The following is a 121,102-nucleotide window of genomic DNA, read 5'->3' on the forward strand; positions in this document are numbered from 1 at the left end:
TAGCAGAACCAAATGACCTGGGTTGCAGTTGAGATGACATTAAAAGTACATGATGCTGGTTGAGATTCTGCACAGATTATTATAGCAATTGTGAAGATCTCCACAGACCAGCGACCTTTGCATGCTGTATTGAACATGCACACTTTCTATGATTACAGAAGACATTTAGTAACAGTAACCTCAAAGTGGCCATGGATGTGTTACTCATATTAGGTTAAATAAATACTGTTACATTAGTTTGTAAGATAGCCTTAACTTCATGCTATTTACTGTATTACAAAAGTCATGTTGAATTGTGTTTGTGTCACCAAATATCAACATTTAAAGGAGATGTTCTGTATCCAATGATTGGAAAGTTTCATCTGAGCCACTGGCTTAATCCGATTCTTTAAGTTTTGGTTGTGATGGAGGTATATAAAATGATTCATTTGTAGACAAACTAGAATTAAAGCCAGTCTGTCAGTGGCAGACAACTATCCAAGCAGAAAATACATCTCCTTCAAATGTTAATATTTGGTTGTGTTGAATACCAAACACAACTCAATATCCAGCTCATCTAAAAATGAATAATTTGTTACAGTGAGGGGGAAAAGTATTTGATCCACTGCTGATTTTCTTTGCCCACTGACAAAGAAATTATCAGTCAGAATTTTAATGGTAGGTTTATTTGAACAATGAGAGACAGAATAACAACAAAAAAATCCTGAAAAACACATGTCAAATGTTAGAAATTTATTTGCATTTTAATGAGGGAAATACGTATTTGACCCCTCTGCAAAACATGACTTAGTACTTGGTGGCAAAACCCTTGTTGGCAATACCAGAGGTCAGACATTTATTGTACTTGGCCACCAGGTTTGCACACATCTCAGGAGGTATTTTGTCCCACTCCTCTTTGCAGATCTTCTCCAAGTCATTAAGGTTTCGAGGCTGACGTTTGGCAACTCGAACCTTCAGCTCCCTCCACAGATTTTCTATGGGATTAAGGTCTGGAGACTGTCTAGGCCACTCCAGGACCTTAATGTGCTTCTTCTTGAGCCACTCCTTTGTTGCCTTGGCTGTGTTTTTGGGGTCATTGTCATGCTGGAATACCCATTCACGACCCATTTTCAATGCCCTGGCTGAGGGAAGGAGGTTCTCACCCAAGATTTGACGGTACATGGCCCCGTCCATCGTCCCTTTGATGCGGTGAAGTTGTCCTGTCCCCTTAGCAGAAAAACACCCCCAAAGCATAATGTTTCCACCTCCATGTTTGACGGTGGGGATGGCGTTCTTGGGGTCATAGGCAGCATTCCTCCTCCTCCAAACACGGCGAGTTGAGTTGATGCCAAAGAGCTCCATTTGGGTCTCATCTGACCACAACACTTTCACCCAATTGCCCTCTGAATCATTCAGATGTTCATTGGCAAAATTCAGAGGGGCATGTATATGTGCTTTCTTGAGCAGGGGGACATTGCGGGCGCTGCAGGATTTCAGTCCTTCACGGCATAGTGTGTTACCAATTGTTTTCTTGGTGACTGGTCCCAGCTGCCTTGAGATCATTGACAAGATACTCCCATGTAGTTCTGGGCTGATTCCTCACCGTTCTCATGATCATTGCAACTCCACAAGGTGAGATCTTGCATGGAGCCCCAGGCCGAGGGAGATTGACAGTTATTTTGTGTTTGTTCCATTTGCGAATAATCGCACCAACTGTTGTCACCTTCTCACCATGCTGCTTGTCGATGGTCTTGTAGCCCATTACAGCCTTGTGTAGGTCTACAATCTTGTCCCTGACATCCTTGGAGAGCTCTTTGGTCTTGGCCATGGTAGAGAGTTTGGAATCTGATTGATTGATTGCTTCTGTGGACAGGTGTCTTTTATACAGGTAACAAGTTGAGATTAGGAGCACTCCCTTTAAGAGTGTGCTCCTAATCTCAGCTCGTTACCTGTATAAAAGACACCTGGGAGCCAGAAATCTTTCTGATTGAGAGGGGGTCAAATACTTATTTCCCTCATTAAAATGCAAATCAATTTCTAACATTTTTTACATGCGTTTTTCTGGATTTTTTTGTTGTTATTCTGTCTCTCACTGTTCAAATAAACCTACCATTAAAATGATAGACTGATGGGGATCAAATACTTTTTCCCCCTCACTGTATATGTTGGATTCACGTCTCCATCTCAACCAAAAATCCAAGTCAAAGAATAGGACTAAATAAAATCAAAAGGTATTCAAAGTTTGATTTAGTACTATTCTTTAACTTAGATTTTTGGTTGAGATGAAGACATGTATCCAACATATTAATTGTTGACTTTAAATCTTTAAAATCTGTCTTGTTAATCTAACTGCACTGCCAATTTACAGTTGCTATTACAGTTAAATAATACCATGCTAATGTTTGAGGAGAGTGCACAATTTTGAATAAGAAAAGTTATTAATAAACAAATTTGGCACATTTGGGCAGTCTTGATACTACATTTTAAACAGAAATGCAATGGTTCATTGGATCAGTCTAAAACATTTTGCACATACACTGCTGCCATCTATTGGCCAAAATCTAAATTGCACCTGGGCTGGAATAATACATTATGGCCTTTCTCTTGCATTTCAAAGATGGTACAAAAAAAAATACAAAATAACATTGTTTTTTTCTTTGTATTGTCTTTTACCAGATCTATTGTGTTCTACATTTCTTTCACATTTCCACAAACGTAAGTGTTTCTTTTCAAGTTGTACCAAGAATATGCATATCCTTGCTACAGGCAGTTACATTTGGATATGTCATTTTAGGTGACAATTGGGGGAAAAAAGGTGAGGATCCTTATTAAACCTACCCTTTGGAATGACTTCTATAGCAGTTTACTTTGTATTTTTTACAACGTTGGTTCAACCACTTTGTGCCCAGTGGCTAGGGACTTGGTGAGGAAGTGGGAAAGTGTGCTATGTAATTCTCTCTGGTCGTTAGGTATCGAGGGTCTTTATAGGGTCTCTATGCCAACTTTGGACAGATTTCCACTGATAAGTTACAGAAGCCTACATGGTCAATTCTTACACTGTGCCATGTCCATAGCATCCTCTTACGGTGAAAGTGTACTTCTGTCTAATCTTTCCCCGATGGCAACTCTCCTCTCGCCTTGTCAGCTGAGGTGATGTCACTTGCAGAGGCATGGTCAGTGATCATCCTGATGCTTGGTTTCCTGCAATGCTAATGGCTATTATCACCCAGATAGGTCACACATCGTTGGCCCCTACGTCACTGTTGACCTAATAGTGCATTTCTTCCATTTCCTGAAGGTGGGGCTCAAAACAGAGGCTGATGGACAGATCAAGATGTCTGCCTCAGCTTCAGGTCTCCTCGATGCACTCGCGTGAAATTGATTCAGCCCCCTCCCCCCACCTTTAACAAGACACACATCCACGTACAACAACACTCTTTAAGGACCTTGTTAGCAGCAGGTGAGATGGTGTTTTGATGCATTTCTGTGTGTTCTATTTCCCAGCTGTCCCCATTGATTTCTCTGTCTCAATAACACACCTTGCCTAGGGATTGATGTGGGTGTCATCAGTGGGTCGCCTTGCTTGTTTAAACAATCCCAGGCTAGACGGCGGCCGGCTAATGAAAGTTAGGTCTTACGTAAGGAGCTCCTGGATGCTGTTTGGGAGCGGCAGAACAGAGGAGAAGTGTAGTGAGTCTAGTGGAAATAGCCAGAGTGCTCTTGCAGAGGATGTGGTTGACTGGTTACATCTGATACTTAAGCATCTCCCTGTGTGGTTAGCGTCACCATAGCAGAGGGAGATATAGAGGTATTGCCCAGGCCCAATGAGGAAACACATCAACGTCCCAGTTTTTTTTTTTCATATATATGTTTATGTCCTGAATATCTAAATGAGGCTGCTTAGAAGAAGCAGATCTGGGAAATCATGTGTTAACACACTACAAACCTGGACATAAAAAAACTGTCCACCACTCTTACGCCCAATTGTTGGAGTTTTTTTATTTTATTGCCCACTAAAGATGTTCTCCGAGACATGGTCCTGAAGGTCAATAGTTCAATTTATGGGTCATACGTTGGTTTTCATAACGCCCTGTCCATTGTCTGTATTCATCAGAAACACAACTCTTTCAAAAGGTCCTTGTTATCATACGTATTTTTGGTTCAATAATACACAAAAGTCTTGTGAGGTTTTTGTTCTTATGCTGTACCTATAATTTCAGCTTGGAGATCACGGTAAGATTTCCTCCACCCGTTTGTATGGTTTTACGATTACTGTCATATTGGACTCCTGTACAGAGCTTTGTTTTCTGTTTTAGGGATGAAGCATATTCCTCGATCTACTGCCATTGGAAGATAATCATATTTGGTAAATGACTTAGCAATGGAAGTCTTTGTCTCAGAGAAACACTGGAGATTGAAAATGATTTATTGTGCAATTAATTATGTGCACAGATATCCATAATTGTCTTTGGACTGCCTCCCGAGACCAGAACCAAGCCCAGGAGAGAAATATAACTACAATAAGAATTGGGATGGCATTTTTTTAAGTATATATATGAGATTTTGGTGAGGAAGTGACATCACCAATCAGCCAAATAAACAGAGTGCATATGTTACAGCATTTGGTAGTTCTGTTTTCTCCATCTTCTCTTCCTGAAGAATTCAGCAGGTTATGCGTTACTATATGTTATGTGGTCAGCCATTAGGCAATATAGTCAAAGTTCCAGCCATGTGTCTACTTCAGCACCACTCTCTGGTAAAAGGCTTGTATTGTGATGCGTTTTAACAAACAAAAAAATAAAACAAATAGGTGAATCTGTTTGTATAACAAAAATGTTTACATCCATATTAGGACATCAGTCATCCTCCTCAAACCCCGAACACAGGTCAAACATCAACCCTCCCATTTTGTTCAGTTCTCTCTTTTGGTAGTGACATAATATATGCATGTACTGTACTGTGTGGGTTTTTTCTCTCTTTTACCCACAACAGTTTTGTCTGTTCATGTAGCCATTTGCTTCTTTGATTATAGTAAGGAAAGACAGGTTAACTAATCTCATTTTCATAATCAGGTTATATTTCATTATTCAAAATGATTGGAATCCTACCTTGTTTCTTACCTTTGCCAAAATCAACTCACATCCTCTTCACGCCCATAAAAGGTATACCGTTTAGGACTTTAGGTCAACACACTAGTCTGTCCAGCTTTAAATATGTTTACTATAATGCCCCCTGCTGCCATGTTATGATATTACACAATAAACAGAAAATACTGTGACAGCAATGACTATAAAGTCTTACTGTTTTTTAGTGTATGTTGTCAGAGTTTGCCTATTGATAATGAGTCTTGCAGCCTAACCTAAGGGGACAGAACTATACAAATGTAAACGTCGAAGCTACCAACCTTTTACTGAAAGAGACAATATTAACCCAGAGATATTTAGATTAGGGCATATTTATAGATTTAGTCATGTGTTATAAAGTTGTTTGTTGGATTCTTTTTTATACTGCCCACAAACCTACGCTTTTCAAGATGATCGGTCCTGACTTTGTGTGGTGTGATAATGAAAGTTGTGGGTGGGTGTATTACATTTTCTTACATAATATTTAGTTTTCCTAATATCTTGTACCCTACCAAGAACAAGAGGGCTCCAGCATCTGTGGTGCTTGGACCCCGAACAAGTTCAGAAATGCATTCACATACAAATGTACACACATTAATCTATACTCAGTGGTGGAAAAAGTACCCAATTGTCACAACAGTAAAGATAACTTAATAGAAAATGACTCTAGTAAAAGTAAAATTCACCCAGTAAAATACTACTTGAGTAAAAGTCAAAGTATTTGGTTGTAAATATACTTAAGTATAAAAAGTAAAGTAAAATTATAAATTTTTTCTAATTCCTTATATTAAGCAAACTAGAAGGCACCATTTTCTTGTTTATTTATTTATTTATGGATAGTCCAACACTCCAAGACATAATTTACAAATGAAGCATGTGTGTTTAGTAAATTCGGCAGATTAGAGGCAGTAGGGATGACCAGCGATGTTGTCTTGATACTTAGGGGAATTGGACCATTTTCCTGTCCTGTTAAGCAATTCAAATACTTTGAGTGTCAGGGAAATGTATGGAGTAAAAAGTACATTATTTTCATTAGGAACGTAGTGAAGTAATAGTAAAAATTGGCAAAAATAGGAATAGTAAAGTACAGATACCCCCTCAAAAACTATTCAAGTACAACTTTAAAGTAGGCCTACAGCCTATACTTATTTAGGCTAAGCGTTTGTTTTGCACCTTTTGTGCATTTCCTATTTCTTTTGGTTGAAGTAAAAAAATATCTCCCACAGTAAGAATTCCCTTCCATTGCTTGATGTTCTTCTCCTTGAGCATATTCATGTTTGTCTCGTTTAATGTTATTCTCAGAGAAATGTACTGAAGAGAATAGGACACAACGAACTGGAAAAAAAGAGGCTCGGTAGAATTCCATTTGGTTTGTTTCCTTGGTAACCTGAAGTAAATTAAAAACTAAATGCAAGAGAGATTAACTCCTGGGAATTACATTGCCAAGATCACAAGGTTGGCATCTTAATTCACATACATGTGCGTATGATTCATTCATCTCTCCTCCACATAAGAGAAGAGCTAAAAAATAGTTGTTTTTTTCAAATGGTTAAATATGAACTTCTTTACATTAAACAGTGAAAAAATTATGAAACATGAAATGATTAGTCTTTTTCTCTTCAGTTTGGTGTGTTTACTCTAAATAAAAGTGGGGTTAAATCTGAAAGTTTGGGAGTGCCATTTCCAGTTGCCCATGCATCAATGTTTTACAAATTCATGAACGACACCAGAATAACAAGGTATGTCAAGTGTCATCATATTATTTCACCTTTTTGTCACCTTTTCATTCTAGAGAGACAAGGGTTCAACATTAGGGTTGAATAGCGGGAACCTGTAACGGCGTTCTTCGTTTGTTGAGAGAGAGTCGGACCGAAATGCAGCGTGGTGGTTAATCATGATCTTTAATAAAGAAAACGGCGATACATGAAATAAACTAAATAAATACGAAAACAACAAACGGAACGTGAAACCTTATACATCCTATCTGGTGAACACTACACAGAGACAGGAACAATCACCCACGAAAGACAAAGCGAAACTCAGGCTACCTAAATACGGTTCCCAATCAGAGGCAACGAGAATCACCTGACTGCTGATTGAGAACCGCCTCAGGCAGCCAAGCCTATACAACACCCCTAATCAGCCGCGATCCCAAATACTCCAAACCCCAATACGAAATACAATAACATAAACCCCTGTCACACCCTGGCCTGACCAAATATATAACGAAAACACAAAACACAATGACCAAGGCGTGACAGAACCCCCCCCCCCCAAGGTGCGGACTCCCGGACGCACCTCAAAACCATAGGGAGGGTCCGGGTGGGCGTTTGTCCTTGGTGGCGGCTCCGGCTCGGGACGTGGACCCCACTTCATTAATGTCCTAGTTCCTCCCCTTCGCGTCCTGGGATAATCCACCCTCGCCACCGACCATGGCCTAATAGTCCTCACCCAGAACCCCACAGAACTGAGGAGCAGCTCGTGACTGAGGGGCATCTCGGGACTGAGGGGCAGCTCGGGACTGAGGGGCAGCTCGGGACTGAGGGGCAGCTCGGGACTGAGGGGCAGCCCAGTACTGAGAGGAAGCCCAGTACTGAGAGGAAGCCCAGTACTGAGAGGAAGCCCAGTACTGAGATGAAGCTCAGTACTGAGATGAAGCTCAGGTAGGTAGTAGGCTCCGGTAGATCCTGGCTGGCTGGCGGATCTGGAAGATTCAGGTTGACTAGCAGATCTGGAAGATTCTGGTTGACTAGCAGATCTGGAAGATTCTGGTTGACAGGCTGATCTAGCTGCTCTATGCAGACTGACAGCTCTGACTGCTCCATGCAGGCTGACAGCTCCTTGCAGACTGACATCTCTGGCTGCTTCATGCAGACTGACAGCTCTGACTGCTCCATGCAGGCTGACAGCACCCTGCAGACTGGCAGCTCCTTGCAGACTGGCAGCTCCTTGCAGACTGGCAGCTCCTTGCAGACTGGCAGCTCCTTGCAGACTGGCAGCTCCTTGCAGACTGGCAGCTCCTTGCAGACTGGCAGCTCTGGCTGCTTCATGCAGACTGAGAGCTCTGACTGCTCCATGCAGGCTGACAGCACCCTGCAGACTGGCAGCTCCTTGCAGACTGGCAGCTCTTTGCAGACTGACAGCTCTGGCTGCTTCATGCAGACTAACATCTCTGGCTGCTTCATGCAGACTGACAGCACCCTGCAGACTGGCAGCTCAGGCTGCTTCAAACAGGCAGGAGGCTCCGGCAGCACTGTAGAGAGAGAAGGCTCTGATAGCGCTGAACAGGCGGGAGACTCCGACAGCGCAGGAGAGGAGGAAAACGCTGGCTGCGCTGAACAGGCGGGAGACTCCGACAGCACAGGAGGGGAGGAAGGCTCTGGCTGTGCTGAACAGGCGGGAGACTCCGACAGAGCAGGAGAGGCGAGGCGCACTGTAGGCCTGATGCGTGGTGCGGGCACTGGTGATACTGGAGCGAGGACACGCACAGGAAGCCTGGTGCGTGGAGCTGCTACCGGAGGACTGGTGTGTGGAGGTGGCTCTGGATAGACCGGACCGTGCAGGCGCACTGGAGCTCTGGAGCACCGAGCCTGCCCAAGCTTACCTGGCTCGATGCCCACTCTAGCACGGCCAATACGAAGGGCTGGTATGAACCGTACCGGGCTATGCACCCGCACTGGAGACACCGTGCGCTCACTAGCATAACACGGTGCCTGCCCGGTCTCTTTAGCCCACCGGAAAGGACAGGGAGTTTGCGCAGGTCTCCTACCTGGCATAGCCATACTCCCTGTAAGCCCCCCCCCCCAATAATGTTTTTGGGTTGCTTCTCGGGCTTCCTTGCCAACCGTGTTCCCCCGTATCGTCGGCTCCTATCTCCTGCTGCCTCTGCTTCCTCCTTGGGGCGGCGATATTCACCAGGCTGAGCCCAGGGTCCTCTTCCGTCTAATATCATCTCCCAAGACCAGAAGTCCTTATATCGCTGCTCCTCACGATTAACAGGGAGAGTTAGCTCAGGTCTGACTCCTGACTCTGTCACTCTCTCCCTGAGCCCCCCCCCCCCCCAATACATTTTTGGGGCTGCTTTTCGGGTTTCCTTGCCAACCGTGTTCCCTCGTATCGTCGGCTTTTATCTCCGGCTGCCTCTGCTCTCCTCAGTGCCTCCACCTGTTCCCATGGGAGGCGATCTCTTCCAGCCAGTATCTCCTCCCAAGTGTAACAACCTTTGCCATCCAATACGTCTTCCCATGTCCATTCCTCCTTTCGCTTTTCCTGCGGTCGCTGCCTGTAACCACGCCGCTCGGTCCGTGTGTGGTGGGTGATTCTGTAACGGCGTTCTTCGTTTGTTGAGAGAGAGTCGGACCGAAATGCAGCGTGGTGGTTAATCATGATCTTTAATAAAGAAAACGGCGATACATGAAATAAACTAAATAAATACGAAAACAACAAACGGAACGTGAAACCTTATACAGCCTATCTGGTGAACACTACACAGAGACAGGAACAATCACCCACGAAAGACAAAGCGAAACTCAGGCTACCTAAATACGGTTCCCAATCAGAGGCAACGAGAATCACCTGACTGCTGATTGAGACCCGCCTCAGGCAGCCAAGCCTATCCAACACCCCTAATCAGCCGCGATCCCAAATACTCCAAACCCCAATACGAAATACAATAACATAAACCCCTGTCACACCCTGGCCTGACCAAATATATAACGAAAACACAAAACACAATGACCAAGGCGTGACAGAACCAGATTTACCAGTATTTCCAGCCCAAACCCGCTCCCTTTTCCTGGGATAACTAACTGTAAGAAACCGGTCAATTATAATAAACTATTTATATGAACGTGAAATGGAACTGTTAAATGATATGCAATTCCTAAATCTGACTTCTCTATCTATGGCCTTCTCTCTTCTATCTACATGATCAATGCTTAGGCTGGGGGAAAGACGGCGCATCTCATCATGTAGTGCAGTTCACAATGCATGTATCATCTCATCATGGTCAATCTTTCGTCTTGTGACAGGTAGGCCTACAATTGCTGCAGCATAATATGCTACAGTAAAATAAGGACTGAATGCGCTTCTAATTTACACATCTCCATCTAACCTTCGGGGGTCAAATATTTTTTTTATTGTAAAGATATATATTTTTGCAGCTGCAGAGTTTTAAAACGCATCACTCGAAAATCATTGCTTCAAATCAGTGCACGCACGTGAGCTCTCGGTCTTTCTCTTTCCATCAATACCATATACACTATGTTATGTGGAGACCCTTCAAGTTAGTGGATTCAGATATTTCAGCCACTCCCGTTGCTGACAAGTGTATAAAATCAAGCACACAGCCATGCAATCTCCAAAGACAAACATTGGCAGTAGAATGGCCTTACAGAAGAGCTTAGTGACTTTCAACAAGCAATGTTCCACGATCTAGTGGAAAGCCTTCCCAGAAGAGTGGAGGCTGTTATATCAGCACAGGGGGGGACCAACTCCATATTAATAGCCATTATTTTGGAATGAGATGTTCGATGAACAGGTGTCCACATACTTCTGGTCATGTAGTGTACACAGATGAATGGATGGATGGATAGACTACCAGTCAAAAACATTTTGAACACCTACTCATTCAAGGGTTTGTCTTTATTTTTTACTATTTTCTACATTGTAGAATAATAGTGAAGACATCAAAACTATGAAATAACACATGTGGAATCATGTAGTAACCCCAAAAAGTTTTAAACAAATCAAAATATATATTATATTTGAGATTCTTCAAATAGCCACCCTTTGCCTTCATGACAGCTTTACACACTCTTGGCATTCTCTCAACCAGCCTCATGAGGTAGTCACCTGGAATGCATTTCAATTAACAGGTGTGCCTTGTTAAAAGTACATTTCATGAACTTTGAAAGTTTCTTCTATTGCAGTTGCAAAAAAAACAGAAAGCGCTGTGATGAAACTGGCTCTTATGAGGACGACCACAGGAAAGGAAGACCCAGAGTTACCTCTGCTGCAGAGGATAAGTTCATTATAGTTACCAGCCTCAGAAATTGCAGCCCAAATAAATGCTTCACAGAGTTCAAGTAACAGACACATCTCAACATCAATACTTATTTTCCACCATAATTTGCAAATAAATTCATAAAAAATCCTGCAATGTGATTTTCTGGATTTTTTTTCTCATTTTGTCTGTCATAGTTGAAGTGTACCTATGATGAAAATTGCAGGCCTCTCATCTTTTTAAGTGGGAGAACTTGCACAATTGGTGGCTGACTAAATACTTTTTTGCCCCACTGTAGTAAAAATAAAGAAAAATCCTTGAATGAGTAGGCGTTCTAAAACTTTTGACCGGTAGTGTAGATACCTTTTCTTCTCTTCACAAAGAATCTATCTGCATCTTATTCTAGTCCTATATTATTCAGCATGTCATTTCAATTAGGAAGATCAGCACAACGAAACATTCAATTTAACTGCTGAAAGAAAGGAAGGAATGAAACAACAATGAAGATAGCCTACCTCTTTCTAATCCGCACCTTGCAAAGCATTAGGGGAAATGTTATGAAAGATAAGCTATACTGTGCCTACATAAATCATTCATACCCCTTGACTTATCCAGATTTTGTCTTACCCATCTACACACAATACCCCATAATGACAAAGTGAAAACATGTTTTTAGATACTGTCATATCTGTCCTGATCAGGTCAGGTTACAGGAGACCACAACCCTACAGATTATCTCTCAACCCCAACAGAGGAGGAGAGATTTAGGGGTCTGAAGATGTGGGGGTTTTATGACCCCTCACGCCCCTGGTAAATCTCAGGCCACAGACAAATTCCTTTGTCCTGTTACTATGGAGAACCAGCCTCATAACATTAAACATGAAATAAAGGGACTGTGGAACCATGGTTTCCGTCAGCCACAATGGTGGGCATGACGATAGATGGAATATGAAAATGTATGTCATTAATGTTTTGTTATTAAAGGTTAATAGATGACGTTATTACGAAAACATTGTAATGTGAAGAGTTTTCCAAGTATATGTTTGATGTTTATACATTGTACATTGTGTGGAAAATGTCCAAATCAAAAGAAATGTTTCGGTAAAGATGAAATGTTAAGTTAGTTGTCTAAAATTGGATTTGAGTAAAATCTTGACCTTGCCTCATTAACTTGGTACGCCCAGAGAATTGCCCTAAAGGCGGTTAAGCCCACTTCTGACCCAAGGGTATAAAACCAGTGAGTAAAGAATTTACAGAGAAGACTGCGTGACCCAAGCTGCAGCCAAGGTCTAAAAAGTCAACGAACCTAGAACGCAACACAAGTTTGAAGACAAAGAAATATTTTTCTACCCAAGCTACGGATGAGTAGCTGTGTCTAAGTGGGTGAATTCAAGCCGGACCCCCTGAGCATCCAATCCCAGTGAATCGTGGTATCTAAAAGGTTTCATTCCTATGCTGTGAGCTCTGAGCTACAGAGCTGTCTGTCCTCAGAAGACCCCTTCCATAGCAAGGGTGAGGGAACTGACTCCTAAGCCAAAAAGACACTGACATCGTGAGGACGACCAGAAAGGCGCGCCGGAGAAGTGCATCATCGAGCAGCCTGAACGGTCCACACGGAGGATCCACAGATAACTTCCCCACGTAATTACATCATTATATTCTGACCCATAAGAGCGGCAGTTTGGGGCAAGGGTTAGAATAGCATAGCTGACAAATTCACCCAAATGTATGTTTCTCTCATGTACTTTCTTTTTTTTCTCTCTCTCTTTGAAATCCCCATTTTGGGTAACACACGCCATAGTGTGTTGGCCCGTTATACTAAGTTCTAATCAATAGCATATAATGTGTATCTTTTATCATCATTTTAGCTTTTTAATAAATAAATATTCAACTAAGATTGGTGTTGTACGAACTCATTGGTGAGACCCGGGTCCGTGCAGATTCACGGACCATACGACGTTCTGAATGAGATGGTAGAGGTAACTGGCTAATTAGCGGCTGTTATAAAATCGATATTCTGATATTCTTTGAGTTAATTTGGGAAATATAAACTCAATAAAAAATAGTTTTCCAATGGTGCCCCAGGTTAATGAGTTAATAATTGCTTGATGCAATTAGACACTTTAATCATTCGATGAGCAACAGTCGTAACATTAACTAATACAACTTAACAACAATACTTTAGCAAATCTATTGAAATACAGAAAACTCATTTACATAAGTATTCACACCCCTTTGCTATGACACTCCAAATGAAGCTCAGGTACATCCAATTTCCTTTGATCATTCTTGTGATGTCGCTACAACTTGATTGGAGTCCACCTGATGGTAATTCAATTGTTTTGACATTATTTAGAAAGAAACACGCCCGTTTATATACAGTAAGGTCCCACAGTTGACAGTTCATGTCAGAGCAGAAACGATATCATGAAGTCCAAGGAACTGTCAGTAGATCTCTGAGATTTGTGATGAGGCATATATCTGGGGATGGGTATAAAACAATTTCTAGATTGTTGAAAGTTTCCAAGAGCACAGTGGCCTCTATCATTGAGAAATTGAAAAAATGTCCCATCTAACTTAAAACTTCTTATGGCTGAAATCCCATTAACGGGATCGATTTGACAACAGCCAGTGAAATTCAAACAGAAATTTCATAATTAAAATTCCTCAAACATACACGTATTATACACCATTTTAAATATAAACTTGTTGTTAATCCCACCACAGTGTCTGATTTCAAAAAGGCTTTATGACGCAAGCATACCATGTGATTATGTTAGGTCAGCGCCAAGTCACAGAAAAACACAACCAAAGTGAGGAATCACAAAAAGCAGAAATAGAGATAAAAATGAATCACTAACCTTTGATGATCTTCATCAGATGACACTCATAGGACTGCATGTTACACAATACATGTAAGTTTTGTTCAATAAAGTTCATATTTATATCAAAAAATCTCAGTTTACATTGGCGCGTTATGTTCAGTAATGTTTTGCTTCCAAAACATCCGGTAACTTTGCAGAGAGCCACATCAATTTACAGAAATACTCATCATAAATGTTAATGAAAATACAAATGTTATGCACAGAATTATAGATATACTTCTCCTTCTCCAACCGCTGTGTCAGATTTCGAAAAAGCTTTACGGAAAAAGCACACCATGTAATAATCTGAGTACAGTGCTCAGGCACCAAAACAAGCCATACAGATACCCGCCATGTTGTGGAGTCAACAGAAGTCAGAAATAGCATTATAAATATTCACTTACCTTTGATCTTCATCGGAATGCACTCCCAGGAATCCCAGTTCCACAATAAATATTTGTTTTGTTCGATAAAGTCCATAATTTATGTCCAAATACCTCCTTTTTGTTTGCGCGTTTAGTTCACAAATCCAAATTCACGAGGCGCAGGCATTTAGCCCAGACGAAAAGTCAAAAAAAGTTTTGTTACAGTTCGTAGAAACATGTCAAACGATGTATAGAATCAATCTTTAGGAAGTTTTTAACATAAATCTTCAATAATGTTTCAACCAGAAAATTCATTTGTCTTCAGAAATAAAAAGGAATGCAGCTCGCTCTCATGGTCGCTCGCCTGACTTAGCTCATGGCATTCTGCCAGACCTCTTAGTCAAACAGCTCTTATTCGCTCCCCCTTCACAGTAGAAGCCTGAAACAAGGTTCTAAAGACTGTTTACATCTAGTGGAAGTCTTAGGAAGTGTAATCGGACCAAATTTTTTACAGTATATTGGATAGGCAAAGACTTGAAAACCTACAAACCTCAGCTTTCCCACTTCCTGGTTGGATTTTTTCTCAGGTTTTTGCCTGCCATATGAGTTATGTTATACTCACAGACATCATCCAAACAGTTTTAGAAACTTCTGAGTGTTGTCTATCCACATCTACAAATAATATGCATATCTTAGCTTCTGGGCCTGAGTAGCAGGCAGTTTACTCTGGGCACCTTATTTATCAAAGCTACTCAATACTGCCCCCCAGCCATAAGAAATTATTAACAGAGCTTGAGAAAATCTGCAAGGAAGAATGCATGGAAGAATTCAGATGTGCAAAGCTGATACAGACCTACCTAAAGATGAACCAAAGCTGTAATCGCAAAGTATTGACTCAGGGGTGTGAATACGCATGTAAATGAGATCTTTTTGTATTTCATTTTCAATAAATTTGCAATAATATCTAAAAACATGTTTTCACTTTGTCATTGTGGGCTATTGTCTGTAGATGGGTGATGAAAATATTGAATCCAGACTAACACAAAATGTGGATTAAGTCAAGGGGTAGGTATGAATATTTTCTGAAGGCACTGTATACATTGAGTGAACAAAACATCAGACACCTTCCGAATACCGAGTTCCAGTCATGGAAAAAGCCGGTGTTCCTAATGTTTTGTAGACTCAGGTTGTATATTTTATTTTTATTTCACCTTTATTTAACCAGGTAAGTTCTCATTTGCAACTGCGACCCGGCCAAGATAAAGCATAGCAGTTCGACACATAAAACAGAGTTACACATGGAATAAACTAAACATACAGTCAATAATACAGTAGAAGAAATAAAACAAAAAGTATATATACAGTGAGTGCAAATGAGGGATAAGGGAGTTAGGGCAATAAATAGGCCATGGTGGCGAAGTATTTACAATATAGCAATTAAACACTGGAATGGTAGATGTGCAGAAGATGAATGTGCAAGTAGAGATACTGGGGTGCAAAGGAGCAAGATAAATAAATAGATACAGTATGGGGATGAGGTAGATAGATGGGCTGTTTACAGATGAGCTATGTACAGGTGCAGTGATCTGTGAGCTGCTCTGACAGCTGGTGCTTAAAGCTAGTGAGGAAGATATGAGTCTCCAGCTTCAGTGATTTTTGCAATTGGTTCCAATCATTGGCAGCAGAGAACTGGAAGTAGAGGCGACCAAATCGATCAATTGAAAAGCATGCATTTAGTTTTACTTGCATTTAAGAGCAGTTGGAGGCCACGGAAGGAGAGTTGTATGTCATTGAAGCTCGTCTGGAGGTTAGTTAACACAGTGTCAAAAGAGGCGCCAGAAATATACAGTATGGGGTCGGCTAAGGCTACATATGAAGCAGCCTACTAATTATAAAAATGTATTATATTTAAAAACAAGGCAACATTAAACATGTCATCCCCCACAAACGATGCAGCCCCATGGAGCTTGTTTAATTTACTTACCTAAGAGAGCATAGCTACATCTATGGGCTTTTATATTTTCCTGCCGTGCATAGCATTAGCCTATATATCATAGGCTATGTATTGGATAACAGCACAATCATTTGGGATTTTTTGGGGCTTGGACTCAATGTTTTTAATGTATGGCTCATCAGGCTAAGGTACTGTAGCATCAGGTTTGAATTGTTATGCCGTACAAAGCTCTAATCGAATTCAGACATTTACTGTACATGTTTTATGCTCTAGACTGACACTTCCGGTTGTGGCGGGAAATACCGGGATACCCGGTAGAAAAGTGATTTATTCTCAAGATGGAACATTTGTAAAATACCAGAAAACATATTCAAAAAACATGTTGGGTGAACAGGTTCTACCTGGAAAGGGTTCTAGGGTGACAAGCCGTAGAACCCTTTATGACCGGTGGAACCTTTTTCCAAGAGTGGGGATCATTACTGCCTTAAAACTTCTCTGGGATAGGCGGGACGCAAATGTGCCACCTGGCTAATTGCCAGGGAAAATGCAGAGCGCCAGATTCAAATAAAATGCTATCAAATTCAAACTTTCATTAAATCACACATGTAACATACCAAATTAAAGCTACACTCGTTGTGAATCCAGCCAACATGTCAGATTTCAAAAAGGCTTTTCGGCTAAAGCATAAGAAGCTATTATCTGATGATAATACAACAGTAAACAAAGCGAGAAAGAATATTTCAACCCTGTAGGCGCTACACAAAATGCAGAAATAAAATATAAATCATGCCTTACCTTTGACGAGCTTCTTTTGTTGGCACTCCAATATGTCCCATAAACATCACAAATGGTCCCTTTGTTCGATTAATTCCGTCCATATATAACCAAAATGTCAATTTATTTGGTGCGTTTGATCCAGAAAAAAACAGCTTCCAATTTGCGCAACGTCCCTACAAAATATCTCAAAAGTTACCTGTAAACTTTGCCAAAACATTTCGAACTACTTTTGTAATACAACTTTAGGTATTTTTAAACGTTAATAATCAATCAAATTGAAGATGGGCCTATCTGTTTTCAATACAGGACAACAACAAACTAACGCTACTTTTCAAGACTTGCGCAACTCTCAACAGTGTTACACTGTTTCAAGATGGCCGTACTTCTTCATTTCACAAAGGAATAACCTCAACCATTTTCCAAAGACTGGTGACATCCAGTGGAAGCGGTAGGAACTGCAAACAAGTGCCTTTGAAATCTAGTTCCCCAATGAAAACTCATTGAATAGACAGTGACCTCAATTTATTTTATTTCTGAATGGTTAGTCCTCTGGGTTTTGCCTGCTACATACAGTGGGGCAAAAAAATATTTAGTCAGCCACCAATTGTGCAAGTTCTCCCACTTAAAAAGATGAGAGAGGCCTGTAATTTTCATCATAGGTACACTTCAACCATGACAGACAAAATGAGAAAATTGTAGGATTGTAAGATTTTTAATGAATTTGTTTGCAAATTATGGTGGAAAATAAGTATTTGGTCACCTACAAACAAGCAAGATTTCTGGCTCTCACAGACCTGTAACTTCTTCTTTAAGAGGCTCCTCTGTCCTCCACTCATTACCTGTATTAATGGCACCTGTTTGAAATTGTTATCAGTATAAAAGATACCTGTTCACAACCTCAAACAGTCACACTCCAAACTCCACTATGGCCAAGACCAAAGAGCTGTCAAAGGACACCAGAAACAACATTGTAGACCTGCACCAGGCTGGGAAGACTTCATCTGCAATAGGTAAGCAGCTTGGTTTGAAGAAATCAACTGTGGGAGCAATTATTAGGAAATGGAAGATATACAAGACCTCTGATAATCTCCCTCGATCTGGGGCTCCACGCAAGATCTCACCCTGTGGGGTCACAATGATCACAAGAACGGTGAGCAAAAATCCCAGAACCACACGGGGGGACCTAGTGAATGACCTGCAGAGAGCTGGGACCAAAGTAACAAAGCCTACCATCAGTAACACACTACGCCGCCAGGGACTCAAATCCTGCAGTGCCAGACGTGTCCCCCTGCTTAAGCCAGTACATGTCCAGGCCCGTCTGAAGTTTGCTAGAGAGCATTTGGATGATCCAGAAGAAGATTGGGAGAATGTCATATGGTCAGATGAAACCAAAAGAGAACATTTTGGTAAAAACTCAACTCATCGTGTTTGGAGGACAAAGAATGCTGAGTTGCATCCAAAGAACCATACCTCCTGTGAAGCATGGGGGTGGAAACATGCTTTGGGGCTGTTTTTCTGCAAAGGGACCAGGACGACTGATCCGTGTAAAGGAAAGAATGAATGGGGCCATGTATCGTGAGACTTTGAGTGAAAACCTCCTTCAATCAGCAAGGGCATTGAAGATGAAACGTGGCTGGGTCTTTCAGCATGACAATGATCCCAAACACACCGCTCGGGCAATGAAGTGGCTTTGTAAGAAGCATTTCAAGGTCCTGGAGTGGCCTAGCCAGTCTCCAGATCTCAACCCCATAGAAAATCTTTGGAGGGAGTTGAAAGTCTGTGTTGCCCAGCAACAGCCCCAAAACATCACTGCTCTAGAGGAGATCTGCATGGAGGAATGGGCCAAAATACCAGCAACAGTGTGTGAAAACCTTGTGAAGACTTACAGAAAACGTTTGACCTCTGTCATTGCCAACAAAGGGTATATAACAAAGTATTGAGATAAACTTTTGTTATTGACCAAATACTTATTTTCCACCATCATTTGCAAATAAATTCATAAAAAATCCTACAATGTGATTTTCTGGATTTTTTTCCTCATTTTGTCTGTCATAGTTGAAGTGTACCTATGATGCAAATTACAGGCCTCTCTCATCTTTTTAAGTTGAGAACTTGCACAATTGGTGGCTGACTAAATACTTTTTTGCCCCACTGTAGGTTCTGTTATACTCACAGACATGATTCAAACAGTTTTAGAAACTTCAGTGTTTTCTATCCAAATATACTAATAATATGCATATCTTATATTCTTGGCATGAGTAGCAGGAAGTTGAAATTGGGCAAGCTATTCATCCAAAAGTAAAAATGTAAAAATGCCCCCTATCCCAAAGAGGTTGACCACCTACACTCTTAGAAAAAAAGGTGCTATCTAGAATCTTAAGGGGTTTTCCAGCTATCCATATAGGAGAACCCTTTGGTTAAGCTATTTGGTTCCAGGTAGAGCCCTTTTGGGTTCCATGTAGATTCGGGAACCAAAAATGGTTCTACATGGAACCAAAGAGGTTTCTCCTATGGAGACAGCCGAATTACCCTTTTAGCAGTGGTGGGGAAAGTAGTCAATCGTCATACTTCAGTAAAAGTAAAGATACCTTGATTGAAAATGATTCAAGTAAAAGTGAATGTCACCCAGTAAAAGTCTGAGTAAAAGTCTAAAAGTATTTGGTTTTAAATGTACTTAAGTAAATGTAATTGCTCAAATGTACTTAAGTATCCAAAGCAAAAGTATAAATAATTTCATGTTCCGTATATTAAGCAAACCATAATTTAAAAACAAAGCACTTGTGTTTAGCGAGTCCCCCAGATCAGAGGCAGTAGGGATGACCAGGGACGTTCTGTTGATGAGTGTGTGAATGTGACCATTTTCCTGTCAAAATGTAACAAGTACTTTTGAGTGTCAGGGAAAATGTATTAAGTGAAAGTACATTATTTTCTTTAGGATTGTAGTGTTGTAAAAGTGGCCAAAAATATAAATAGTAAAGTAAAGTACAGATACCTCAAAAAACTACTTAAGTAGTACTTATGTATTTTTACTTAAGTACTTTACATTTACTGCCTTTTAGAACCCTAAGGGCGAGAAACTAATGTATGACATTAGAGAACATCCTGTAACATTATCATAATAATATACAAAGTACATTGAATTAATAAGCCAATTCTGTTACAAATTAAACAATTATACATACTTCATTGAACCCATTAGACCACTTCATATCTCTATTTCTCTCTCACACACACACACTCACACTCTCTCTCCCTCTCTCGCACTCTGTCTCACACACACTCTCTGTCTCACAAACACACACACTCTCTCTCTCACAAACAAACACACACACTCACAAACACACACTCTCTCTCTCACACACACACATACACTCAGTCTTTCACTCAAACACACACACACAAAAATTTCGCCTCCTGAGTCCTTGCTACCTGTGAAGATGTAACACGGCTTGTCTTTTCTCATGAAGCAGTGGGATCTTTATCAGTGTCACAGACCCTCGACAGCCTCTTCATCTGTATTCTGCACAGCTTGTTGCCGAGGCAACTGGCGAGAGACAGGTCTGGCAGTTCCAGCAACATGTGTAGGATCAGCTGACCAGAATTATGATAATGTGCTGATTTAAGTGTGTGATTTGTGTGTTCTCATAAATCACCGCTTGCTGTTAATTGCCCTCGTTATACGTTTTTCTGAAATAATTCCAGCATGTCTAGTTTAAATACACAATTACCGTAGTATCTTATCTTGCCATTTTATAATAACGTAAAACACATGAATGCCCTATATCACCTCAGAAAGCAGATTAGAATATTTAATAACATGTCTATTTTGGATACACATTGAAATAGTGTCAATGTCTTGACTGTTAATATTGCAATCTTCCCCTCACAGATGATATAGCTATACTGTGAGGAACAATAGATGATAAATATGAGTAAAGATCATTTTATGAGTTTTAGATGGTAAAATTAGATGTTCCTTTATAAAGATGGGACATGATATGTTGAGAGTTACAGTAATATTTTTCTCCAACAGAGGATGCTGTCATCCCCATTACTGGTTGTTGTTGTTGTTATTGGCGGCAAGTGAAACATCATTCAGGGGCGGGAGTGCACATTTCGACAAGTATTCCTCAACCCTGCAAATCACACCTTCAGTTCCTATCCAGATTCCTTCTGCTACATTAATCATCTTGCCGTGTCACTCGGTCATCTTTTCCAAAGATGAACCCATGAGTCCTGTAAGCTTAATGTGATGCAACAACTAGCAATACAAATGATGTGCCATAATACGTTTTCTCATTATCCCTTTCTGGCTGCTATAAAGTGTTCTTTGCCAATGGCACAGAAATTGAGAAAATATTTTTGTGCTTCAAATTCCTGTGAATTCTAAGATTTGCTTGACCTCATTGAACTGTATTCTTCCTTCCAAACTGGTCTCCCTTTCTGCCATGGAGTTTAGTGTACCCTGTTCATTCCAGGTTTGACTTGACAGTGGGCATAGACCCCTTAAAATGAGAGTGAACGTACCATTGATGACTGGTCACAGACTCCCAGGTATGTCCACTAATGGGATCAATGTATTTTTTTTTTTTTTTTTTTTCACCTTTATTTAACCAGGTAGGCTAGTTGAGAACACCTTTATTTAACCAGGTAGGCTAGTTGAGAACACCTTTATTTAACCAGGTAGGCTAGTTGAGAACAAGTTCTCATTTGCAACTGCGACCTGGCCAAGATAAAGCATAGCAGTGTGAGCATACAACAAAGAGTTACACATGGAGTAAACAATTAACAAGTCAATAACACAGTAGAAAACAAAGGGGGGGTCTATATACAATGTGTGCAAAAGGCATGAGGAGGTAGGCAAATAATTACAATTTTGCAGATTAACACTGGAGTGATAAATGATCAGATGGTCATGTACAGGTAGAGATATTGGTGTGCAGAAGAGCAGAAAAGTAAATAAATAAAAACAGTATGGGGATGAGGTAGGTGAAAAGGGTGGGCTATTTACCAATAGACTATGTACAGCTGCAGCGATCGGTTAGCTGCTCAGATAGCTGATGTTTGAAGTTGGTGAGGGAGATAAAAGTCTGATATGTAACCGTCCCCTGGCATGGAATGACAGCCTCCTCAGGCTGATTAGCTGCAGTAATAGCTCAATGCTGGTGGGAAATTGTGTTGTAATGAAAGGGTGGGTCGGAGTTGTAAGTTTTAAATCGGTTATTGTAATATCGTGGTCTTACGCAGTACCAGTACTACAAGAATGTGCTTTAACCTAGTCTTGGAACTAATAACCAAATTTCACATGCTCCTCGGTCATTTAACGGTCCATCAAACTAGCTGGAACCAAACTATAGCTTTAATAATTTGTAAATACATTTCTCCAAATAAGCAATATTAGGTCTGAAGGATGGTCCCTTTGATGGCTGGTTTGTTCACCTGCATTTTTTCCTCAGCTGCCCACAACCTTGGTCTGTCAGCTACCAAGGTGTCTGACACCACGCTGGCCTGGACGTGAGAGGACACAGAGAACAAGGAGAGGGCAAAAAAGAAGGGTGGAATTAGCGGCATCAAGGAATAAAGAGTGGAGAAAGATTCAGCAGATGGGAGGGAGAAATGACGGAGGAGGGGAAAGAGGGGGGAGAGTGTGTGCACAGATTGCGTTGAGGGGTGACATCCGGGTAGCAGTATGGCACACAGATACATTTGAATATGTGAAAATCTGAAAAATCTAAAGTCATTGCATGTGCTGGTTAATATGAATGTAAATGTAGTGAGAGTGTTGTTATTATGTATTTACATGTAGGTTATTGATTGAGAGGTGGTGTGTTTATTCCTTACACTTTTAGGCAACCATTTATTTCTCTGTTAAAACAAGATGTTTTGGGGCTGTCTCTCAGCTAAGGAGTTATGAACTGGTTAAATCTCGCTCTCATCTTGTCACTGTAACCGTGTTTATGTTGGTCTTCATGCGTACAAGTGTTCCTTCCTCGCCATTCAAATGACTTCCCCCATCCACTCACAAGCCACCTACATCACTGTGCCACACATGATTTCGTTTTCAATAAGACACTGGAGACATAATCAATGTATCTGATGGTTAGGATGTGCAAAAAAATAGGATTTTACTGTAGACTAGGCCTATATAGACGGAATGAGGCAGTTTATGCGTTTCCATTAGCAAATATGTAGAGGAAGCCTACAGATGGAAGTGGTCTTCAAAACATGTTCATTTTTCTTCTTCTTCTTGGATTGGAAGTATCAACATTCCTCTCTACTTAAAAAAAAAATGGATCTGCTATGTGGAAAATGCAAATAGACTAAGATCAAAATTGCAACTCCTTGCTTTCACTAGATAGTGCCATTTTTCTTTCAGAAATAGGGTATTTCTCCTCCTATGTGTTTTGCTCTTGGAGTGGTTACAGCTGGTTACAGCTGGTTTACAACTGATGTAATCTTTCTTAGAGCTCTAAAGAATGAACTAAATGCCATGCAGTGTATACAATAACCCGGTATTATTATGGATGACACCGAATTATGCCATTGGATGAAGATTACGGTAATGTTCATTTTAAATGTAGAAGCAAATATTCCTCAACTTTAGCCGACTAATTACATGTGTTCATTGAAAAATTGTTACATCTGTTTAAAACATTGAGTGGATACAAAATAACTATCTTTAGGACCCGTTATTTTCCCGTCTTTAACCATGTAGTTTAGCGTGTGTGTGTGTGTGTGTGTGTGTGTATGTGTGTGTGAGAGAGAGAGAGAGAGTGATATTGTCGCGGCTCGGAGCGTGTGTTCTTCCCTTTCACCAGCTAAACTGAAATGGAAACAGAATGGGAAAATGTTAGACGCTGAACGTCAGTGACATCAAGGAAAGGATAAAGACATTAAGTGCATAATTGGCCACAACTGTAATTATTGGTGCTTTGAATGTATAAGGCTCGCTCTTGTTATACTCGTGCGCGCTTATTCCATCTTGACAGTACACCGTAGTGGTTCCACTGGGTTCAACTTTCACATCTGGCTCAATTTCTGTGCTGATAATTGCTTCAATTAGGCTACACCCTGCATTCCAGGTGAGTCTCCTCGCTGATGAAAAGTCGTTTTGTGGTGAGAATGATTTGATACAGTTCCTGTCTGTCTCCGCCGACAAGTAGGCAGGAGTAGCCTAGCCTAGATATCATGTAGAGTTTATCTCAGTGGGGATATCCCTCAAGCATTTCTGCACAGAAGCAAGGGATTTCAGATCTGTGGTTGAACTCGTCCACTGCGCTTTTGAACTCGTTCACCACTCCACGCTAAATGTTCTGTTAGGCAGTGGAAATTAATGATCATTCAACACAGGCATGTTATGTGTCAATCAATACTAATTGCAGTCCCCCTAGAAAACATTCTGTAAATATTAATGTCATGTACGTTTTTCCTCTGCGGGTCCAAATGATGTATTCCCAGTAACACTGTAGGCCTTTCTGGGTATATATTCTCCGAGTTCATTCTGTGTAGGCTATTTGAATATATTCCCGTACAAATAGACTTAGAAAAAGAAACGCATAATCGCCAGTTTGATCCATTATGGTTCCATTCATTATTGTCTTCCCTGCTGTGTAGGTGTAGGCTACATGCAGCTATGAGGAATAGAGACTACATTTTTCAATGTCTGTTCATCTGCCTCTCGTTGACGGTCGTCTGGCAAACGAGGTAAGTCGTTACCTTGAATAATAAAAATTAATCAAGTATGTTTTGTCACATTACAAAGTAAAACTGAACGTATAGCGTACCACTATATCTAGAGTTTGTAATTGAATTCATATTTTCTCCTAATCGTATTCCTTTAGTTTTGTACACCACAGTGTCGGGATTCTACGTGCTTTGGTAGCCTACCTTATAGGTATCGCCTATGTATTTAGGATAGTGAACATCAGGCTTTTGTCGACTTGGGGGTCTTTTTGAAATCAATGAAGTGGGGAAATTATCGGATTAGGTTCCTATGGGTGGCGATGAAGTACAGACACTATTTTCAGTCAGAAAAAGCTGTGCTCACACCATGATGCCATGGAGAAGTGCTCATATCACTATAGCCACACTCTGTAATATGTTTATCATCAGAGCTTTGGTCACGAATATGCAAATAGCACTTCATTTCAATGCTCAAGGAAAGACATTCCATGTGATCACTCAGTTCTCAATTGTACCGATGTAACTACATACTGGGACACTTTGTAAAGTGGGACCTTGGTATTGTATGACCATTGTACAGCATCAGTAGCCTACAGCCTATACAGTTTCTCTACAAATAAACGTGCTTGTAATCTACACATATTGGGACATGCTCTTCATTTTGTGACAGCATATCGTAGTCACGTAGTGTAATTCTCAAATGGACTAGGACGTCTCATGGTTGCAACATTTTTGACACGTTGCGCTTGACTCGCTGTGTCCACAGCGTTCACGAATGTAGCTTGTAGACTGATATTAGCTCACAAATCAATCAAGAAACCAATGTCAGTCAATTGATTAACCAATACATGATCAATATCAAACATGTGCATTTAATTCAATTACGCCTCTTCTGCTTATTGGATTCATGAAACCGATGACATTTGTGACCCACCACCTCAATTCGGTCTTATGTACAGTAGCAACATTTTAAATTTGTATTTTTACATTGGATAAAATTAGAGACTCAGAACTACAAAAAGGTATATCATACACTACAGTTGAGGAACAATGGAAACTGCTTTGAAAGCTGATAAACTTGTAAACTCACTTTTGACAAAATGTGCCTTGAATGTTTTGGTACATCTAATGGAGAGCTCTTGTTTGTCTACACCTATTCAGCATCATTCACATCCTCTTAAGACTTAGTGAGGCCATGTGCTAAACAGAGTGAGTAAGGTCGTGTATTAAGCAGCCAAAGATCTCAAGGCTACAAAGGGTGAAAGTAGTAGCAAAAAGTAGTTGTAAAATACCCTTTAACTAGTCCTTGGCCTATATCCTTATCTTATTTTAGTGCAGGTCATGTTGTTTTTCACATTAGGGGTTCTGGTAAACACAAAGTATATCAAATAAAATGATGTTTATTTGTCACATGCACATGAAACAGAAGGTGTAAACAGTACAGTGAAATGGTTACGTGCATATTTGCATAGTAGTAATGTAAAAAAAATAGAATGTGTGCAGATAAAAAATATTGTATAATTTCTAGATGATGCTTACCCAGACACACTTGTCTAAATTGATGGGTCATGTGAAATAAACTCTATAACCACCCCCAGCCACATCTAGTTAGACATGTATACATGTTCATGAAATACAATAGATGGCCGTAATCACCCCTGGACACACCTGGCTAATTTGGTGGGTCATCTAATCATCTGGCGAAGTGGAATATTTGTTTTAGACATGTAGCTAGCTAGCTAATCAATTAGCCATAATCCCAACCCATAGCTACAGTACAAACATATTGCCATAGCTAGCCACCATGCATGAAACGCTGTAGTATGAATCTGCAGGTAGCTGAAGTTAACCAACTAGGCTCAATGTTAGCTAGCTAGCTAACATTAGACTATAACTATCAATGCAAATCAATTTCTGAGATACAAATAATATTACTACACTGATCATACACGTAACATTAGCTAGCGAGCCAGCAAGCTAACATTCACTAGCTAGCTAACAGTATGCTTTAACTTGCAATGAAAACAACTTTCAGAAAAAAGGTGAAACTTGTAATGTCTGAAAATGTAGCTAGACTTACCTGTACACATGTATGAATGCTTGTTTCATTGTGTCAAGTTACTCCGGTTCACACCGAGTGCAGAAAGTCATAACTTTTCCCCACTGATCTTTGTCAATACTGCCAGGAAAATTTAGGGTAGCAATGTTGTTGAGAGCAGTAGCAACACTTTTGCAGCTTTCCATGGTTAACGTTATATCTTTAAAAAAAAAAAGCCTTTGTAGCGAGGATTATCTACACACACTGAGCAGCTCATGTTATAAACAGAAGCCAGCTACATGGCAGACCAATCCAAACTCATCTCTGGGCATGTCCAGCCCATCCATTATCTCAGCCAATCATGGCTAGCGGGAAGGTTCCTGACATGTTTACGTGGCTAAACCAACTAGGCTTGTAATTTTAAATTTTTATTCATATTTACAGATGGTGTACAAGTTTGTTATTAAACGTATATGAAAGCTCACATGTTCCAGAGGACGTTTAAAAAAATAAATAATAATAATCGAAGTGCATTTTTTTGGCAAAGTATTACCTATAAAAGCCTCTCTTGTAAATTACTGATGTGCATCATATGCCTGGCTTCCAGAAATGGGTCACATTTTTATATTCAATTGTGTTTTTGCTCCAAGATCAGATGGCACACAAATGTTTAGCATTGAAATGGGTCATCTGGGAGAATGCTTGGGAAAGGGGGAGATGTGTGTGTGTGTGTGTTCTATTACCTCTTTTTTATCTTCCCTCTTTCATTCCCTCTGGAATAACTGTGCAAAGGTCTTGTCAATCTGACACTCTTGTCTGTCTCCAAGGCCAGTCATTGCTGATCCTACAACAGATGCCTTCAAGAACAACATCACTCTCTTCACACGGATCCTCGACAGACTTCTAGATGGCTATGATAATCGCCTTCGACCCGGCCTTGGGGGTAAGGAATCTCTCTTGGCTTGATTTTCCATGACAAAACAAGCTTAGGCCTGTATTCATAAAGGGTCTCAGAGTATGAGTGCTGATCTAGGATCAGTTTTATATTTGACATAATAATGAACAGATTATATGGACAGGGGTGACCTGATCCTAGATCAGCACTCCTCCTCAGAAACTGAATACTATTCCAGTTTGTGGACAAACATTTTAGAAACACATGGTATAAATTCACATCACAGATTGTGATGACTTTAACTTTGTTGGCTTCATTTGATTAATTTTCCTGTCAGGTTTAGTGAATCTTAGTGGAAGTATTCCTCACAGTATTTCATATTCCTCACAGTCAGCATGCAGAACAAATACTGCCAGCGATGCTTCTGCTTGTGTCTTGTAATGTGAAAGATAGTGCAACCATAAATCGTGTAGAGTGCAGCTTAAATTTGTGTGGAGCAGCGAAACGCAGTTCAGGCAATATTTTCTCATGACATTTAATGGTGCTGCACATGAAACCACATGAACATATCGGTCATCAGTGAGCTTGTTATTCCAAATCCTCAGTATAAAGCTGTGTCCCAAATGGCATCCTATTCTCTGCACAGTGCACTACTTTTGACCAGAGCCCTATAGGCCCTGGTCAAAAGTAGTGCACAATAAATTGAATAGGGTGTCATTTGGGACGCAGTCCTGTTTGGTAAAGGTAGTGTTGTCTAGTCAGCAGGAGACAACGTTTCAATAGCTCTTCCCCAGAGGCAACAGCATGTGAATACTGTAATTGTTGCAGTACACGATAACACTATTACATGGTAGTTCAGCTACAGACCACTACTACCACCACACAGAGAAAAGGTTCCCTTAGCACTTTATTAGGAAACTGCCCTGTTATATTACAGCTGCTCTCAATCCACAGTGTCAAGATATTGGCTGGCGCCTTATCAAGTGGGCTATTTGCTGCACTAGCACATAGTCCACCTGGGAAAACAAGTGACGCTCTGTGGTGTGGCACGATGGTCTATTTAGGAACCTTCGGTAGACACGAAGACACGCTTTATATGTTCCTTATCCTACAAACCTGTATTGGTAGGCATCCAAAGCTCCGGAATACAGAATCAAACCCTCAATCTTTGACGTCAGCACCATGCTCAAACCCATTAAGACATTCTGTATTTATCTACACACCCAGCAACCATCAACTAAAATCTGTAAATGTGACAACAGATCATAAACTATATTTTAGTACTAGGTGTAGATCAAGGATATTATCCAATAAACTAAATGGGAATCACTGGGGCACTTTATGGGGTGGAAATGGGGTGGAAATTGTATTGCACAGAATGACAAGTAGTTTTGCGTTGGTGTAGCAAGCCACATTTATAAATGGGTGGTACAGTAAACCTACACAGAATGTGCTATCGTCAAATATACTTTGTTTGACCATTAGCTGTAATAACAATTAAAAGCTGATGAGAATTGAGGAGAGTATTTTGATTTATGATATATAATCTGCTCTTGGGTCCTTAACAGATACATTTCTGTCTGCCTGAGTTGGACATCCAGTCTGTACAGTATAGCATTTTCATTATGTGTTTGTCAATTCTGTTCTCCTGCGCAAACAGGGCAAATCACCTGCCCGTCGTTTTGGCCCATTATGTCGTAACCCTTGATTTATAGTTGTATCTGTTGGAATAACCTTGGTTGCTTTCAATCCTCCTCCTCCTCAGTAAACTTTGACCTGTGCACTTAGACATTGGACCCAACCCAGCACACAGCCATCATCAATATCAGACGTCATCGTCTGCTGTGGCCTGGACTGGGATGTGTGGTTCACACAGGTTCTCGTTATTCTCTCGATCTCGTTAGCTTTCACTGCAATTTTAGCAATGATATCTGAATGGCGATTGTAGTTTCTTTAGACAATCGAAAATAGACAACTTAACATTTCACAGACATGGATCCACTAAACTAGACATGACATCGGCTGGGACATAATGCCCAACATAAATCAAAAAAGATGAATAAAAGACACAAAACACCAACTCTGACGTACATGAATTTCAACAAGCATTTATGACATACTTGTTTGATTGAGTAATGCATTTAGAACACTCAGACTCACCAGACGTTTGAAGGCTCTCTCTTTAGAGGCACGACAACGTGTAATGTCCACATTTCGACATTGCTAATGTCAACTGAGAAACCAGTAACCTGCTGCCATGCTCCTGAATACTTGCGGTGATACTGCTACATCCCATGTTTTGTACAATTTGTGCATGAAATTACAAATGGCTCATGTTTCATCGCTTATCTATCCATAGTAACTAAATTGGTTGAACATGCTGCTCCTTTCGTCTTTGATAACCATTTGAGGCGTATTTGTCACAGTTTAGTGCCAAAATCTCACTCTGCCAATCTGAGATCTGTAGGGGGAAGGCGTTCTGACAGGGAAGCGTTATGCGATTGAACACCGGCCCTCAGGCATCATCATGGATATTGTTTGATGTACAGTGTCAGACATCTCATTGCTGACCCCCACCACCACTGGTTCTTTCCATGTGCCTGCAAAGAACTCCGGATAGGGCTAATGGCTAGCTAGACACTGGAGTCATCTTTCACCGCCTTGACACTTTACCCTGTGTGTGCATGCGTACGTGTGGGTCAATGTGTGTGCGCGCTTGCACGCGTCTGAGTATGTGCGCGTGTGTTCTAGCCTTTAACAAGCTCATAAAGGATAAACACTTGGTCAGCATAAACCTCCGCCTAATGATTAGGTTGCCCTCTAGAGGAAAGTATAGATTGAGCTGAAGGTGAATGTGTGCCTAGGTCTAGCCGACTAAACTCAACACCACGATTTACGATATAGCTGATTGGCGACTAGTGTGGGTGGACTTGAGCTCCGGCGTCTCATAAAATGACTGATTTCAGCACTCAAGAATAGCCCGCAATTACATTGAACAACATGTGTAATTATGGGCTATTCTGTTGGCGCTGATGTGTATTTTATGTGACATCGGAGCTCCAGTTTGCCCACGCTAGTCGCCGCTCAACTCCATTGTACATTCCTGGAGTATAGTTTAATTGGCTAGTCTAGGTCCAGTAACAGAAGGTATTACTGACATAATGGTGTGATGATGATAAACAGCACAGCACAGCACATGAATCAATGATGGAGGATGATGGGATGGATTAGTAACATCTGACCTGGAGAAAGAAAATCTTTTTTTTCTTTTTTCGATCAAATGTGATATTTAGAAGCACTGAGAAGAAGTGGTATGATAGTGTCGAATAGTCCTCGCTTGAAGTGTAGTGTCTTTGTGAGATCGTACTACTACGATTCATACAATTATTTGTCTAAGCGTCTTCACTGTGTGGCTATGAAAGCATCTCCTTCCATCATGAGAAGATGCCTCTTCCTCCCTCCACCATCCACCCACCACTCCACCTCTCCCTCCATTGCTCCATCCATCCCGTCTCATTTCCAGGTGGCCCCAGAGCCCGGGCCTCCCAAAGAATCTGTTGAGATTCAGGGGGCCATCAGCTCAAAACTAGCATCTGCCATATGGGTGATAGTCTTTGTTTTTGTCTTGGGGAAGGGTTGCCTGGATGGCAGTATGGTATAGAAGCACTGACATACTTTCTCTATGGAAAAAAACAAAAACAATTCTCCATGCCTAGAGGTACTGAATCATCCGCAGACTTCTGCAACCCAAAATTATGGCTTATGAAGAAAGTACTATTTGATGCCTATGCTGCATTTGTTTTGCCATCTGTTCGACAAATGTTAGATGCCAGAGACGCATTTGACTTCCGATGAATAACAGAATATTTTTTGTGTTGCATATTAATAGTGTCGGTCTTCACTTTTGTTTTTAGAAAGTGCATTGCATTTTCCCCCTAGAGTTTCCCCCAAGAGTTCTCTTTGCTTTGTGTCCAGGTTTGTCTTTAAAATGTACCATAACCCCTAGCCAAAACAACTCCATTCCCAATCGTTAAAACAGAAACTGCATTGCGTGTTTTGTTGTCGTCTTTATTTGAGAACTACACAACCCAGCAGCAGAAGCGGCAGAATAACCTGCAAACCTGCACCTTTAATCCTCTGTGTTTCCAGTCTGATTGTTTAACCAGGCGTAGCTGCTGACTGGTCCATACGAGGGTCAGAAACGCACACAACCCCGACACCTCACATGTGCACCTAGGGAAACTCTTGATTTCCTGACGCTCCTAACTAATATGCGTTTGCCTCCTTTTCAGTACAGTATTGAGAGACCATTCATGTCATTTATAGCAGTTACGGTATATTAGCTATTGGAGGATATGAAAGTTTGCCTGGCAGGCAGGTCATATCCATGCTTCCTTGTAAAGGTTGTTGTGCGTCATATAAAAAAGGGGAGACCAGGTGTGATTGTCACCCCTCTTATCTGTGCTGTATTTCTTAACCTCTCTGTCTCACACAGCCCTGTTCCACGTTAATTGAAGGAACCGTATCTCACTTTGTATATACGTTTTTTGTATTGAACTATAAATATTGCACTCATATGTTCAGTTTGCTTGTTTACTAAAGTTTAGTTAGACATTTGATAGCTCGGTCGAAAGTCTAAACGCATATAAATGACAAGCTAAGGGAACTTGACTAGACCACTCGCTTTGTTCCGTCTGAGCTGAAGAAGTGAACCTACATTACTTGATACTATAAATAAAGTGGCCTCACATCCTCAGGCTTCAAATGCACTCTGGTTTCTTTTCTAAATAATAAAACGAGCGATTTATCCCCAAGAGCCACTTCTTTGTACTAAGTATGCATCATTTGTACGTAACTCAGTACATTTTTTTCTGGATTCTTTTCTAAATAATAAATAAGTGATTTGTCCTCAAGGGCCTCCGCTCCTTTGTATGAAGTATGCATTATTTGTACGTAACAGTATATATTTTTTTCATGATTTGGTTCACTTTTCCATTGAAAATGAATAGGCTGCTATTTTTTTTTTTATGATTTAGTTCTATGGTGTTATTGACTGTAGGCTTGACCATAGAAACATGTATTATAGGATCTCTATCCACAGGTTAAAACATGGTATTATTGTATTGTAAAGGTCTCACATTAAAACAGTGCATTAGAATGGGCTACATCAGGGTCACTGTCAGTGGAGTCATATTTCAGATTTCTACATATCTAGTGTATATATTCATCTAGTGTGAGTCTGCACACAGCAAGGTGTTTTCATCCACACATATGCATTCGAAAAGTATTCAGACCCTTTGACTTTTTCCACATTTTGTTACAATACAGCTGTATTCTAAACTTGATTACATAAAAAATAAACTCCTCAGCAATTTACACACAATAAATACCCCATAATGACAAAGTGAAAACAGTTTTTTTGAATCTTTGCAAATTTATAAAAAATGTAAAACAGATATACCTTATTTACATAAGTATTCAGACCTTTTCCTATGAGACTCGAAATGGATCTCAGGTGCATCATTTTTTCATTGATCATCCTTGAGATGTTTCTACAACTTGATTGTAGACCAACAGGCACGCCTGTCCATATAAGGTCCCACAGTTGACAGTGCATGTCAGAGCAAAAACCAGGCCGTGAGGTCGAATTAATTGTCCGTAGAGCTCCGAGACAGGATTGTGTAGAGGCACAGATCTGTGGAAGGGTACCAGAACATTTCTGCAGCATTTAAGGTCCAAGAACACAGTGGCCTCCATCATTCTTAAATGGAAGAAGTTTGGAACCACCAAGACACTTCCTAGAGCTGACCAGCCAGCTAGCCAAACTGAGCAATCGAGGGAGAAGGGCCTTGGTCAGGGAGGTGACCAAGAACCCATGGTCACTCTGATAGAGATCTAGAGTTCCTGTGTGAAGATGGGAGAACCTTCCAGAAGGACAACCATCTCTGCAGAACTCCACCAATCATGCCTTTGTGGTCGAGTGGCCAGACCGAAGCCACTCCTCATTAAAAGGCACATGACAGCCTGCTTGGAGTTTACCAAAAGGCACCTAAAGACTCTCAGGCCATGAGAAACAGGATTCTCTTGTCTGATGAAACCAATATTGAACTCTTTGGCCTGAATGCCAAGCGTCACGTCTGGAGGAAACCTGGCACCCGAGTGGCATAAGGCACTGCATCTCTGTTTATTTATTTTATTTTACCTTTATTTAACCAGGTAGGCAAGTTGAGAACAAGTTCTCATTTACAATTGCGACCTGGCCAAGATAAAGCAAAGCAGTTCGACAGTTACAACGACACAGAGTTACACATGGAGTAAAACAAACATACAGTCAATAATACAGTATAAACAAGTCTATATACAATGTGAGCAAATGAGGTGAGAAGGGAGGTAAAGGCAAAAAAGGATGGTCAGTTTTACAAGGTTATGTTTGGCAGGATGAGTGAAGGATGCTTTGTTGCAAAATAGGAAGCCAATTCTAGATTTAACTTTGGATTGGAGATGTTTGATATGGGTCTGGAAGGAGAGTTTACAGTCTAACCAGACACCTAAGTATTTGTAGTTGTCCACGTATTCTAAGTCAGAGCCGTCCAGAGTAGTGATGTTGGACAGGCGGGTAGGTGCAGGTAGCGATCGTTGAAGAGCATGCATTTAGTTTCACTTGTATTTAAGAGCAATTGGAGGCCACGGAAGGAGAGTTGTATGGCATTGAAGCTTGCCTGGAGGGTTGTTAACACAGTGTCCAAAGAAGGGCCGGAAGTATACAGAATGGTGTCGTCTGCGTAGAGGTGGATCAGAGACTCACCAGCAGCAAGAGCGACCTCATTGATGTATACAGAGAAGAGAGTCGGTCCAAGAATTGAACCCTGTGGCACCCCCATAGAGACTGCCAGAGGTCCGGACAGCAGACCCTCCGATTTGACACACTGAACTCTATCAGAGAAGTAGTTGGTGAACCAGGCGAGGCAATTATTTGAGAAACCAAGGCTGTCGAGTCTGCCGATGAGGATGTGGTGATTGACAGAGTCGAAAGCCTTGGCCAGATCAATGAATACGGCTGCACAGTAATGTTTCTTATCGATGGCGGTTAAGATATCATTTAGGACCTTGAGCGTGGCTGAGGTGCACCCATGACCAGCTCTGAAACCAGATTGCATAGCAGAGAAGGTATGGTGAGATTCAAAATGGTCGGTAATCTGTTTGTTGACTTGGCTTTCGAAGACCTTAGAAAGGCACGGTAGAATAGACATAGGTCTGTAGCAGTTTGGGTCAAGAGTGTCCCCCCCTTTGAAGAGGGGGATGACCGCAGCTGCTTTCCAATCTTTGGGAATCTCAGACGACACGAAAGAGAGGTTGAACAGGCTAGTAATAGGGGTGGCAACAATTTCGGCAGATAATTTTAGAAAGAAAGGGTCCAGATTGTCTAGCCCGGCTGATTTGTAGGGGTCCAGATTTTGCAGCTCTTTCAGAACATCAGCTGAATGGATTTGGGAGAAGGAGAAATGGGGAAGGCTTGGGCGAGTTGCTGTTGGGGGTGCAGTGCTGTTGACCGGGGTAGGAGTAGCCAGGTGGAAAGCATGGCCAGCCATAGAAAAATGCTTATTGAAATTCTCAATTATGGTGGATTTATCAGTGGTGACAGTGTTTCCTATCTTCAGTGCAGTGGGCAGCTGGGAGGAGGTGTTCTTATTCTCCATGGACTTTACAGTGTCCCAGAACTTTTTTGAGTTAGTGTTGCAGGAAGCAAATTTCTGCTTGAAAAAGCTAGCCTTGGCTTTTCTAACTGCCTGTGTATAATGGTTTCTAGCTTCCCTGAACAGCTGCATATCACGGGGGCTGTTCGATGCTAATGCAGAATGCCATAGGATGTTTTTGTGTTGGTTAAGGGCAGTCAGGCATCCTCTACTGATGGGATGAGATCAATATCCTTCCAGGATACCCCGGCCAGGTCGATTAGAAAGGCCTGCTCGCAGAAGTGTTTCAGGGAGCGTTTTACAGTGATGAGTGGAGGTCGTTTGACCGCTGACCCATTACGGATGCAGGCAATGAGGCAGTGATCGCTGAGATCTTGGTTGAAGACAGCAGAGGTGTATTTAGAGGGGAAGTTGGTTAGGATGATATCTATGAGGGTGCCCGTTTTTAAGGCTTTGGGGAGGTACCTGGTAGGTTCATTGATAATTTGTGTGAGATTGAGGGCATCGAGTTTAGGATTGTAGGATGGCTGGGGTGTTAAGCATGTTCCAGTTTAGGTCGCCTAACAGCAAGAACTCTGAAGATAGATGGGGGGCAATCAGTTCACATATGGTGTCCAGAGCACAGCTGGGGGCAGAGGGTGGTCTATAGCAGGCGGCAATGGTGAGAGACTTGTTTTTAGAGAGGTGGATTTTTAAAAGTAGAAGTTCAAATTGTTTGGGTACAGACCTGGATAGTAGGACAGAACTCTGCAGGCTATCTTTGCAGTAGATTGCAACACCGCCCCCTTTGGCAGTTCTATCTTGTCTGAAAATGTTGTAGTTTGGAATTAAAATTTCGGAATTTTTGGTGGTCTTCCTAAGCCAGGATTCAGACACAGCTAGAACATCCGGGGTGGCAGAGTGTGCTAAAGCAGTGAATAGAACAAACTTAGGGAGGAGGCTTCTAATGTTAACATGCATGAAACCAAGGCTATTACGGTTACAGAAGTCGTCAAAAGAGAGCGCCTGGGGAATAGGAGTGGAGCTAGGCACTGCAGGGCCTGGATTCACCTCTACATCGCCAGAGGAACATAGGAGGAGTAGAATAAGGGTACGGCTAAAAGCTATGAGAATTGGTCGTCTAGAACATAGAGTAAAAGGAGGTTTCTGGGGGCGATAAAATAGCATCAAGGTATAATGTACAGACAAAGGTATGGTAGTATGTGAATACAGTGGAGGTAAACCTAGGTATTGAGTGATGAAGAGAGAGATATTGTCTCTAGAAACATAATTGAAACCAGGAAATGTCATTGCATGTGTGGGTGGTGGAACTAATAGGTTGGATAAGGTATAGTGAGCAGGACTAGAGGCTCTACAGGGAAATAAGCCCATAAACACTAACCAGAACAGCAATGGACAAGACATATTGACATTAAGGAGAGGCATGCTTAGTCGAGTGATCAAAAGGGTCCAGTGAGTGGAGAGGTTGGTTGGGGGTCACGGCGATTTAGACAGCTAGCCAGGCCATCGGTAGCAAGCTAGCATAGGATGGAGGTCTGTTGTTAGCCACCTCTTGCGTTCCGTCAGTAGATTAGTGGGGTTCCGTGTGGTAGAGGGGATTAATCCAATTCACACAACAACAACAAAAATAAAAACAATAGATATAGTTGTAGAGGCCCAAGAAGAAAACATAATAATAATAAAAATAAATAAATTGTCCGATTGTCTATTCAGATAGCAGCCGGTAAGACAGCTAACGGTTAGCAGGCAGCAGATGGGCGTTCAGGTAACGTCGCGACGGAGGAGCCAGCCGGATAACTCCTTCGGGGTAGATAACGTCGGCAGACCAGTTGTGAAGGCCCGGTGGGGCTCCGCATAGGCAGTAAAACGGGTCCGGATAGGTGACTGCAGCCCAGGAGTGATTGATGGAACTCAGGAGTGATTGACGGAGCTGGCTAGCTCCGGAATAATTGATGTTTGCTCCGGAATCGACGAAGGCCGATAGTCACACGGATAGCAGCTAGCTAGCTGTGAGATCCGGGTATGAATGTCCAGAGAGCAGTCGAAATCCAGGGACATGGAGAGAAAAATTGGTCCGGTATGATCCGTTCCGAGCCGCGCTGCGCCGTACAGAACTGGCGATAGATTTTCGAGCTAAAGGATAGCTGATGACCACAAACCGTGGTTAGCTGAATACTAACGATTTGCCAGTAAAGAAGCTAACTAGCTTCTGAACTAGCTTCTGGATTAGCTTCTGGCTAGTTTCAGGCTAGCTTCTTGGAGTTTCTGGCTAGCTCCTTGGAGGATTACAGATTTGAGGTAAATAATACTTCCAAAGTTGTGGCAAAATGGCATAAGGACAACCAAGTCAAGGTATTGGAGTGGCCATCACAAAGCCCTGACCTCAATCCCATAGAAAATGTGTGGTCAGAACTGAAAAAGAGAGTGCGAGCAAGGAAGCCTACAAACCTGACTCAGTTACACCAGCTCTGTCAGGAGGAATGGGCCAAAAGTCACCCAACTTATTGTGGAAAGCTTGTGGAAGGCTACCCGAAAGGTTTGACCCAAGTTAAACAATTTAAAGGCAATGCTACCAAATACTAATTGAGTGTATGTAAACTTCTGACCCACTGGGAATGTGATGAAATAAATAAAAGCTGAAATAAATCACTCTACTATTATTCTAACATTTAAAATTATTCTATTAAAGTGGTGATCCTAACTGACCTAAGACAGGGTATTTTTCTAAGATTAAATGTCAGGGATTCTGAAAAACTGAGTTTAAATGTACTTGGCTAAGGTGTATGTAAACTTCAGACTTCTACTGTATACAGTACATGGATGATTTATAAAGCCAGGCACATTTAACCGTTAGACTATTGATTATAGACCTAGTGAAGTTGGAGTTTCTCTCTCTTCTCACTTTTCTTAGACAATTAAGGCAAGTTCTGTTTTCTCGTCTCCTGACTCCGCTGCTGCCTCAGCCGCATTGTTCTCAACACCAATAAGCTGGTTAACTTTGCCATTATGCACATAGCAACATGGTCTATTAAAAGGTGCCAATTCAACAGCGCACTGATGTGTTTCAGAACCGCGGACTACGACCACTATCCAACACGGGAGAAAGCGCATTTGTTATAAAGTTATGTTATTTTTTATTTGTGTTGCACAATTGTTCTTACATAATATAACCATATGCAATTTCAGTTGTACATGTCTTCGAGTGATGGACTGTGCCATCCCCACGGCCTCCACAATGGATCAGTCCTCTCAGACAGGTGCGAATCAGACAGCTGTCTAGTACACCATGATTATTATATATTGTTTTTGATACTGCTCAACTAAAGAAATCTCGGTTGACCAACAGCCTATTGAGCAAACAATTTTGGTGGAATGGAGTTTTGGCTTTCCATGTTGATAGACCAAAAAAAAGAGTTTCCAACCTCTCTGCCAATAACAGCTCATTTCACATTTTCCCATTCCCACTTAGACAGTCGTAGCTAAACTATGCCTGGAGAAATTGCTCTTTGCTAAGCAATTGTTGTTTCTTTTTGACCATTTTAGTTGAAAACTATCATGGTAAGTTCCTTCATTGTTACCCAGATATAATTTGATATTGAGATCAAAATAGCTGCATTGGACCTTTAAACACCTATTTTATAGTGCAATCCAGTGTATGTATTGCTAAATGTATTGCACACATTACCCAACGAGCCGTCTGTTCCTCTCGATATGTACTAGTTCATAAATAATAAGCATATCCATTACACGTCTGTGTGTCATTTGTCAGCAAACGCAGTGAACAGAGCGCGGTGAGCGCACTGGGCCAGCTCTCGCTCGCCGAGTCGCCTTGCATGAGAGCACTTTATTTTAGGCTAATGAGAACCTCTTTAGAATACACATGAGTTCGTGTCTGTGTGAGCTACTATGTGTGAGTTGCTGTGTGTGCACAGCAGAGGATACTTGTAAAGCCTGAAAGCTTTTTTAAGAAATTACCCAAGCGTATAAGAGATTAACTTAATGAAAGAGATGCCCAGGAGAGAAACCAAAATGTGTGTGCTGTTGTTTTCTCTAGCACTGAACAGAGGTAGGCCAGACAGGATGGTGTCGTTAGGAGTAAAAATTGAAGTGTTGTTTTACTGCAACGCAGGGTAGTGCCACTCAAAATAAGAGCCTCAGTAATTCATACTGAAGTGTCTAGTAATAGATCTGTTTATTCATGTTCAGCGAGGAAGAAATGGTCTCATGATCCGCCTTCGTTTGTTCTATTTTAATCCTCCTTGTTATTATGTTTTTCAGATCGTGTAACAGAGGTGAATACCAATGTCTACGTCACCAGCTTTGGCCCAGTTTCAGATACAGACATGGTGAGACCACATTCTAATCTTACAAGTACCCTCTTACCACACTGAGCCAAACTGGGCTGAGCCAAGCCAAGCTGTACTGGGCTGAGCTGGTTACACATTCACCATAGTTGCTGTAACTGTGCTGGAATGGGCATTGTGAATGGAAAAATATGCAGGCCAGCACAGTACAGTTTTGGTCTACCCTATAGTGTGAAGCATGCATGTAGGGAAATGAGTTTAACCTGACCACATCAAATGTACCACTATGCAGAAATAACTGCAATTTATTACCATGACAACACAATTATGTTAAACAAGATATGACGGGAAAGGACCAAATTGGTTCTTATAAATGGTTTCTGTGGTGTTTTACTATAATATTATACTGTTGTAAGAATGGTTTGGGGTAAACACTTACGTTTTTTTTTATTGTAAAACACCACTGAAACACAACAGAGATCTTAATTACTACACAAGAACGTAGAAAAACCCAATTCTGATTTTGCCATTTCAGGTATTTTGATTACTGTTTCATTGCAAAACCACCATTCGGCGACATTTTCCTTTCTGTCGCTTATTTGGACCTCTTAGTCCTGTTCGTATTCATTAGGGCACACCATATCAAAACATTTTGCAACTGAAAATGAAAACAAGCATTTCTCATTGGACAGATTCCGTTTGCCCCTTCCTGTTTCTGTCCGTTTTCTTCAGTTTGGTGCCAAATGAATAGGACCCTGGTGTTTGTGTTTGTTCCAAGCAGCTTTGCCTGGCTCTAGTGGAGCACCAAAGCCCCCCCTAACACTGACGCCTTAAGATTACGGCTCCCCTGATCGTCTTCAAAGGGCCCTGGCTTCAAACATAGCCAAGAGACCCCTCTCTCCCTCGCTCTTCCCCCGGGCAATCCATCCGCTCCTCTCTTTCTCTTCTCTGGCCAGGCATCACACCTTGTTACCTTTCAAAACCTTTCCCCTTCGCTTTCCTCCACAGCAGACTTAAGATCTCTGTAGCCAATGCTCCAGCTTGCGTCCCCTATTCAATTTCACTGTTCAAGGGACATGTTTAAATCAGGTTCTGGAAGAATGAGGGAGAGAGAAAAGGAGTGATAAGGCGCACATGCGTTTTATTCCCATTGTGTTGCTACCTTTGCTACATTGTTCTACCCTTCTTCATCCTGAGTGCTATTTCACTGTCTGGACTCCTTTTGGTACAGCAATATTATATCTCTCACTCTCTCTCTCTCTCTCAGGTTCTCCTTTCATTCTCTTCTTTTGATGTTGTTTTCTTAGTTTCTTTTCAAAGGCAGAATTGTCCCTTCTTTCTTCTTCCCTGGAGCTCATCCCTATACATCGTTTTCCTCTTCACGGCAACACCTTTATCATTCTTACTATAGAGAGAGATGTGTTCTCTTCCCCCCCCACTCGGAGCCGTGCCTATTCCTTCGACAGTTTTGTTTTATGAATTATATATATTTAAAAAAAAATATTTAAAAAAAAAATCGACTCGTTATTCAAGTCACTTCTTCATTTATCTTGGGCTTGTATTCAAGAAAATACACACACCGATTTTTCATTCCACACTCACAGTCCCGTTTTAAAAATGGCAACATCCAGCATGAGCCATACTTTAAATGAATATTATTGTAGGAGCCGTTTTGGCCTGTGTGTTTGTTCTGTTGTCTGTGTGGCCGGGAGTGTAATTGCCTGAATATTACCGTAATAAGATGCACCCAAATTGGCTCCAACAACTACGAATAAGCTGTTATCTATGAAACATTTATGATATTTGAAGAGCAATGCCGAATTCAAACCCTATCACCCCTAAAAACAACATATACATGAGGCATAAGTTCCCATTAAGTATTCACTAGGTGAGTGTGTCCCATGTCGTGGTATGGAGCTTTAACTTAAGATGTGTACGATCGTCTTGATGCAAAGCCATGCCTTAATAAACACCTAGGGAGACTATCAGTATTATAATTTATTAATGTGTGCATGGTTGACGGTAGCTTGTAGACATGATTGATAACGCCACATAGAAATCTTTGGGATTTCCATACCGAGTCCAGTGGACTGCATGAGGTGCAAATCTACTTTGATAAAGCACAGAATATTGTTATATGTTGTTGCCATCAAATGGCTAGTGGGCTGAAGGTAAAATTATGAATTGACCGTTTTCATTGCCCATGTGGTCTCATAAGCTGTGATGTGCTCACACCTAAGGCATGTTTTTCCCATTCCAGCTCATATGATTTTGAACACAGCTAGTAAGCACACCTCTTTCAATACACTTTGCCCTGGAGGCTATAACAAGCCAGGTATCCTTTGGAGAATGACGGGAGAAGCGAGAGAGAGAGAGAGAAGAGAAAGAGAGAAAGAGAGAAAGAGAGAGAGAGAGAGAGAAAGAGAGAAAGAGAGAAAGAGAGAAAGAGAGAAAGAGAGAGAGAAAGAGAGAGAGAGAGAGAGAGAGATTGTTCTACCTCAGCACTGTATCTCATGGCTCCAGGGCTGCTAAATCAAGTAGTGGGGGTTGGATAGGCAGGATAGGTACATGGCACACTAACACCAGAGACCTCACCTTGTATAGGCTGCTCCGCTCTAAAGAATGAAACATAAAACTCCCATTCGGTGTGGATTAATGGCAGGCCCAAGTGTATGCAGGAGGAGCAGTGAGTCAGTAATGGATGTTATAGGGGCTGCATTGTCTGGAGGGGATAAGACAGAGAGAAAGTGTGCCATCCACCTAAGCTTCATCACAGGCTGTTGTCACAGCCTCTCACTAGGTGCCGCTTGTGATTTATCTGTTTACACTTGAATAATTTAAACAGACGCCTTGCTCAAGGGCACATCGACAGATTTTTCACCTCATCGGCTCGGGGATTCGAACCAATGATATTAAGGTTACTGGCCCAGCACTTAACGGCTAGGAAAACTTTCAGGGCAATTGTAATATAGTAGGGACTGACAGCTCAGGAAGGTTCAGAAAGGCAGGTGGTACAACAGAAGATATTGTGTCATTTTTAGGTGAAGGTGCAGGTTTTCATATTCACAGTGCAGAAATCATTTGCAATAAAAAAAATTATATATCTTTTTTTTTTTTTTAAGTGAACTTACGGTTCAAGGTTTTATTGTCTGTAATCGATTGCCGATTGCTGACAACGTTACTTCTGCCCACAGGAATACACGATAGACGTGTTCTTCCGGCAAAGCTGGAAAGACGAGAGGTTGAAATTCGACGGGCCCATGGACATACTGCGGCTGAACAACTTGATGGCCAGTAAAATATGGACTCCGGACACGTTCTTCCATAACGGGAAGAAGTCGGTGGCTCACAACATGACCATGCCCAATAAACTACTGAGGATTCAAGACGATGGCACCCTACTTTACACCATGAGGCAAATACAGCTCAAACCAAACTATTTGAATTTGTGTTAGGAATGATTCATGAAGTTGAATGAAATATTATTACTGTGGCAGGTTTAGCTTGTTCTTTCAATTCATGTGGAACAGAAAAACACAGTCAAAAGTATGACCACCGTACCCAGTCTCTCCCAATGTCACCCTTAACATAAACACATTTTATTTGAATGCATGACACACATTGCATGTAGCACATATCCCCTTGTTTCTCCTCATCGAAACAGTTTCGGTGTACGCCTCCCTTTGCCGCAGTAACCCCCTAAATCAATAATTATGTTATTTATTGCGATATTTGACTCACTCAGTGCCAATGACAGGGGACATTACTTTGACAAGTGAGTCCCTGTAGAATACAGATGAAAGCATTGCCCAGTCAGAGGCTATTTGAATGGAATCACTTAGGAAAAGAGCATTGTCAGGTCCTTTAGGCTGGAATTGATATAGATAGAGAGCATCTCCACTGCACACAGTGCAATATATTTCAGAAATAGCCCACTATAAATCTGGGGGATGCTCATAGTTTGTGTGCCCTATAAGCATTCTCTATCTCTAGAGCTTTGGTTTCCATCAACTCTGGTTTATTACTGATTGCACCTTAGTTTAGATTAAAAGAGGCTCTCGTGCTTGTTTGGTACAACTCCATTGGTTGTTCATTCTGACACTACCAAACACGACATATGTTAGGATGTACAGGATGTAATAGCCGTAACTATTGCATACTGGTTCACATCAACCATATTTGATGGAACAGTGCAGAGAATAACAAAGTGAAAAGGATGTATGCCTGCACAGTTTGGTCGGCACGAGTGTGTGTGTGTGTGTTTTTGGACGTTACAGTGACGCATTGTGCTCCATGTGTGTTGTATCTAGGTTGACGGTTCATGCAGAGTGTCCTATGCATCTGGAAGATTTCCCCATGGACTTCCACTCATGTCCCCTGAAGTTTGGCAGCTGTGAGTAATGCACGATTGACAAGTGTAGAGAGTGCAGAGACACACAGGGTCACTGAGGGCGGCAGGGCATGACTCTCCTGAAAAGAACGTGTAATTTGAAATGCATGCAGGAATCAAATGTGTCTAAGATGGAGTTGCTCAATAGGTAATGTGTCATATGTTGCCAGGGTCTGACTTAATACATCTGTTGAGAGAAAGGGATAACGCCTGTGCTAAGTACCGTAGCACTAAGGATCCAATTGATTGGGAGTCCTACAGAAAGTTAAGAAACACCAGTAAAACTAAAACAAGAAATCCAAAAGCATCCTTCTATGGATAATACAGAGCCTTCCGGAAGTATTCACACCCCTTAACTTTTCCACACTTTGTTGTTGTAAACAGCCTAAATTTAAAATGGATTCAATTTAGATTTTGTATCACTGGCCTACACACAATACCCCAATAAGTGCAAAGTGGAATTGTTTTTTTAAAGAAATGTTTACAAATGAATAAAAAATGAAAAGCTGAAATATCTTGGGTCAATAAGTATTCAACCCCTTTGTTATGGAAAACCTAAATAAGTTCAGGAGTAAACAATTGCTTAAGAAGTTATATAATAAGTTGGACTCATTCTGTGTTCAATAATAGTGTTTGAATGACTACCTCATCTCTGTACTCCACACGTCATTTTTTGTAAGGTCCCTAAGTCGAGCAGTGAATTTCAATGACTCACAAAGAAAGGCACTTATTGGCACTTATTGGTAGATGGTAGAAAACATTGAAAATCCCTTTGAGCATGGTGAAGTTATTCATTACACTTTAGATGGTGTATCAATACACCTAGTCACTACAAAGATACAGGCGTCCTTCCTAACTCAGTTGCTGGAGAGAAATGAAACTGCTCAAGGATTTCACCGTCAATGGTGACATTAAAACAGAGTTTAATGGCTGTGATAGGTGAAAGCCGAGGATGGATCAACAACATTGTAGTTACTTCACAATACTAACCTCAATGACAAAGGGAAAAGAAGGAAGCCAGTACAGTATACAAAAATATTCAAAATGTTTGCAATAAGCCACTAAAGTAAAACTGCAAAAAAATATGATAAGGAAAATAACTTTATGTCCTGAATACAAAACATTATGTTTGGGGCAAACACAACACATCACGGAGTACCACTCCATATTTTTGTGGCTGCATCATGTTAAGTATATGCTTGTCATCGGCAAAGACTAATTTGTTTTTTAGAATAACAACAAATGGAATAGAGCAAAGCACAGGCAAAATCCTAAAGGAAAACCTGGTTCAGTCTACTTTCCAATAGACACTAGGAGACAAATTCACCTTTCAGCAGGACAGTAACTTAAAACACATGGCCAAATATAGACTGGAGTAGCTTACCTGTCACGTATACTCCCTCTCCAGCCTCTTGGTCATCAGGCTGCTGATTATCCCGCACACCTGTCACCCTCGTCAAGCGCCCCAGCGCCTCATGACACTCACCTGGACTCCATCACCTCCTTGATTATCTTCCCTATTGTAAGGTTCTGCTTTTCTTTTCTTAGTCAACCTTGTGATCTTTTTCTTTGTGTTCTTGAAAGTAGCCCTGTCTCTTTGTGTTCTTGAACATAGCCCTGTCTCTTTGTGTTCTGGAATGTAGCCCTGTCATTCATTTTTGTTCATTGATTTCACCTGTGTTCGTTTCTCACCTGGTCTCATCAGCTCCCTATTTAGTTCAGTTCTTTCTGTTTTTTTTTGTGGTTGTGAGGTATGTTTGTTTTTGACTGCCTACCTGTGTTTGACCATTGCCTGCCTGTGACCATGATTCCTGCCTTCTGCAAAGGCCAAATAAACATCTGTCGCGCTCTGTGCGGGAATCTACACCTTTTTCTCCCTGAGCATTCATTACAGAAAACAATACCCCACAACCATACAAACAGAAAGAACTGAACTAAATAGGGAGTGGATGAGACCAGGTGTGAAATGAACACAGGTGAAATCAATGAACAAAAATGAAAGACAGGGCTACGTTCCAGAACACAAAGAAACAGGGCTACGTTCAAGAATACAAAGAAAAAGAACACAAGGTTGACTAACAAAAGAAAAGCAGAACCTTATACCTATATCTGTCACTCCCCTTGGTTCTTTCCTCAGGTGTTATTGACTCTGTTTCATGTCGGTGCGTTGTTTGTGTTTCGTGTTTATTTATTAAAACACTTACTCCCTGTACTTGCTTCCCAACTCTCAGTGTGCTCGTTACAGTACCAAGATGACTTTGAATGTTCCCCGACTGTCCTAGTTACAGTTTTGACTTAAATTGGCTTGAAAATCTATGGCAAGACCTGAACATGGCTGACTAGCAATGATCAACAACCAACTTGACAGAGCTTGAAGAATTTTAAAAAGAATAATGTGCAAATATTGTATAATTCAGACGTGCAAAGCTCTTAGAGACTTACCTAGAAACACTCACAGCTGTAATCGCTGCCAAAGGTGATTCGAACAGGTGTATTTCTGTAAATGAGATTTCAATTTCAATAAATGGGGTATTGTATGTAGATGGGCGAGACACAACAAAATGTGGAATAAGTCAAGGAATAGGAATATTTTCTGAAGGCATGTATGTATGTACAGTGGGGCAAAAAAAGTATTTAGTCAGCCACCAATTGTGCACATTCTCCCACTAAAAAGATGAGAGAGGCCTGTAATTTTCATCATAGGTACACTTCAACCATGACAGACAAAATGAGAAGAAGAAAAAATCCAGAAAATCACATTGTAGGATTTTTAATGAATTTATTTGCAAATTATGGTGGAAAATAAGTATTTGGTCAATAACAAAAGTTTATCTCAATACCTTTTTATATACCCTTTGTTGGCAATGACAGAGGTCAAACGTTTTCTGTAAGTCTTCTTTTTTTAAAGTCTTCTTTTTTGCGACTGCACTTGAAGAAACTTTCAAAGTTCTTGAAATATTTTGTATTGACTGACCTTCATGTCTTAAGGTAGTAATGGACTGCTGTTTCTCTTTGCTTATTTGAGCTGTTCTTGCCATAATATGGTCTTGGTCTTTTATCAAATAGGGCTATCTTCTGTATACCATCCATACCTTGTCACAAAACAACTGATTGGCTCAAACACATTAAGAAGGAAAGAAATTCCACAAATTAACTTTTAACAAGGCACACCTCTTACCTGGAATGCATTCCAGGTGACTACCTCATGAAGATGGTTGAGAGAATGCTAAGCGTGTGCAATGCTGTCATCAAGGCAAAGGGTGGCTACTTTGAAGAATCTCAAATAGAAAATATATTTTGGTTTGTTTAACAGTTTTTTGGTTACTACATGATTCCATATGTGTTATTTCATAGTTTTGATGTCTTCACCATTATACTACAATGTAGAAAATAGTCAAACTTCCGCCAGTTACAGCAAAATCATTGCATAACTACTGAGGGTGTTGAATTGTTTCGATAAACAAAACAAAGAAATGGGGCCAAATGCTTCAGCCCTTAAAAGCAACACAAAAAAAAGCTTAGTGAGTCAGTACTTGACATTGCATGTTGTGAAGTACACTGCAAGCCATCCCCTGGCTGTAAAATGTATGACCTATCAACCCTAAAAGCTAAAAGTCTACGCCTGTGGGAGAGGGGGTTCTACTAAGCTAACATATGAAATAGTTTTAAGATGGTCATACCGTGGATCATTTAGCTATTAGATTTTTTAAATTAAGCCCCATTGCAGGTATAAAAAAAAAATACAATGATACGATATTGAATTTGACCTTTACTGCTGTAGCCCATAGAAACTCATTGAATAACACATCCATAAATGGCAAAACAGAGAGTTTTTTTTTTGTGTGTGTCCATACTGCCGTTCATTTTAGAAATCCGTACTGCGTTACATTGAGACACTTGTGGGTGTCCTCGAACAAACGGAGAACACCGTTGTGTTCGTAAGTGTCTCCCCTTTCCATAATGGACGCTGTAGACAGAAGTTGTCAAATTGGCGGTACCGACTTCACACGAGTCCCGTGGGGCTTGTGGGACAAACCGTTCAGACGCTGTAGACGTTCGTTCGTGAGAAGACCTATTTTTCAGGACGCCTCTTAGTCTGCCAAAACAGCACTGCAGCTCTGTCACTTTCCACTGCAGATGTGGAAGGCCGACATGGGTTCAATCCTGCACGTCCGCCTATCTCTAGCTTAAACAGACGGATTTCGATGGGGATTTTTGCGTTGTGTTTATTGATTGACGCGTGGCTGCGTCAATCGACTATAGGGGGAAACTCATCCATTGCCAATAACCAATTAATAATACAAGCCTTACTTTAAATGTCAAGATGAGTTAATATGTTATATGTTTTCATGGCTTGCAGGGAGAGAGTATGATTCTCTAATGACATTGATGAGTCACTGTCGATGTTTACTATATGAAATGTCTTGTCCTCTTGATATCTTTGTCTCTGTATAAAACACCCACGGTAAGGAAGATGTGATGGTTTTGGCAGAGCTTCCTGCCAAAACCCATCACATCTTGGCAGAGCTTCCTACCAAAACCATCACATCTTCCTCATCGTGGGTGTTTTATACAGAGACACATATCAAGAGGACAAGACATTTCTATATACACTGAGTATACCAAACATTAGGAACACCTGCCTAACATTGAGTTGCATGGGGCATGGACTCTACAAGGTGTCGGATGGGTTCCACAGGGATGCTGGCTCTTGTTGATTCCAATGCTTCCCACAGTTGTGTCAAGTTGGTTGGTTGTCCTTTGGGTGGTGGACCATTCTTGACACACACGGGGAACTGTCGAGCGGCGTTGCAGTTCTTGACACAAACCAGAACCTTGAAACCTACTACCATTACCCCGTTCAAAAGGCACTTAAATATTTTGTCTTGCCTGTTCATGCTGGGAATGGCACACATACACAATCCATGTCTCAATTGTCTCAAGTCCTTTTTTAAGCTGTCTCCTCCCCTTCACCTACACTGACTGAAGTGGATTTAACAAGTGACATCAGTAAGGGATCATAGCTTTTACCTGATCAGTCTATGTCATGGAAAGAGCAGGTGTTCTTAATGTTTTGTATACTCAGTATACACAGTACCTATCAAAAGTTTGGACACACCAACCTATTCAGGGGTTTTTCTATATATTTACTATTTTCTGCATTGTAGAATAATAGTGAAGACATCAAAACTGTGAAATAACACATATGGAATCATGTAGTAACCAAAAAAGTGTTAAACAAATTATTATTTAAAGTAGCAACCCTTTGCCTGAATGACAGCTTTGCACACTCTTGAATGAGCAGGTGTCTAAACTTTTGACTGGTACTGTATGTATACACACGTCTATGGTGTCATTTGGATCCTATATAATTTATACTAGGAGTTTATTTCTTAAGTCAATAGTCATTTTCTTTCAGTTGCCAAACAAAATGTACAACAGTCATTGAGATAAGCATCTGGAGTAGCTTTTTCTGTCTGAAATTATACAACCCTTAAACAGTTCAGTGACTTTAAAGACACTTCTCTATTAAATGATCAGAAATGACAATAAACCACTGCCCTATTTTCAAATGCCACACTGATGCTGTTACCCTTACTCTCTCTGTGGTCTTAGATGCCTATACGATGTCAGAGGTGACTTACGTCTGGACCAGTAAGCCCGCCGACTCTGTGGTGGTGGAAGGCGAGAGCTCCCGTTTGAACCAGTACGACCTGCTCGGCCAAACAGTGGGCCAAGAAACCATCAAGTCCAGCACAGGTAAACTCAGGATATTACCGTTTTTTTTATCGTTTTGGTACTATTTCCACAAGTATGTGGTACATTTTCACAACTCTTAGTACAAAACTCCAAACTGGACAGGCGTGTAACGCAGCCAGCCGTTCATTCGAAACCTGTCATTGCGCATTTATTTGGATTGTAAACATCACCACACAACCATTGTTTCAAAATATAAGTTCATTGTGAAATGTAATAAGAGTATTGGTTTAATCCACAAAACACAACATAATGATATCTATTCAATTTATACGTTTTAACGACATGTTCATCCAATAGCAAACAATGCAAGATAGTACGTGTTTGAAATCATCCTTAGAAGTGCCGAAAGTAATATGCTACTGTACTGTAAATTACAGTAGATTTCACAGTTTTGACATACACTTAAATTACCCAACAAACTTACAGAATATCTATATTTTCCATAATATCTATCCAATGTGTAATCAAAGGTGTGATCAATGAGGACATCCTCTACTAATTCATGCAAAAAAAATTAAAAATAAGATATTAAATAAAAAATGTAATGAATCAAAATTAAACAATGTTTAGCACACATTCATTTGCATCAAGCCTGTCTTAAACATTTGGCCATAAATTCTCATCCACATCACAATGAATGTTCTCATTGTTCATGCACCATGGGAGAAACCTTTTTTGTATGGCGAATCCAAGCTTGACATTGGTCTGCACTGATCCATGGCCAGAAGGAGGGTGGCACACTCATGGGGATGGCTTTCATAAACCTTCCACCATGCTGAAAACAAATGAGAGTATGGGGGCAAGTATAGGGTCACGAATGGGGGAATTGGGGATGGGCCCAAAACCATGCCTGAACCACCTCTGCATGATGGAACCTGACATTGTCCCAGACAATGACATAGGTGACCCCTTCCCCGTGACAGACCTGCTTAATTCAATTGAGAAACACAATGAGTTGTTCAGCGTTGTAGAATCCAAGTAATGGCCTACGTCCTACCACACCATCTTCAGAGATAGCATCGCCCATGGAGATGTTTCCCCCACGTTGTCCAGGCACTTGGATGATCGCTCGTTGGACGATGAGGTTCCACCCACGGCGTCGAGTTTTGGCCAGGTTGAAGCCCGCTTCATCAACAAAGATATACTTGTGATGGTTCATAGCAGCGTCAAGCACCATCACCCTCTAAAAATATATTTTGGTTAGTTATTTTTACAGGATAGTTCCAATATGATATTGTGAAGTAGCATGTTCATTAATAGTAACATTAATATGGTATATAGTGCTGTACCTGAACATACTCGGCCCGCAGTTGTTTCACCCAGTCGTTGTTTCTCTGAAAAGGCACCAGGTAAATGTGTTTCATAGACACCTGGTGCCTCGTCAAAAGGCGGGCGATTGTTGGTGGGCTGATGAATGCCACATTGGCAAAGGTGTCATCATTCTCCTGAATGGCCTGCTTTATTTCAGACAGCCGTATGTCATTCCTGGCCCTCACTATTTCCACCACTGCCCACTCCTGCTGGTCAGTCAGCACACGGCCACAGCCACCACTATGGGGTCTTCTGTCAATTCTGATGGTAGAACAGAGTATACTGTCAATAGATAGTATACTGTAAGAATACTGTAATATGTTTTAGGAATTTACATGCATTACAATATGTCATTTACTGTAAATGTCATGGTAAACCATAGTACATATCCTGCAGACTAAACAGTTTTCTTGGCGAAATGTTCTCATAATCAAATTGACGGTCGATCTTTTCAGATTGGGGTGAACTAATCTGGCAGCCTTTGCCGTGGTAAGGCCTCTGTTTACAACATGGTCAACGACGATGGCCCGGACTTCATTAGACACAACAGTTCCCTGTCCTCTGCCTCGCTCTCTCTGATGTCTACCTCTTTGACAGGGCCCACGCCCACCTCTTTGACCTCTTTGACAGGACCCACGCCCACCTCTTTGACCCCTTTGACAGGACCCACGCCCACCTCTTTGACCTCTTTGACAGGGCCCACGCCCATGTCTTTGACCCCTTTGACAGGACCCACGCCCATGTCTTTGACCTCTTTGACAGGGCCCACGCCCATGTCTTTGACCTCTTTGACAGGACCCACGCCCATGTCTTTGACCTCTTTGACAGGGCCCACGCCCATGTCTTTGACCCCTTTGACAGGGCCCACGCCCATGTCTTTGACCTCTTTGACAGGGCCCACGCCCATGTCTTTGACCTCTTTGACAGGGCCCACGCCCATGTCTTTGACCTCTTTGACAGGGCCCACGCCCATGTCTTTGACCTCTTTGACAGGGCCCACGCCCATGTCTTTGACCCCTTTGATGGGACCTATGCCCACCTCTGACGGGCCGCTTGTCCACAAGCTCTTTGATTTCTTCTTCTCCCTTGCTGTCTATCCTGCTCCATGTTGAAAGAAATTGCAAGTGTACACACACCGTGTGTATATGGTGACCAATTGTGTTTACCACTATGTGAAATCAATTAGTGATAATGAGTAGTCATTAGGTATGGTTATCATGTATCATACATGTCATTTAGATGTTTATACTTTACAAACACATATTTTATGTATGTTCTCAAAATCCATATATAGTAGACAAAACAGTTTAAAATCTCTAGGTTTACCAAACGGTTAAGTGATTAACCATTAAGCGCATATGGATTAAGTGATGGTCAAATGTATTTAAACAAATGACAAGAGAATCATATAAAAAGTATTGTGAGAATTGCATTGTGAAAGGCAATTACTTTATATGAAAGGTATTTCTAGATGAAACACTGATTAGGTTTGCTGAAAAAGTTTCTGCGTGATTTTGTGTGTTGTACATGATTTGAAATGTGCTTAACATTTTGTTAATCTGTTTTGAGTTTTGTACTGAGTTGTGACATTTTACCACACTTGTGAAAAGACTACCAAAGCGAGAGAAAAAAAGAAAAACGGTATTTCACTTGGTTATTCACTCAATTAGATAAGCACATGCTCCCCCTGCAGGCCTGGATCACATCGCTGCCACCAAATGCAACAAAGTGAAAAGAAACAAAATCAGAGTATCTGTGAAGGACAGTGGGCATGTATAGGAATTTATTCAACATCCATTTGTAGTTGGTCAACGTTTAGTGCTTGTCACTGCTGGCTGCATACGTTTGTTCAGTGGTTCTCAACCCGTTTTGGTTACGAAATCCCCCAATTACATCTCACTCATCACAAAGAACCCCCTCTTTTGCAACCAAGGACTAGGCCTAGATTCTTATGAAATCCTACAAAGACCCCACTGTGGATAGGCCAAGTCTCCCCAAGAGTACTAGAAACCCAGGTTTCAAAACACTATTAATTGACCCAGCCTGTGGATAACAGAGGCTGAAAGACTGTTCAGTCCCTGTCCTATCATACTGAAACAGTCCTCTCATGCCTGAATTAGCTTATTTGTAAGAGCTGCGACTAGTCTGACTAGGGAACCAACTGCACAAAACAACAGCCGATTCCGCTTTGACTGTTGAAAAGAGAGACTCTCCACTTTACTTTGGACCAATCGGACTACAAAGGCTTCGGAGACACAGGTGCGCAGCCTCCTACGAGAGGGGAACACTCCTGGTCTACTCTGTCGGTTTGAGAGGAAGCAGAAGTACAGCTGTAGGAGCTGCCATTCACTCAGACACACAGGGGAGCGCCGTTCTGAAAGGAGGGCCGCCTCCTTATTCCTGAGCTGTGCTGCTGCTGCTGGTCTTATTTTGGAGCCGTCGCAAGACACAAGAGGCGCCTTGTCTCACAAAAGTGCACCAGAGCGATAAATGGGGAAGAAATGCTGTGTTCTGGGCTGTGAAACAAACACACAGTAAAAAAAAAAGGGAAGGAAAAGTCTGTGTATAGGAACAGATGGAAAAAAAAGCTGTCAACAAAGGGGTTGGAGGGGAGTCCTTAGCGTAAGGAGAGACATTCGACAGTGACACACACTCCACCAAGAGGCAGACAGGCTCGTTTTAGTTGTATGGCGAACAGGTTGTTTGTCAATATTGTGCATTGTGACCTTTCGAAATGCAGTTATTCATCTGATTTTCGGGGTGTTACAAAATATGTGTATTACTGAGGGAAAGCAGAAGGCACCGTGGAATTATATATATTTTCTTATTACACTACATTTCGTGACTGTGCTCCACCATTGAAATAAAAGCAAAATATGCTAGGGAGGTGTTGGCTGCTTTGAATAATGCCAAAAGATCCTAGGAAAATACAGAATAATAGTTATTTATAGCCACAGAGAAGGCAGAGAGAAACCTCAGAGAAACCCAGAGAAATGTGGGATGCGCTCCAGCTATGTGGCATGGCATGGGATTGTCTTGCCACCATGACTTTGGCAGCAAAGTGGATCAATACGGTGGCCAGTGTAGTGGTCCTCAATGATTAGTATCTTCCCCCCTCTGCATGTCTCCGCATGCGTCTCTGGGGAGCACTCTCGTCACAAAAGTCATTACATGTTTGAAACACTCTTGAGGACCTTCATGACCAGGTCAGTCTGGTTCTATGCAGCGTGGATCTATTCTCCTCCTCTGTCATCCCTCCTTTTCCTCCTCCTTCCTTCCCTTCTTCTTCTTCTTCCCCTTCACTTAGACATCACACACTCCCGGGTTTAGTGCCACTATCCATTACTACCCATAAGTCTACATTCCAACAATGTAGAGAAAATGACTGTTGGATGTTTTAACATTCAATGGGAATTTCTAATCCTTTTTCATTGAGGAGAAAGCCCTACGATCCCAACTAAATGATTCAGTCATATGCCACTGGTCTGAAAGTGCAGTGCTTAGAAGATTGAATTCCTGGGCTTAAGTGCCACTAAGAGCGTTGTCCAAGTGAAATACAGAGGAGCCCCCCGTCACTGCATCCCTTCGTTTTACTATCCCCTACATATTTGCGGATTGTGTTTAAATGAATCATTCATTAGTACCGTGTCAGTGTGTAGTCTACCGTTGCGGTAAACTAGGTCGTTTGGCACGACTACCTGTACTCTGAGGCTTGAGTGTGAGGGACATCTTGCATCAGGCCACGAACATAACAGCTAAATTGTTTTAGAAAATCATTTCATTTTGTTGTGTTCTTATTTTACATTGAGTCACAGAGAGGACAGGGGGTGTTTTACAAAGCACATGAGTGGACTGGAAATGACAAAATAACTCAAAGTCGATGTCTAATCAAATCAAATCAAATGTATTTGTCACATACACATGGTTAGCAGATGTTAATGCGAGTGTAGCGAAATGCTTGTGCTTCTCGTTCCGACCATGCAGTAATAACCAACGAGTAATCTAACCTAACAATTCCAAAACTACTACCTTATACACACAAGTGTAAAGGGATAAAGAATATGTACATAAAGATATATGAATGAGTGATGGTACAGAACGGCATAGGCAAGATGCAGTAGATGGTATCGAGTACAGTATATACATATGAGATGAATAATGTAGGGTATGTAAACAGAGTGGCATAGTTTAAAGTGGCTACATGTATTACATAAAAATGCAGTAGAGGATATAGAGTACAGTATATACATATACATATGAGATTAATAATGTAGGGTATGTAAACATTATATTAAGTAGCTAGTGATATATTTTCCATCAATTTCCATCAATTCCCATTATTAAAGTGGCTGGAGTTGTCAGTGTGTTGGCAGCAGCCACTCAATGTTAGTTGTGGCTGTTTAACAGTCTGATGGCCTTGAGATAGAAGCTGTTTTTCAGTCTCTCAGCCCCTGCTTTGATGCACCTGTACTGACATCGCCTTCTGGATGATAGCAGGGTGAACAGGCAGTGGCTCGGGTGGTTGTTGTCCTTGATGATCTTTATGGCCTTCCTGTGACATCGAGTGGTGTAGGTGTCCTGGAGGGCAGGTAGTTAGCCCCCGGTGATGCGTTGTGCAGACCTCACTACCCTCTGGAGAGCCTTACGGTTGTGGGCGGAGCAGTTGCCGTTCCAGCCCGACAGGATGCTCTCGATTGTGCATCTGTAGAAGTTTGTGAGTGCTTTTGGTGACAAGCCGAATTTCTTCAGCCTCCTGAGGTTGAAGAGGCACTGCTGCTCCTTCTTCACTATGCTGTCTGTGTGGGTGGACCAATTCAGTTTGTCCGTGATGTGTACGCCGAGGAACTTAAAACTTACTACCCTCTCCGCTACTGTCCCATCGATGTAGATAGGGGGTGCTCCCTCTGCTGTTTCCTGAAGTCCACAATCATCTCCTTAGTTTTGTTGACGTTGAGTGTGAGGTTATTTTCCTGAATATTCGTACATTTGAACGAATTCATGAAAATGTGCATCTCAAGTGGAGGTGTGCTGGCATCATCAGTGCCGACAGGAGGCTGAAGCTATCTAGAATCAGCCTCTCCATCTTCATTTACACCAACAGAGGGCTATGTCAGCGCTGCCCTATGTCTCCTGCCTCATTCTGTAATGAGGGTGTATTGCTCATCTGCTGAGAAGGCATCCTTCCCCTGGTCTACTCCATTCCCCATCAAATGTGGCTGACTTAACAAGCTATAGGGGAAGGCAGGCTAGCCACCTCCCATCTGCCTCTTTAGAACAGTGCAAGTCCCTCACCACCACCGTCGTCTCCAGGACACCACCGGGTTTGGAGGGTGAGATTAGTATCTTCAGTATTTCCCATCCTTGGTGGCCTAGGATCTTAGTATCCGGCTGATGATATCCTCCCCAAGCTGAGGCCAGGTAGTGAAGTCCACACACCTCCACCCACCCCCCGTTGGGCAGAAGAGCAACAGCCCAATCTGTGGTCTTCATTTTCAGCCAGGGGTGAAGGGTGAGATCCATGTCTCTGGCACTGCCAACCCTGGCCGTGGCAGAAGGGTTACGTACATACCTCCATCCACCTCTGAGGACATTGCTTTTGAAGATGCACATTTTGAGTGATAGGCTGATGTTCTTAGCTCTCCATACTGCTCTTAACATGGTGATCACGTCGCTCATGGAATTGCCATCCATGGTCATCTTTTACCCAAGATAAATGAACTCATCCACCTCTTCCACAGCAGGGTTGTTGATGTTGGTTTTGGTGATCACCATAATGGTTTTTGTCTTTTGAATGTTGATGTTGAGTCCTGCTATTTGTGCGGTCTGCCAACTTCTGAGTTTTTGCCTGCAAGTCCTGATGTCAACTTGCAAGAATAGCGAGATCACCTGCATAGGCCAGATCGTCAAGCACTTAGTCAAGTGTCCATATGATCCCACGTTTTCCACCCGTTGTGGAAATCATTAAGACTCCCTCTAAATGGGTGTAAAGCAGGCAATACTGTAAGTGCTCTTGAATAACAGAGATACAAAATATTTTGCAATTAGCCAGAAATATAAATCACGTTTTCCTTCTGCCAAGTGGCAGTATCAAGGCCTTTATTGCAGAATCACAACAAATGAGATATATTTCTCTGTTCTGTTGCCATGGGTAACACACATCTTTCTCTACTCATCTCTAATCTTGGGTTCTTTTTTAGATATTCTCCCATTACAAGTCGTGCATGCTGTTGCGTCATTGGCATTATTTAATGTCCTCGGATGTGCTTTAGTTTTCAGATGCGGTTATACAGTCACCATGTGCAATGCTTAATTCAATTGGCCTTGTTTGAAATTTAAAAAGTACACAATTTTTCTAACATTGCATATCAAACACAAAGTATCCACATCCATATTATTATGAATTCGCATTGTGATAAATGTGAACTGGTGAAAAATATATGTATAATTGCATGTGAATTCATATGGTTACCCTTTAAAGAGTGGTACTCTAGTTTGGGCAGTATAAGTTAGTAAAGCACTCTTTTCTCTCTGCAGGCGAATACACTGTCATGACGGCACATTTCCATTTGAAGCGGAAGATTGGTTACTTTGTGATACAGACCTATCTACCATGCATCATGACTGTCATCCTCTCCCAAGTGTCCTTCTGGCTGAACAGAGAGTCCGTGCCAGCTAGGACTGTGTTTGGTGAGTATGGGGCCACCTATCCTGCTTTGATGTCAAAGGGAGATATGCACAAAGGTTTGAGAGGATTTGTGTGTACCCCTTTTGCTCTATCCATATCTCTCCTGCTTTCTTCCACCATTTTTTTACTTACCCAAGCATTGGTCCTCTTCTTACCCTGTCTCACACTACTCACTATATCTCTTTCTCTCCTCCTCCCTGTCTTATTTTGGCTTGGTCCTGCATTGGTGACATAGTAGTGGCAAGTTATCATGTAATGCACATCGCCTAATTGCAGTTCAGTGTTGCTCTGTGGTGCCGGGAGCCTTGAAGATGTGCCCTGTGTGTCCGTTTGCCTGTTTTCCGACCCACTCTGCGGTATAGCTGTTTGTATTACTGTGTAATGAATGAGCAACACTTGTTCCAATCCTGTGCGACAGCCTGAAAAGCCAAGTGAGTGTTTGTTCTGCCATAGCAAGGTAATTGAATTTAGTGCTGGGGGCCAAGAGGAGGGCTAGCTTAATAGTGTGATCAGAACTTAGCCTGTTTACGAAAAGCAGGGGGTTGTTTGGTAGCCAATGCCAGACCCCAGCAAAAATAGGCATTTTCTTTTCAGGACAACCAGGGATACAGGTAGAACACAAAACAATTTGGCATAAACAGTTGCATTTATGTCAATAAAACAAAATAAGGCCTGCCAAAGCAAAAACCTGTTTAAAATTAATTTATAGGAATTCTCTATGTACAGAAATGGTTTGATCAGTGAGAAATTAATATTCTACTTGTCAGTGACAACTGTGTGGAGTTCGTGACAGCAACTATGTGAGTTTATTACAGTAGTCTAGACACTTTATCCCAGGATTTCATATGATCGTCTATGTAGAAAAACACCTGACCTTCTAATGACTCTTGTGTAGCTTGTGAGCTTCATAGAGCAAAACATGTTACAAGTGGGTGTTCCTGAGAGTTTTAGCTCTCAATAGTTTGAAGCTCAAACCATTCTGATGCTAGACGATTTTGTAAAAAAAAAAAAATTTTAAAGACCCAGCCCCTTCGGGATCCGCCCTCGTCTCACAAACACCGCTCAAGTTCAGCTCCACGTTAATCAGAAGAAAAAGACATATCCAATGGTGAATGTAGCTCAGATACAGAGTTTAGAATGGTTAGAAGTCCTAAATCACGCTGGCGCAACGGTGGGACCTCATTGGGTTAATATTCCTCCGTGGGCTACATAGACTGCAGAAATATGCTCTGTACACCTGGGCAGACAGTGATGGACAGATTTTATTTGGTCATTTGAAAACATGTACAGCACATTCATATCACTGCAGAGATGATTACCATTCACACATGATAAACACAATATATTATATAAAGAATAAGCACATTACACAATAAAGTCAGCAACTTCTGGTGTGAATAACCTTTCTGAATGAATCATGCAAACAGAGCAAGCAACTTTTGACTGAAGATGACAATTAAAAATGTCCTCTGGAGCTGTATGACTCTAAAGGCCACATAACTCCAACTAGTGAAAAAAATAGGTTCATTTTAGCAGTTACTGTATGATAAGTATCATGTTTTCTGCTTAATACAAATTATACATACAAATAATTTAGGTTTTGTGATACTTACCTTTTACAAGTAACCTTTTTTTTAAAATCCCATTTATGGTGGAATGTCTGTTCCAGGCTTTACTGGTAGATTGGTTTGGTAATACTGAAGGGAGGCTGTGCTAGCCTGGCATACACTTTTGAGGGTGTTAGTAGTGTATGTTAGTGTGTAGGTAGCACCGCCAACAACCAGCCTGATGTGTTCACGGTAGAATGGGACATGGTTGTGTAACCAGCTTTAAAGGATCAGGACATTTCTAGATAGGATTGGGTTTGCTCTGAAAAGGGGGAGTTGGTTGGTTTATTATTCTCTGTGTCCCTTTAAGCCTCCTCATATTTCAGTGCCACAGATAGTATACCCTCGGCGAAGTGGGCAGCGAATTCATGTTTTTCTGCAGATAAGAAAAAAATTGGTTAAAGAAATTCAAGCGATTATTCTCAACCTTAGTTCTTAAAAATACAATTTGAGTAAATACAGGCTCATCTCTTATTTGCAGAGACAATGTTTTTACTTCATGTTTGATGTAAATGGCATCCAGACACTTTTTTTTGCGATTTCACTTGTTTTTGAGAAACTTACCCCAACCACCGATTCACTTTTTCATCCGCGTTGTGCAGTAAGGGGGCTCTGAAAAAGCTTGAATAAATGCTCCAAAAACGCCCAAATGTGTCTTTTTAGAAATGGAAAAGCTCTCAGTATAGTGATGCAGGTCTTTCGATGTTGTACACGTAAAATGTGACCGACCATCTTATGTAGAAACATGTAAAATTGTGATTTTTAAATTGGATAAAAGTTGAGTCTTTTAGAGCTACAAAATGGAATGTCATATGCTACAGTCCGCACACCGGACGCTCTGGCCGATGAGTAGGGTTGATCCGAACGTTGATCTGGCAGTCAAGCACCCAAGCTAACTGGCTAACCATTTTACTCGCCCTAGCAGAGCTGGTTAGGCTGTTTTCATGTTATCCAGAGCGTTGGTGACTGTAACTGTGCTGCTGGCAACAATTTAATTATGCTTTTTGCCAACGTTTACTGATATCGGCCATATTCAAAGGGTGTTGAGCATTTGTAAATTCATCAGTTATTCTGCACTCTCTGGTACACTCAGACGAGAGTGCTCTGAAATCGGAGAAGATGGCCAGGCTGAATTTACAAACACACCCAAAATGGTTACTTGTATAGTGGAGTCTTTTGTTAAGGAATCTAGCTAGCTAGCTAGCTATGTAAACAGTGAAGCATAATCCCAACTCACGACGTTACTACCTTGCATGAAATCTAGAATCGGATTCGTTTCGCAACAAAGCATCGTTCACTCATTCTGCCAAACATACCCTCGTAAAACTGACTATCCTACCAATCCTTGACTTCGGCGATGTCATTTACAAAATAGCCTCCAACACTCTACTCAGCAAATTGGATGCAGTCTATCACAGTGCCATCCGTTTTGTCACCAAAGAACCATATACTACCCACCACTGCGACCTGTCTGCTCTCGTTGGCTGGCCCTCGCTTCATAGTCATCACCAAACCCACTGACTCCAGGTCATCGATAAGTCTTTGCTAGGTAAAGCCCCGCCTTATCTCAGCTCACTGGTCACCATAGCAGCACCCACCCGTAGCACGCGCTCCAGCAGGTATATTTCACTGGTCACCCCCAAAGCCAAATCCTCATTTGGCCGCCTTTCCTTCCAGTTCTCTGCTGCCAATGACTGGAACGAATTGCAAAAATCACTGAAGTGGATACTCATATCTCCTTCACTAGCTTTAAGCACCAGCTGTCAGAGCAGCTCACAGATCACTGCACCTGTACATAGCCCATCTGTAAACAGCCCATCTATCTACCTCATCCCCATACTGTATTTATTTATTTTGCTCCTTTACAACCCAGTATCTCTACTTGCACATCCATCTTCTGCACATCTATCACTCCAGTGTTTAATTGCTAAATTGTAATTATTTCGTCACTATGGCCTATTTATTGCCTTATCTTACCTCATTTGCATACACTGTATATAGACTTTTTCTCTATTGTGTTATTGACTGTATGTTTGTTTATTTCATGTGTAACTCTGTGTTGTTGTTTGTGTTGCACTGCTTTGCTTTATCTTGGCCAGGTTGCAGTTGTAAATGAGAACTTGTTCTCAACTAGCCTACCTGGTTAAATAAAGGTGAAATAAAAATTCAAATGAATCTGCAAGGAGCTATCCAACCAGGTTCAATGTTAGCTAGCTAAGCAAATGGCTCTGAGATATGAATAATAAGGTCATACATATAATGTTAGCTAGCGAGCCAGCGAATGTTAGCTAGCTAACTAGGTAAACAATGAACCATAATGACAACTCATGACATCACTACCCTGCATGAATCTGCAGGTAGCTAACCAACCAGGTTCAATGTTAGCTTGCTAACATTAGGCTATAGCTAATGAATAAGAAACATGTAATATCTGAAAATGTAGCTTACATACATCATTCATGGTTGGAGGTGACTGCCCTTCGTTTGGAGATGTAATCCAGAGACAGGTGCTTTCTCCACTTCCTTCTCGATAAAACTCAGTCCTCCAGAAATTGGAGATCCCCACTTATGCAGTTTTAATACACGTTAGACAGGATTACCTAGACATACTGACCAGCTCAAATAGACAGAAGCGTGCTATATGGCAGACCAATTCAAACTCATCTCTCGGCATATCCAGCCCACTCATTATCTCAGCCAATCATGGCTAGCGGGAAGGTAGTTTACTTTTTCTTTGGCTAAACCAATGAGGCTCGTAATTAAAAATGTCTGTTCGTATTTACAGATAGCATACACGTTTGTTATTAAGGCACATGAAAGTTCACATGTTCGAGAAGGCATTTTGAAAAAAAAACGCATTTTGATCAAAAATAAAAGTTTACGTTCAAACGGTTCTCCTGTGAAGCAGTGACCCACGACATACGCCTAGTTTCCTGAAACAGGTCACAAATTCTGTCATTCGGAACCCTATCTGCAACATTATATTCAATTTTGTTGCGACTCAAATATGTACCTACATTTACATATCAGCCAGGACGCACACTGGCTAACTAGTGAGGAAAACACAGGAGCTGGAGATCGCCCAGCATGCTCTGCTGCACTTCACAGGTGTGCGGAGCTACAGCTCTGATATGATGAACTTCGATCTATTCTACAGCACTATGATAACTACTATTTCTCCACAGCCTTTTGTACAAGATGTTACATAAAATAGTTTTTACTATACACCTACTCTTCTTTGCTAACCAGAATGTAATTACTTGGCTGTACATGGTATCTGTAGATAAGGTACTTAAAATGATTGAATTATAATCTAAGGAAACTGACCACACTGAAACTGTTTGCTGTTCCCCTAGGTGTAACCACTGTGCTGACAATGACCACCCTGAGTATAAGTGCTCGTAACTCCCTCCCCAAGGTGGCATACGCCACGGCCATGGACTGGTTCATCGCTGTCTGCTACGCCTTTGTCTTCTCCGCCCTCATTGAGTTTGCCACCGTCAACTACTTCACAAAGCGCGGCTGGGCCTGGGATGGGAAGAGCATTGTGAATGACAAGGTAATGGAAGCATATCTCCCTCCGATTGCCTGACATGCAGCATTTTCAGAGAGAATCCATAGTGATCTTTTTGTTTTGATGGGGCCCAACCCATTTCCATATGATATCCAACCAGAGGGCCTCAGAATGTGTTGTGTTTGCATCAGCATTCAGGTCGTTCCCTGTGCGGCAGCCACAGGGAATACTGGAGCTCGAAGACCATGTGCATATGAACGGATTTACGTAATGAATGTATAAACACACATATAGTTGCCTACAACCATACAGATCAGAGAAAACAATATGGTGATACAAACACAGAAGGTCACAGGCTTTCTTAAAACTTTATGTTCAGGGAGGGATATTAAATTGGGACCCCATGAAGCATAGCCAGGTTAAATGGGTTGAGATTACAGAAAATAACATATGGAGAGGGAAACTGTGAGAGCCATACAGTGAAAAAGACTATCTGTGTGGGAAGATCAGTTTGAAGTGAATCAGACTTTGTGGGGGTAATAAACATTTGCTGTGACACACTTTGCGTCAGTTCATTAGTTAGACACCACAAAAAAACAAGTGGAACGGTTGGGAACGGTTGGGACTGAGTTTGAATACATCCTTCAGAATGTCCGTATTCATCTTTAAAAAAGCATATATATTTAAATATACTGGATATTTCAGTGCTCATTCAAAGTAATACAAGTAAATGAAAATACATATCATATAATACTTTTGATCAGAGAATCACTAACCATGTACCGCTAACCTATAGTATGACAGCTGAATTGATTGGGAAATTACAGTGGCTAGGTCGGTAGAATGGAAAGCAGCATTTCATGAGTGATTCCCAACTGGGCACAGATGTCAATTCAACTTCTATTCCATGTTGGTTCAATGTAATTTCAATGAAATGTCGTGGAAACAATGTTGATTCAACCAGTGTGTGCCCAGTGAGTCCTCACAAAACCTAAACAAAAAAAAGAACCAGATTTTGAGATTTTCACAAAATGTAATGAATAGAAGAGTCCTTCAGAGGAAGGATTGTTTACATATACTGGACATTTGTATCTAAAAGCATAATTGAAAAATTATTATCAAAGTTGGCATATTTACCCAGCCTGCTTTAAGACTCCATAGGTGCTACAAAGCATATTATGCGTAATATGAGTAGTATTTTGATTTCAATAACTTTTGTTTTATATTCATGTAGGAATATTGAAAAAGATAAACATGAATTTTGAAAATAGAGGTGAGGTCGAGAGCCGTGCGCCCTCCGAAACACGACCCTGCCAAGCCACACTGCTTCTCGACACTCTGCTTGCTTAATCCGGAGGAAACACTGTCCAGCTGGCGACCGAAGTCAGCTTGCAGGCGACCGGCCCACCACAAGGAGTCGTTAGAGCGCGATGGGACAAGGAAACCACAGCCGGCTAAACCCTCCCCTAACCCGGACAACACAACAGTCTGGGATAGAACACCACTGTGCCACTCGGGAGGCCCCTTATCTTACCATTTCTACCGATCTGCGTGCCACCTCTAATGTTCTACTGCTTGAGCTCCTGTTCCTCTTATAGAATATTAGTTCAAAAGTATTGTGGAGCTCCTGCACCTACATATAAACAGTACTGGCACCCAAAATGAGTACCGGAACCTATTTCAATCCAAGTCTAGCACTGATAAGAAGCTTATTTTATGACGTGTCCACTGGATCAGAGCATGACATTTTTCCCTTTCATGCTGTGGTTATCGAAAGCGAGAGAGCTGGAACGATTTTTCAAATACATTGAGGAACTATTATAATTCTCAATGGATGTAAAAACAGACGTTGTTTGCTTGCTGTTTGAGGTGAAGAAAACATTACTTTGAGAAGCTCCACAGATCATTAGTGGTGGTGTGTTAAGCCAATCAGACATACTATCAGATCCCCAAATGAACACATTTATATGCCTACATTTGCAAGCAGGCCAGGTAGCCTATAGGTCTACTTCTATGCATGCGTGTCCTTACTCAACATTGACAGGAGCGCTCCAAACTAAAGACAATGACTAAAGTGACAGAACTCTTAAATGGAATAAAAATAAAAATAAACGTGTTTTTCACAACTGCAGTATAGGTTGTGCATTCTGCAAACAATGTGTGCACTCAGACAATGAGAACAGGAATACTGGAATAATCATATTGAATGTATTAAAATAAATAACTGTAACCAAAGTAACAAACATTGTACATTAAGAATTAATGGTAAATGTACTACTAGGGATATATGTCATGGGAAATTGATATACACTAACAATCAAACGCAAGCAATTCACACAATTAAGTTAGGAAACAGTGAATGTGCACAAATTGGCAGGAGACATTGCATTCTGGAGAGAGAAGGCAATTGTGCATCTGGGTGCACGGTCAATCCGACTTCTGCATTGGCCATGCAGCATTTACGGTGATATGGCCTCAGCAGAAGTCAGGGCATTCATACTTCTTTAGTTTCGCAGAGCAGTGCAGTGCTGTTGTCAAGGAAGTGAGTTTGTGTTTCTACAGGATGTATCGCCTCCACCTACCGTCAACCAATCATGTCAATGCGGAGCTATACGGTGCCCTCCGCATTGTTACAACATTTGGGAGGCACATGGCGATGAGGTACAGAGGTTGATTTGGCCTCTGGAGGCACACCCTCCATATGGAGCCTGCGACCACATTTTAGAATCAGGCATAAATTGGCTTTTAGTCTATGCCTCAGCAATGAATTAGTTTACTGAGATGGCCGCAAATAAAAATATATATTTGTTACTGCTCGACTAAAACAAATCTTTGTCGACCAACAGCCTAATGACCAAACAATCAAACAATCGACCAGTCGACTAATTGGGGTCAGCCCAAACAATTCCATTGATTTTACTGAGTTACAGCTCATATGAGGAAATCAGTCAATTGAAATGAATTCATTAGGCCCTAATCTATGGATTTCACGATTGGGAATGCTGGTATGGGTCAGGCTTGTGCGTACTTGTGGTGAAGTCAGGTGCAGGAGAGCAGAGAATTGTGAACAGGCGCACACTTTATTTCGGCAGGAGAGAGATACAGTCTGACACAGCTGCGTCAAAAACCTCCAGCCTACAAGGCAAAGTGTAAAGCGCGCAAAACAGTCACAAAACAGTCACAAAACATCAAATGTACAGCAGTACAAACAAGCTTTGTGTAATAACACAGAAAACCGAATGCTAGCCTAGTGCGTACAAAAACACACAAACAATTTCACACAAAGACATGAGGGGTAACAGAGGAATAAATACATGTAGTGTGATTGGGAATGAAAACCAGGTGTGCAGGGAACAAGACAAAACAAATGGAAAATGAAAAAATGGAGTGGCGATGGCTAGAAAGCCGAACTGTTTGACCATAATGACCATCGTTATGTTTGGAGAAAAAAGGGGGAGGCTTGCAAGCTGAAGAACACCATCCTAATCGTGATCCTCGGGGGTGGCAGCATCATGTTGTGGACATCAGTAGCCTAGTGGTTGGAGCGTTGGACTAGTAACCGGAAGGTTGCAAGTTCATACCCCCGAGCTGACAAGGTACAAATCTGTCGTTCTGCCCCTGAACAGACAGTTAACCCACTGTTCCTAGGCCGTCATTGAAAATAAGAATTTGTTCTTTACTGACCTGCCTAGTTAAATAAAAATAAAAATAAAAAAGGAAGTTAAGTTAAGTTAAGGTCTGGTGTACATTCCTGCAAGTCAGCATGCCAATTGGACGCTTCCTCTAAACTTGAGACATATGTGGTTCTTGATATGCCACTCCTGTCAGATGGATGGGTTATCTTGGCAAAGGAGCATTGCTCACTAACAGGGATGTAAACAAATTAGGGCTGACCCCATTTAGTCCACCGGTCGATAGGCTGTTGGTCGACCGAGATTTCTTTAGTTGAGTAGTCGCAATTTAATTTATCTTTTTAATGGTGCACAAGATACCTGTCTGATTCACACCTGTCTCAGTGGACTAATCCATTGCGGAGGCCATGAGGATGGCACTGTCATCACTCTAAAACATGTGATACAGAAATTGTATATGGTTGTATTATGTAAAAAACTAATGGTGCAACACTAATAAATCTAATATTATTTTATTACAAATAAGCTTTATCCCGCATTGGATATGGTCGCTGTCCGCAGTTCTGAAACATAGTCTTCAGTCCCCCGTAGAATTGGCGCCTTTCCCTATGTTGCTATGTGCATAATAACTAAATTAACCAGCATATTGGGATTGAGGCAACAATGTGGCAGAGGCAACTACAGTAGAGACGAGGGAACAGCCCTTGCTTTAACCCCTATTCGGGCGGGATTTGATTTACTGGGGGTGGTCAGGTAATGCAATTATGTGCACAAGCGCAAAACACCACATCTGTCATTGTAGTCACGTCCGAATCTGCAATGTCGGTAATTTGTACATGGCAGGAGAGTAACAATTCCAGCCAGAATAACCTACAGGTTTTTTGGGTGAACTCCAAGGTCCTCTGATAATACTTAGTACCGCGCGAATCGACATCCCTATGTTTTGAGATAAATATTGGAGTTTGATGCTCATGGTTTGAGCAAGAAAACAATAACTGATTCGATAAATTGAACGAAGTGAATGTTTTTGTTCATATATTTTGTGGGTGTGAATTGAATATTGCCAAATGCATCAGTAATTTTTGCGCCTATATAATGTAACCCCTTGCTGTTAATACATTGCAAACAGCATACACTTGCGCCCAATAGCCTTAAAACGCATCTCAAATGCAAGTGCACTGTTTAGCTCACATCTGAAGGTTGGGAGGCATTTGGGACGTATACTACGGATTGCTAAAATATCCTAATGATTATGATCACACTTTCTCAATTCAAATGTTATGGAAACACTATACCAAAGATGGATCGGTATGGTTTAGAAACTTGGGAACCAAGTTCAAGTTATCAGTGTAGCCCTGCTATTGCCTGGACTTGTTCAAATATTTTCACGGCGAGAAAATAACTTCCAGGCTTCCGTCATAACTGTCAATTCCTTGGGGGGAAAAAATGAAGAATTGCTGTTTGTAAAAAACGAATCCCGTCCGAATCGTCCTCTGGAATAACTGACGTCTTGGGGTAATAAATACATAACCAACGTTCTTTAGTAATTCTAGTCCCATGCGAATAGGGCTTAGCCTGTCTAAGAAAATTGAGGAGAGAGCAAACCCCAATTTAATTAGGTCTGTAAACAATAGCCTAACTGTTAAATGTGCCTGGATTTATAAATCATCCATATATATATATATCTACAGAAATAAGACAGATCTTGCTTATGTTGCCTGTTTGAGTGTTTGTTTAATAGCCTGCTGATTCCATGAGCACCAAACCTCAAGCAACTGAAAAATGTCAGATAAAGCTATTTCACAGATTTGGCTGTTTTTAATCTTTGCTATGCTGTAATAAAGGCTTTAGAATTGTTTTCCATTAGAACAGACTGGAATCATTTATAATGCATTTAGTGTTGTTTACACTGTTACAAACAGGCAGAAAAAAAATGTATTGTAATCTAACAGCACCTGTTTCTTATACATATGCACGCAACTCTCACTCTTATACCCTCCTTTTTCTTGATCTCCTTATTTTGTTATTATTACAATTATTCTTATGATCATCATTATAACAATAAGTAATGTCGTTATCATTAGTAGGCTTTGTATTGTTTCCTTGTATAACCACCATTGAGCTGTAGGCCCAAGTGCACCTTACCGTGTCCTATATTTCAAAATATAGGCTAGTTTGTCATAACCAATTTATTGATGTGATTATGATATGCTATAGGTCAGGCCCTATTGGTCACATGCATACGATGCTTACATGTTTCACGTAGAGAGAGCAAGGGTTGAGGGAATAGGGAATGTTTTTCCCGAAACAAATGAGGGATTTTGGTAACAGAACTTTTCAGTCAGAAACAAGTAAGAAACTAAATGGATGAAATTATGTTGCAGCTTCAGCGCAGACAGCGCAATAAAACACTTGCTGCGGGGGCTTTTCGCTACAGTAGGGTAGAGATCGAGACAACATGCCACACAGGCACTTGCTGTCATTTTTGTTAACACAGTGTGACCATTGGGCTCTTTCTTTTTTACCCCTTGTTCTCCCCAATTTTCGTGATATCCAATTGGTAGTTACAGCCTTGTCCCATCACTGCAACTCCCGTACGGACTCAGGAGAAGCGAAGATCAAGAGCCATACGTCCTCAGAAAACACGACCACGCCAAGCCACATTGCTTCTTGGCACAATGCTCGCTTAACCCGGAAGCCAACCGCAACAACGTGTCGGAGGAAACACTGTACACCTGGCGACAGTGTAAGTGTGCATGTGCCTGTCCCACCACAGGAGTTGCTAGAGGGCGATGGAACAAGAACATCCCGGCCGGCCAAACCCTCCCCTAACCCGGACGACGCTGGGTCAATTGTGCGCCGCCTCATGGGTCTACTGGTCAAGGGCAGCTGCGACATCGGGCTCTTTCTTGAGTCATTTGTGTCTTAATTATTTAATTAAACAGCGTGCTTCAAGCATCAAACAAGCTCAGTGCATATGTAGTTGGTTTTATTCAAACACATAGGGTATGTCTGTCTATATATGGAAAAATAAGTTTAAACATTTCAACCAAGATTTTTGTTGTTATTGGGGACAGCCCTAAAACATATGCACATCCCTGTTAGTGAGTATTTCTCCTTTGCCTAGATAATCCATCCACCTGACAGGTGTGGCATATCAAGAAGCTGATTAAACAGCATGATCATTGCAAAGGTGCACCTTGTGCTGGGGGACAATAAAAGGCCACTCTAAAATGTGCATTTTCATCACACAACACAATGCCACAGATGTCTCAAGTTGAGGGAGTGTGCAATTGGCATGTTGACTGCAGGAATGTCCACCAGAGCTTTTGCCAGAGAAAATGTCCCAGTCCAACCGGCCTCACAACGGAAGACCCCGTTTAACCACGCCAGCCCAGGAACTCCACATCCGGCTTCTTCACCTGCGGGATCGTCTGAGACTACCCACCCTGATAGCTGATGAAACTGTGGGTTTGCCAACCGAAAAATGTCTGAACAAACTGTCAGAAACTGTCTCAGGGAAGCTTATCTGCGTGGCTCGTCGTCCTCGCCAGGGTCTTGACCTGACAACAGTTCAGTATCGTAACCAACTTCAGTGGGCAAATGCTCACCTGTGATGGTCACTGGCATGCTGAAGAAGTGTGCTCTTCACGGATGAATGGTGAGTTAAGCTATGGGCAGCCATAAGCTACGGACAATGAACACAATTGCATTTTAGCGATAACGATTTGAATGCACAGAGATACCGTGACGAGATCCTGAGGCCCATTGTCATGCCATTCATCCGCCGCCATCACCTCATGTTTCAGCGTGATAATGCACAGCCCCATGTCGCAAGGATCGGTACACAAGTCCTGGAAGCTGAAAATGTCCCAGTTCTTCCATGACCTGTGTCATGTCTTTGGCATTATTAAAGTGAAGACTGTTATTTTATCAAATCAATTCTCTGTAATTATTATTACGTGATTAAACTAATCATGTAAATGCAATTAACTAGGAAGTTGGGGCACCAAGGAAAATCTTCAGATTACAAAGTTATAATTTTCCTAATATAACTTTTCAGATATTTTAATATTTGATCAATTAGTCTTCTAATTAATTAATTATTCTTTACCTCACGTTAGTCTTATTCCAAACGTCGTAATTTGTTGGTTATCTGCACGAACCCAGTCTTTGCTATGAATCATCCATACATCAATTGTCTTAATCATTTATTTCCTAACTAACTAAATATCACAGAAATGCATAACAAACAAACAAACAGTAGGTATGGTTACAAGGAAATTATAGGGGATGTGCCCTAGTGGGCTAAACCGGTATGGCGGCTTGGTAGACAAAAGGACTGAGAAGGGCGCAAAAGACACTACACAGTTGATAATTATAATAATTGAAATGCTCATCCTTTGCACATGAACGCTCACTCATTCGGGAATAATTGCAATCAATATATATATATTTACGCTCAGTGTGTCATCGTGATCTCTGTTGGAATCGTCCTTTTCTGTTGGAAAGTTCAACCGAGATTCTCTCCGTGTCCCTTTGGTTGGAATGGATACTTCAGAGTAACATTCAGAAATGTTCTTATAGACTAGGTGTTTCGGCTGTTGTTGGTCTTCGCATTCAGTTGACATAAATTCTAGCTGCAGACTAGTAATTAGTATCGAAGATTTGCTCTTATTCTGTCGGTATCAGTAGTCTCAGAGTTTAACAACCATTACAAACTTAGCTTATACTGAAGGTACGCATGGTCTCTACTCAAACCTTAAGCCTTTCGGTAATCGAGGTGCGCTTGGTCTCTATTCAAACCTTAACCCTCTCGGTAATCGAGGTGCGCTTGGTCTCTATTCAAACCTTAGCCCTCTCGGCAATCGAAGTGCGCTTGGTCTCTATTCAAACCTTAACCCTTTCAGTAATCGAGGTGCGCTTGGTCTCTATTCAAACCTTAGCCCTCTCGGTAATCGAGGTACGCTTGGTCTAAAGGGAATTCCTCCAGGTGGGGGTTGTATTCGTAACAGTAGAAAGGGGTTGTCCCACGACGCCAGATCAATGTCTGTGGTCATGGGGCGGGCCAATGATTTAGTTCAACTTTAAAGGGAATTGGATTCTCTTTCATTAAACAGTTTAAAATCACATTACATAATTTCACAAATAGTTTCATCTTTACTCATTCATTTGATACAATAATTAGATACATGCCTCAGAATGGAGGCCCCTGTATAAACAGAGTTATGGTAATGTGGCTGTATTGTCTTTCCTGAGGTCACAATCAGAAAACAAAATGAACCGGTCTTAGCTGGATTCTCCACCGACCATTTCCACATTCTCCAAAACATGGATATTGTTCAGTTCTCAAGTTCTGTGAGGTAGAAGAAGTTCCTTTGTTCTACTGTGAACCCTCTCTATACTGCATGGCCGGGGGGAATTTACGACCTGAGATAACAGAGCCTGGGTGTAGGGGGAAGAGAGAGGTGGTGAGAGAGAGAGAGTTGGTGCTGGCTATATCCAAAGAGGGCCACGTCATGACACCTGCATACTCACCAGACATGTCACCCATTGAGCATGTTTGGGATACTCTGGATCGACGTGTATGACAGTGTGTTCCAGCAAGTTCGCACAGCCATTGAAGAGTGGGACAGCATTCCACAGGCCACAATCAACAGCCTGATCAACTCTATGATGAGGAGATGTGTCGCTCTGCATGAGTCAAATGGTGGTCACACCAGATACTCACTCCCCTACCCTTTAAGGTATCTGTGACCAACAGATGCATATATGTATTCCCAGTCATGTGAATTCCATAGATTATGGCCTAATGAATTCATTTCAACTGACTGATTCCCTTAAATGAACTGTAACTGTCATGTTGTATAAATGATTGGAGACAGGCGCAGGAATTCGTAATAGTGGGGTTTAATACTCCACCCAAAATATACAACATGCCATGAAAATGCACAGGGACAAAGCCCAAAACAGACACGTATACAAAAACACAGGGTTGTAAACCCAAACAAAAGAGCAAGGTCAAACCTCTATTAAATACACGGGACGAGACCCGCAATACACTACATGGGGTGAGACCCATAATAACAAATGCACAACCATACACTGACGAGACCCGTAATAACAAGTGCACAATACACGCAGCACGAATGCCGAAATAACAAATCACAGGTACTCACAGACCAAAGGACATGGGATCAATAACCGACCAAACAATGGTGAACAGAGGGCACATATAGTATATACAATTACTAATCAGGGGGAATGGGAATCCGGTGTGCGTCATGAAACAGTTCAGTGACGCCTAGAGGCCGGTGACTTGGCCCTCCGGAGCTGGTGCATGGAATGAGCAGCAGTACCGGGGGAATCCGTGACAGTAACTCAGTAAAATCTTTTAAATTGATGCATGTTGCCTTTATATTTTTGTATACTCACTTTTTGGGGAAGATGTACACAAATTCATGAGGTGGAAAGCACCAATATTGCCAGGCACCCCTATCTGGAATAACCACACCTTACCTCCAGATGTGACAACACCTTTAAGTGGTGGTTCCAAAGTGGCATCGTTCATTTTGAGCATGTGTATTATGACGGATCTCTTAACGATTTGGATTATCCACGGACCGTTTCTTTAAATTCTTACAACTCAGAAATCTTGTTCAAGCGCTTCAACATAATCTGGATTGAACCTAAGACAAACACTGAAAGAAGCTGCTATGCCAGAGAAGTTGATTGCCAAGTTATATCAAGGGTTGATTGAAACTCTACCTGATGGTTCACAACCTATAAGGGGGAAAAAATGGGAAACAGATCAAAAGGATGAAATTGAGGAGAACCATTGGTCACATATGTTAAAATGTTCATACCTGCCTCTACAACCTAAGACATAAACTCGTGTAATTTAAGATTATTCATAGGATTTACTACACTTCTGCCAGAATGCATATAATGCACCCAGAAATGTCACATCTCTGTTAGAGATTAAATAAGGCACAAAGGAACCCTTTACATGCTGTATGCTGTGGTCCTGTGATATACTGCCACGATTTTGGGATGACGTATGTGCTATCATTTCATTGTGTCTAGGAATTTATATCCATCCATTTCCACGATTATGTCTGTTGGGAAATGTAAATATTGGTGATCAATATCCGATAATGTTGTGCTGTAAAAAGTTATGTATAGCCATCATATTCATCCTCAATAACAAACTGAAGGACTGAACTAACTAGCTGCATACTGTTGGATTTTGTATATTATAAATGTAAACAAAAAACAGAATAGTTTGACAAAATTTGGAAAACATATGTTGATCACATTAAGGAATGTGTTGTATAGTGTGTGTTCTGTTTTTGTGTTATTTGTGGGGTGCTGTTGGTATGTGTGGACCATGATAATTCCTTAGTGATGTGGACACAGAGGAACTTGAAGCTCTCCACCCGCTCCACTACAGCCCTGTTGATAGGGATGAGGGCGTGCTCGGCCCTCTATTTCCTGTCATCCACAATCAGCTCCTTTGTCTTGCTGATGTTGAGGGGGAGATTGTTGTCCTGGCACCACACTGCCAGGTCACTGACCACCTCCCTATAGGCTGTCTCATTGTCGTCTGTGATCAGGCCAACCACCATCGTGTCATCAGCAAACCTAATGAGGGTGCTGGAGTCATTCGCAAACACCCAGTTGTGGGTGAACAGGGAGTACAGTAGGGGACTAAGCACGCACTCCTGAGGGCCCCCGTGTTGTGGGTCAGAATGGTGGATGTGTTGTTCCCGACCCTCACCACCTGAGGGCGTCCCGTCAGGAAGTCTAGGATCCAGTTGCAGAGGGAGTTGTTCAGTCCGTGTCCTGAGCTTAGTGATGAGCTTGGAGGGCACTATGGTGTTGAATGCTAAGCTATAGTCAATGAACAGCATTCTCACGTAGGTGCTCCTCTTTTCCAGGTGGGAGAGGGCATTGTGGAGTGCAATAAAGATTGTATCATCTGTGGATCTGCTGGGGTGGTATGCGAATTGGAATGGGTCCAGAGTGTCTGGGATTATGGTGTAGATGTGAGCCATAACCAGTCTTTCAAAGAATTTCATGGCTACATACTGTATATACGAGTGCTACGGGGCAATTGTCCTTTAGACAGGTTACCTTGGCATTCTTGGGCACAGGGACTATTGTGGTTTGCTTCAAACATGTAGGTATTACAGACTGGGTGAGGGAGAGGTTGAAAGTATACTCAGAGTACGCTTCCTGGTAATCCATCTGGTCTCACAGCCTTGTGAATGTTAACCTGTTTAATGGTCTTACATCGGCTACGAAGAGCGAGATCATACGGTTGTCCGGAACAGCTAGTGCTCTCATGCATGGTTCAGTGTTGCTTGCCTCGAAGCGAGCATAGAAGGAATTTAGCTCATCTGGTAGGCTCTGGGCATTTCACTGCTATAGGTTTCGCTTTGTAATCTGCTTAGTGCGGATGTTGCCTGTAATCCATGGCTTCTGGTTGAGATATGCACGTAGGGTCATTGTGGGACGATGTCGTCGATGCAGATATCAATGAAGCCGGTGACTGATGTGGTAAACTCCTCAATGTTATCGTATGAATCCCGGGAACAAATTCAAGGCTGTGCTAGCGAAACAGTCCTGTAGCTTAGCATCCGCTTCATCGGACCACTTCCATATTGAGCACGTCACTGGTACACTGGTACTTCCTGTTTGAGTTACGGCCTGCGGCAGCCATTTCCTTGTGAAAAGGCAGTATCAATGCAATATCATGTTGTTAAAAGTAGCTAGAGAGGAAATAATGATGCGGAAAATATTATCCTACAAGATTCAATCAAGCTACGTTTGGTTCAGTTGCATCCCATTAGAAACGAAAAACTGGCACCTGTCATCATTCCACACTAGTGCTGGCCAAAATATCATATCTGTATTTGTATCTGACTGTATTTTATGGTTTTGAATAATAAAAGTCCTAAATTTGCTTTATGAGTAGTGCGTGACCCTAAGATGGTCATACATTCTAAGTGATTTCAATGCGTCTCTCTCCATTCTGATTGTTTTATACTGTTCATTCAACTTTAACCCCCTCCGAAAATCTGAATTTTCATGAATTATTATTATGTATTTTATGCACTCATTTGAGATAATTCCTAGGCCATATTTTTAACCAAATGTTGCAATTGCGATTTGACTTGCAATTTATATCAAAACACTTGAAACTGTTGGAATCATGGAAAAATAATGATTATTTGAATTCCAGAGTTAGAAGATAATAGTGGGCACTTTGAAAACAGTATTTGACTTGACAAAGAATAAAAATGCCAGGGAGGAGTTATTGTGACAGGGTAGGACAGGGTTGGTCAGTGTTTCCTAGGGGACCCTATAATCTTTGCTGACATTAAAGCTTCATTTCAAACTCATACCCTCATCCACTTACCCTTGCCTTATACCCTTGGGGGAATCCCCATCACCATCTTGGATGTCAGTCCAAACGATTAGCCATAAAAGGGAAGTTCGCAACGTAAGCCCCTCAGCCCTCGTTTTTAATTGGGTTTGCGAGTGTACAATTTTGTTCACTTCGGGGCTTGAAATGCCCCATAATTCAATTTGCAATGATTGTACATCCGCTAAGAAAAGTCAGCCGAAACTTAAAACCTCAACGTCAATATGGATAAGTCAACATACAAGTGTAAGTAAAAACTAAATGTAAAAAGGTTAGAAATTGTGCTACGAATGCACATGACGGCATAAACACGTCTCGTAAAATGACGGCACAAACACATCTCGTTTTTGTTTGGTTAGCTTTTGGAAATTGTAGAAATAAAACATTTTCCTTCTTCAGAAGTTCCAGCTAGGCAGGCTAACATTAGATAGATAATTAATTTGCTAGCTATCATACCGTAGGTGTATATTAATAATTATATAGTTAATATAAGTAGACGTGCAATCATAATTGACAGTAGCACATATAAAGCAGCCACAAGCTACCCGTGGCTGAAAACACAATAATCGCGGGATGAACAAGTGACAAATTTCCGGGCAAGTCCGGTCCATTTAAAAATCATTCCTTCCTCCCTTGCCCTTTGCCCTGCAAGTGTATACTCGTCAGACGTCATGATACGTCATCAGAAGTGTCCAGTTAATTTGAGGGCTGAGGGGATAGGGTGTCTTTTAAGTGTTTGGAATGCAACCTAAATGGTTTCTCTTAGCTACTTCATATTCATGCTACGCCTATTCCTCTTTGATATAGAAGATACTGTTGCACAAACAACAAGCTGATTTTGGCCTACACCAACACTGGTATCAGGCTGTACAGCTAGCTACGTTTCCTCTGACTCAGTACATTTACTAACCAGCTAGCCAGCCTACTAGCGATTATCATTAGCGGCTAACACGACAATACCAAATAGCTGTTTGCAAATGTAAGAAACATAAACTAATAGTGTAATTATAGAATGCTTGTGGATTTATATTAAGAAGCAAAGTGGAAACATCATCGTAGTCATCAACATTGTTGATTTCCGGGGGACTCCCGGGTGGCGCAGTGGTTAAGGGCGCAGTGGTTAAGGGCGCTGTACTGCAGCGCCAGCTGTGCCATCAGAGACTCTGGGATTGCGCCCAGGCTCTGTCGTAACCGGCCGCGACCGGGAGGTCCGTGGGGCGACGCACAATTGGCCTAGCGTCGTCTGGGTTAGGGAGGGCTTGTCCGGTAGGGATGTCCTTGTCTCATCGCGCACCAGCGACTCCTGTGGCGGGCCGGGCGAGTGCGCGCTAACCAAGGTTGCCAGGTGCACAGTGTTTCCTCCGACACATTGGTGCGGCTGGCTTCCAGGTTGGATGCGGGTGCGGCTTGGTTGGGTTGTGTATCGGAGGACGCATGACTTTGAAGTTGTAGCGATGAGACAAGATAGTAGCTGCATTACTCCGAATCATCACAGCTAGCTAGCTGCAAACGAGTGGCTACTGTTAGCTAACGCCTCTGTCCCGAAGCAGGCACCAGCTAGCCTTGAGCGACTGTTGACATCCAGTGGAAGCGATAGGAACTGCAAGAAGGTCCCTTAGAAATCTAGATTCCCAATGAAAATCCATTGAAAAGAGTGACCTAAAAAAAAAAAACATTTGAATGGTTTGTCCTCGGGGTTTCGCCTGCTAAATAAGTTATTTATACTCACAGACATGATTCAAACAGTTTTAGAAACTTCAGTGTGTTTTCTATCCAAATCGTCTAATAATATGCATATCTTATCTTCTGGGGATGAGTAGCAGGCAGTTGAATTTGGGCATGCATTTCATCCGGACGTGAAAATACTGCCCCCTGTCACCAAGTTAACAAACCTCCAGACGAGCTTCAATGTCATACAACACTCCTTCTGTGGCCTCCAACTGCTCTTGAATGCAAGCAAAACTAAGGTCATGCTCTTACAACCGATCGCTGCCCGCACCTGCCCACATGTCTATCATCACTACTCTGGACAATTCTGACTTCTGACTACAAATACCTAGGTGTCTGGTTAGACTGTAAACTCTCCTTCCAGACTCACATTAAGCATCTCCAATCCAAAATTAAATTTTGAATCAGCTTCCTATTTCACAACTAAGCATCCTTCACTCATTCTGCCAAACATACCCTCGTAAAACTGACTATCCCTACAGATCCTTACTTTGGCGATGTCATTTACAAAATAGACTCCAACACTCTACTCAGCAAATTGGATGTAGTCTATCACAGTGCCATCCGTTTTGTCACCAAAAGCCCCATATGCTACCCACCCTCTGCGACCTGTATGCTCTCGTTGGCTGGCCCTCGATTCATATTCGTTGCCAAACCCACTGGCTCCAGGTCATCTATAAGTCTTTGCTAGGTAAAGCCCCACCTTATCTCAGCTCACTGGTCACCATAGCAGCACCCACTCATAGCACGCGCTCCATGCAGGTATATTTCACTGGTCACCCCCAAAGCCAACTCTTTTTTTGGCCGCCTTTCCTTCCAGTTATCTGCTGCCAATGACTGGAACGAATTGCAAAAATCACTGAAGCTGAAGACTTATATCTCCCTCACTAACTTTAAACATCAGCTGTCATAGCAGCTTACCGATCATTGCACCTGTACATAGCCCATCGGTAAATAGTCCACCCAACTACCTCATCCCCATAGTGTTATTTCTTTTTTTGCTCCTTTGAACCCCAGTATCTCTACTTGCACATTAATCTTCTATCACTCCAGTGTTTAATTGCTGAAATTGTAATTATTTCGCCACTATGGCCTATTTATTGCCTTACCTCCCTAATCTTACTACATTTGCACACACTGTATATAGACTTTTCTATTGTGTTATTGACTGTACGTTTGTTTATCCCATGTGTAACTCTGTGTTGTTTGTGTCGCACTGCTTTTCTCTATCTTGGCCAGGTCGCACTTGTAAATGAGAACTTGTTCTCAACTGGCCTACCTGGTTAAATAATAAAATAAAATAAAATAAAATAAAAATTGTTGCATGTGCTGCATTGACCATGCAGACTGAATGCAACACCAAATGCGCTCTTTGAGTGACAGGGGCAGAGCTAGATCTGTGTGGAAAGTGGCATGGAGAGAGAGGAGAGAGAGAGTGGAGAGAGATGGCTCAAGTTGTGGAGTAAACTATAAAAATGGACGTAACACAAGGCGTATCACATTTAACAAACCAAACATTCAAATACAGTTATAGAAGGTAAAGTAAAAACCCAACATGGTCCGTGCATCAATACCGGTATATAGTAAAATACAGTATACTATTAGTTGCACAGATGCTGGTCATCACTTTTTACGATTATTTAATATGTAGTCCAGCTACTTTAGGAAACTTTCCGAATGGACATAGAGAGAATTAGCAAACTCACTCACACACACACACACACACACACCACTAAAAGGACCCAGAACTGAAAACTGCTGTTCACAAATGCTCTCCATCCAACCTCACTGAGCTCGAGCTGTTTTGCAAGGAGGAATGGGAAAATATTCAGTCTCTCGATGTGCAAAACTGATAGATACATACCCCAAGCGACTTACAGCTGTAATCGCAGCAAAAGGTGGCGCTACAAAGTATTAACTTAAGGGGGCTGAATAATTTTGCACGCCCAATTTTTCAGTTTTTGATTTGTTAAAAAAGTTTGAAATATCCAATAAATGGCGTTCCACTTCATGATTGTGTCCCACTTGTTGTTGATTCTTCACAAAAAAATACAGTTTTATATCTTTATGTTTGAAGCCTGAAATGTGGCAAAAGGTCGCAAAGTTCAAGGGGGCCGAATACTTTCGCAAGGCACTGTATATATATATATATTGAACTGGCAGAGAAGTTTGAATGGCGCGAGCTTCTCTGGTATGATGTGATCACATTGGCTGGTGGTAATAATGCAACAAACGCGAATTGTCTGTTCTCTCCGCCTCCGCAATGTTCATGTTTACAATCCAATGTATAACATCAGAATGCCCAATGTAAGAAGGTTTCCAATCAAATGTATGAATTAAGTTAGAACGTTTGTGATTGGATGACAGCTGTGAGGGTTATCGAATCAGGGTCATATCCTCTGATCTCCTCGAGCTCATTAATGATAGAATGTTCATATTTGACGATTGCAGAAAGGCCAGTCTTATTGTCAAATGACAGGAGTGGCAAGGAGTGGAATGTAATAGCTGAACAGAGATGGCAACCAGGCTATCACATAGTAATTCCCTGCTAAAATGTTGACAGTATGGTGCTCGACAGCACATCCAAGACCCGGCTGGCATTCATTCTGCCACTTCTCTGCATTTAGATTGATGCATTACCCTATCCCAGATCCCATTAATTATTATTAGGAACCTCCCCTGGGTGCATTCATCATCTAGGACTGTCTGGAACACATGCTAGCCGGAAGTGACAGGTCCGTCTGATGACCGCTAGCTACTAACTTTTGCTCTTTCCCACAGAAAAAAGAGAAGGCCTCCGCCATGAAGAAGAACAATGCGTACGCCGTGGCGGTGGCCAACTATGCACCCAACATCACCAAAGACTCTGGGTTGTCCACCATCGCCAAGGGCGGCGCTCCTGACCCCAACATGGCGGTTGGCAAGGTGGGTGGCAAGGCAGACCCAAAGAAGACTTTCAACAGTGTGAGCAAAATCGATAGGATTTCGAGGATTATGTTCCCGGTCCTGTTTAGCAGCTTCAACTTAGTCTATTGGGCCACATACTTAAACAGAGAACCTTATATAAAGGATATGGTGCGCTCAACCTAGAGGCCTCTCCCTCCTGCATTGTAATATATCCGAATTACGGGACTAAAAGACTTAGCAAATACGACTAGTATCTGCTAACTCTTGGTTCGTTGGTACAAGACAGACAAGCCCTGGATTGCTTTGTATCCTCTTTCCTGTTTTTTCTACACCACTTTCTGCATTGCTTTTGGAAACAACTGGCCTTTGTAAATACAGCATAAATGTACAATCATGACTTTTGTGTGTTTCGTGATATAATCAGTGAACAATACATTTATTTCGTGTGCTTATGTTCTGTTGACCATTGATGGCTCCATGTTTGAAAAGTTTATGAAAGGAACCTCAAGATGTTTATTTTAGTCAAAAAGTTTTAGAAATTATTCTTATTTAAAAGTATAAATATATATATTTCATCTTATTTATTTTTTATTTTTTTGTGGGTTAAGTATGTAATATTTCTCAGTGACCAGAATTTCACAATTATGTATAAAGTTCTTTTTCTATACAAGCCAATACAAAAACATGAAAAAAATGTAAATGCTTATGTTTTATTGCAATGTGGTATATTATTTTGTTAAACAAAATATCAACATAAGCAAAACAAACAATGTTTTTTGTGTTGATTTACCATACTGTGTAATGATTGATTAATTGATTTTATTTGCCAGTAAAAAACAACAACATTTACCGACAGTACATGCATTTAAAAACATGACAGGGATAACACAAAAAAGTCTGACTTATTTCCATTGTGAAGCCTTAAAATGGAGTGGATGAAGGGGTTGTTTGAAGCGTTTGAGGGAGGGTGGGAGCATCAATGATCTCAGTGGAGGGAGAATCATGGTAGCAGACAGGGAAGTCTGACAGTCAGTCAGACACGGACAGGTCCGTAGCCTCAGCCACGCATCTCACCGTCTTAGATGTCCTGTGTAGCAATTTGGCTCAGACTAAGTACAGTGCCTTCGGAAAGTATTCAGACCCCTCGACTTTTTCCTAATTTTGTTACATAACAGCCTTATTCTAAAATGGATGAAATAAATAAAAATCCTCAGCAATCTACACACAATACCCTAAATTGACAAAGAAAAAACATGTTTTATACATTTTTGTTCATTTATAAAAACAAAACTACCTTATTTACATAAGTATTCAGAACCTTTGCTACGAGATTCAAAATTGAGCTCAGGTGCATCCTGTTTCCATTTATCATCCTTGAGATGTTTCTGCAACTCGATTGGAGTCCACCTGTGATAAATTCAATTGATTGGACATGATTTGGAAAGGCACACACCTGTCTATAAAAGGTCCTACTGTTGACGGTGCATATGCCAAGCGTCACATCTGGAGGAAACCTGGCATCATCCCTACAGTGAAGTATATGGTAACAGCATCATGCTGTGAGGATGTTTTTCAGCGGCAGGGACTGGGAGATTAGTCAGGATCGAGGGAAAGATGAACGGAGCAAAGTACAGAGAGATCCTTGATGAAAACCTGCTCCAGAGCACCCAGGACCACAGACTGGGGCGAAGGTTCACCTTCCAACAGGACATCGACCCTAAGCACACAGGCAAGACAAGCAGGAGTGGCTTGTCTCTGAATGTTCTTGAGTGGCCCAGCCAGAGCCCGGACTTGAAACCGATCTAACATCTCTGGAGAGACCAGAAAATAGCTGCTCACCATCCAACCTGACAGAGCTTGAGAGGATCTACAGGGAAGAATGGGAGAAACTTCCCAAATACAGGTGTTCCAATCTTGTAGTGTCATACCCAATTAGACTCAAGGATGTAGTCGCTGCCTAAGGTGCTTCAACAAAGGACTGATTAAAGGGTCTGAATACTTATGTAAATGTAATATTTCAGTTTTCTTTTTAATACATTTGCAAACATTTCTAAAAAAAACTTTTCTTTGTCATTTTGGGGTATTGTGTATAGATTCATGAGGAAAAATAATAATGTAATACATTATAGAATAAGGCTGTAGAGTAACAAAATGTGGAAAAAGTTAAGTGGTTTGAATACTTTCCAATGGCACTGTACGTAGCTTGTCATTCATACTTATGTGCAGTACCCACATGGGTGATGCTACTGCTTCCGTCAGGCGCTGAAAGCTCACCACACTTCTGTGTGAAGTAGTTTGTGTTTCACTTCGACAAGCCATCGCAGTACTCTCTCTGTTCTGCTCATCACTGTGTCAGGATGTTTCAAGTTGATAAAATTATATTTGGATGATTGTCCATTCTACATTGGAGGCAGGTGCCATTTTCCTTGCTCAAAGCAGCACTGAACTGTGCAAAAAAAGAAGGGTGCAATTTTCCCCCTTTATACTTCTATTCATCCATTTTTAAGTTAGGACATGCGGAAGGCGGAGGAGCTCCAGTACAGTAGGTGGCGTTAATGCACAATAATGTTGGATGCCAGCCGCCGATAAACCCCAGAAGAAGGGCACTGTTAACGATGGCGAGCTCAGGTGTTCAGCAGGCCAGAGCAAAGGACATTGTGTGCTAGCTTAGCCAGCTAGTCCTAAGGAGAACTCCGGTACACAGCAGGTGGGAGGTGGGGGCGACACTGTGTGCTAGCTAACTAGCAAGCTAGCTAGCACAAGGTGTTGCTAAATATTAAGCTAGCTAGTATACGGTGTCACCCTAGCCTCCCATCTCCTGTGGTAGCGGGAGGCGGGGATGACTAGTAGACAGTGTCCTACCCCACGCCTGTCAGGCACACAGCAGGCGGGAGCGGCACAGTGTGTTAGCTAGCACATAGTGTCGCTAACTAGCAAGCTAGCTGGTTAGATAGCACACGGTGTCACCCTAGCCTCCTGTCCTCTGCTGTGCTAGAGGGAGGTGGGGGCAATGGTACACAGTGTCCTTCGCCACCTGCCTGTCTGGCACTGTTTTCCCGCAGTTCTGTGAAGAACGGTGAGAGCAGGTGTTAAGCAGGCGAGACCGAAGGACACTGTTTACCGGTGTCGCTCCCGCTTGCTAGCAAGGACTCCAGTAGGCAGGGGCGAAAAAACTCTGATAAGACTTTCATTTCCCTTTTGACACATGTATATCATATCAGAAGGCGGATATTATGTATCAGCGCGTTAAAATGTGTTGCACATTTACATGCTTTTCATTCACTGAGGTTTGATTCCTGGTTGGTGCTACAGTGTACTTCCATGTCTGGTTTCATTGACTCTCTCCTTTAACTGCCCCTAATTTACAAATGTTTAGCTACAACTTCTCAGTCCGTTGGAGAGGATCAGCTTGAGCAAAGTGAGGTGTATAATCACTGATCTTCAAATAGTATTCGCTGGCAAATAATAGGCTTTGTGAGATTCAGATTCGCAGAGCTACGCCTCCCCTGGCGTAGGCGATCCCCCCCACCAAACACACACAACCAGACATTGACTGACTGATTGGAGACAGCTTGTGTCAATTAAATAACACTTCCTAGGATTTTCTACCTGCAGGAAACCTAATGGATAATGCTGGAAATACTGGTAAATGCCAAAAAAAAAAGCCGAAAATCATGGCCCTACACATGACATATTTTGAAAAGTAAAAGTTTAGGCACAGCTTATTGGCAGTTTATTTTAATTTGTTATGAGGGTAGCATTCATTTTATCTACCATCATTCAGTACCTTGGTTATATACATTTTCCACCTCACAAACACAAATAGAATACAGGTGTGTTTGCGAGAGAGAAATGTCGCCCAACATCTATGTTAGTTATGTACACTGTCACACTGACCTTGTTGATGAAGATTATTGAGCACCCAGAAATGAATGGAACTTATTTTGTCATGAACAGGCTTTGTATGAAGTGGCATCAATAGGATGTGTTGTTTGATTGCTACAATGGTGCTAGCCTGTTCTAAATCCTCAGATCAATTTAGCCATATTTCACAGGTAATTGGGTGTTGGTCAAAGACCCTATAGACCAAACACCCACAAGTGCTTCAAAACAAAATTGCACCAGTGTCTACACATTATTATAACAATTGTTTACATTTATATGAAGTTATGTAATGTATATATTTCCTACGTTTGTGTTAAATAATGTACGTCTTCTACCAATTTGCTCACCATCAACTGTTTCAATGGTTATGTACTGTCTTTCATGAATGCTATGAATGCGTTCATCAGATCTTTACAGATTTTGACATGCAACATTTCATGTTTACATACTGTATGTTTGTTATTCACCTTGCAGTTACAATTTATTTCAAAAGTTAGATGTTGTGCATAGACATTATACGTAAAACTAAGTCTAAACAAATCACCTGTGTCTCAAGAGATTTGTGCATATATTATTAACTATTGAAGTGAACATTTTCATGAATACTTCTTCTATTGCCAAAATTGGTGCCATAGACAACAATTTCAAATGTTTTGATATTTAGTTTGTCTGACAAATGAACACTAAATTGTGTTGTGAAAATCATCCTAAAACAACATGACCACATGATGGTGTGGAACACACATTCGGGAAAGAGTGTCATGTGAAATGTGATACAATGTGGGACTCCTCTCTCTGTCGTCAACCCTAAGCTAATCCGATATCAATCTAAAAGTCTGATCTCATATAATTTGAAAAGTCATATCGATCTAATTGCAGATGTTCCACTGTGATGTCTCGTGGGAATCCAAGTTCACTGTCATTATCTTTGATGATTCGTTTGCACGTTGTGATATATTCAAATTAAATGTGACTCGTGCAGACAGGTGAAAAGAAGAAGACTTCTCAGTTGAGCCTCTGTACCACTTCAAGTCGCTTGAGAAATGTCGGGATGAGTGTGTGGATGCGATGCTCAGTGTTTGCTACAGCAACATGACTTCAGGGCCAAAGAAGGGATCTTGGCACCATTGCAGTTTACCAAGCAGTTTTACTCATCAGATTGGATATGGAGGTAGAAGGAGTAATGTGCTGTTCAGATTATATGAGCTTTTATAAGGACGCCGCATCACGGTTCATCTGACGAAATGTCAAAGCAATCAAATTAAAAAAATGACGGATGAAATTGTCACATCATGGTGTAAATATGGATTGTGTTTGTGCTTTGGAAGATCGTGCATGCGAGTGTTTGACGTTGTGTTCTAGGGGGGTGCCAATATACTCTGCTGAGCAGCACCAGCGTTAATTAATTTATTCATATATTCATATATATATATATATATATATATATATATATATATATATATATATATATATATATATATATATATATATATATATATATATGACTATACAGTAGTTTAGACTGCATAGTCATGTATTCATTTGAGTAGTCTCACCACCATAGTCTGTATGACACTGCCATTCTACAGTCTCTGGATTGTTTGACTTGAAAATTGATGTGAAAGATGCAATGGGGCCGTCTGTATTCAATGTACTTAACTGTCCATAAACTATTGTTATACACTGACGTAGAATCAAACAAAACAAAAATACATATTTTTTTACCCTTATTATCCAAATGGTCTGGTAATTTGGAATCATTTTGACCCCCAATATCTTTTTCACGTATTTGAATTTGACGGTATAAGGAACACACCCATAGAAATCCACCTGACATTCCTACCCAAACAGCTTCTATTTTCTACAAACTCCAATTGTATTTCTTTCCATAGCGGCAAACTAAAAAGACAGAGAATATCTGAATAAAGTATTCCATTAATTAATTATACATTTGGGTCTTTTGATTTCTCTCCACTGCTTCTCCATTGATCGGGATGTCATGGATGAATTATGCTGAACAGAAATGTAAAAGCAACATGCAACAATTTCTAACATTTGACTGAGCTACAGTTCATATGAGGAAATCAGTCAATTGAAACAAATTCCTTAGGCCCTAATCTATGGATTTCACATGGGAATACTGGGAATACAGATATGCATCTGTTGGTCAACGATACCTTAAAAGAAATGGGCCTCAAAATGGACCTCAGGATCACTCAGGAGCATTCAAATTGCCATCGATAAAATGCAATTGTGTTGGTCGTCCTTAGCTTATGCCTGCTCATACCATAATCTCCAAGGTGGCATAGCAGTTCAGACGTCTTTTGTCCTCGTCTTGTCGTGTCCTGTATATATATATATTTACAACTTTTTCACATACATTTTATTTTTATTTTCCATCAACTCATCTTCAAAACACTCTCCTGCAACCCGCCTCACCAATGTATATTTATAAAAAAGTATTATTTACCTCAGATCTGTAATCCTCCAAGAAGCTAGCCAGAAACTCCAAGAAGCTAGCCTGAAACTAGCCAGAAGCTAATCCAGAAGCTAGTTCAGAAGCTAGTTTGCTCCTTTACTGGCAAATCGTTAATATTCAGCTAACCACGGTTTGTGGTCATCAGCTATCCTTTAGCTCGAAAATCTATCGCCAGTTCTGTACGGCGCAGCGCGGCTCGGAACGGAACATACCGGACCAATTTTTCTCTCCATGTCCCTGGACATTCATACCCGTATCTCACAGCTAGCTAGCTGCTATCCGTGTGACCATCGGAGCTAGCAAGCTCCGTCAATCACTCCTGAGTTCCATCAATCACACCTGGGCTGCAGTCACCTATCCGGACCCGTTTTACTGCCTTCGCGGAGCCCCACCGGGCCTTCACAACTGGACTGCCGACGTTATCTACCCGAAGGAGTTATTCGGCCGGCTCCTCCGTCACGACGTTACCTGAACGCCCATCTGCGGCCTGCTAACCGTTAGCTGTTTTACCGGCTGCTATCTGAATAGACAATCGGACAATTTTTTTATTATTATTTTTTTTAAATTATTTTTTTAATTATTATTATTATATTTTCTTCTTGGGCCTCTATAACTATATCTATTGTTTTTATTTTTGTTGTTGTTGTGTGATTTGGATTAATCCCCTCTACCACACGGAACCCCACTAATCTACTGACGGAACGTAAGGGGTGGCTAACAGACCTCCATCCTATGCTAGCTTGCTACCGATGCCCTGGCTAGCTGTCTAAATCACCAACCAACCTCTCCACTCACCGGACCCTTTTGATCACTCGACTAAGCATGCCTATCCTTAATGTCAATATGTCTTGTCCATTTCTGTTCTGGTTAGTGTTTATTGGCTTATTTCACTGTAGAGCCTCTAGTCCTGCTCACTATACCTTATCCAACCTATTAGTTCCACCACCCACACATGCAATGACATCTCCTGGTTTCAACGATGTTTCTAGAGACAATATCTCTCTCTTCATCACTCAATACCTAGGTTTACCTCCACTGTATTCACATCCTGCCATACATTTGTCTGTACATTATACCTTGATGCTATTTTATCGCCCCCAGAAACCTCCTTTTACTCTATGTTCCAGACGTTCTAGACGACCAATTCTCATAGCTTTTAGCCGTACCCTTATTCTACTCCTCCTATGTTCCTCTGGCGATGTAGAGGTGAATCCAGGCCCTGCAGTGCCTAGCTCCACTCCTATTCCCCAGGCGCTCTCTTTTGACGACTTCTGTAACCGTAATAGCCTTGGTTTCATGCATGTTAACATTAGAAGCCTCCTCCCTAAGTTTGTTCTATTCACTGCTTTAGCACACTCTGCCAACCCGGATGTTCTAGCTGTGTCTGAATCCTGGCTTAGGAAGACCACCAAAAATTCTGAAGTTTTAATTCCAAACTACAACATTTTCAGACAAGATAGAACTGCCAAAGGGGGCGGTGTTGCAATCTACTGCAAAGATAGCCTGCAGAGTTCTGTCCTACTATCCAGGTCTGTACCCAAACAATTTGAACTTCTACTTTTAAAAATCCACCTCTCTAAAAACAAGTCTCTCACCGTTGCCGCCTGCTATAGACCACCCTCTGCCCCCAGCTGTGCTCTGGACACCATATGTGAACTGATTGCCCCCCATCTATCTTCAGAGTTCGTGCTGCTAGGCGACCTAAACTGGAACATGCTTAACACCCCAGCCATCCTACAATCTAAACTTGATGCCCTCAATCTCACACAAATAATCAATGAACCTACCAGGTACCTCCCCAAAACCTTAAACACGGGCACCCTCATAGATATCATCCTAACCAACTTCCCCTCTAAATACACCTCTGCTGTCTTCAACCAAGATCTCAGCGATCACTGCCTCATTGCCTGCATCCGTAATGGGTCAGCGGTCAAACGACCTCCACTCATCACTGTAAAACGCTCCCTGAAACACTTCTGCGAGCAGGCCTTTCTAATCGACCTGGCCGGGGTATCCTGGAAGGATATTGATCTCATCCCGTCAGTAGAGGATGCCTGGATATTTTTAAAAAATGCCTTCCTAACCATCTTAAATAAACATGCCCCATTCAAGAAATTTAGAACCAGGAACAGATATAGCCCTTGGTTCTCCCCAGACCTGACTGCCCTTAACCAACACAAAAACATCCTATGGCGTTCTGCATTAGCATCGAACAGCCCCCGTGATATGCAGCTGTTCAGGGAAGCTAGAAATCATTATACACAGGCAGTTAGAAAAGCCAAGGCTAGCTTTTTCAAGCAGAAATTTGCTTCCTGCAACACTAACTCAAAAAAGTTCTGGGACACTGTAAAGTCCATGGAGAATAAGAACACCTCCTCCCAGCTGCCCACTGCACTGAAGATAGGAAACACTGTCACCACTGATAAATCCACCATAATTGAGAATTTCAATAAGCATTTTTCTACGGCTGGCCATGCTTTCCACCTGGCTACTCCTACCCCGGACAACAGCACTGCACCCCCAACAGCAACTCGCCCAAGCCTTCCCCATTTCTCCTTCTCCCAAATCCATTCAGCTGATGTTCTGAAAGAGCTGCAAAATCTGGACCCCTACAAATCAGCCGGGCTAGACAATCTGGACCCTTTCTTTCTAAAATTATCTGCCGAAATTGTTGCCACCCCTATTACTAGCCTGTTCAACCTCTCTTTCGTGTCGTCTGAGATTCCCAAAGATTGGAAAGCAGCTGCGGTCATCCCCCTCTTCAAAGGGGGGGACACTCTTGACCCAAACTGCTACAGACCTATATCTATCCTACCGTGCCTTTCTAAGGTCTTCGAAAGCCAAGTCAACAAACAGATTACCGACCATTTCGAATCTCACCATACCTTCTCTGCTATGCAATCTGGTTTCAGAGCTGGTCATGGGTGCACCTCAGCCACGCTCAAGGTCCTAAACGATATCTTAACCGCCATCGATAAGAAACATTACTGTGCAGCCGTATTCATTGATCTGGCCAAGGCTTTCGACTCTGTCAATCACCATATCCTCATCGGCAGACTCGACAGCCTTGGTTTCTCAAATGATTGCCTCGCCTGGTTCACCAACTACTTCTCTGATAGAGTTCAGTGTGTCAAGTCGGAGGGTCTGCTGTCCGGACCTCTGGCAGTCTCTATGGGGGTGCCACAGGGTTCAATTCTTGGACCGACTCTCTTCTCTGTATACATCAATGAGGTCGCTCTTGCTGCTGGTGAGTCCCTGATCCACCTCTACGCAGACGACACCATTCTGTATACTTCCGGCCCTTCTTTGGACACTGTGTTAACAACCCTCCAGGCAAGCTTCAATGCCATACAACTCTCCTTCCGTGGCCTCCAATTGCTCTTAAATACAAGTAAAACTAAATGCATGCTCTTCAACCGATCGCTACCTGCACCTACCCGCCTGTCCAACATCACTACTCTGGACGGCTCTGACTTAGAATACGTGGACAACTACAAATACTTAGGTGTCTGGTTAGACTGTAAACTCTCCTTCCAGACCCATATCAAACATCTCCAATCCAAAGTTAAATCTAGAATTGGCTTCCTATTTCGCAACAAAGCATCCTTCACTCATGCTGCCAAACATACCCTTGTAAAACTGACCATCCTACCAATCCTCGACTTTGGCGATGTCATTTACAAAATAGCCTCCAATACCCTACTCAACAAATTGGATGCAGTCTATCACAGTGCAATCCGTTTTATCACCAAAGCCCCATATACTACCCACCATTGCGACCTGTACGCTCTCGTTGGCTGGCCCTCGCTTCATACTCGTCGCCAAACCCACTGGCTCCATGTCATCTACAAGACCCTGCTAGGTAAAGTCCCCCCTTATCTCAGCTCGCTGGTCACCATAGCATCTCCCACCTGTAGCACACGCTCCAGCAGGTATATCTCTCTAGTCACCCCCAAGACCAATTCTTTCTTTGGCCGCCTCTCCTTCCAGTTCTCTGCTGCCAATGACTGGAACGAACTACAAAAATCTCTGAAACTGGAAACACTTATCTCCCTCACTAGCTTTAAGCACCAACTGTCAGAGCAGCTCACAGATTACTGCACCTGTACATAGCCCACCTAAAATTTAGCCCAAACAACTACCTCTTTCCCAACTGTATTTAATTTTTATTTATTTATTTATTTTGCTCCTTTGCACCCCATTATTTTTTTTTATTTCTACTTTGCACATTCTTCCATTGCAAAACTACCATTCCAGTATTTTACTTACTATATTGTATTTACTTTGCCATCATGGCCTTTTTTGCCTTTACCTCCCTTCTCACCTCATTTGCTCACATTGTATATAGACTTGTTTATACTGCATTATTGACTGTATGTTTGTTTTTACTCCATGTGTAACTCTGTGTCGTTTTATCTGTCGAACTGCTTTGCTTTATCTTGGCCAGGTCGCAATTGTAAATGAGAACTTGTTCTCAACTTGCCTACCTGGTTAAATAAAGGTAAAATAAATAAATAAATAAAAAATAACCCCACCGCCACCATGGGGCACATTGTTCACAACGATGACATCAGCAAACCACCCGCCCAAACGACGCCATACACGTGGTCTGCGGTTGTGAGGCCGGTTGGACGTACTGCCAAATTCTCTAAAACAATATTGGAGTCGGCTTATGGTAGAGAAATTCACATTACATTCTCTGGCAACAGCACTGCAGTCAGCATACCAATTGCATAATCCCTCAAAACTTGAGACTTGATAAAATTGCACATTTTAGAGTGGCCTTTTATTTCCCCCAGCACAAGGTGCACCTGTGTAATGATCATGCTGTTTAATCAGCTTCTTGATATACCACACCTGTCAGGTGGATGGATTTTCTTGGCAAAAGGAGAAATACTCACTAACAGGGGTGTAAACAAGTTATTGCAGAACATTTTTGAAAAATAACCCATAATGACTAATCAAAAACAGGTTCAGAAATTGTAGCAAATGTATAAATAAATAACTAAAAATAAAATACCTTATTTACGTAAGTAAGAAGATAGTCCCATCACCATGTGATTCAGGTACTCAGTCACCACATACCTGTACGAGAACTGGGCTGGGTTCACTATGCTGATCTTCTCCTTCCCATGCTCCTACAACACAATAGGAGAGTTATAACCTTTGTGTTACCAAACAAGGGCTACCATATTTTAGGTTCACATGACATACAATACAGTACATTCAGACCCCTTGACTTTTTCCACATTTTGTTACAGCCTTGTTCTAAAATGGATTAAATAAAAAATGTCCCCATCCATCTACACACAATACACCATTGTGACAAAGTGAAAACAGTTTTTGTGACAATTTTGAAAATGCATTACAAATAAACAGAAATACCTTACTTACATAATTATTCAGACCCTTTGCTATAAGACTCGAAATTGAGCTCAGATGCATCCTCTTTCCATTGATCATCCTTGAGATGTTTCTACAACTTGATTGGAGTTCATCTGTGTTAAATTACATAGATTGGACAAGATCTTGAAAGGCTCATGCCTATCTATATAAGGCCCCACAGTTGACAGTGCATGTCAGAGCAAAAAACCAAGCCATGAGGTCGACATAATTGTCTGTAGAGCTCCCGGCCAGCCAAACTGAGCAATCAGGGGAGAAGGGCCTTGATCAGGAAGGTGACCAAGAACCCGATGGTCACTCTGATAGAGCTCCAGAGTTCTTCTGTGGAGATGGGAGAACCTTTCAGAAGGACAAACACCGCCGAAGCACTCCACCAAATCAGGCCTTTATGGTAGAGAGGCCAGATGGGAGCCACATCCTGCTTGGAGTTTGCCAAAAGGCACCTAATGACTCTTAGACCTTGAGAAACAAGATTCTCTGGTCTGATGAAATCAAGATTGAACTCTTTGGCCTGAATGACTAGCGTCACATCTGGAGGAAACCTGGCATCATCCCTACAGTGAAGTATAGTGGTGGCAGCATCATGCTGTGGGGAAGATGTTCAGTGGCAGGGACTGGGAGACCAGTTAGGATCGAGTTAAAGATGAATGGAGCAAAGAAGAAAACCTGATCCAGAGTGCCCAGGACATTTGCAGCTCTATCAGAACATTGGCTATCTGGATTTTGATAAAGAATAAATGGGGGAGGCTTGGGCAAGTTGCTGTGTGGGGTGCAGGGCTGTTGGGGTAGCCAGGTGGAAAGCCAGGTGGAAAGCATGGCCAGCCGTAGAAAAATGCTTATTGAAATTCTCAATTATCGTGGATTTATCGGTGGTGACAGTGTTTCCTAGCATCAGTGCAGTGGGCACCTGGGAGGAGGTGCTCTTATTCTCCATGGACTTTACAGTGTCCCAAAACCTTTTGGAGTTTGTGCTACAGGATGCATAGTTCTGTTTGAAAAAGCTAGCCTTTGCTTTCCTGTCTGTGTATGTTGGTTCCTATCTTCCCTGAAAAGTTGCATACCGCGGGAGCTATTTGATGCTAATGCAGTACGCCACAGGATGTTTTTGTGCTGGTCAAGGGCAGTCAGGTCAGGAGTGACCAAGGGCTATATCTGTTCCTGGTTCTACATTTTTTGAATGGGGCATGCTTATTTAAGATGGTGAGGAAAGTACTTTTAAAGAATAACTAGGCATCGTGTACTGACAGAATGAGGTCAATATCCTTAGAGGATACCCGGGCCAGGTCGATTAGAAAGGCCTGTTCGCTGAAGTGTTTTAGGGAGCGTTTGACAGTGATGAGGGGTGGTCGTTTGACCGCAGACCCATTACAGATGCAGGCAATGAGGCAGTGATCGCTGAGATCCCGATTGAAGACAGCAGAGGTGTATTTGGAGGGCAGGTTGGTCAGGCTGAGATCTATGAGGGTGCCCATGTTTACGGATTTGGTGTTGTACCTGGTAGGTTCCATGATAATTTGTGTGAGACTGAAGGCATCTAGCTTAGATTGTAGGACGGCCGGTGTGTTAAGCATGTACCAGTTCAGGCAGTTCTATCTTGTCAGAAAATGTTATAGTTAGGGATGGAAATGTCAGGGTTTTTGGTGGCATTCCTATGCCAGGATTCAGACACGACTAGGACATCTGGGTTGGCAGAGTGTGCTAAAGCAGTGACTCAAACCAACTTAGAGAAGAGGCTTCTAATGTTAACATGCATGAAACCAAGGCTTTTGCGGTTACAGAATTCAACAAATGAGTGCGCCTGGGGAATGGGAGTGGAGCTAGGCACTGCAAGCCTGGATTAACCTCTACATCACCAGAGGAACAGAGGAGTGGCAGGGTAGCCTAGTGGTTAAAGCGTTGGACTAGTAACCGAAAGGTTGCACGTTCGAATCCCTGAGCTAACAATGTACAAATCTGTTATTCTGCCCCTGAACAAGGCAGTTGACCCACTGTTACTAGGCCGTCATTGAAAATAAGAATTTGTACTTAACTGACTTGCCTAGTTAAATGAAGGTCAAATAAATTTAAAAAAGAGGAACGCAGGAGTGAGATAAGGGTACGGCTAAAGGCTATAAGAACTGGTCATTTAGTGCTTTCGGAACAGAGAGTAAAAGGAGCAGGTTTCTGGGCACGGGAAGAATAGCTTCAACTAAGTACTAAAAGGTCTGAATAAATGTGATTTTAAAAAGTATAATTTTTGTATACATTTTTTTTTAAGAAAAAAAAATCTTTGTCATTTTAGAATAAGGCTGCAATGTAACAAAGTGTGGAAAAAGTCAATGGGTCTCAATACTTTCCAAATGCACTGTAGTTCACTACTCCCCCAACACAGGTGATGGCAAGTGATAGTGAGACAGACGGCAGAGTTGGAGATTGGATTGGAACTGCAAGTCTTTTAGCTGATAGCTTTCAAGTGTTGGCCATCTAGAATTAACATCACTCTGTGTAAACCTGTTCAGGGAGTTCAGTTTCGCCATTGTGTATACATGAGGAAAAAGAGAATTGGCTAAAAATGAACTTCCACATCTACATTGTCAGGAGAAGAGTTACAAATTGATTGACTATCCACCTCAATCTGGCCTTAAGACAAAAGTTCCTAAATAGCACCCCTTAACCACCTTAAAAAGGGAGGGACTCTTTGAAATAACACATTGAGTACTTTCTAACTTAGCCCAACAAGACCCTTCTCTCCCCTATCAAGTGTACTAAATGCCAGTAATTTATCCAGCGCAATCCTGAATTCGTCAATTATATGCTGCATCGTGGCAGACTTTCGGAAAAGGCTGTCCTTCGCACCGGATAAAGCTTACCACAGTGACTAAGGTGTGTTCCATGGAGAATACTGGTGGATTCCTCGTCATCTTTCAGAAGATGCTCTTGCCGGCAGGAATATGATTACCGATGCACACTGTCACTCAGTGGCTGCCTACCCATCTGGCTCTCCCCTTTGGTAGAGACGAAGCTGACCCCTAGCACGTGACAGCCCCCAAGCTTCATCATGAGTGACAGGTTCTCATTGTCATACTCCCATGCTGCCGCCCTCAGTGACTCCTGGTGGCTCAATGGGATTCTCTAGAAGTACCCGTTTCTCCCATCATGCAAATCACAATTGGGTTTGTTCATTTGATGTCTTCCATGTAGGTGAAAGTTTTACAAAAATGTTCATGACATTTTTTTTTCTTCCTGAAATTCATTACAAATAGATGTAATTTCTAGAATTGCTCTTTGACTTTTGACATTTAATTTCTAATGATAAAGAAGCTATGACATTGCAACTTCAGGGTGACATTTTCACCTATTTCTTGGTGTAGTAGTAGCCTGCTGTGATCGGGAGTCCCATAGGGTGGCGCACAATTGGCCCAGCGTTGTTAGGGTTTGGCAGGTGTAGGCTGTAATTGTAAAATCCGAATGTGTTCTTAACTTGCATGGTTAAATAATATATATATTTTTATATACTTTATCCAGAAAGACATAGAATTTCTGAGGCAGAATGCTCTCCACACAACCTTAACTTGGCGATACTATCTTCGTTCTCGATTCGGCCATAGATGGATCTTCTAAAATGTCAGTGTCCAGCTGCAGGTGGTCCATTTGAATTTAGAAAAGGCTCTGTTATTAAAATAAATAAATATTTTTTAAATCCATGGCCAAATTGAGGTTGATCGGAAATTATTTGTGCTACGACAAACAGTAGGCTTACCTATCAGGGGCGTCATGCATCCCAAAAATCTGAGAATCACAAAGTACATGAGGATAACATGGGGGGTTAGAGAATTTTGCATTTTTCAAACACATGAAACAGCTTTTTCCTGAAATTTAGAGCCATAGTCATAGACCCCTCCTGTCTCAGCCACCAGTATTTATGCTGCAGTAGTTTATGTGTCGGGGGGCTGGGGTCAGTTTGTTATATCTGGAGTACTTCTCCTGTCCTATTCGGTGTCCTGTGTGAATCTAAGTGTGCGTTCTCTAATTCTCTCCTTCTCTCTTTCTTTCTCTCTCTCGGAGGACCTGAGCCCTAGGACCATGCCCCAGGACTACCTGACATGATGACTCCTTGCTGTCCCCAGTCCACCTGGCCATGCTGCTGCTCCAGTTTCAACTTCCACCTGACTGTGCTGCTGCTCCAGTTTCAACTGTTCTGCCTTATTATTATTGGACCATGCTGGTCATTTATGAACATTTGAACATCTTGGCCATGTTCTGTTATAATCTCCACCCGGCACAGCCAGAAGAGGACTGGCCACCCCACATAGCCTGGTTCCTCTCTAGGTTTCTTCCTAGGTTTTGGCCTTTCTAGGGAGTTTTTCCTAGCCACCGTGCTTCTACACCTGCATTGCTTGCTGTTTGGGGTTTTAGGCTGGGTTTCTGTACAGCACTTTGAGATATCAGCTGATGTACGAAGGGCTATATAGATAAATTTGATTTGATTTGAATATCCTTAATTCTACGTGAATACAAATGTTTTCAATTTTTCTGCATGTCTAAGGATTCCCCCTGAGCTGTCTGTATCAGACTGAATGGTGTTTAATTTTGTTTCTCTGCATCTCTGTTAAAATCTGGGTCAAATATTATTCTTTGGGATCGGTGTCCCTTCCACTGGACGGTTGAGCTAACGTAGGCTAATGTAATTAGAAAGAGGTTGTAAGTAACAAGAACATTTCCCAGGACATAGACATATCTGATATTGGCAGAAAGCTTACATTCTTGTTAATCTACCTGCACTGTCCAATTTACAGTAGTTTTTACAGTGAAATAATACCATACTATTGTTTGAGAAGAGTGCACAATTTTCAACATGAAAAGTTATTAATAAACAAATTAGGCACATTTGGGCAGTCTTGATATAACACTTTTACATAAATGAAATGTTTCATTGGATCAGTCTACAACTTTGCACATACACTGATGCTATATAGTGGCCAAAATCTATATTGCACCTGGGTGGAATAATACATTATGGCCTTTCTCTTGCATTTCAAAGATGGTACAAAAACACATTTTAGTTTTTTTCTTTGTATTATCTTTTACCAGATCTATTGTGTTATATTCTATGACATCCCTTTCACATTTCCATAAACTTAAGTGTTTCCTTTCAAATGGTACCAATAATATGCATATCCTTGCTTCAGGGCTAGGAGCTAAAGCCAGTTAGATGTGGGTATGTCATTTCAGGCAAAAAAATTTAAAGAGGGGGCTAATCCTTAAGAGTTAAAGGAATGTGAGTCTTATTTAGTACATTTAGATATTACTTGCTTTTCTAAAGTCTACCAAAACATGCCAGCAGACATGTCAGCTAAAATAATCAATGGCTTCTTTGTAGTATGGCCTAGCTAAATATGGCCTATCTAAAGGCAACTTCATAAAATTGGTAGCTAGTAGTATTACAGCGAAACAACATTAAATAATACAGTACATACACATGTAGACATGCATATATATACACTACCGGTCAAAAGTTTTAGAACACCTACTCATTCAAGGGTTTTTCTTTATTTTTACTATTTTCTACATTGTAGAATAATAGTGAATACATCACAATTATGAAATATCACATATGGAATCGTGTAGTAAACTAAAAAAAAGTGTTAAACAAATCAAAATATATTTTATATGTGAGTTTTTCAAAGTATCTACCCTTTGCCTTGATGACAGCTTTGCACACTTCTGGCATTCTCTCAAGAAGCTTCATGAGGTAGTCACCTGGAATGCATTTCAATTAATAGGTGTGCCTTCTTAAAAGTTCATTTGTGGAATTTCTTTCCTTCTTATTGCATTCAGCCAATCAGTTGTGTTAGAATTAACAGGGTTAAAGTAACAGACACATCTCAACATCAACTGTTCAGATGAGACTGTGTGAATCAGGCATTCCTGGTCAAATTGCTACAAAGAAACCACTACTAAAGGACACCAATAAGAAGAAGAGATTTTCTTGGGCCAAGAAACACGAGCAATGGACATTAGACCAGTGGAAATCTGTTCCAACCACTGTGTCTTTGTGAGACGCAGAGTAGGTTAACAGATGATCTCAGCATGTATGGTTCCCACCGTGAAGCATGGAGGTGGTGTGATGGTGCTTTGCTGGTGACACTATTGGTGATTTATTTATTTACCATCCCATCTGGTTTGCTCTTAGTGGGACTATCATTTGTTTTTTCAACAGGACAGTGACCCAACACACCTCCAGGCTGTGTAAGGGCTATTTGACCAAGAAGGAGAGTGATGGAGTGCTGCATCAGATGACCTGGCCTCCACAATCACTTGACCTCAACCCAATTGAGATGGTTTGGGGTGAGTTGGACCGCAGTGTGAAGGAAAAGCAGCCAACAAGTGCTCAGCATATGTGGGAACTCCTTTAAGACTGCATTCCAATGTAGAAAATAGTATTTTATTTTATTTTTATTGAATGAGTAGGTGTTTCCAAAATTTTGACTGGTACTGTGTATATATAGTAACAGTCAAAAGTTATATATATATATACAAAATTTTACAGGACAAAATCTGAGGGGCACATGCACCTGTGCCCCCTATGGGTACGACGCCTCACCTACCTATTCTGTAATGGCTAATGGAGCATCATATTAGCCATTACAATCTTTTAGCTAGGCTAAACAGATGTCATAAAAAGTGACGTCAAAGGTCTCGGCTGACAAATACCTAAAAATAGCGTGCTCCTCAATCTCTCAATGTGGACATGGACTCTGATCAAAGATGATGTAAACACCTCCCATCTATCGTGCTGTGGCACTTCCTCATTTAAATATGACCCTCTACTGTCAGTGTGACATTCCTTGGGTGGTGCACTTCCATAGGAATTAACTTACGATAACAACACATAGTTATACCTACACTTTTCAGTGACATGCTAGCTAGAACCAACTCTGTAAAAAGGTAAACATGGATAGGTATTTCTTGCCGTCACTGATTTTCACCTTTTGTAAACATTATAAAAAGGCACAAAAAATAAACCTCATTGAACTATACACTGTCCTTTGAGTGGTGGACCATTATTGATACACAGGGGAAACTGATGAGCGTGAAAAACCCAGCAGCGTTGCAGTTCTTGTCACACTCAAACGTGTGCCTAGCATCTACTGCCATACCCTGTTCAAAGGCACTTAAATATTTTGTCTTGCCCATTCACCCTCCGAATGGCACACATACACAATCCGTGTCTCAGTTGACTCAAGGCTTAAAAATCCTTAATTAACCTGTCTCCTCCCCTTCATCTACACTGATTGAAGTGGATTTAACAAGTGACATCAATAAGGGATAATGGCTTTCAACTGGATCCACCTGGTATGTCATGGAAAGAGCAGGTGTTCCTAATGTTTTGCAAACTATGTGTATGGTTTAGGGGAAATAAGATCATTCAACGTTTCCATTGACTGTTATTATAAAATAACATTATATGGATTTGTAAGAATATTAATCAAGTCAGTGTGTTTTTTGCTTGCTGATTCACTGCACTCTGAATCTGTGTTTTCTATGAAAAAAATATTTGAGGAGAAAATAGACTCTGTAAACAGTTTCCTTGGTAACCATCGAAAGAAGGGATTTTCCTTTTTCAACAGCTAAGCTTCCCATGATGGTACAAAGGCTAAGAATATGAACAATTAAGAAGACTTTGTCTGGACAAAGAGTATCCATGCCACGAAATTACAAACACGTCTCACCAAAAACGAATACCCTCTTATCACTCATATTCATCTGACATTTTAAAGACATCAACATCATGATACCCTCTGCAATCTTTGCAATGTACAAAATGTGCCCTTGAGGAGCAGCAGAGTGTAGAAAATGAATACTCTGACCCATACTTAGGATGTTACACTATGGATGTTAGATGATGCGTTTATAATTACAGAACAAAAGCAACCCTTGCCAAGTTTAGTACCGTGTCACTGACCAGTGACCATAATACGTTGTTCTGAGCAGAAGACCATTGAGGTCTGCTGCACCAAAGCAGTCGGTTCTCATCATGCAAGTAGATATTGATAGTGGTCACTGTAAGGGTAAATACACTTTCTGAGCTCTGTATGCATCCCTCAATGTCTGAAATAGCTCTAAGACAAGACTGAAATGGGTCACATTTCATGTGCCAAACGGTATCATTTCATTCACATTCAGTCACTTAATTGTTGAAAGGTAACTGCATTGCTGTTGTTTGGTAATTGCGGTAGATGTTTTTTTTAACCAGCACAATAATGCAACATTACAGGACAGTACAACTGCTAATGTATGAAAATGATGGATCATTTTAAATGTAACTATTCCTTTACAAAGGGAAAAGTAAATTTGGCCCGATCTTCGTCAAATTTGAAAGACCAAGGTCATAAGAGACTATGATCGCTGACATGCCTTTGGACTTGGCATCTTGCATGGATGGCATGATCTGTCCATATGGGCCTAGTTCTGAAGCCCACGCCAGTCCAGATGGCCTATGCTCAGCTGTCTGACAAGAGACAAACTGGATCCTAGCAGAGGCCATTTCCCTGCCGATGCCAGGTGTCCAACATACTCCATATCATACTCTGGTTCTTAATGGAGTTTGTGATCAGGGACTGATGAGACGGGTGACTTCAAAGTGGTCAGTCCTTTAAAATGTGCTTTAAAATTCATTATTATCCTTCCTCGTTTTTCATTATTTCACTTATAATTCATCGTATCACAATTCCAGTGGGTCAGAAGTTTACATACACTAAGTTGACTGTGCCTTTAAACAGCTTGGAAAATTCCAGAAAATTATGTCATGGCTCTAGAGCGAGTGTGCGAGCAAGGAGGCCTACAAACCTGACTCGGTTACACCAGCTCTGTCAGGAGGAATGGGCCAAAATTCACCCAATTCATTGTGGGAAACTTGTGGAAGGCTACCCGAAACGTTTGACCCAAGTTAAACCATTTAAAGGCAATGGTACCAAATACTAATTGAGTGTATGTAAACTACTGACCCACTGGGAATGTGATGAAAGAAATAAAAGCTGAAATAAATCACTCTCTACTATTATTCTGACATTTCACATTCTTAAAATTAAGTGGTGATCCTAACTGACCTAAGACAGGGCATTTTTACTGGGATTAAATGTCAGGAATTGTGAAAAACTGAGTTTAAATGTATTTGGCTAAGGTGTATGTAAACTTCCGACTTCAACTGTATTTGTTGATTTGTAGAAGTTCCTCACACAAAACATCTTATATCCTATCCTATTTTAGTAACCCTTAGAACAGAAAACCAGAACTCATGTTAGTAAACCACAGGGGTAATTCTAGTCATGTCACTGACAAGCCTGGCAGTTGCCATGCCAACAGTACAGTGTGCAACTTCACTTTGGAAGAGCTCCAGTCACTCAGAAGAACCTACAGTCAGTCACTCTCTCAGGAAGGAAGGAAGAAAAGGAAGACCCACCAATCAGGTCACGATTATTTTTGCCAGTGGATGATAAGTGAGAACGTGTAGACCTAGATATAGAATATCTCTTGAATTGAGTTTATAATTAGAAGAAACCATCCATTATTAAGAGCTGAAATTCCCTATGTGGGTCAGTCTTGTGTGGAATAACTAGAGCATTTGACAAAAACCTCTAATGTATATTTCAATAGTGCAATGGTGGCCGATGTTTAGCAGCACGGGTCATGAAGCACTACGCATTCTGCCTCTTAACTTGTCAGTCACACCACAGTCTGCAGCTGCACGTTTCCCCTTGAGCAATTACTGAGAGATGAACAGCAGACGGTGTGCACACTCAACAGAGCCAGATCTAATCCACAGCTGTGTTGACGCCGGTAACAGGAACCTGTAATCAAGACTATTATTTTTCTTCCAATAAATGTGATTATACAGAGCCTATCCATTCCAGAAATTGGAGGAGAGAGATTACTTCATGGTCTACTTGGCAGAAATCAAATAGTGGCTGTGTGCGCATTGCCCTTTTAGTAAGCTGAAGAGGAAATGAACATCTTGATCTCTAGCCTGAGTTTGAAGTTTTTACCAACTGTCGGCTAAATCCCATGTGTGCTCAGAATACCACAGTCGACCTATAGATAGATAAAACACACTCTGTCATCTGATGAAATATAACACTTTCCAGTTGTCTTCTATACTTCTATTCACATACCTTATATTACTGTCTTTCCTCTGCAGATCTCTTATCCACAGTTTATTAGATAGAGTCCGGATTAGAAATGACGATATAGCTCAAAATGAGATATAATGGAATGGGGGTGCTGTAATCTTGACAAAGATCTGTCTCCTGATAGCAGTGTCGGTTGTCCACTGTCAGCCGCAACCATCAGTATTCATTACAGCTTTAATTAAAATGTCATTACAGAGCACTGTCACAGCTCGCCATGCCAATGTATGATTACTGTGGACACGCAGCTTTCCATCCACAGCATTGTGTTAATGACATGCATTTGCCTCAACACGACACACATCAAATTCTGTTAGATGTAAAAAGCTCAAATTTGGAAAGAAGCACACCGCTATGGCATAATTGCTACCATTTCATGCCAGACAGGCAACTACACAAGTCTTTCATTGATTTAGCATCTTTTTGTAACGTTCCAGTTCTCCCATTCAAAGGCAAAGACTTTATATCCAAGAAAATTACATGTTTTCTAGCCAAAATCATCATGGCTTTGATTATCCTTCCAAATGAAGCAACTACTGTATCTCCTGAGCTAAAAATAGAACCCTCGTTGTAAAACTGAAGTATGCATCATGAATTCTTCATGCAATGCTCAACTAGCAATGCAGATTAGATAGAATATTGTCTTCTGGCTATAATTAGAATGAACCTATGACTATCAACATCTGCTTGTGGTAAACTGATATGATGAGATCAGATGATGACTGAATCACCACATCGTGTGAAACTAGGTGCTACAGTGGGATCTAATGCTTAAGTTACATAACTGTAAAATACCATGTAACACTAATATCAGTATGGCTAAGACAATTGATTGCTGGAAATGATCAATAGTAGTACACTGCTGTTCAACAAGGCAATCATCAAAGGCTCAAATAGCGATGGAACCAGGGATTTAATTTAAGATTTTAGGCACTGGCCAGCCGGGTTCAAATGTCAGGGGCAAATGTCTCCGAGCATTGTACTGGTTGGAATACTTACTTAAAAAAAAAATTAAAACAGCTTTCACCTCTCAAAAACATAGAGGGATTTAAATATAAAATGTTTGGGTAATACAAATAGTTTTGGCTGACTTTAGCCATACAAAAATAAAAAGTATATAAACTCAACAAAAAAAGAAACGTCCTCTCACTGTCAACTGCGTTTATTTTCGGCAAACAAGATTCAACAACTGAGACATAAACTGAACAAGTTGCACAGACGTGACTAACAGAAATTGAATAATGTGTTCATGAACAATCTGGTGTGGCCACCAGCTGCATTAAGTACTGCAGTGCATCTCCTCCTCATGGACTGCACCAGATTTGCCAGTTCTTGCTGGGAGATGTTACCTCACTCTTTCACCAAGGCACCTGCAAGTTCCCGGACATTTCTGGGGGGAATGGCCCTAGCCCTCACCCTCTGAGCCCAGTGCGCCTCCACAGCCCAGTACGTCCTGTGCCAGCTCCTCGCACTCACCGTGCGAAGTGTGTCATAGTTCCGGTACAATTGATGCCGGCCATACGCCCCAGGTCTCCAGTGCGCCAGTGGAGCTTCCGGCGACAGTCCCCGGTCCGGAGATTCCTGGCGAGGGTCCACGGTCCCGGAACCTCCTGAGACGGTCCACGGTCCGGAACCTCCTGAGACGGTCCACGGTCAGGAACCTCCTGAGACGGTCCACGGTCAGGAACCTCCTGAGACGGTCCACGGTCAGGAACCTCCTGAGACGGTCCACGGCAGGAGCCTCCAGCTCCAGGGCAGGAGCCTCCCTCTGAGTCGGTGCCTAGTCCAGGCACAGCGTCCAGTCCAGCTCCAAGGCCAGAGACTTCCTCTGCACCGATGTCCAGGCCAGTGCCGGTGTCCAGTCCCGCTCCATGGCAGGAGCCTTCCTCGGCATCTAGGTCCAGTCCAGGCACAGTGTTCAGCCTGGGTCCATGGCTGGAGCCACGGGATGAGCGGGTTCTTCGGCCTGCACCAGAGCCACCACCGACACTAATCACCCCCCATACCCTCCCCATTCGGATTCAGGTTTTGTGGCCGGAGTCCGCACCTTGGGGGAGGGGGGGGTACTGTCACGCCCTGACCATAGAAAGCCTTTGTTTCTCTATGGTATAGTAGGTCATTGCGTGACTGGGGAGAATTCTAGTTTATATTTTCTATGTGGGGTTCAAGTTTATTATTTTCTATGTTGGTGATTTTGTATGATTCCCAATCAGAGGCATCTGGTAATCGTTGTCTCTAATTGAGGATCATATTTAGCCGGCATCCAAGGTGGCATAGCAGTTCAGACGTCTTTTGTCCTCGTCTTGTCGTGTCCTGTGTATATATATATATTTACAACTTTTTTCACATACATTTTATTTTTATTTTCCATCAACTCATCTTCAAAACACTCTCCTGCAACCCGCCTCACCAATTTATATTTATAAAAAAGTATTATTTACCTCAAATCTGTAATCCTCCAAGAAGCTAGCCAGAAACTCCAAGAAGCTAGCCTGAAACTAGCCAGAAGCTAGCCAGAAGCTAATCCAGAAGCTAGCTCAGAAGCTAATCCAGAAGCTAGCTCAGAAGCTAATCCAGAAGCTAGCTCAGAAGCTAGCTCAGAAGCTAGTTAGCTTCTTTACTGGCAAATCGTTAGTATTCAGCTAACCACGGTTTGTGGTCATCAGCTATCCTTTAGCTCGAAAATCTATCGCCAGTTCTGTACGGCGCAGCGCGGCTCGGAACGGATCATACCGGACCAATTTTTCTCTCCATGTCCCTGGATTTCGACTGCTCTCTGGACATTCATACCCGGATCTCACAGCTAGCTAGCTGCTATCCGTGTGACTATCGGCCTTCGTCGATTCCGGAGCAAACATCAATTATTCCGGAGCTAGCCAGCTCCATCAATCACTCCTGGGCTGCAGTCACCTATCTGGACCCGTTTTACTGCCTATGCGGAGCCCCACCGGGCCTTCACAACTGGACTGCCGACGTTATCTACCCGAAGGAGATCCGGCTGGCTCCTCCGTCGCGACGTTACCTGAACGCCCATCTGCGGCCTGCTAACCGTTAGCTGTCTTACCGGCTACTATCTGAATAGACAATCGGACAATTTATTTATTTTTATTATTATTATGTTTTCTTCTTGGGCCTCTATAACTGTATCTATTGTTTTTATTTTTGTTGTTGTTGTGTGATTTGGATTAATCCCCTCTACCACACTGAACCCCACTAATCTACTGACGGAACGCAAGATGTGGCTAACAACAGACCTCCATCCTATGCTAGCTTGCTACCGATGGCCTGGCTAGCTGTCTAAATCGCGGTGACCCCCAACCAACCTCTCCACTCACTGGACCCTTTTGATCACTCGACTAAGCATGCCTCTCCTTAATGTCAATATGTCTTGTCCATTGCTGTTCTGGTTAGTGTTTATGGGCTTATTTCACTGTAGAGCCTCTAGTCCTGCTCACTATACCTTATCCAACCTAGTAGTTCCACCACCCACACATGCAATGACATCTCCTGGTTTCAATGATGTTTCTAGAGACAATATCTCTCTCTTCATCACTCAATACCTAGGTTTACCTCCACTGTATTCACATACTACCATACCTTTGTCTGTACATTATACCTTGATGCTATTTTATCGCCCCCAGAAACCTCCTTTTACTCTATGTTCTAGACGACCAATTCTCATAGCTTTTAGCCGTACCCTTATTCTACTCCTCCTATGTTCCTCTGGCGATGTAGAGGTGAATCCAGGCCCTGCAGTGCCTAGCTCCACTCCTATTCCCCAGTCGCTCTCTTTTGACGACTTCTGTAACCGTAATAGCCTTGGTTTCATGCATGTTAACATTAGAAGCCTCCTCCCTAAGTTTGTTCTATTCACTGCTTTAGCACACTCTGCCAACCCGGATGTTCTAGCTGTGTCTGAATCCTGGCTTAGGAAGACCACCAAAAATTCCGAAATTTTAATTCCAAACTACAACATTTTCAGACAAGATAGAACTGCCAAAGGGGGCGGTGTTGCAATCTACTGCAAAGATAGCCTGCAGAGTTCTGTCCTACTATCCAGGTCTGTACCCAAACAATTTGAACTTCTACTTTTAAAAATACACCTCTCTAAAAACAAGTCTCTCACCGTTGCCGCCTGCTATAGACCACCCTCTGCCCCTAGCTGTGCTCTGGACACCATATGTGAACTGATTGCCCCCCATCTATCTTCAGAGTTCGTGCTGCTAGGCGACCTAAACTGGAACATGCTTAACACCCCAGCCATCCTACAATCTAAACTTGATGCCCTCAATCTCACACAAATTATCAATGAACCTACCAGGTACCTCCCCAAAGCCTTAAACACGGGCACCCTCATAGATATCATCCTAACCAACTTCCCCTCTAAATACACCTCTGCTGTCTTCAACCAAGATCTCAGCGATCACTGCCTCATTGCCTGCATCCGTAATGGGTCAGCGGTCAAACGACCTCCAATCATCACTGTAAAACGCTCCCTGAAACACTTCTGCGAGCAGGCCTTTCTAATCGACCTGGCCGGGGTATCCTGGAAGGATATTGATCTCATGCCGTCAGTAGAGGATGCCTGGATATTTTTTTTAAATGCCTTCCTAACCATCTTAAATAAACATGCCCCATTCAAGAAATTTAGAACCAGGAACAGATATAGCCCTTGGTTCTCCCCAGACCTGACTGCCCTTAACCAACACAAAAACATCCTATGGCGTTCTGCATTAGCATCGAACAGCCCCCGTGATATGCAGCTGTTCAGGGAAGCTAGAAACCATTATACACAGGCAGTTAGAAAAGCCAAGCCTAGCTTTTTCAAGCAGAAATTTGCTTCCTGCAACACTAACTCAAAAAGGTTCTGGGACACTGTAAAGTCCATGGAGAATAAGAACACCTCCTCCCAGCTGCCCACTGCACTGAAGATAGGAAACACTGTCACCACTGATAAATCCACCATAATTGAGAATTTCAATAAGCATTATTCTACGGCTGGCCATGCTTTCCACCTGGCTACTCCTACCCCGGTCAACAGCACTGCACCCCCAACAGCAACTCGCCCAAGCTTTCCCCATTTCTCCTTCTCCCAAATCCATTCAGCTGATGTTCTGAAAGAGCTGCAAAATCTGGACCCCTACAAATCAGCCGGGCTAGACAATCTGGACCCTTTCTTTCTAAAATTATCTGCCGAAATTGTTGCCACCCCTATTACTAGCCTGTTCAACCTCTCTTTCGTGTCGTCTGAGATTCCCAAAGATTGGAAAGCAGCTGCGGTCATCCCCCTCTTCAAAGGGGGGGACACTCTTGACCCAAACTGCTACAGACCTATATCTATTCTACCGTGCCTTTCTAAGGTCTTCGAAAGCCAAGTCAACAAACAGATTACCGACCATTTCGAATCTCACCATACCTTCTCTGCTATGCAATCTGGTTTCAGAGCTGGTCATGGGTGCACCTCAGCCACACTCAAGGTCCTAAACTATATCTTAACCGCCATCGATAAGAAACATTACTGTGCAGCCGTATTCATTGATCTGGCCAAGGCTTTCGACTCTGTCAATCACCACATCCTCATCGGCAGACTCGACAGCCTTGGTTTCTCAAATGATTGCCTCGCCTGGTTCACCAACTACTTCTCTGATAGAGTTCAGTGTGTCAAATCGGAGGGTCTGCTGTCCGGACCTCTGGCAGTCTCTATGGGGGTGCCACAGGGTTCAATTCTTGGGCCGACTCTTCTCTGTATACATCAATGAGGTCGCTCTTGCTGCTGGTGAGTCTCTGATCCACCTCTACGCAGACGACACCATTCTGTATACTTCCGGCCCTTCTTTGGACACTGTGTTAACAACCCTCCAGGCAAGATTCAATGCCATACAACTCTCCTTCCGTGGCCTCCAATTAAAACAAGTAAAACTAAATGCATGCTCTTCAACCGATCGCTACCTGCACCTACCCGCCTGTCCAACATCACTACTCTGGACGGCTCTGACTTAGAATACGTGGACAACTACAAATACTTAGGTGTCTGGTTAGACTGTAAACTCTCCTTCCAGACCCATATCAAACATCTCCAATCCAAAGTTAAATCTAGAATTGGCTTCCTATTTCGCATCAAAGCATCCTTCACTCATGCTGCCAAACATACCCTTGTAAAACTGACCATCCTACCAATCCTCGACTTTGGCGATGTACCCTACTCAACAAATTGGATGCAGTCTATCACAGTGCAATCCGTTTTGTCACCAAAGCCCCATATACTACCCACCATTGCGACCTGTGCGCTCTCGTTGGCTGGCCCTCGCTTCATACTCGTCGCCAAACCCACTGGCTCCATGTCATCTACAAGACCCTGCTAGGTAAAGTCCCCCCTTATCTCAGCTCGCTGGTCACCATAGCATCTCCCACCTGTAGCACACGCTCCAGCAGGTATATCTCTCTAGTCACCCCCAAAACCAATTCTTTCTTTGGCCACCTCTCCTTCCAGTTCTCTGCTGCCAATGACTGGAACGATCTACAAAAATCTCTGAAACTGGAAATACTTATCTCCCTCACTAGCTTTAAGCACCAACTGTCAGAGCAGCTCACAGATTACTGCACCTGTACATAGCCCACCTATAATTTAGCCCAAACAACTACCTCTTTCCCAACTGTATTTAATTTGTATTTATTTATTTATTTTGCTCCTTTGCACCCCATTATTTTTATTTCTACTTTGCACATTCTTCCATTGCAAAACTATCATTCCAGTGTTTTACTTGCTATATTGTATTTACTTTGCCACCATGGCCTTTTTTTCCTTTACCTCCCTTCTCACCTCATTTGCTCACATTGTATATAGACTTGTTTATACTGTATTATTGACTGTATGTTTGTTTTACTCCATGTGTAACTCTGTGTCGTTGTATCTGTTGAACTGCTTTGCTTTATCTTGGCCAGGTCGCAATTGTAAATGAGAACTTGTTCTCAACTTGCCTACCAGGTTAAATAAAGGTAAAATAAATAAAATAAATACAAATATTTAAGTAGCATTTCTCTCACTTGTGTTTGTGGGATATTGTTTATGTGTAGTTGCATGTTAGCCCTCCATTGTCGTCACGTTTCTTTCTTTTTTTATTGTTCTGTTATATGGTTCACTTACTTTATATAAATAAAGATGTGGAACCCAGATCACGCTGCACGTTGGTCCGAGTATGCTTCAAACGATCGTGACACATGGTCTCCCTTTTTGTTACGGACTTCGAACCGGTTCGTGACACGTCTAAGGGCATTGCGTCGAGCTTAGGAACAGCCCTTAGCTGTGGTATATTGACCATATACCACATCCCTCAGACATGATTGCTTAAATATAGCAGTAGTTTTGCAGAATACGAGAGGGTACTAAAAGAGCAAGCTTCACAACCTGTGAAGTGCATTCAGCATAATAAAAAAAGGGTGAGCCTTGTTCATTCATTAGACTACATTTTGAAGTCTGATGTAATGTTTGCTTGCTTTGTTTTTTACTTTGATTCAATCAAAGTTCCACCCTTCATCTCTACTTATCGACTGAAAGGCTGTCCCTATGTCAAATCAAATTTAATTTGTTACACACAGCAGATGATGAATGAAATGTTTGAATTTAAAAGGTATGTACTGTATGTAGCCTTGAAAGATGGTACAACTGCCTGACGAACAAGTAGGCTTTTAGCACAGTCTGTACAATACTGGAGCCTTTGCTAAAAGGAACAGATTGTTCGAAGGCGAATATAAGAACACAACTTCATGGCTGCGTTGGTTTGTAGTGCAACATATGCAAAATATGACTTTGGGTTCATAGATTTTGAGATTTATATGTGAGCCATATGCTGAAATCACATACAACTTACCAGAGCAGTAACATGGCAGATGGGCCACTTTGCATCCAGATACCAGAGTACTGTAGAGAATCATATTAAAGTCATTGGAAATAGAAACACAGAATATACAGTCAAATGTCCTCCAGGTATGGGTATGACCTTTTTAGGGCTGTCCCCGACTAAAAACCTTGGTCGACCTAGAGTCATCTGTTCGTTCAACCAATCGATTGGTCAAAAAAAAAAGAGTCACCTGTATTATTCCCTATATAGACACCACCTGTGTTTGAGTAAAATCAACGATATGTAGGCTACGGAGTTTGTCTGATGCTTTAAGCACACTGATTAAATAAAGACACACAAACGCCTGAGGGAGACCGAGATCGAGAGAGCCTAAGCAGATGGGAAAAAAACCTGTTCCCGACCCTCTACCTCCTGCTGGCATTCGCAGATTCTGCTGTTACGCTCCTGCTGTTACGCTCCTAATAGGCTACACCAGGGGTCGGCAACCTTTTCCATTTGGAATGCCAATTTATCTTACCATTTCTACCGATCTGCATGCCAGTTATGATTTTTATATGCACATTTCCGTGTAACAGTTTCTTTTAATTTATAGTCTTTTAATATTTCAAAATCATGTGGTTCATCACAATTCTAAACAGTAACTTCCATTGCCAACTATGTAAAAATAGCGACAAATAAAAACATTGCAGCCTGCAGGTAGAAAATATTCTGACTTAAAATAAATATCCTATAAATCACATTGGCTATGCATGGCTATGCCTGCAAGGAACTTGAAACATTGTATCAACTATTAACTTGGGTCCTAACTTGGGTCTGGCCTGAAGCTTGCTCTAGCAAACTTATAAAATATTCTGAGCCCTCAGATTTTCCTGCTCCAGTGAGCTCCTGACAGACATAGCTGTAGGCTATTTGCGCAAGGGATAAGAAGTAATCAGGTAGGCCTATTTTATGTTTCCACCAGATCAGATTCATGACATTTTTCCCCACTTTCACACGGAGTGGTTATCGAAAGATAATGGCTATCTGACAAACTTTTTGGTTTTTACTTAGTTTTTTCCTCGCTCAACTGTTTTCATTGAACTTTTTAATGGTTCAACAGGACCTAACCAGCCGAAAAACCTAAGTAGTAATATTAACACTGTGCCATCTAATCGCTGTACTCATAATATACAGGAAACCTATCACCGAATGGTGAGAATAGCCGTGTTGCAAGCACAGCTTCAGATTCAATAGTTAGGCAAGGGCAATTTAATTGTAGGAAAGTGTCTGTGCCCCCAGTAAGTACAGACGGTAAGGGGAGTGATGAGCTCTACAGCAGAGTCTCACAACTCAATGGTCAGCTCAGCTATACCCATTGAGACCCTGTCTGTGCCTCGATCTAGGTGGAGCAAAACAAAACATGACGGTGTTCGCCTTAGCAATCTCACTGGAATAAAGACCTCCTTCATTCCTGTCATTGTTGAAAGACATTGTGATATCTCATATCTCAAAATAGGGTTACTTAATGTTAGATCTCCCACTCACAAGGCAGTCATAGTCAATGAACTCTTCACTGATCATAATCTTGATGTGATTGGCCTGACTGAAACATGACTCAAGCCTGATGACTTTACTGTGTTAAATTAGGCCTCTCCTCCTGGTTACACTAGTGACCATATCCCGCACGCATCCCGCAAAGGCAGAGGTGTTCCTAACATCAATCACTTTTTATAGCTACTGTTTACAGGCCTCCTGGGCCGTATACAGCATCCCTCACTGAGTTCCCTGAATTCCTATCGGACCTTGTAGACATGGCAGAAAATATTCACATTTTTGGTGACTTTAATATTCACATGGAAATCTCCACAGACCCATTCCAAAAGGCTTTCGGGACCATCATCGACTCAGAGGGTTGTGTCCAACATGGTATACAGAAAATACCCGAGCCCTGAAGCAAGCTTCCAGAAAATCGGAACGGCTCCAACCAACTGGAAGTCTTCCGACTAGGTTGGAAAGACAGTACAGTGCAATTTCGAAGAGCCCTCACTGCTGCTCGGTCATCCTATTTTTCCAACCTAATTGAGGAGAATAATAGCAATCCAAAATTGATTGTTGATACTGTTGCAAAGCTAGCAGCCTTCAACAAGAGAGGATAGCTTTCACTTCAGCAGTGATAAATTCATTAACTTCTTTGAGGAAAAGATCATGATCATTAGAAAGCACATTTTTGTCTCCACATTGAATCTGTGTATTTCTCCGAAGTTCAGCTGTCCAGAGTCTGCAAAGAACTGCCAGGACCTAGGATCAATGGAGACACTCAAGTTGTATAATCTGGTATCTCTTGACACACTCATGAAAATAGTCGTGGCCTCTAAACCGTCAAGCTGCATACCTATTCCTACCCTATTCCAACTAAACTACTGAAAGTGGTACTTCCTGTGCCATAAATGGCTTCCTATCAACAGGATGTGTACCAAACTCACTAAAAGTGGCAGTAATACAACATTGATTGAAAAAGCCAAACCTTGACTATAAAAATGTTTGAAAAAACTATTGCCTATATCGAATCTTCCATTCCTCTCAAAGAAAAATGAGAAAGCTGTGGCACTGCAACTGCCTTCCTGGAGACAAATAATGTATATGAAATGCTTCAGTCTGGTTTTAGACCCCATTATAGCACTGAGACTGCACTCGGGAAGGTGGTATAATGACCTTTTAATGGAGTCAGACCAAGACTCTGCATCTGTCCTTGTGTTCCAAGACTTTGGTGCTGCTTTTGACATCATCAATCACCACATTATTTTGGAGCGATAAGAAACCGTAATTGGTCTACACGGACAAGTTCTTGCCATGTTTAGATATTATCTGTCGGAAAGATATGTTTGTCTCTGTGGATGGTTTGTCCTCTGACAAATCAATTGTACGTTTCGGCGTTCCTCAAGGTTCCGTTTTAGGACCAATATTGTTTTCTCTATATATTCTACCTCCTGGTGATGTCATTTGGAAACACAATGTCAACTTTCACTGCTATGAGGACGACACACAGCTGTACATTTCGATGAAACATGGTGAGGCCCGAAAATTGCCTACACTAGAAGCCTGAGTTTCAGACATGGCAGCACATTTTTTTATTTTAAACTTGGACAAAACAGAGATGCTAGTTCTATATTCCAAGAAACAAAGAGATCTTCTGTTGGATCTGACAATTCATCTTGATGGTTGTACAATCGTCTCAAATAAAACTGAAGGACCTCTGTGTTACTCTGGACCCTGATCTCTCTTTTGATGAGCATATCAAAAATCTGAAACTTTTTATCCAAAAATGGTGCAGAAAACCTAATCCAGACTTACTGCAATGCTCTACTCTACGGCTACCTGGATATAGTACTAAATAAACTTAATTTAGGATTCTATCAGCCGTGTTTAGCACTGACTAGAACCAGAAATGTGATCATATTACTCCAGTGCTAGCCTCTGGCTTCCTGTTGAGGGTAGGGCTGATTGCAAGGTTTTACTGCCAACCTACAAAGCATTACATAAGCTTGCTCCTACCTATCTCTTTGATTTGGTCCTGCCATACATACCTACATGTACGCTACGGTCACTAGGCCTCCTTATTGTCACTAGAATTTCTAAGCAAACAGCTGGAGGCAGGGCTTTCTCCTATAGAGCTCAATTTTTATGGAATGATCTGCTTATCCATATGAGATATGCAGACTATATCTCAACCTTTAAGTCTTTACTGAAGACTCATCTCTTCATCAGGTCCTATGATTTAGTGTAGTCTGGTCCAGGGGTGTGAAGGTGAATGGCAAGGCACTGGAACGACTAACTTCTCTTGCTGTCTCTTCCTGGCCGGCTCCCCTCTCTCCACTGCGATTCTCTAACTCTGACCCTAATACGGGGGCTGAGTTACTGGCTTAGTAGTGCACTTCCATGCCGTCCCTAGGAGTGGTGTGTCACTTGAGTGGGTTAAGTCACAGACGTGATCTTCCTTTCCGGTTTTGCACCCCCTGTGACTAGGGTGGGCATTCTATGTTCATTTTCATCATTTAATTAAATTTCTATTTCTTTGTTGTTTGGCCGGGTGTCGTCCTCAATCAGAGGCAGCTGTCTATAGTTGTCTCTGATTGAGAACCATACTTGGGTAGCTTTTTCCCACATGGGTTTTGTGGGTAGTTGGTTTCTGTTTTTGTGTCTGCACCAGACAGAACTGTTTCGGTTTCATTTATTCTCTTGTTGTTTTTGTTAATTAGTGTTCAGTTTAAATAAATAAGATGAACACGTACCACGCTGCACTTTGGTCCACTCCTTCCAACAGCCGTTACACCACCTCAGGCTTGTACGGTGGAGGAGATCTTTGTGGGCTATACTCAGCCTTGTCTCAGGGTAGTAAGTCTGTTGATATCCCTCTAGTGGTGTGGGGGTTGTGCTTTGACAAAGTGGGTGGTGTTATATCCTGCCTGGGTGTGCCCTGTCTGGGGTTATTGTCGGACGGGGCCACAGTGTCGCGGGGAAAGGGTCAGTCTGTTATATCTGGTGTAATGGTTGTGGACAGGCAAAAGGTCAAAACCAGTTCAGAGTCGAGGGGTACAGTGTGGCAGGCAGGCTCAAGGTCAGGGCAGGCAGAATGGTCAGGCAGGCGGGTACAAATTCCAGAATACAGGCAAGGGTCAAAACCGGGAGGACTAGCAGAAGAGAATAGAAAAGGCAGGAGCACGGGAAAAAACACACTGGTTGACTTGGAACATACAAGACAAACTGGCACAGACAGACAGAAAACACAGGTTTAAATACCCAGGAGATAATAGGGAAGATGGGTGACACCTGCAGGAGGTGGAGACAAGCACAAGGACAGGTGAAACAGATCAGGATGTCAGGGGCGCCACCTGGCGTCCTACACGGGCACATACCTGGCTGACCGGGGTGCCGGTGTTGGAAGTCGGCGATGAGGGCTGGGTCCGGGATGCCTCTAGCGGGGACCCAGCACCTCTCCTCTGGGCCATAACCCTCCCAGTTAACCAGGTACTGGAAACCTCTGCCCTGTGGCCGAATACTCAGGAGGCATCTCACCGTGTACGCCGGATGGCCATCGATGACACAGGGTGGAGGGGTGGGCCTGGAAACATAAGACAAAGGGCTGTGAGACATGGACTTAATCCTAGATACATGGAACGTAGGGTGAATACGGAGAGTATGGGGTAACAAAAGACGAACAGCAGTGGAACTAAGGACTCTAAAGATGGGGAAAGGGACAATGAAATGGGGGGAAAGTTTGCAGGACTCCACCCGAAGGGGTAGGTCGCGTGTGGATAGCCATACCCTCTGCCCAATGCGATAGCAAGGAGCTGGAGACCAGAGCCAATTTGCTTGTCGACGATACCTGGAGTTGGTCTTGAGAAGCGCCACCCGGGCTCTTCTCCAGGTACGCCAACAGCTGCAGATGAACATCTGGGCCGAGGGTATGTTGACTTCCTGCTCTTGTTCTGGGCTGATACCTCAAAAGGGGAGAGTCCCGTGGCCGAACAGGGACTCCGGGTGTACTCCACCCAAACTAGTTGTTGGCTCCAGGTAGTGGGGTTGGTCGAGACGAGGAATCTTAAAGGTTGTTTCCAGGTCTTGGTTTGCCCGCTCCGACTGGCTGTTGGATTGGGGATGGAATCCAGAGGACAGGCTGGTCGACGACCCAATCAGGGTGCAGAATGTCTTCCAGAACTGAGACGAGAACTGAGGACGCCGGTCGGAGACCATGTTCACCGGGAGTCCGTGGATCCTGAAGACGTGCTGCATCATGAGCTGGGTCATCTCTTTGGCAGAGGGTAGTTAGGGGAGAAGGGACGAAATGGGCTTCCTTGGAAAACTGATCCACTACCGTCAGAATGAAGATGTTGCCATCAGATGGAGGGAACCCAGTGACAAAGTCGAGAGAGATATGGGACCAGGGACAATGAGGGACAGGTAGTGGCTGAAGGAGGCCGGAAGGGGCTCGCTGCGCAGTCTTATTCTGAGCACAAACGGTGCATGCGGCGACAAAGTCAGATGCGTCAGGAACCATTGTGGGCCACCAGAAAGGACAGGTGAAACAGATCAGGGTGTCAGAAGGCCAGGGTTCGACGGGAACCCGGAGGACAGGTAAGCCTGGAGGAATGAGCCCATTCCAGGACCCGGGACCGGACTGGATTAGGGACGAACAACCAGTTAGCCAGGCCCCCTCCAGGGGCAGGTTGGAAAAGTTGTGTCTTGCGGACCAGGGTCCCAATACCCCAGGCCACAGCAGCCGCAAGGCATGAGGAAGGGAGGATGGTCTCAGAGTCAGAGGATGTGGCAGCGGGAATGTACAGGCGAGAGAGGGTATCAGGTTTAACATTATTGGACCCTAGACGATAGGAAATGGTGAAGTATTCAAAATTATTGTGGTCGGTCCTAACCAAAAATGTATGTTCTTCTCCCTCCATCCAGTGTCTCCACTCCTCCAGTGCCATCTTGACCGCCGGGAGTTTTCGGTTACCCACATCGTATTTTCTTTCTGTAGAGTTGCTACGATGGGACAGGAATGCACAGGGATGGAGCTTTTATTCCTGGACGGATCATTGGGGCAGGATAACCCCCACTCCAACGTCAGAAGCATCGACCTCAACCACAAACTGACAGGACGGGTCCGGATGGACGAGGAGGGGGGCCATAGTGAACCAACGCTACATGTCCACAAAGGCTCTGTCAACCGCTGAGGACCATGTGAACGGTACCTTGGGAGAGGTGAGTGCCGAGAGGGGGGCGCCAGAGTGCTGTAGCCTCAAATGAAACTCCGGTAGAAATAGGCAAACCCCAGGAAACGTTGTAGCTGCACCCTGGACATAGGTTGGGGCCAATCCATTACTTCTTTCACCTTTTCTGGGTCCATCTGGACATTTCCTTCAGCAATGACATATCCCAGAATGGAAAGGGTAGAATGGTGGAACTCACATTTCTCCGCTTTCACAAATAACTGGTTCTCCAGGAGGTGCTGAAGGACTTGTCGAACATGGAGGAAGTGTTCTTGGGCAGAACAGGAAAAAAACTGAATGTTGTTGAGGTAGACGAACACGAAACGGTTTAACATGTCCCAGAGCACATTTTATACCTGGGCCTGGAAGACCACGGGGGCGTTGGTGAGTCCAAACGGCATGACTAGGTACTCATAATGTCCACTGGCAGTGTTGAAGGCTGTCTTCCACTCATCCCCTTCGCGTATCCGAACCAGGTGGTAGGCATTCCAAAGGTCCAGCTTGGAGAAGATGGTAGCCCCCTGGAGAGGTTTGACAGCCTAGGAGTGGTAGGGGGAAACGATTATTGATCGTTATGTCATTAAGGCCCCGTTAGTCAATGCACGGACGCAGGGTCTTGTCCTTTTCCTCAAAGAAAACCCCTGCGCCGGCAGGGGATGCAGAAGGACGGATACCTCCAGCAGCCAGAGAGTCCTCAATATACTCCTCCATGGACTTGGTCTCCGGGCCACATAGGGAATATAGCCAACCACGAGGCGGTGTGGTGCCTGGGAGAAGGTCAATGGCACAATCGTAGGGATGATGCGGGGGAAGGGAAGTAGCCCGTGCCTTGCTGAAGATCTCCAGAAGGTCATGGTACTCTGCGGGGATGGCAGAGAAATCCGAGGCTTGACTTAAGCCCTGAGGAGGCAGTCTCAGGGAAGGCTGAACTTCTTTGAGGCAATGGGAATGACTCCAACCCAGGCTTGAACTCGTGGTCCAGTCAATAACGGGGCTGTGTTTTTGGAACCATGAAAATCGCAACACAACAGGAACACGGAGGACTCAGAGGAGAAGCTGTATAACCTCAGTGATTTCCTGAAACCTGCAGATTAACAGGAACAGTGCTGTGGGTAACTCTACCAATGGAGCGGCCGTCCAGTGCTCTAGTGCCCATGGGAACAGAGAGGAGTTGAGTAGGGATACCTAATTCAGAAACTAGAGTATTGTCATGACATTGGCCTGTTTGGGTATAGCAAGCCCATCCCCCTCTCCCTGCCTCCCCCTTGCCTCCTTCAACTAGGCTGCTGTGGTCAGAGGTCGTAAATTCCTGAGAAGACCTCATGGACACACAGTTATAGAGAGTCGTTTTTCATGGAGACAAAGGAAATCCTTCCACCTCACAGAACTTGAGGTACGAACAAATTTCATGTTCCGGAGAAAGTGTCAAAGATCGTTGAAGAATCCAGCTATGAACTGGTCCGTTTGTCACAACTTGGGAAGCTCATGGGAGACAGTGTGGCCATATTACCATAACGCTGTTTATATAATAGCCCCAGATATAAGGTTTACATCTAATTGCTGTATAAGATGAATGAGTGAGTATGATACTGTTTACACAATTTTACAATGTGATTTTGGACTGTTTAATGAAGGAAAACTCAAAAAGGGAATTGGATTTGAACTAAATCAGAGGACCACCCTGAGCCCAGTTAGGGTCAGACATCCTGGGACTGCCCTTTTCTGCCATTCCGAATAAAACCTAACTTTGAGAAATTATCACCAGACCGAGCTTACCTCAATTATGAGATGTAAAAGATTGCTGAATCGTTTAACCATACCACGTGGTTAAACTCTTAGACTTTCGATACCGACAGAATGAGAACAAGTCTTTGAAATTAATTACTACTACTCTGCAACTAGGAATTCGGTATCATTGAACGCGAAGAACGACAACCGCCGAAACATGCATTCTATGACGAATGTCACTTTGAACTATCCCCTCTAACCAAGACAGAGAGAGAGAGAGGGAGAGAAACAGACAATTCTACAAAATAAATACTTTTCACCAGCGATCAAGACGACACACTGAGCGTAAATATATATATTGATTGCAATTGTTCCCGAATGAGTGAGCGTTCATGTGTATAGGATTAGCATTTCAATTGTTATAATTATTAACTCTGTAGTGACTTCTTAGTCGACCCCCACTTCTCCTTTGTCTAACAAGCCGCCATGCCGGTTTAGCCCACTAGGACACATCCTCCTATCATTACATTTACCTTTGTTTGTTTGTTTATGCATTTCTGTGAATTTCTTAGTAATAAATAAATGATTTAAGACAATTGATGTATGGATGACTCATAGTGATGACTGGGTTCGTGCAGATAACCAACAATTTACGACGTTTGGAATGAGACTAACGTGAGGTAAAGTAAATCATTCATTAATTCGAAGACTAATTGATCAGATTAAAATCTGGAAAGTTATTTTAGGAAATTATAACTTTGTAATCTGAATATTTTTCCTTGGTGCCCCGACTTCCTAGTTAATTAGTTACGTGATTAATCAGTTGATCGCAAAGTAACTAATTACAGAGAATCCTTGATAAAAACGATCAGTCTTCAGTTAATGATAGTAAAGACACGACAGTACCGTCCATAAAACTCTCATTCGCCCCAAAGTCAATGAGCACCCGGAGAGACTTAGACTGGTCTCCCCACAGCAGTATCACTAAAAAATGCGTTCAGATGAAATGTCAAAAAGGTTATATTACAGTTCGTAGAAACATGTCCAACGATGTATAGAATCAATCTTTGGGATGTTTTTTATATAAATCTTTAATAATGTTCCAACCGGAGAATTCCTTTGTCTTTAGAAATGCAATGGAACGCAGCTACCTCTCACGGGCTAAACGCGTGATCAATTCATGGCACTCTGCCAGACCTCTGGCTCAAACAGCTCTCTTTCTCTCCCTCTACACAGTAGAAGCCTCAAATAAGGTTCTAAAGACTGTTGACATCTAGCTAGTGGAAGCCTTGGGAAGTGCAATATGACCCCATAGACACTGTATATTTGATAGGCAATGACTTGAAAAACTACAAACCTCAGATTTCCCACTTCCTGGTTGGATTATTTCTCAGGTTTTTGCCTGCCATATGAGTTCTGTTATACTCACAGACATCATTCAAACAGTTTTAGAAACATCAGAGTTTTACCCATCCAAATTATATGCATATTCTATATTTTGGGCCTGAGTATCAGGCAGTTTACTCTGGGCACCTTTTTATCCAAGCTACTCAATACTGCCCCCCAGTCCCAAAGATGTTAACCGGGTAGGTGGCTATATAATGTCCCGCAATCCCAAATGTTGGAACCTTGTCTATGTGAACGCGTACCCTAGGCAATAATCTAGATCTGCCCAGTTGCATAGGTTCCGGTGTATCTGACTCAACCGTCGCAGATGATTCTCGAGGGAACTCGGGTGGCTTCGGGTCTTCTCGGAAATACAGCCTTCGGGGACTTCCGGATTCTGCAGCGGATGAACGAGTGTGCCGAAGACCAGACCTCCTCTCACTCCTGCTTTCCCGTAGATGCCCATCAATTCTAAGTGTAAGGGCGATAAGGGAATCGAGGTCAGCTGTAACTCCCGAGCTGCTAGCTTGTCTTTTATTTCCTCTGAGAGTCCATGAAGGAAGGTATCAAATATGGACTATGGATTCCAGGCACTCTTGGTGGCCAACGTGTGAAAATCTACTGCGTAGTCTGCCACACTACAGGAGCCTTGATGTAACTCAAGTAGTTTTTGGGCCACCTCTCTCCCGGATACTGGAGAATCGAACACCTTCCTCACCTTTGCCATGAAATCTTCCAGATTACGACAAATGGCGGATTGTTGCTCCCAAACTGCCATAGCCCAGGAGAGCGCCTTGCGCAACATTAGC

General features: G+C 42.1%; 1 protein-coding gene across 1 annotated transcript; it reads left to right on the plus strand.

Moving 5' to 3' along the window:
- Positions 1 to 23,805: 23,805 nt before the first annotated feature.
- LOC109906023 (gamma-aminobutyric acid receptor subunit alpha-2) lies at positions 23,806 to 80,895 on the plus strand. Its single transcript, XM_020503665.2, has 10 exons — positions 23,806 to 24,148; positions 24,681 to 24,770; positions 27,615 to 27,730; positions 39,655 to 39,722; positions 42,875 to 43,095; positions 43,991 to 44,073; positions 49,687 to 49,830; positions 57,676 to 57,828; positions 62,790 to 62,992; positions 80,519 to 80,895. Exons 2-10 carry the CDS (start codon positions 24,700 to 24,702, stop codon positions 80,825 to 80,827), a joined length of 1,368 nt encoding a protein of 455 aa, XP_020359254.1. The 5' UTR covers positions 23,806 to 24,148; positions 24,681 to 24,699; the 3' UTR covers positions 80,828 to 80,895.
- Positions 80,896 to 121,102: the final 40,207 nt, after the last annotated feature.

This window comes from Oncorhynchus kisutch, linkage group LG15, assembly GCF_002021735.2.
Source record: "Oncorhynchus kisutch isolate 150728-3 linkage group LG15, Okis_V2, whole genome shotgun sequence".
Classification (NCBI taxonomy): Eukaryota; Metazoa; Chordata; class Actinopteri; order Salmoniformes; family Salmonidae; genus Oncorhynchus; species Oncorhynchus kisutch.

Excerpts from the sequence above, each read along its gene's own strand:
- LOC109906023 (XM_020503665.2), top strand. The coding sequence starts at position 24,700 with ATGAGGAATAGAGACTACATTTTTCAATGTCTGTTCATCTGCCTCTCG. Across the intron at positions 24,771-27,614 it reads ACGGTCGTCTGGCAAACGAG|GCCAGTCATTGCTGATCCTA; the intron begins GTAAGTCGTTAC and ends TCTGTCTCCAAG. Across the intron at positions 62,993-80,518 it reads AGAGCATTGTGAATGACAAG|AAAAAAGAGAAGGCCTCCGC; the intron begins GTAATGGAAGCA and ends TCTTTCCCACAG.